Below are 143,371 nucleotides of genomic sequence, written 5' to 3'. Positions count from 1 at the left end.
CAACACCCCCAAAATGGCTCTAGTAGAAGACTAACAATACAAGCCACTTCATGCAGCAATCCAGGCTTATTTAATGCAACGTTAATATCAACCCAGTGTTTACATGTCTGAGCCAAGCACTATGCAGACTTTACCTGGTGCTGTTCAAGGAACCTGAGGAACATATCTTATTAACAACCACACTCCTCTGTTTTGTTAGAAGAGGCCAACGGCTTGTCCATCAGCCATTTTGTAAGTTGTTGAGCCAGGATTTAAGCCCAAGACCTTGGGATTCCAAAGACCCTGCATTTATTAGTACACTGAACTGTTTCTCTCCAAATCCCAAATTAACAAAAACAGCCAATATTGATTAGGCCAAGCACTGTGCTATGTGCTCATCAGGAATTACTCCGTCTAATCCTAACAACGTAATAACAAGACAACCCTGAGACAACCATAAGGTGTCACTGTTATCATTCCCATTTTATGTACAAGGAGACAAGAGTAAAGAAAGGACGTCAGTGAAAGTCAAAGAGATGGTACATGAAAGACTGGAGACTTAAACTCAGATCTTTCTGCTTCCAGAGCGCAGGCATTAACTACTAAGCCATATTGTCACTTGGCTATCATTTAAATGTGAGCACTAGAGACATGGGGCTGGGAAAGAGGGCAGGTTAGTCCCAGAGTTAGTGAGAATTCTCCATTTTATTTTGTTTCTTTACACCACAAGTCATCCCGTAAGAATTGGAATGGCTTCATATGGTTTATTTTTCCAACCCACAGTCTCTCCAGTGTAGGGTTGGGATAGTTTCCTGTCCTGTTCTAACTGAGCATCTCCTCCCACTTCAGAGTTGTCCAATTCCTGCTCTCCACCCCTAGATATGGGCAGTCCTTTCTGTGTGCACACCCCTGGGAACTTTCCTCATTAGAAGTTGAGTATATTAAGTCCCCATTTCTCTACAAGCCCAAGATAAAGCCCAGCTGTTTTCTAGACACTGCCAGGTAAGGCATGTAAATGACAATTTCTTTGTGAGAGGTGTGTGTGTGTGTGTCACAAGGCAATAAAATATTTACAGAGCCCTGGGTTTAAAATCCAAAGGCCCAATTCCAGATGTTAGTAATATCATTTATCAGTTGGTTGACTTTGGGCAAGGCTCTTAACTTCTTTGATACTTTGCCTCCTTGATGCAAAATGAAGATGGTGATATTGAATAAAAAGGATAAATGAGAATATATGTGTGATATGCCTAGCACAGTGGCTGGCGTGTAGAGGGTGATCTGTTTAAAGTTAGGCAGCTCTGAGTATGGTGAACCATGCAGGAGGGTACAGAAGAGAGTATGAAGACTCAGAAAGTGAACACTTGAAAGAAAATTCCACTATGCAGAAGTTGGTTCATATTATATAAAGTGAATACCTTTCATCTAAAAAAAAATTTTTTTAAATATCTAACCGGAAGAATGGTTTATTTCAGAATTTGCTGGAAGTCAGAGAGTGTTCCAGTATTTATTGAGCCCTTAGTATATGTTAGGTAGTAGCTGGCAGTGTAGTTTGTACAGATTATCTCACTAATTCTCTGGGAAGTCAGGTGGAAGATATTACTAGTGTGTCTTCAGTTTCAGTGACCAGGGTCATCAAGGTCATCTAATGAACTTGTTTTAACTTAATCACTCCTGCAAAGACTCTGTCTCCAAATACAGTCACATTCTGAAGTACCGGGGATTAAGACTTTAACAAATGAATTCTAAGGGACACAAATGAGCTCATAATAAAGGATTAATTAATTTCCTCATTATTTCTGTCCATGTGCTTTTGTCTTCAGCCACTTATTGAGGGGTTGTTTGGGCTGACCGTGTGTCTTTTAGACCTGAGGTTATTTTAGACTTAAAATCCAAAGGCCCAATTCTAGACTTTTTAGACTTTTAGAGTCTGAGGTTATTTATGTATCTGTGCCTTAAAATAACAAATGAGTTGGGTATTCCTGCTCTGAATCGGTTCAGGCTTATAGAGGGTTAGACAACAGGGAAGGCAGACTTCTAAAACCAGGTCTGCGCAACACTTGCCTTGCAAACTTGGAGAAATCCCCTTTTGGTGTGTTGGTCTTAATCAAATATTTTAAGCTCAAATATCCAGGGACTTGACAGGGACAGTAATGGAGAAGCAAGTAGGCATGACAAAATAAGGAGTGGTGGAAACCATGTGAAATTGGAGAACATTCTATTTGCGTAAGATTCTCAGCTCCAGCCATTTGTGCCGGTTTGATTGCCAGACTTCAAGACTTTTAAATGAAATCTCCTAAGGTTTAAATGTTGACAATTTAAATTTTTCCTCCAAAGACCGAGAGCCAGCAGGAATATGTCTGAGGGCCAGATCTGGGCCAGTGGCGATCTTAGTGTCTCTTTCTTGCCCCAGAATGCTCTGATGAAACCTAAGGTAGTACTGTTGATTGACAGGGATTAAAAAGAGGACATTACTTTAGTTAAGTCACAAGGCCCAGGGATCCGTGCTGACAAGCAAACTGTAATAGATGAACCTTTCGTATATCCTCTTTTCTGGAGACATTAACACAGGGCATATTTAGCAGTCCCTCTCCCTGCTAGGAATGTGAGGTAGGCTTCTGGGGGCAGCATCAAAATTGGGGTTAGGTTATTATAGGTCTAAACTGGCTGAAAATAAACTAAGGTTTTATTTATCTATTGATCTATTGATCTATCTATTATTATTATACTATTATATTAGTACTATATACTATATTGTACTAATATAATATTATATATATAATATATATATACTATATTGTACTAATATAATAGTATAATAATAATAATAGTATAATAGTATACTATTAGTATAGTATAATAGTATATAGTAGACAACAGACCATAGAATATTGATCTATAGAATAGATCAACAGAATAGTATAATAATAGTATAATAGTATACTAATATTACAAATAGACATAGATCACAAAAATTATGTGATTGCTGAAACTAATGAGGAGAGGAGGCTTTATTGGTTTGGGCGGTAAGGGGCTTGACTCTCAAGCTGTTCCTGAAGTGGTTTTCTTCAGTTAACATTCTCATGGAAAGATTGTTCTAGCTTAAGCCAGTTTTCACAATAAGACTTCAACAATAATAAATGAAGTTTCCGGTCCCATGTAAAAGGGGCCTTTGTTGGAATCTGGAGTGGCAAACAAATCTTATTTCATGGGTCAGCTCTCATGGGTTGGACGTAGCTGCCTCCAATATTGTCCTGGGAAAGCCCCCTTCGGCCAGATCTCAGTCCACTAGGGAAGTTGTGATATTAGTACTGAGTATGGTGTTGTCCTGAGTATGGTGATGTGTATTTGTCACATACAATGTGTAATTGTCACTGATTGTCTCAAGTGACAGAAACCCAACTTCACGCAGGAAAAATTGTTGGCCCACAGAATTCAGGACAGGATATTAACAAGAGAGGGAGTAGAGATGTGGATGGGCCTTGGGCCTTCCAAATTCTGGTGAGCTGAAACAAAACTATTACTCTAACAAAGCTATTGCTTTCCTTTTGTGGACGAAATTACCATTCCGTAACCAGTCTATTAACCATCCAAGGCAGGTGACGACCTGAGAATTCTGTGCTGTCTTCCTGAGCACTGTCCACCATGCAGCGGCTAATGAGGTTCCTGGACCTCTGGAACATCTACAAACCCTCCCATGGCTTTCACTCTGCCTCTGGGTACCTTCACTGCCAGGCTTTATCAGAAGTTGGAGCCCCGAGGTGGAATGACTATGATGTTCCCAAGGAATTTAACTTTGCAAGTGATGTCCTAGACTACTGGACTCAAATGGAGAAGGTAAGAAGCCACCTGTGATGAGAAGTGAGGACAGGAATGGCCTCACTGACTTCGTCATGCTCCTATTAGACTGAGAGGCACTGAACCAGGAATGGCTACCATCTCAGCTCACCACTGGTGTGGGAAAAGCTCATGTTTGGGGGTTCAATTCTCAGCCTGGCCACTTTCTCACTTCTCTGAGCCTCAGTGGTTTTATCTGTAAAATGGGGATAATCTCATTTAGGAAACAAGAAAGTGGGTGAATATATCACATAACTGTAACCAAGTACAAGGTTAATAACTAATAACCTTGCTAATAACAAGGTTAGCAAGGAGATGTTAATCTGAATTCTTACCTTCATCTAAGGAGACTATGAGCCTAACTAGCATTTGTCTCATCAGACTTGGGCCTCACTTCAGGTTTCACTCATAGGGAAAGGACAGATCACCTGACTGTACACATGAGTGTCTGGCATCTTTAGCGAAGTCTTGTCATCTCTCATTCTGTGAAGAGGGCAGGTGCACTGGATTCCTCTCTATCAGCTGCCTACTTGAGCATGGCTTTAGGGTCTATCCAGAGAAGAAAGTCTAGAGGTTACACGTCTCTGCAGAAGAACCCAAGTGCTTGGTTTGTCTTTCCCAAGAGAAAGACCAGAGAGTTAACATAAAATGGAGTTAGAGAGTAATGTGTTAATTAATTGAATTTAAATAAAATAAAATAAATTTTTTAAAAAAAAAGAAGGGTAGAGAAATGTTTAACCTACACTTGTAACATTTGGTCAGAGGTCATAAATAGTAAAATGGTATATTTTTACCAAAAAAAAAAGGAAGTTCATATAATTTTAAATTTCCCATGAATCTGCATTTATATGTTAGTATTCAGCTAACATGGGAGCTTCCTCCCCACCTCCTTCTTTCTCCTTTCTCTGAATTTCCATGGTAACACCAAGGAAAATAGAGGGCTCAATTAGGGAGAGCAATATATATATATACTTTTTATACTTATATTTATATATTATATATGTTTATATAATATATAAATAATATAATACTATAATAATAAATAAATAATATATAAAAATATATATGTTATATATTTATAATATATAAATATATATGGGCCAAATCAAGCACTTTTCATTTAATACTATGACTAGATGGATACTTAGCCCCATTTTCCAGACAGGAAAACTGAGGTTCCAAGGATTTTAAATAACCCTGAGAAACCACCACATACTCAATAAATGAAGGAGCAGGATTTGGACCCAGGCTGTCTGAGTCTACAATACTTTATTTAACCTGGTCTCACAGTCTAATGATGTCAAACATCTCTGCCTTCAGACTCTAAAATGACTTTGGTCACTGCCCTGACCAGTCATCTAGTTAAGAACTTTTTTGAACCATGAGACAGGCTGGAGAGGGAGGAGGTGGAAAGGAAGAAGAGTTGCCATCACTTCCCCCCTGATTTATCTTTATTTAGTCCTTATAGTTAGTTAATGCACCAACCCATGGAGATAAATGCCAAGTAAATATGACCCCAGGGATGCCTCATCTTTGTTGGGTTTTCTGTCTTATTATCAATCCTTGCCAATTTGTCCATGTCTCCAAATTCTCCCCACCTTCCAGGTCCTCATCTCCTTAATATTTATTCTTTTTTTTTTTTTTAATATTTTATTTATTTATTTGACAGAGAGAAATCACAAGTAGATGGAGAGGCAGGCAGAGAGAGAGAGAGGGAAGCAGGCTCTCCGCTGAGCAGAGAGCCCGATGCGGGACTCGATCCCAGGACTCTGAGATCATGACCTGAGCCGAAGGCAGCGGCTTAACCCACTGAGCCACCCAGGCACCCCTTAATATTTATTCTCACAGCATTTCTTATTTGTCTGTTTCCACTTTCCCAATCGCCTTGATCATAATCAGTGTCTCTTTAATGAGGCATGGCACCTATCACCTAGCTCTAGCTGTCCCTCCATAAACATTAGTGGAATAAAAGTTTTGAGACCTGCCTTACAAGCTCTCTAAGTCTTGATGTTGTTCCTATGAAAGACGCTTCAGAAGGTCCACTGCAGTTCACTCTGGCTTCCTTACAGCTTAACAGGTACCACCTGAGAACTGATCCATGACCCAAACAACACAATCAAAGCCATAATGAGTGATAAAATTTGTTTTAATTCACATTTCAACATATTTTACTTATAAAATACGTTAGAAATCCAACTTTTATTTTCAAAATCTGTGTGTGTGTGTTGGCAAAGAATTTGTTATAAGACGAAAGAGAGTACCTGGTGAGCCAGACAACATATGTCATGGCATGGAATACAGACCACCAATTTATAACCCATGACTATTCTTGGAAATTAAATCCTTTGTTACTCTAGGCTCCTAAGATAGATAATCTACTTTAGTAGATTTCTGGAGCAGCCTCCCAAATCTGAGAGGTCACATTCTGTCCAAATTCATCCATCCATTCATTCATTCATTCAATCATTCAGCTAAGACTTAGTGAGCCCCTACCCTGTGCCATTATTCTTCTAGATGATGGGGGTAGGAAAGTAAACAAAATGTACAACTATTCATTTTTTCTCTTTAGACAGTGATTTCCCCCTTCATGTCTTAGGAGAGGTGAGTCAGTATTAGTGGAGTTGCATTTTTTTGTTTTGGCAAAAATCATAACAGAAACAAATTCTTCCTATCACCCCGATGTACCTTAATAATAAACATTGCTCAGTAAGAGGAGTCAGTTAGGTATTAACCACAAAACTGAAAAAAAATCCACAGATCAATGACATTGATCCATATCACCTGTCTCCTTTACCCATAACATTTGCCAAAAGAAATTAATTTATGAACTACCAAAAATTTCAAGCTCCTTACTATTCAACAGTCAGGTCTGTCTAGATTTCTCTGAGTTAGTGTCTCTGTGTTTTGTTGCTCCTAAATTTAATTCTGTAATTTTTAAGGATTTTTTTTTCATTAGAAAGAGAGAGAGCTCTCAAGAGCACAAGCAGGTTTGGGGGAGGGGCAGAGAAGAATTCAGGACTCCATCCCAGGACCTTTAGGAGATCATGACCTGAGTAGAAAGTAAACACTTAACCAACTGAGCCACCCAGGTGCCTATAATTCTGTAATTTTACATAAAAAATTAGCAACAGTCCTAGGACCTGTATAGTTCAAGAGGGTCCTCATGTTCTTTTGAAAGTATTAGACTTCTATCCTAGCATCCCAGCATAGTATGCCCAAAAGGTCTGTACCTTTTGTAATTCTGATACACATGTAGGATCAGCATCACTAGAATGTAAGTTCAATGAGAGAGTGGAATTTTTACCATTTTGTTAACTATTGTATCCACAGCATATAGAACACACCTGGAACATTTCATTACCTATTGAATGAATTTGAATGTGTCAGCTCCCTGAACAGTGGCACAACCAGCACAAGATAAGCAATGTTGGTGTTTGGCCATACTTGGTTGTATTTTAGCAATGGGCTGTTAACATTCTCATGGATATGTTGTAAATATATATGTGGGAAGAGGGAAGGCTTTGGCTCAGAGAAAGCAACAGATTATAGGAACCAGAATCAGGATATGGGGTTTATTTTGTAAAGTCACTAAATGTTCATTCCTATATTGCAACAGTCAATCTGTAGAGCTGAATGGTTGCTCCCAGTTGAGAGATACTTGGCTCTCCAGTTTATGCTAGAGGAACATGGCGGGCTTCTCTCATTTATGCATTTGCCTGACCCATACAACATCTGAGTTTGCCACCGCTGGTGTAAAAACAAGATTATCTCAATTTATCTAAAATCATCCATTTTCCAAGTCAACTTTTTAAAAATTTATTTTTTTTTAATTTCTTTTCAGTGTTCCAGAATTCATTGTTTATGCACGACACCCAGTGCTCCATGCAATACATGCTGTCCTCAATACCTACCACCAGGATCACCCAACCTCCCACCCCCCCCTCCCATCCAAAACCCTTCAGTTAGTTACTCAGAGTCCACAGTCTCTCATGGTATGTCTCCCCCTCCAATTTCCCCCAACTCCCTTCTCCTCTACATCTCCCCATGTCCTCTGTGTTATTCCTTATGCTCCACAATTAGTGAAACCATGTGATAATTGACTCTCTCTGCTTGAGTTATTTCACTCAGCATAATCTCTTTCAGTCCCTTCCATGTTGATACAAAAGTTGGGTATTCATCCTTTCTGATGGAGGCTTAATACTCCATAGTATGTATGGAGCACATCTTCTTTATCCATTTGTCTGTTGAAGGGCATCTTGGTTCTTTCCAGAGTTTGGCGACTGTGGCTATTGCTGCTATAAATATTGGGGTACAGGTGGACCTTTTTTTCAATACATCTGTATCCTTGGGGTAAATACCCTGTAGTGCTATTGCCAGGTCAGAGGGAAGCTCTATTTTTAATTTCTTAAGGAATCTCCACTCTATTTTCCAAAGTGGCTTCACCAACTTATATTCCCACCAAATGTGTAAGAGGGTTCCCTTTTTTCCACATCCTCTGCAGCACACGTTGTTTATTGTCTTGTGAATTTTGGCCATTCTAACTGGTGTAAGGTGGTATCTCAATGTGGTTTTGATTTGAATCTTCCTAATGGCTAGTGATGGTGAACATTTTTTCATGTGTCTGTTATACATTTGCATGTCTTCGTTGGAGAAGTCTCTGTTCATGTCTTCTGCCCATTTTTTAAATTAATTAATTTATTTTCAGCATAACAGTATTCATTATTTTTGCACCACACCCAGTGCTCCATGCAATCCATGCCCTCTATAATACCCACCACCTGGTACCCCAACCTCCCATACCTCCCCACCACTTCAACCCCCTCAGATTGTTTTTCAGAGTCCATAGTCTCTCATGATTCACTTCCCCCTTCCAATTTCCCCCAACTCCCTACTCCTCTCTAACTCCCCATGTCCTCCATGTTATTTGTTATGCGCCACAAATAAGTGAAACCATATGATAATTGACTCTCTCTGCTTGACTTATTTCACTCAGCATAATCTCTTCGAGTCCTGTCCATGTTGCTACACAAGTTGGGTATTCATCCTTTCTGATGGAGGCATAATACTCCATAGTGTATATGCACCACATTTTCCTTATTCATTCGTTCGTTGACGGGCATCTTGGTTCTTTCCACAGTTTGGCGACCGTGGCCATTGCTGCTATAAACATTGGGGTACAGGTGGCCCTTCTTTTCACTCTATCTGTATCTTTGGGGTAAATACCCAGGAGTGCAATTGCAGGGTCATAGGGAAGTTCTATTTTTAATTTCTTGAGGAATCTCCACACTGTTCTCCAAAGAAGCTGTACCAACTTGCATTCCCACCAACAGTGTAAGAGGGTTCCCCTTTCTCCACATCCCCTCCAACACATGTTGTTTCCTGTCTTGTTAATTTTGGCCATTCTAACTGGTGTAAGGTGATATCTCAATGTGGTTTTAATTTGAATCTCCCTGAGGGCTAGTGATGACGAACATTTTTTCATGTGTCTGATAGCTATTTGTATGTCTTCATTGGAGAAGTGTCTGTTCATATCTTCTGCCCATTTTTTGATATGATTGCCTGTTTTGTGTGTGTTGAGTTTGAGGAGTTCTTTATAGATCCTGGATATCAGCCTTTTGTCTGTACTGTCATTTGCAAATATCTTCTCCCATTCCGTGGGTTGCCTCTTTGTTTTTTTGACTGTTTCCTTTGCTGTGCAGAAGCTTTTGATTTTGATGAAGTCCCAAAAGTTTATTTTCACTTTTGTTTCCTTTGCCTTTGGAGACATATCTTGAAAGAAGTTGCTGTGGCTGATATCAAAGAGATTATTGCCTATGTTCTCCTCTAGGATTCTGATGGATTCCTGTCTCACGTTGAGGTCTTTTATCCATTTTGAGTTTATCTTTGTGTACGGTGTAAGAGAATGGTCGAGTTTCATTCTTCTATATAGCTGTCCAGTTTTCCCAGCACCATTTATTGAAGAGACTGTCTTTTTTCCACTGTATATTTTTTTCCTGTTTTGTCGAAGATTAATTGACCATAGAGTTGAGGGTCCATATCTGTTCTGCCCATTTTTTGACATGATTATCTGTTTTGTGTGTGTTGAGTTTGAGGAGCTCTTTATAGATCTTGGATATCAGCCCTTTGTCTGTACTGTCATTTGCGAATATCTTCTCCCATCCTGTAGGTTGCCTCTTTGTTTTGTTGGCTGTTTCCTTTGCTCTGCAGAAGGTTTTGAGCTTGAGGAAGTCACAAAAGTTCATTTTTCCTTTTGTTTCCTTTGCCTTTGGAGACATATTGAAAAAAGTTGCTGTAGCCTATGTCAAAGAGGTACTGCCTATGTTCTCCTCTAGGATTCTGATGGTTTCCTGCTTCACGTTGAGGTCTTTTATCCATTTCGAGTTTATCTTTGTGTATGGTGTGAGAGAATAGTCGAGTTTCATTCTTCTACACAAAGCTGTCCAATTTTTCCAGCAGCATTTATTGAAAAAACTTTTTTTTCCCCACTGTATATTTTTCCTGCTTTGTTGAAGATTAGTTGACCATAAAGTTGAGGGTCCATATCTGGGCTCTCTAGTTGGTTCCACTGGTCTATGTATCTGTTTATGTGCCAGTACCATGCTGTCTTGGTGATCACAGCTTTGTAGTAAAGCTTGAAATCAGGCTATGTGATGCCCCCAGTTTTTTCTTTTTCAACATTTCCTTAGCAATCCGGGGTCTCTTCTGATGCCATACAAATTTTAGGATTGTTTTTTCCAGATCTTTGAAAAATGCCAGTGAGATTTTGATCGGAATGGCATTGAAAGTATAGATTGCTCTAGGGAATATAGACATTTTAAGAATGTTTATTCTTGGGCACCTGGGTGGCTCAGTGGGCTAAAGCCTCTGCCTTTGGCTCGGGTCGTGATCTTGGGGTCCTGGGATTGGACTCTCTGCTCAGAGGGGAGCCTGCTTCTCTCTCTGCCTGCCTCTCTGCCTACTTGTGATTTCTGTCTGTCAAATAAATAAATAAAATCTTTAAAAAAAAAGAATGTTTATTCTTCCAATCCATGAGAATGGAATAGTCTTCCATCTTTTTGGGTCTTCTTCAATTTCTTTCACGAGTGTTCTTTAGTTCCTTGAGTAGAGATCCTTTACCTCTTCGGTTAGGTTTATTCCCAGGCATCTTATGGCTCTTGGTGCTATAGTAAGTGGAATCAATTATCTAACCTCCATTTTTGTATTTTCCTTGTTAGTTTATGAGAAAGCAACTGATTTCTGTACATTTATTTTGTATTCTGCCACATTACTGAATTGCTTTATGAGTTCTATTAGTTTGGGAGTAGAGCCTTTTGGATTTTCCATATAAATTATCGTGTCATCTGTGAAGAGAGAGAGTTTGACTTCTTCATTGTCAATTTGAATACCTTCTATTTCTCTTTGGTGTCTGATTGCTGTTGCTAGGACTTCTAACACTATTGTGGGACAAGAGTGGTGAGAGTGGCCATCCTTGTCAGGTTCCTGATCTCAAAGGGAAGGCTGTCAGCTTTTTCCCATTGAGGATGATATTTGCCGTGGGTTTTTCATAGGTAGATTTTATGAAGTTCAGGAATGTTCCCTCTATCCCTATACTTTGAAGTGTTTTAATCAGGAATGGATGCTGTATCTTGTCAAATGCTTTTTCTGCATCAATTGAGAGGACCATGTAGTTCTTCTCTCTTTTCTTATTGATTTGTTCTATCACATTGATTGATTTGTGAATGTTGAACCAACCTTGCCACCCATGAATAAATCCCACCTGGTCATGGTGGATAATCTTTTTAATGCACTATTGGATCTTATTAGCTAGTATCTTTTTGAGAATCTTAGCATCCATATTCATTAGGGATATTGGTCTAAAATTCTCCTTTTTGGTGGGGTGTTTGCCTGGTTTGGGGATCAGGGCAATGCTGGCTTCATAAAAAGAGTCTGAAAGTTTTCCTTCTGCTTCAATTTTTTGAAACAGCTTCGGGAGAATAGGTATTATTTTTTTTCTTTGAAAGTTTGGTAGAATTCCCCAGGGAATCTGTCAGATCCTGGGCTCTTGTTTTTTGGGAGGTTTTTGATCACTGCTTCAATCCATTCCTAGATATTGGTCTATTCAGGTTGTCACGTTCTTCCTGATTCAGTTTTGGAAGTTTATAGGTTCCAGGTATGCATCCATTTCATCTAGGTTGCTTAATTTACTGACATATAACTGTTGATAATAATTTCTGATGATTGTTTCTACTTCCTTGGTGTTAGTTGTGATCTCTCCCTTTTCATTCATAATTTCATTAATTTGGGTCTTATCTCTTTTCTTTTGTATTAGTTTAGCCAGTGGTTTATCGATCTTATTGATTCTTTCAAAAAACCAGCTTCTAGTTTCATTGATGTGTTCTACTGTATCTCTAGTTTCTATCCCATTGATCTCTGCTCTAATCTTGATTATTTCCCTTCTTGTGTGTGGGGTTGGCTTAACTTTTGTGGATTCTCCAGCTCTTTAAGGTTTAAAGACAGATGGTATATTCTGGATTTTTCAGTTTTTTTGAGGGAGGCTTGGATGGCTCTGTATTTCCCCCTTAGGACTGCCTTTGCTGTATCCCATAGGTTTTGGACTGAAGTGTCTTCATTCTCATTGGTTTCCATGAATTGCTGAAGTTCTTCTTTGATTTCCTGGTTGATCCAAGCATTCTTAAGCAAGGTGGTCTTTATCTTCCAGGTGTTTTAATTCCAAACTTTTTCTTGTGGTTGGGTTCCAGTTTCAAAGCATTGTGATCTGAGAATATGTAGGGAATAATCTCAATCTTTTGGTATCAGTTGAGTCCTGATTTGTGACCCAGCATGTGGTCTATTCTGGAGAAAGTTCCATGTGCACTCGAAAAGAATGAGTATTCTGTTGGTTTAGGGTGGAATGTTCTGTTTATATCTATGAGATATAAAGTCCAAAGTATCATTCAATGCTCTTGTTTCTTTATTGATTTTCTGCTTAGATGATCTGTCTATTGTTGAGAGTAGTGTGTTAAGATCCCCCACTATTAGTGTATTCATATCAGTATGACTCTAGATTAACAGTTGTCTTATGTAGTTGGCTACTCCCATATTGAAGGCATAAATACTTACCATTGTTAGATCATCTTGGTGGATAGATCTTTTAAAAATGATGTAGTATCCTTCTGTATCTCTGACTAAAGTCTTTAGTTTAAAATATAATTTATCTGATATGAGAATCACTACCCCAGCCTTCTTTTGAGGCCCATTGGCATGAAAGATGCTTCTCCATCCCTTCACTTTCAGTCTGGATGTATCCTTCAGTTCAAAATGGGTCTCTTATAGACAACAAATGGATGGGTCCTGTCGTTTTATCCAATCTGCAACCCTGCACCGTTTTATGGGAGTGTTTAGGCCATTCACATTGAGAGTGATTATTGAGAGATATGTTTTTATTGACATCATGTTTCCTGTGAAGTCATTGTTTCTATAGATTGTCTCCATATATTTCTGTTCAGTGACACTCTTGGGTTCTTTCTTCTTTTATAGAACCCCGCTTAATATTTCTTGCAGTGCCGGCTTGGTGCTCACATACTCTTTTAAGCCTTGCCAGTCTTGGAAGCTCTTTATCTCGCCATCCATTTTGAATGTCAGTCTTGCTGGATAAAGTATTCTTGGCTGCATATTCTTCTCATTTAGTGCCCTGAATACGTCTTGCCAGCCCTTTCTGGCTTGCCAGGTTTCTGTGGACAGGTCTGACGTTATTCTGACGGGCTTTCCTATATATGTAAGGAATTTCTTCACCCTAGCTGCTTTCAAGAGCTCCTGTCTACAATTATGATTCATCATTTTCATAATCAGGTGTCTCAAGGTCTTTCTAGATTCTATGATCTTGAGGGGAGACTTTTCTGCCTCTAGGACACGAAGGCTGGTTCCATTCCCCAAACTGGGAAAAATTTCATAGAGAATTTGTTCAACTATATCTTCTAGTCTTCTTTCTTTTTCCTCCCCCTCAGGGATTCCAATAATTCTGACGTTGGAACGTTTCATGGCATCATTTATTTCCCTAATTCTGTTTTCATGGCTCCTAAGTTGTTTGTCCCAGGCCTCCTCCTGATCCTTTTTCTCTATCAGTTTGTACTCTAGATCACTAATTCTATCTTCTGCCTCAGTTACCCTAGCTGCTAGAGAATTTAAATTAGATTGGAACTCATTGAGAGCATTGCTAACATCTTCCCTGGTGGCTTTCACTTCTGCCCTAATCAATTCCATTTTGTCATCAAAGGCTTTCTCCAACCTAGCCATTGCCTGGATAACTGTTAGCCTGAATTCCCTTCTCCACATACTGTTTATGTCCATATCCAATAGCTCTGATGGAGAGGGCACAGTTTCTGAATTTTTCCTTTGTTGGGCATTCCTCCTCCTAGTCATTTTGGTGAGAGATGGCTGAACCGATGTGTAGCTGAATGTATCAACCGTGATCCAGGCAAAGTGCACCCTGGAACACTTCTGAGCAATCGAGCGTCCCTACTAAAAAGAAAGAAAAAGAAAAAGAGAGAGAGAGACAGGGGGAAAAAAATGATAAAAGAGAAGGCCCAGCCCAAATGGGCCCCAAAGGTATACTTTATGAAGTATACAAATAAAAACAGACAGAAAGACTGAAAAGTAGATGACAAGAGAAAAAATAAATAAATAAATAAAGAACCCCATCAAAATGAACCCCAAATAGAAGATTTATATACTACCAGAACAAAAACAAATACACAGAAACACTGACAGAAGAAAAAGATGGGAAAGTGGTTACAAATTCTCAGTGTGGGCAAGGAAGGTTATTTTGATTCTTCCTGAATGTATCTTGATGTCTTTGTGAAAGGACTCAACTTTCCTGAGATAAAGGGGGTTTAAAACTGGTTTACCTATAGGGGTAGCATTGATTGGGGTAAGGGGATTACCTTGAAGCTTATCTCTATATGAATATTAAATAAAATAAAATAAAAATAGAAAAGCAAAAGAAAAACATGGGTATATGTATCACAAAAGTTCAGGTTAAAAGGTTATTATGGGGGGCGCCTGGGTGGCTCAGTGGGTTAGGCCGCTGCCTTCAGCTCGGGTCATGATCTCAGGGTCCTGGGATTGAGTCCCGCATCGGGCTCTCTGCTCAGCAGGGAGCCCGCTTCCCTCTCTCTCTCTCTGCCTGCCTCTCCATCTACTTGTGATTTCTCTCTGTCAAATAAATAAATAAAATCTTTAAAAAAAAAGTTATTATGGAATTTGGTGTACTGAACATCTCATTGTGATGGTAAATAGGTTAAAAAGTTATATTAAAAATGAAAAGAACCAGAATAGTGAGAACGAATTAGAAATAAAAGTTGTATCTATGAAGTAGTGATGGTTGTCGTCTTGGTTTTTTTTTTTTTGTTTTTTTTGTTTGTTTGTTTTGGTTTTTTGGGGGCGGGGTACTGGCTTTCTGGGGTAGGGGCCTGCCACGTGGTTTTTGAGGTAGTGTTGCTAGAGTTAAGTCCTCCTGCCTCTATCAAGGGGCTGGGCTCTGAGGAAACCGGTTTTTCAGGCTTTTGTTCTGTGGAAGTTTTTTGTTTGTTCATTTGTTTTCTCTCCTCTTGGCTGCTTTTGGCGGTTTTTGGAGGTTTAGAGGAAAGGAAACTGCACCCAGACCTCCCTCTCTGAGAGAAGCCTCAGTTTCTTCCCCTCTGGGTGCTCCAGAGTACATAAATTCCCCTCTGCTGCTTGCAGAGCACATCCCCAGTCGTGGTCTCTGGGGTCACAGAACTCCCGCTTGTGTCCAAAACCACAAGAAATACTAGCTGTGGCTGTCCGGGCAGGCCCAGACCGCCAGTGAGGTCCCAAGCAGAGAGAGCACACTGAGATTTTCATGCTGGCCCGGGCTGGGAGTGCTCAGACTCACCTGCACGCACCTCTCTCAAGAGAGGGTGTAGGGCCTAACTCGGACTCTGGTGGTGTGGCGCATGTGTGGAGAGTGCAAAGGCTGTGGTTCTGCCAGCTGGTGAGGCTCCCTCACCTTTACTGGCACCACCACCCAGATGCTCTCCAGGCATGCCGGAGGCTCAGAGACCAAGACCTGGCTTCTTTGCTGCACTTTCTCTGGCTCAGCACCAGTGGTGTCTGTCCTGGGTTGGTAGCCCTTGTCCCTAACGGCCTGATTCCCCCAATTTCCCCCTACGATCCTTTGCTCTTTTTGAGTGCTTTCAACCAGACTCCAAATTAATGCTGGTCCCCAATTACAAGGCACTCTCGTATTGGGCTATTACTTTCCAATGGGTCGCTTCTGGTACCTCCCTCCCCCTTTTGTTTATCTTCTGATATCAGTCTGATCGACGTTCCCACTCCGCTTTACCTGCCCACTGGTGTCTTCCGTCCCCATAGAGATCCAGAAGTATATAATTCTAATCTCAGGCTGATTTCATGGGTGATCAGAGTTCTTTGGTAGGTAATTAGCTCACTTTAGGGGACCGGTTGAAACGGCGCCTCCTCCTACTTCTCTGCCATCTTGTCTCCCTCACACCAAAAGTTTTAGACATGAAGTCTGGAGTTTTCATTGTAGGAAGGCTTTTAATAATGGATTTAACTTAATAGATATAAGGTTATTAAGATTTTGATTCTATCAGTTTTGGTGAGTTTAATTTTTTTTTTTTAGCAGCAATTTGTTCATTTCATCCAAATTGTCAGATTTATTGGCATAAAATTATTAATAGATTCTCTTGTTGCTATTTTAATGTCTGTAAGAACTGTAATTTCAGGGGTGCCTGGGTGGCTCAGTTAAAAGTCTGTCTTTGGCTCAAGTCATGATCCCAGGGTCCTAGGATCGAGTCCCACATGGGGCTCCTTGCTCAATGGGGAGACTGCTTCTCTCTCTGTGGGCTGCTCCCTCTGCTTGTGTCCTCTACCTCTCTCTCTCTCCCCCTTTCTCTCTGACAAATAAAATCTTTAAAAAAAAATGAATTGTGGGGTGCTTGGGTGGCTCAGTGGGTTAAAGCCTCTGCCTTCGGCTCAGGTTATGATGCCAGGGTCCTGGGAGTGAGCACTGCATTGGGCTCTCTGCTCGGAAGGGAGCCTGCTTCCTCCTCTCTCTCTCTGCCTGCCTCTCAGCCTACTTGTGATCTCTGTCTGTCAAATAAATAAATAAAATCTTTTAAAAAAAAGAATTGTAATTGCATACACTTTTTCATTCCTAATATTGTTTAATATCTTTATTCTCTTTTTTTCCCTTGAAAAGTCTTCCAAAGAGTTTATCAATTTTATTTACCTTTTGAAAACCAGCTTTGGCTTCACTGCTATTCTCAGTTGTGTTGGTTTCCATTCCACTGGCGCACACTCTCCCTTCCTCCAACTTTCCTTTGATTTGATTTCCTTTGATTTCTTTTTTTAGCTATTTGATATGGAAGCTTTTGGGCCTGCCTTCTTTTATAATGTATGCATTTAAAAATATAGGGCGCCTGGGTGGCTCAGTGGGTTAAGCCGCTGCCTTCGGCTCAGGTCATGATCTCAGAGTCCTGGGATCGAGTCCTGCATCGGGCTCTCTGCTCAGCAGGGAGCCTGCTTCCCCCTTCTCTCTCTCTCTGCCTGCTTGTGATTTCTCTCTCTGTCTAATAAATAAATAAATAAAATCTTTAAAAAATATATAAATTTCCCACTAAGTATTCCTTTTAGGTACATTGTAAAAATTTTGATATGTCGTATTTTATTAACATTCTGTTGAAAAATTTTTCTATTTGCCTTATGACCCTTCTCTGATTGATAGATTATATAGAAGCATATTAGTTAGTTTCCACATACTTGGGTGATGGGTCTCTCGTTGCCTTGTTGTTAATGATTTCTAGCTTAATTCCACTGGGGTCAGAAAACATACCCTATTTTAAAATTTTGAGATTTTTTTGAGGTTGGTAAATGTTCCATATGAAATGAAAAAGATTGTACATTATATCATTATTAGGCAAAATGTTCTATCTATGTCAATTAGGATATAAATTTTATTAGTCTATCATATCCCATCATTAATTTATGAAAACATTGAATTTCAACTTATATTTCATTGTAAATAAGACTGAGGCTATTTTTCTTTTCTTGTTTTGTGTGTGTGTGTGTGTGTGTGTGTGTGTGTGTGTGTGTGGAGGCCATAAGCTCTTACCTTTTTTTTTTTTAAAGATTTTATTTATTTATTTGAGAGAGACAAGAACATGAGCCTGGGGGAGAGGCAGAGAGAGAGGGAGAAGCGGACTCCCTGCTGTACAGGAAGCCTGACGTGGGACTCCATCCCAAGACCCTGAGATCACCACCGGAACTGAAGGCAGACACTTAGCAACCCAGGCGCCTCTCTCATGTGTTTTGATATTCAGAAAGAATCATTTCATTTTGAATACTTAAAGTAATTGATCTACCTTTCTAACTTTCCTTCTTCAAAGAATATTTTAGTTTGAGTAGCTCTGTAGGCTTTTATTTATTTAAATCAACTATGTTGTTGTATAATTTGCATAGAATGAAATGCATACATTTTCAATGTAAACCTGGAGTTTTAGAACATTTCTGTCACCCCAGAAGTTTCCTTTTGTTCTTTCCTGGTCAGTCCCTACCCACCCAACTCTGAGCCCATACTGTTCTGCTGATACTGGAGATTATATTTCTCTTTCCTAAGGTCTCAAAGAAATAGAATAATACACGATGCACCCTTTTGTGTCTGATTTCTTTGATTCAGAATTATTGTTTTTATTGTCCCTGCTGCCTTGTGCATTAGTTGTTCATCCTTTTTATTGCTAAGTTAAATACTAAGCATTTTATCTTTTGGAACTACATCACAATTTCCTTTGGCTTCAAACATTACCACATAAAAATTTAAATTTCAACTCCAAGTTTAGAAGGTGTTTCTATCTTCTGGGAAAAGAACTTTATCTGAATTTCACATTATCAGATTAATCCTCAACACAAAAATCCATCAATGCTTAAGCAATACCTCCTTCAAGTTGTGAGAGTTAGGGTCTAAAATACTGCCTGAGTTCTGAGCAACAAATGTTTTCTATCTTGATAAGAAGCTTTATCATCATTTTTAAAACTCCTACAGTAACATTACATATTCTGCTTCCCTTATATAAGCAGTGCATAACATAACTAGTCACTACACTTCCTTAATGTTCTGTAATCAGTTGTGGGAGGATTGTGTCATAACACTATTTTTTCATAAATATGAATACTTATACATGACTATACATCTATATTAATCTTATCTTATCCCAGTGAGGGAATAATATATATAATCGTATCTTATATAATATATTAAATTATTAAGTTATATTTAGTATATAATTATATTAAATTACTATAATGTAATATAATGATATATATGTCTTATCTTATATAATATATATAATTTTATCTTATTCCTTTACTTTTTGGTTCCAATCATACAGGACAAATGTGGTGGGATCAGGTTTGCACATATGTGGGAAAAAATTGCTGGAAGAATATACACCAAATAATTATCAGTGTTGACCTTCAGGTAGCGAAAATGTGATTAGATATTTGAGGACATTTTTCTATTTATAACAGATTTTTCTGTTTCATAAGATTCTGTACTGCCTGAACTTTTACTCTGAACATGCTTTGGAAATTAATTTTTAAAAATCTTTTAAAAAAGAATGCTTGTTAGAGAAAGCTTAGGGAAAATAAGAAAGCTTACATAAACAACAAAATGAAAGTTGGCTATAAATATTTAAAACCAGGGTGCCTGTGTGGCTCAGTTGGTTAATTGTCTGCCTTCAACTCAGGTCATGATCTCAGGTTCCTGGGATTGAGTCCCACATCAGGCTCTCTGCTCAGTGGGAGTCTGTATCTCCCTCTCATTCTCGCTCTGTGTTCTCTCTCTCTCAAATAAATAAAATATTTCAAAAATATTTAATACCATGTACATAAGTTTGTATATGTATGTCTTCTTCACCTTTATATTCTTTGGTCTAAGAGTAGTGCTTAACAGATAATGGGAATTTAGTAAATATATATTGAATGAATGAATGGATACTACTATATACATTTGGATTACAATGTAAATACAGTTTTGCTTTTTAAGATTAATATTGTATTGTGAAATTTTTATTCCAAAATAATTTCTGGAAGTCTTGGGATGGTTTTATCATATTCCATCATATAGAAATAATGGTTTTGTAGATGCCAAATAATTGGATCCTGTTTTCTTTTTTTAAATCCATTCTGCCAATTTAAGTCATTTGATTGGGAATTTAATGCACTTACATTTAAAATAATTACTGATGAGGAAGGACTTACTATTGTTAATTGTTTTCTTGCTATAATAGCTTTTGGTCTCTTATTTCCTCTCTTACTGTCTTTCTTTGTTATTTTATAGTGATATGTTTTGATTCCCTTCTCATTTCCCTTTGTGTTTATTCTGTAGGAAATTTCATATAGCATCTTAAAGTTATAACAATCCATTTTAAACTAATAGCAACTTCATTTGCATACAAAACTCCTAATCTTTTCTGGCTCCCTCTTTCCTCCCCATGTTATGTTACCGATGTCACAAATTTATGTGTTTATATATTGTACACTTGTTAACATAGAATTATAATTCATTTTTAGGCTTCTATCTTTTAAATACTGCATAAGAATAAGAGCTGAAGTCCCAAACTAAAATTACAGTGATACTGGTTTTTATATTTGTCCATATTTTTATATTTGTTCAGGTATTTATTATTTATATTTTTGTATTCAAGCTACTCTGTAACATCCCTTTATTTCAACTTGAACTCCTTTCAGCATTTCTTTTTTTCTTAAGATTTTATTTATTTGAGAAAGAGAGAGAGCGCACATGAGTGGGGGGAGGGGCAGAGAAAGAGGGACAAGTAGACTCCTTGCTGACTGAGGAGCCCAATGCAGGCTGATCCCAGAACACTGAGATCATGACCTGAGCCAAAGTCAGACACTTAACCAACTGAGCCACCCAAGTGCTCCTTTTAACATTTCTTATAGAGAATGAATTTATAGACCCTCAATTTTTTTTAATGAATTCCCTCAATTTTTGTTTATCCGAGACTGGCCTAATTTTCCCCTCATTTTTGAAGGACAATTTTGCTGAATATAGAATTTCTTGATTGACAGGTTTTCCCCCATCATTTTAAATATACAATTGCACTGTCTTCTGGTCTGTTACCCACTAATAATCTTATCAAGGATTTATACATGATGGGTCACTTTTCTCTTGTTCTTTGAAGAGTCTGTCTTTGGCTTTTGTAGTTTGGTTACAGTGTGTCTGTGTGTGGGTCTCTTTGGACTTTCTTATTTGAAATTCATTGAGCCTTTTGTATTTGTATATCCATATACTGAATGAATGAGTGAATTAATGAATGGATGGATGAATGAGTACTACTGTATAAATTAGTGTTTTTTTAAAAAACGTTATTGTGTTATGTTAGTCACCTTACACTACATCATTATTTTTTGACATAGTGTTCCAAGATTCATTGTTTACATGTAACACCCAGTGCTCTATGCAATAAATGCCTTTCTTAATACCCATCACAGGGCCAACCCTAGCCCCCTCCCCTCTAAAACCCTTATTTTGTTTCTCAGAGTCCATAGTCTCTCATTGTTTGTCTCTTCACTTTTCCCTTCCTTCTCCTAATGTCCTCCATGTTATTCCTTATATTCCACAAGTAAGTGAAACCATATGATAATTGACTCTCTCTGCTTGACTTATTTCCCTCAGCATAATCTCCAGTCCCAACCATGCTGATGAAAAGTTGAGTATTCATCCTTTCTAATGGCTGAGTAATATTCCATTGTATATATGGACCACATCTTCTTTATCCATTTGTCTGTTGAAGGTAACCTCAGCTCTTTCCATAGTTTGGTGATTGTGGACATTGCAGCTATGAACATTGGGGTACATATGGCCTTTCTTTTCACTACATCTGTAGCTTTGGGGGTAAATACCCAGTAGTGCAATTGCCAGGTCAGAGGGTAGCTCTATTTTTAATATTTTAAGGAATCTCTACACTGTTTTCCAAAGTGGCTGCACCAACTTGCATTCCCACCAAATACTTAGAAAGGTTCCCTTTTCTCCACATCCTCTTGAACATATGTTCTTTCCTGCCTTGTGAATTTTGGCATTCTAACTGGTGTAAGGTGGTTTCTCAATATGGTTTGGATTTGAATTTCCCTGATGGCTATTTTCCTGATTCCCTGATTGTTGCTAGTTATTTGTATGTCTTCCTTGGAGAAGTGTCTGTTCCTGTCTTCTGCCCATTTTTTTGACATGATTATATGTTTTCTAGATGTCGAGTTGGAGAAGTTCTTTATAGATCTTGGGTATCAGCCCTTTGCCTGTACTGTCATTTGCAAATATCTTCTCCCATTCTTTGGGTTGCTTCTTTGTTTTTTTGGCTGTTTCCTCTGCTCTGCAGAAGGTTTTTATCTTGATGAAGTCCCAAAAGTTTATTTTTGCATTTTTTCCCTTGCCTTTGGAGATATGTCTTGAAAGAAGTTTCTGTGGCCTATGTCAAAGAGGTTACTGTCTATGCTCTCCTCTAGGATTTTGATGGATTCCTGTCTCACATTGAGTTCTTTCATCCATATTGAGTTTTCATACCACTTGATGTAAGTGAATGATTGAATTCCATTCTTCTAAACATAGCTGTCTAATATTCCCAGCACCATATATTGAAGAGACTGTCTTTTTCTCACTGGATATTTTTTCCTGTTTTGTAGAAGTAAATTTGTGTTTAATGCAAATATGGTTTTGCTTTTCCTCAGCCATTATTTCTTCAAATAAGCTTGTCACTCCTTTTTCTCTCTTCTTCTTCTAGGACTCCCATAATGTATATATTGCTCTGATTGTTTGTATACTATGTCCTTTGGATTCTATTCACTTTTCTTCATTATTTTTATCCCTTTGCCCTTCAGACTCCATAATTTAAAATGACTTCTGTTCAAGTTCACTGATTCTTTCTTCTGTCTGACTGAGTCTGTTGTTGAACCCCCCTGGTAAAGTTTTCAGTTCAGTTAATGTATTTTCAAATCTAGAATTTCTGTTTGGTTCTCATTTTGTTCATATATATTTTTTTCTGGTTTGCTTTAGTTCTTTGTTTATTTTCCTTTAGCTTTTCCAACATGTTTAAGACAATCATTTTATTTTTTTAAAGATTTTTATTTATTTATTTGACAGAGATCATAAGTAGCAGAGAGGCAGACAGAGAGAGAGGAGGAAGCAGGCTCCCTGCCGAGCAAAGAGCCCTATGTGGGGCTCGATCCCAGGACCCTGGGATCATGACCTGAGCCAAAGGCAGAAGCTTTAACCCACTGAGCCACCCAGGCTCCCCTAACACAATCATTTTTAAAGTTTCTGTCTAATAACTGAAACTTATGTCTCTTTAGAGTCAGCTTCTGGAGCTTTTTTTTTTTTTTCCTTCAAATGGGCAACATGGCCTTGTGATCTGTTGTTGAAAATTGGGTTATTTGGAAAAAGCAACCAGCCTCTGTTTTTGTAGCTGGTTCCTTGTAGAGAATTGCCTTCAGTAATCTAATCATATGAAAATGTAAGGTCTCAGACACGTGTCTTTTCTAGGCCTATCATGCATGTGCTTTTTTTTTTCTTCTCAATTTTGCCAAATAACATTGTTGCTTTTTCATGTTTTAATTTCCTTCAGACTCTCATACCTGCTTCTTCGTGGGGCCCTAGAAGTTTTATTGCCTTCATCTGTCTTTAGTCCCCACCTCCTGCCCTCCCCAACCCCAAGTGGCCAATCTGCAGTTTTCACTCATTGTGGCATCTGCCACTGTTTTCGACACCTCCAACCTGATATTCAAACTATGTCGCCGTTCGTATCTGAGCTCCAGGTTGAGTGAGGCAGAAACTAGTCCTGACAACCCAGAATACTGAAAAAAATTCTAGTCTTTTTTTCTGTCCCAAGGGAGGGGTTGGGAATTAGGTGGCTTCCTCCTAACCATATTTCACAACACCAGAGAGGGGATGAGGCAAAGGTAAGCAAAAATAACATAATATTTCTTACCATTTTCATTGTGAATTTCTGTTGTTTGGACATTTGTTGGTTGCTGCATATCTTTGACTGTTTCTAGAGTTCCTACAAAGCTATGTTAGTCTGTTGGTTACTTGATGTTTCTGTGAGGGGAAAAGGGTTACCTGGGTGCTTCCAGGTTTGCCTTCTTGCTTATTTCACCTCTAGAAGTAACTTTTAATTTTAATTTTTTAATTTTAAAAATAAATTCTGCCAAATATTCATTAATTAAATTAATCTCCAGTTCTATTGTGATAATAATGATAGTAATTTTATGAGCACTTACTATGTGCCAGGCACTGTCATATACACTTTACCTCTTTAAATAACTAATTTAAACTTTACTACCTTCTGGGAAGTATTGTACCCATTTCATAGATGATAATACTGAGGCACAGAGGAGAACCTACTGTCCATATGTAACTAAGACAGACACATGGGGGAATGAAATTTTAAGGTTTTAACAGGTGACATGAAGGCTATTCATGGTTTTATGTGACTCGGAGTTGGAGACAGTAGACCAGAAGAAGCTGGTTGGATCACACCCTATACCCAACTTTTCATCATTCTATAAATTCTTTAACATTGGATCTCAGTCCTTGAGCAACATTTTCACTTTAATGTGTCTATGGTAATAGATTGGCCAAATGAGTTCCTTTAAAGTTCCTTTAAAGTAGGAAGTAACACATGGTGTATGATCTTTACCAGGAGGGCAAGAGAGGTCCAAACCCAGCCCTGTGGTGGGTGAATAACAAAGGGGATGAACTGAAGTGGAGTTTCAGCGAGTTGACAGACTTAACCCGCCGTACAGCCAATGTCTTCACCCAGATCTGTGGCTTGCAGCAGGGAGACCGTTTGGCCGTGGTCCTGCCTCGAGTGCCTGAGTGGTGGCTGGTGGCCATAGGCTGCATGCGAACAGGTCAGTGACCCAAAGAGACACCAACAGACTTTAGATCTAGCCCAGAGCCAGCTGGTCCTGAAATATTAATATTCCCCTATCTTTTTTCATATTCTGCATAGACTTTTTCTTTCTCAAACTCCCTCAAATATTTTTTTTCCTCCTTCTCACTCACTGTCTCTCTCATACTTACACACCCTCAAATACAGTGTCATAACTCTTTAAGTCATCCATGCACACACTTTCCCCTGCACAATCTCATTTTTTGGTTTTAAAGATCTATCAGGTAATGAGCACTGGGTGTTATATAAGACCGACAAATCACTGAATTATACCTCTGTAACTAATAATACACTATATGTCAATTAACTGAATTTAAATTTAAAAAAAAAAGAAAAAAGAAAAAGAAAAGATCCATCAGTTCTTAACATTTTGCACTCCTCCTACACTGAGTCATTTAAGTATCAGTTGCAGACATTGTGACAACCATAAACACCAGATAAACACCCATAAGCAAGCACTGGAGTATTCATCTGCTATGATCCGAGACATTCTCCACACCTCAGTACAGCAGAGTTATCACACAAGACTCTAACACTGATACACCCATAGCCGAAATTCTTTTTTAGTCCCAATAGTGTCTTCTGTAGTAATTTTTTTTGGTTTGAATCCAAAATCCAATAGAGGATCATGCATCGCATTCAGTTGTCACATCTCAATATCCCTCAAGCTGGGCTTTTCTATATGACCACATTTTGGAAATGTCTAAACCAGTTGTTTTTGGAAGGTCCCACAAAATTTGTGTTTCTGACTCTTTCCTCAGGACTACATTCAGTTAAACATTTTTACCAGGAGTACTACAAAGACAATTTGCCTATCTCAGTGCTTTAATAAGGGGATACATCAAGTTGGTTTGTCTTATCATCAGTGTTATTTACAAACACCTTTGCAAGGCATCTTTTCCCTTTATAATTAGTGGTCTATGTAAGTAATTAGTAATCTATGTTGTAATATTTATGAGACTGGTTGTCTGAATAACCTGTTCTCCAGTTGTCTTTATGTGAATAAAGTGTCTTTATGTTCTGCACTTGCCTTTCACCCTAGGATTTGAGAATCCATTAATGATTCTTGATTGAATTGAATATTATTATGGTCGTTTTATAGAAGAATTTTTTACTTTATATTATTCTCCCTACATTTATTAGTTATCATTCTTTTGTGGAGATTTCCCTTTCCTTTTTAATTGCCTATCTATTTGCCTATATAATTTAGAATTCATGTGGGACTCATGGATTCTCTTTTGATGTGCTTTATAATGCATGTTCATATATTCCCTCACCAGTAAAATACTGGATTAATCCATCCAAGTCATGTGGAATGAAGAATTAATAGCAATGGCAGAGAGAGTATAGAGAAGCCATGTCATCTGTAGACCTAAGAGATGGCCCATGGGAAGTCCAGGATATGAGCTGAGCCCTCTGGTATAAGCAGAATTAAAGAGGGAGAGAAGCAAAGAAAGAGAATACTAAGGATGGGCAAGAGTCAGGAGAAGCCTGTGTGAAGAACAGCCATATTGAAATAGAGAATAAATTTGCAAGAAAGAAAAGTGGTGGGTGGGTAGTGTCTTCAGTGTTGGGTGGAGAGTATGTTGGTTTCCTGGAGAGAGGGTACAGGTGCTGGTGAAGAGAAGAAGAGTGGAGTGGGAAGAATCAGTGTTCTATAGAACCTGAAGTAGGAAGACTCAAGACAAGGCACCTGGTGGAGAGATTAGAACCCAACTCATGAAGACACGAACTAATTGTTGGTGATAGAAGATGGAAGGGAAAGCAGGGAAGTTCAAAGGATAATGTAGTTAAATTTAGATATGCAGAGTGAGTGAGAGGAGATACAAGATGACACAAGGGACTGACAGAGGAGGAGATGAGAGAGGAAAAATCTAGATAGTGATGCAGCTAATTCTGATGTCAGGGATACTGTCCTACTTACATTCATAGCCCCAGATCCTATGTAAAGTAGGATCCACCGTCTACTGGCTAGATCCATCTAGAGCAGAAGAGGTTAGGGAAGGCTTTTCAACTTTCATTGTGCATAGGAGTCCCTTGGAGATCTTATTAAAGTGAAGATTCCGATTCAGTAGGTTTGGGATGGGGCATGAGATTTTGTGTCTTAGGTGGTGTGGTTGGTGCTGGTCCATGGACCATACTTTGCCCAGCAAGACGCTGGTGGATTTCTATGCAGGTAACCCAAGACTGAAACCCAAAATTTCCTTTATCATTCCCAGGAATAGTCTTCATGCCAGGAACCATGCAACTGACGAGCAAGGACCTTCTCTACCGATTACAAGTGTCTAAAGCCAAGGGCATCATCACCACAGATACCTTTGCCCCAGAGGTGGATTCTTTAGCTTCCAGGTGTCCTACTCTGAAAACAAAGCTCCTGGTGTCTGACCATAGCTGTCAAGGGTGGTTGGACTTACGATCATCAATTAAGTGAGTTTCTGTTCTAATGAATGTGCTATCTAAGGAAGGACAGGAGAAGGCCATTCACTCCCAACCAGTAGGGGGAGACTCACCAGGTCTGATGGCCGAAACCTTCTCTTCCTAGTTTTGCTATGGATTTGCTGTGTGACCCCGGACTGGTTCCTTCCCTCCCTTTTTTAAAAAATTAACATATAATATATTATATATATTATATATATATATATAATAATATAATAATATATTACTATATATATATTACTATAATAATATATTACTATATATATATTCACCATAGCACATACCCTCCCCAATCCTTCCCCTTTCTTGGATGCAATTGCTTTATCTGTAAAATAAGGATATTGAACTTCCATGCCTCTATCACTAAAGTATTAGCATCCCTGTGATGTATAAAGTCAGAGGGTTGTTGTGTTACATCTTCCCTGTAGGTAAGGAATCTGAAATATTATGTTTATATTAAAAAATATATATATGAAGAGGTTGAGTGAAAGATTAAGGGATGAATTTTTTTTTAAAGATTTTATTTATCTATTTGACAGAGAAATTACAAGTACACTGAGAGGCAGGCAGAGAGAGAGAGAAGGAAGCAGGCCCCCTGCTGAGCAGAGAGCCCGATGCAGGACTCGATCCCAGGACCCTGAGATCATGACCTGAGCCAAAGGCAGCAGCTTAACCCACTGAGCCACCCAGGCGCCCCTAAGGGATGAATTTTTAAGGGAAAGCTTGAGATTGCAAGAAAAATTGAGGCTATGGCTGTCAGGTGGCTAAAGGAGCAAACACTTTCCATTTTTTAGGGGTTGCATACCTTTAGGGACACTTTGCAGGAAAAGTTAGGGAAGTGTTTGAGGTAAGTAAGACCACTTCTGCTTCCAAACCTCTGATTCTGTAAACCTTCAGGCATTTTTTTTGTGTCACCCATACACCATGCTGGGTTTGTTTTCTTGAAGTAACCCCTCAGTTTTTAAAGTCCTTTCCTTTGGCCTCAAAAGACAAATATCACACTGAAGTCACATCTTACACTGGATTTTAAAGTCACACAATTAAATGAAAATGGTGTGAATAAATATTCTCTAAAATGCCCTTAAATGGCCAAAAGTCAATATGGTATCATATTGCACCAAGAGTCAGAGTGTCCTGGGATCATTTGCAGTTTCTCTGATCAAACACCATAGAGAACTTGCATTTATGAGCCCAAGAGACTCTCAGTCTAGGAGAAACCCCCAAGAATCAAGGCACACTGGGGCACCCTAGGGATTGTACTTTCCATCTCAAGCTTACACCAGGGCGAATGTACATGGTTATGGGGTAAAAGTCCTATTAACTTGGTTCATATAAAAAACAAGCTTAGCAGTGTGACTAAGAACACAGTTTGGGGTGTATTTGAATCCTTGGCTACAGGTCTTCAGGCAAGTTATGAAAGCCTTTCTGAGCCCCAGTTTTCTAATCCACAGAATGGGCACAATAAGAACAGTACTTGCCTTTTAGGTTTGGTCTGAAGATTAAATGAGTTGTTACTTGTAAATCACTTAGAGCATTGCCTGGAAGGGCTGTTTCAGTGTTTGTTACATGCTAAACAATCCATTTTGTTTCCCCTCTTTTTAAAATGAAGAAATGTCAGTCAGCTTACTCAACTCACTCTCAAGCTCCATTTGGTTCCAATACCAGGAGAACTGGTTTCCCCTCCAGTGTTAGATACCTCCATTTTTCTGACTCCAAGCCTCATATTGTTCCTTTTGCTTCTCTGGATGGAAAGAGTAAATATGACTTCTCCCCTTTTGTACTGAATCTCTTTGCAGATCAGCATCCCCAGATCATACCTGTATTAAGTCAAAGACCCTGGACCCAATGGCCATCTTCTTCACCAGTGGGACCACAGGCTTCCCCAAGATGGCAAAACACAGCCATGGATTTGCCTTGCGATCCTCTTTCCCTTCAAGGTAGGAAAGAAGTCATTGACTTATGAGCTGGGCCGCAGATCTGGGGTGGTGTGTGCATGTGTATGCGTGCATGTGTGGGTTGGGAAAAGATCTCTAAGCAGAATTGACCTTATCCTGCTTCTCCCTTCTGTGCTCTTTGGTTCAGACTGATGAAAATCTGAGAGGTAAACATTGAGAATCCTAACTATTTGCTGACAGAGGCCTCTGATGACAAAGGAGGCACATTATGTCCTGCCTAAGCACCTTGACAGGAGGTGTGTAGGAGAGCCAGTTTGTCTCTGTCAGTTAACTCAGGGTTTGGTAGGAAAATACAGAATGAACTCACAATGTCACCTAAACAACAGGTCCTTCCTTCTCCCCATTTATGGACAAATGAAACTTGAAATTACCCAGTTATGAGCTGTTAGGAAAAATAATACCTGGGACCAAGCCACATCATGACCCTGTCCCTGATCTAGAACAGTCATAGAGGCTGAAGCTGTAGCCTTGGGTTAACCATTTAATCAATTTATTTTTTGTTAAGATTATTTATTTATTTATTTATTTATTTAACAGAGAGAGGGAACACAAGCAGGGGAAGTGGGAGGGGGAGAAGCAGGCCTCCTGCTGAGCAGGGAGCTGGATGCCAGACACTAGGATCCTGACCCAAGTCGAAGGCATACCCTTAATGACTGAGCCACCCAGGCAGCCCCATTTAATCAGTTTTTAAACAGCCTCTTCTCCTTTCCGCCCTTTCTCTAGTGAATAATATTCAGACCAGAACAGATGCTGTATATTTTCTAACTTATTAACCAGATCAGAGGGCACCAAAAGTTTTTTGGTAGGCTGTGGCTAGCTGTGCTGATGAAAAGTTATACAATGATAACTGAATAGCAAAACCCTGGAGTAATGGGGGTGGGAAGAAGGGAAGGGCTTTCTGTGCACTCTGAATAACAGGAGCAAAGGCACAAAGATATAAAAAGTAATGTTTATAAACTACTGAGATTTGAGGATGGCTGGTGCTCAGAGTGTGGGGTAAGGTATAGTTGGGAGGAGTGAGAAAGTAAGCAGGGCCCAGATCCCATAGGATCTCATGGGCCTTGGTGTAGAGTTTAAAGAGTTTTTTGTTTGTTTACTTGCTTGTTTATTTGTTTTTGTTTTGTTTTGTTTTGAGAGGGAGGGGAGGTGTTGGAGCCATGGGACATATTTTAGCAAGGGAAAGACCTGATCAGGTTTGTGTTTTGAAAAGATCACATGGCAGCACCTGGGTGGCTCAGTCTGTGAAGCATCTGGCTCTTGATTTTGGCTCAGGTCATGTCCCAGGGTCACGAGATTGAGCCCCACATTGGGCGCTGTGCTGAACGTGTAGTCTGTTTGAGATTCTCTCTCTCCCCCTCCCTCTGCTTCTCCCCTCTTACTTCCTATTTCTGCATGTGCACACTCTCTCTCTCAAGAAGAAAGAAAGAAAGAAATAGAGAGAGAAAGGGAAAGAAAGAGAGAGAGAGAGAAGAAAAAAGAAAAGGAAAAAAGATAAAAGATCACTAGCTGCAATATGGAGAATATGTTGGAAAAAATCAGAATAGAGTTAGATCGACTAGCTGGAGGGTCTTAGAATAATCCAAGATGGCAGTGGCTTGGCAAAGGTGTCAGAGACGTGAAGGAAGTTAACATATGTGAGATATTAGGAGGTAAAATGGATGGGATCTACTGTCTGTGGGAGTGACGTGGGAGACAAGAGAGGAGCCAGTCAAGGTTGACTCAGATTTGGGGCTTGGACAGTTGCATGGATAGTAATGACATTCGCTGAAATACAGAGAATACTGGAAGAGAAAGAATTAGTTGAAGGGAGTCAGGAGAAATTAGGATCTGGTGGATTTGAGGTGCCTGAGAGACACCCCAGAAGAGATGTTCAGTGGGTAGGGAGTCCGACGCTGAAAAGACAGATTCTCCTAGCTAGTAAATTCTTGCGGGTGAGCCAACCTCCACTCCACCTTTCAGTTATTGCCTATTGTCTGATTGTTTCCAGTCCTTTGCCAAGATAGAATATTAAAAATTAAATCCCTCTCTCTTTCTCTCCCTTTCTCTTTCTTCATCACAAATGACAGAAAGACCAATCTAAATATCTTTAAGCCAAAAAAGGAGTACAGGAATTTAATGGATCCTGAGACAGAGCACTCCAGAGTTTGGCTTCAGACAAAAATAGTTTCCAGATTAGGTTTTCATCTCTCCATCTGTCAGCCCTGTTTCTGCTGAGTTTTGATGGTATTCTCAGAAACACTTATTATTCCTTGTTATCCCCAAATGGCTGCCAGCATTACCTGGGACTGTATCAGTAACAGAGTCAAATCCAAGAAAAGAGCTATAGATTTGTCCCATATTCCCAGTCTTAAGGATCATTATAACTAAACCAGTTGAAGGCACACACGACCAGAAAATGGGCTTTGGCATACTCTACGGACGTGCTATGGATGTGTGTCTTGAGCCCCATTTAAAAACATGCACTGAGAATGAGTGGTGGGTCGCCACCTGAAAATCTGAGTCCCCAGCCCTTGATCACATTCTCTCATGGTCAGTCACATAGCTGAGGTCACTGTATTTTGGAGTTAGCAGGAAATTTCTGCAACTGAAGACATCTGATATCTTCTGGTGCCATTCGGACACGGGCTGGATTCTGGCAGTCTTCGGGTGCATTTTGGAACCATGGACAGCAGGGGCTACACTCTTCATCCATCATATGCCCCAGTTTGACCCCAAGGTCGCTGAACAGGTAAGAACACTAACCTTCCAGTACTGAGAAACTCCTAGAAGAAACTTACGTTTCCAACTCAAAAACCGGACCCTGCTGAAAAAATGTGATTTAGTTGAGGGTCCCCTATGCTGCTTTCCTAATGGCACATGGGAGAAGAATGAGGCACAAACAAGTCAGCTGTTAAGAGAATGGGAGCAGAGAACCACAGCTGGAAGGACTGTCACCCCAAACAACTCCTCAATCCTGAATTTATTAGATACCTGATAACAAAGGAGAAGAAAAGAAGATTATACATTAGCCATCTGTCTAATAGGTAAACAAGAAGGAGTGTGAGTCACATGTTGGTCACAAGCTTTAGAGGTAAACGAAGTAGACAAGAAGAGAAGTAGGGTGTGTCTGGGCCAGCAGCATGAGATTTGTAATTTTGCAAATGCACTTAAATGGATTACCTTAATATGTGGCTTTCTCTGAGGTAGGGGAGACAAAAAGGGAAGTAGGGCAGTGTTCCACCCTGAGCCGGCCAAGGTTCCTAGCCGTTGGGCTTCAAGGATGTGTATCACCCCCTCCGCCAGAGGCCTGCTGCTTGTACATGTTTTTCTCAAGGTCATCTTTAAGCATGCTTGCAGGACAAGCATAACTTCTCATTAGTTCAAGTTATAGTTTAAGCAATGTATTATCCTTACTCTTCTTGCTTTCACTCAGCAGTGCCTAATGCATGCCATGTACAAAATTTATGCTCAATATAAGGATAGTGAAAGAATTAAATAAATAATGGGCTCTCATTAGAGGGGAGATCAGAATTAAAATGCTAATAATTAACTGATATTTTAAGTCTTTACTATAAAAATGCAATTTCTTCTCTCCCCCTTTTCTAGATGTTGTTCAAATACCCCATCACCCAGTGCTTTGCTGCGTCAAGTATATATCGAATGATTCTACAGCACACTTCTACCAGGTATATTAGAAGTGGTGGTGGCTGGTCATAACAATCTTTGGGAAGGAATTAAAGGGATCCAGTGTACCATGGTCTATTTTTAACTGTGGTTCTTTGACATGTGTGTGCTTGTGTGTGTGTGTGTGTGTTAGGTAAGTGTTGGTGGTGATAATTAGTTTATTAAAGCAAGACTCCAAGATCCAAATGAAAAACACTCAGTAAGCCTTCCATCATTGTGAGTTTATTCTTTTTTAAACTTTTCTCTTATAAAAGGTCAAACATACAGAGTAAGACATAAATGAGTAGAGGCACCTGGGTGTCTCAGTGGGTTAAGCCTCTGCCTTCGGCTCAGGTCATATCTCAGGGTACTGGGATCAAGCCCCACATTGGGCTCTCTGCTTAGTAGGGAGCCTGCTTCCCCCTTTCTCTCTGCCTGCCTCTCTGCCTACTTGTGATTTCTCTCTCTGTCAAGTAAATAAAATCTTTTTAAAAAGACATAAATGTATAAATTAATGAACTGTTGAAAAACACCTGTGTCACCACTCACCTGACTCACAAAAATAGAATATTGCATGGGGCGCCTGGGTGGCTCAGTGGGTTAGGCCGCTGCCTTCGGCTCAGGTCATGATCTCGGGGTCCTGGGATCAAGTCCCGCATCGGGCTCTCTGCTCAGCAGGAGCCTGCTTCCTCCTCTCTCTCTCTCTGCCTGCCTCTCTGCCTACTCGTGATCTCTCTCTGTCAAATAAATAAATAAAATATTAAAAAAAAAAAAATAGAATATTGCCCATACCCCTGAGATCTCTACATAGCTCTCTTTCTCCTTTAAAGAAATTTACTATCTCAACTTTTATGGTGTTCATTTCCTGTTTTCTCTGATAGTTTATCTCCTAAGGAAATATCCCTAAACAAATTATTATATTTTACTTGCCTTTGATCTTTATGTGTGTAATCATATATTATTCTGTAATACCTGGCTTCTTTTTTCAGCATTAGGTTTTAAGATGTGTCTATGTTGCTACAGGTTGCTATAGTTAATTTTCATTGCTATATAATATCCCATAGTATGAAAACATCATGATTTTTTTTTAAAGATTTTATTTATTTATTTGACAGAGAGAGATCACAAGTAGGCAGAGAGGCAGGCAGAGAGAGAGGAGGAAGCAGGCTCCCTGCCGAGCAGAGAGCCTGATGTGGGACTCGATCCCAGGACCTGAGATCATGACCTGAGCCGAAGGCAGCGGCTTAACCCACTGAGCCACCCAGGCGCCCAACATCATGATTTTTTTAATCTGTTTTACCATTAATGGACAACTTGGATAGTTTTCATTTGGGGACTATTAGTGATTAATGCTGCATTGAATTCTTGTACATGTATGCTGGTACATATAAGCATGCATTTCCGTAGTATTTTTCTGGAAGAGGAATTGCTAGTTTACACTTAATATGACATTTTACCATGTGATTTTCCAAAGATTGAACCAATTTATGCTCCTGCTAGCAAGATAGGAGAATTCCCATTGTTTCATAACATTGGCAATATTTGTTATTGTCAGAATTTTAAAAAATTCTGTCAGTCTGACAGATGCATCATGTTCTCTTACCGTAGACATTTATTTTTTCATTTCCCCATGTTTGCCGGTTAATTTTAGCTAAACTGAAATATGCTCTTTGAAATGTATGGGCATTTATTTATCTTTTAAAGAGTGTGAGATAAAAATGGCTATTCAAAAGTCAGAGTGACATGTCTTAAATATAGAATTAAAAAATTTAAGTGTTCTACGACTACCCTTATGAAACTAACTCTGAAACACAGTTTTGATTTTATTCATGAAGCCTCAAACTAAAACAGAATCCTCAAACAGAATCCAACGATTCTGTTTCCATCTGTATTTAAAAGCTCATATTAAACTACTTTTTGAAACATTCCTCAGATGATGATCTTTGTCCAAACCCAGTAAAAATATAACCAAAACATAGCTAATCAGAGCATCAGAGAATCTGCTTGTTTTATCTACTTTGGATAAAGCTGCAGAAGGATGAAGACGACGCCCTCAGTGAACTCAACCCTCCTGCCCTTGACTTGGACTCTGGTGTACCAGGACAAGGGATGAAGATAAGAAGGTGAACCAGATGTCTGCTACCTCTCTCATCCCCAAGAGATTACCTGGCTCAGCCCAGGCCACCTGGTACTCAGACCTCAATCATGTCTCCCTACCTCCTTCAGGGAATCCATCATTATTTTGTGGGTTTTTTTTATTAGCAGAAAATTTTATGGGGAAGAATGAAAAAGAGGATTTACGTCATGCAGTGTACCTACTACTGATGTTCACAGCTGACTTTAATGCTCTCTCTGAAATTCTTTCTCTCAGGGCTGCTACTGCAACACTGTTTTCTTTTCCTGAACTCGCCCCAGTCTTTCTCGATGTCCTGGGCAATTCATTTCTACCCTCTAACTTGCATCCTCTGCTCACAAATAAAGCCCTTCAATTCGCATGACCCTACTCTTCAGAGAAGGCAATGCAGTTCTGTTAGCCTCCTAACATGCTCTTAGGATCTTATCCCCCACCACATTATGGTTTATGAAATACCCCTTATAGCCATAGTGAATGTGAAGACAATGTCTGATCAATACATCTTTGCCACCTTTTTATGTCAGCTTCCAAAGTTGATCCAAACCTTTGATCCAAACCCATTAGCCTCACCACCATCACCTACCCCTTGCCAGGAAATGAGTGACCTCCACTTGGCTTTGACCAAATTGCCCAAAAGACAAGTAAGAACATGAGAAAGCAAAAGCATGAGTGATCCAGATGAAGAGACTCTGAGCTCTTAACACTCTGGGCCTGGGGCAGAGCTTCCAAGGCCTGACTGCAAGTTCTCTTGTCACTCTGTCTTCCCTGAAGTCTCAGGTTCCCCACCCTGGAACACTGCACTACTGGCGGGGAGGCTCTGCTGCCGGAGGAGCAAGAGGAGTGGAGAAGAAAGACAGGCCTGCTGCTCCATGAGGCCTATGGACAGTCAGAAACAGTAGGTAGATGTCCTTTCTGGGTCAGTCAGGATGTGCTGAACTGCTGAGCCCAGCAGAAGAGCTGAACAATGAATGTGCGGAGGCCCCATTCTGCTTATAGCATTGCCTGAGGCCAATGGGTGGCTTCAGATTTCTAGGCTAGTTTGCCCCAGATAAATTTGCAAAAAGACAATTCACAACTCATCAGTCTGTCAGGAGGCCAATGTACTGAAAAGTATTGGACGAAACCTTAAAAGGGGTCTAAGGATGTGGTGCCACCGTCCCTGTGATCATGCGCTCTAGGGAGCCCAGAAGGGGTGGTGGGTTGGGAGGTTCTCTCCAGTAACACAGAGGCCCCCATCTGTAAGTCCTGCCCACTTCACCATCACTTCCTAGAGTGAAAATCACAGGGAGCTAGGAGCTGGCCCCAGCAGTTCCTTTCTGGGTGTTTTTATGGACAACATACAGGTTTGACTGTGGGACACTAACTGGTGTTGTGGAGGGAGCAGAGACTTTCTGTACGTACCAAACACACACACACACACACACACACACACACACACACACACAATGTATGACTCCCAAAGGCATCACTGAGCAGCCAGGTGGCAGGGCATTCAGAGTATCATGCATGTCTTGAACCACAAAAACTTTATCAATGATAGTAGGGGAAGGGACAGGTATCTTTCCTCCAACACAATTCTGAAGCCATTTCTGTCATTGGGTAGAAGCACTTTCCCCGACCTCCTTGTTTTCCCTGTATCTGGGAGAGGGATGACTACCATTTCAGGATCTGGAGGCAAATGACTATTTTAGCCTCAATTAACTTACTTTTCTGACTTCTTTGCAAAAAAAAAAAAAACCATATATGCTTTTAAATCATCAGTTAATTGATCTTCTTTGAGGCCTAAGAAATACTAAGACTCTAGTTTTGTCCTTGGATGATTCATGTTTCTATTTGGACAAGGAGGAAGGTGGGTTGAGAACTACACTATGCCCACGACCCAGGTCCATTGGCAACAACAGAATACTTCCTAATACCTGGACGGTGCTTAATTTCTAAAAGTGTTTTCATAGCTACTGACTCACTTGTGGAACATTTCCCACACACCTGCACCATGAGCAGCAGCTTAGCAAAGGGGGAAAGAGCTTTCCTTCTCAGGAATTCAGACGCTGGTTCAAATCTCAGCTTGCCAATTACAGGCTTCAAGACTACAGGCTGAGCATTGAACCTTCCAGAGTCTCTGCTTCTCTGCCTCCAAATTCGAAATATAACCCAATCTTGCTGAGGTGTGGTAAGGGAAATGAAAGGAAGTGTAGAAAACTCTGGGTACAATGTTCAACCCCTTGTACATGCTGACCTTGTAATTACTCTTGTTTACACTGGATGCTGGGATAGTAGAGATGTTTGGGGCAATCGTGGGAACACCACAATCTGAATATTCTTGACACAGCTCTGAGTCATTGAGACAGGGTTCCTGTCACTGTTTAACAGCCTGAGTCTGTTAAATGATTTTATGGTCTTCCTCTAGCCATCAGACACACGTCTGACATACAGTGGGCATATAACACCTCATATTACATGGCCACAACACCAGGATCTTCACTTGCTTCTTTTTTGGCTCCTCTCACTGGACCTGGTAGCCCCAGGAGCTAGCACAGGCCCAGTCCATGTCAGATGTGGTTAATATCTGCTGACTGGAGTTGGGCCAATGCCTTATACCTAGAATCTGGGCTTTCTAGCTTCCCTGTAAAGGCTCCACACCAAATGACATGAGTGGGTGGGGATGCTGTGTGTGGTTCTTGATGCTTTATAATGAGCCTGGATCTCTGACCAACCCCATTTTCTTTCTTTTGTGAATAGGGAATATGTTGTAGCACTCTCCGGGGAATGAAGATCAAGCCGGGTTCCATGGGGAAAAGCATGCCCCCCTTCGATGTCCAGGTCTGGTCCTAAAGGCATTTGCTGGGAGCAGTTAGAGCTCAGCTGGAATTGGACAATTGTGTGACACCAGACGACCGAACCAGCTGTGCCCTCTCCACCCCACCCCCCACCCCCAACCCCAGTTGCTGTCCTCTCCGCTAGAAGCCTCACACATAACAGATGGCACCAGAGCACCTGAAGAGAGCACTGGCAGCTCTCTCCATCAGCTGGTGCTTCTAGTTTTTCCTGATCTGTGTTTTCTAGCCTGAAGACACATTTGCCGTGTCTGCATATCCATGAGACCAATAGACCCATAACTTGGGTTTCATCATTTCCTGATTTCAAAGAGTCCTGACAGTTGTCATCTATTTTCTGGCGGGGCTCCTCTCCCCATTTATTCTCAGTGGTGTCACACAAATGGGCAAGTACTGTGCGGGTGGGGCAGGCATGCTGGCATGGCCCAGCAGTGTGGGATTCACGACTTCTTTTTCCAGATCATTGATGACAAGGGCAACAGCCTGCCGTGCAACACTGAAGGCAACATTGGCATCAGGATAAAGCCCACCAAGCCCATTGGCATCTTCATGGGCTATGAAGTAAGTGGCGATCCTCACCTGCCCCCTTCCAGGCCCTCAGAATCCCTTCAGGGAGCTGTGTGGGTGCTAAGGTGGTAGATTCAACTCTGCACCCTGAAGCTTCTTCATAGCTCCCTTCAGTCACTCCAACTCAATAAAGCCTGTTCTAATTAATCTCTAAGCTCCTAGGGTGTTCTCACATCCCTTCCTGTCCCAGCCAGCTGGCACTTAAGTGCCGAAGGGTAGAAAGTAGCACCCCAGACTTGGGTTCCAATGATCTCTTGAGGAGGCTGAGTATGCAAGAAGCCTTGATTGGCTTCAAATCCTACAGTCCCACTTCCTAACAGGGTGTGCACAAACCTATTATCCTTGCTGAGCCTCCGGAGAGGACAGGGGTGGTCGCATTTCCCAGAGGAAGAAACTGCAGATTACAAGCTTTGTATGTCTTCCCTATGTCAAGTAAATGGCAGGTCTAGGAATCAAATCAGCATCTTTTTGGTTCTCAAACCCTACATACGAAATCCAGGGATTACATAAAACTATAATAGGCTCTAAGGAACCCTGAACCTCTTGACCACAGAAATGCTGAGCTTCCAAAACTGGTCAGGGGAGAGTGAACAGACCTTGAAATTGACTTTAGGCCCATCTCCTTTCTCCATAGGAACAGTCACTGGTGTCACTGTTGGCCTCATTCTGTGGCCTCCGGGGGTGGGTGGTGCTGCTCCTTTTATGATGTTATTGCCCCAAAGCAAATATGCAGGCCCTAGGTTTATTTCACAGTAGCACAATTTTAGGCTTGGATAAAAGAAAAAATAAATGGAGTAACATGTATATGGATCAGTAGCTCTCAACGCTGCTTGTATGCTAGAATCAGTTGAGGAGATTTAAAAAAAAAAATCAATTCTTGGATCCAACCACAGAGAGTCTGGTTAAATTAAACTGGGATGGTCCAAAGCAACAGCATTTTTTTTTTAAATTGGAAAGAACGTATTTTATTTTACACAGACGTCCTCTCCTGGGCCCACACCTATGTACATCTATACCCCGTTCCACTATGATATGTTGCCACTCCTCCACTGAGAGTTGTTTGTTTTCTTTCTTTTCTTTTCCTGAGCTAAAATATAAAGTTTACCCTTTTCACCATTTTTAAGTGTAGAATTCAGAGGCCCTGAGTAAATCCACAACACTGTACAGCAGTTACCACCGTGCATCTGCAGAAATTTTTTTCATTCCAAATGGAGACTCTGTTCTCATTAAACAGTAACTCCCCCCTCCTCCTCATATCCCCAGGATTTTAAACTTTAATATACTTTTTGGCTTTAAGAATTTTCCTATTTTAGGTACCTCTACCAAGTGGAATTATACCTTTGCCCTTATGCGTCTGGCTTATCTCACCTAGCACATGTTTTCAACGTTCATCCATGTTGTAGAATGTGACCAAATGTCATTTTTTTCAGGCTGAATGGTATTGTCTGGGTATACCATATTTTGTATATCCATCAATTTCTTAATAGATATTGAGGTTATTTCCACCTTTTGGCTACTGTGAATAATGCTCCAATGAGCCCTGGTGTGCAACTATCTGTTTGAGTTCCTGCTTTCACTTCTTTTGGGTGTATACCTGAAAATGGAATTGCTGCATCATACGGTAATTCTATATTTACCTTTTTGAGGAACTGCCAAAGTGTTTTCCACAGTGGCTGCACCATTTTATATTTCTATCAGCAGTGCACAAGTGCTCCAATTTCTCCATATTTTGCTAATCTTTGTTATTTTCAGGTTTGTTGTTTATGTGTATAATAGTCATTCTAGTATGAGAGAAGTGGTATCTCATTGTGGTTCTGATTTGTGTCTCTTTGATGACTTAATGTTGAGCATCTTTTCATGTGCTTATTGGCCATTCGTGTACCTTCTCTGGAGAATTGTATATTCAAGTCCTTTGCCTATTTTTAAAATTGGGGGTTTTTTTTGGTGGGGGAGGGGGGTTGTTTGTTTTGTTATTGATTTGTAAGAGCTCTTTATATATTCTGGATATGAGGTATATTATAAGGTATATGCTTTGCAAATATTTTCTCCCATTCAGTGCATTGTCTCTTCACTCTTTTGGTAGTGTCCTTTCACGTAAAATTTTAAAAATTGACATTTTATCTATCTTTTTCTTTTGTTTCCTGTGCTTTTGGTGTCATAGTCAATAAATAATTGTCAAATCCAAAATCATGAAGACTGCCCCCTATGTTTTCTTCTAAGAGTTTCAGAATTTTAACTTTTATGTCTAGGTTTTTGATCCATTTTGAGTTAATTTGTGTATATTGTATATAAGGTAACTGTATTCATTTGTATCTGAACATCCCAGTTTCTCAGTGCCATTTGTTGAAAAGATTGACTTTTCCCACTGAATGGTCTCAACATTCTTGCCTAAAATTCATGGACAATATATGTGAAGGTTTCTTCCTGGGTTCTCTGTTCTATTCTGATCATTATGCATCTTTTTTATTAATGCCAATATCACACTGTTTTGATTACTGTAGTTTTGCAGTAAATTTAAAAATCCGAAGTGTAAGCCTTCAACTTTCTTCTCCCTTTAAAAGGTTGTCTTGGCTATTTGGGATCCCTCAAGATTTCTTATGAATTTTAGGATATTTCTATACCACTGAGATTTTGATAGGGAGTGCATTGAATCTGTAGATGGCTTTGGGTAGTACTGTCATCTTAATATTAAGTCTCCAAATAATACAGTATGTCTTCCCATTTATTAATACCTTCTTTCATTTCTTTTGCTAATAATTTTTATTTTTCTTTGACTTCCTTGACTAAATTTATTCTTAGTATTATATTCTTTTTGATGCTATTCTAAATAGAATGGTTTTCTGAATTTCTTTTGTCCATATATAATTTTTTCTGTCTTTTAGTTCTTTGTCCATTTTTTTCTTAGTTTTTTATCACATTTAACAGGTTTGACTCATTTTTATTTCTTCCAAGTTTTTACTTAAATCCAGCTAGTCAACCTATAGTACAATATTAGTCTCAGGTATAAAATTTAGTGATTCATCGCTTACATACACAACCCCAGTGCTCATCATAACAAGTACACTCTTTAATCCCCATCACCTATTTCACCCATCCCCCTGTCCCTCCTCTCTGGTAACCATCACTTTGTTGTCTACAGTTAAGAATGCGTTTCTTAGTTTTCCTCTCATTCCCTCCGCCCAACGTTCATTTGTTCTGGTTCTTAAATTCCACATATGAGTGAACTCTAGAAATCAGATTCTCCCACTTCCCTAGAGGTTGAGGTTTTTGGGGTTTCATTGTTTTGTTTTTGATTTTGAACTGTTGAAGGCTATAGTAGTCTTTTGTTGTGGTACTTTTGCAAATTCTTTAAAGTCTGTTCTTTATCATGTGTGATCACTGAGGTCTCAGATCCTTTAGCTCATGTTAAAACATTAGTTAATGTTTTGACAGAGATTTCCTTGAGTGGCAGGAACTCAAATGAACAAAGAAAAATGTCACCAACCAAAAAAGAGAGAGGACAACCACTGTGCAGATGGGTTCTGTGCTGGGACACGCCTTCACCGCTTAGCTGAACTTGCTCTGAGCCTAAGGATCAGCCAGAGATGAAAGCTTAAAGTCTTCTCAGGACTTTGCTGAGCATGGGTCTTGCTGGGGGAATGTTCATGGCTATCTTAATTTCCCCATGTACATACCTGTCTTGAACATCTGAAATTCAAAAAAACAAACAAGAACAAAAAACATACAAAACTCACCCAGCATCTCCCCCAGACCTTGAAGGTCTATTGTATATCTCCACCCATAATCTCTTACCTCAGGTGTCTTCACTTTTGTAGTTTGCCTGGTAACTTCTATGACCAGTGCCTGCTGCTTTTTTTTTCTGAGTTACATAAAATCAGTACCTTGCACCTGTCCTTCAGGCAGCCCCCCAGATAAGTTAGAACAAATGCATGCAATAACCAATATTTTACTTCAAAATATCCATTTTTTGAAAAGTTGATTTAGTATCACAAATGGAAAACAGTAGTATTAGCCAAAAAACAGAAGGCAATTATAACCATAACTGTAATGCAAACAAAGCAATTTTTTTTTCATTCTAGATAAACCCTGTTCCCACTAAAAGCTCTAATCCTGAAACTCACTCTTGGTGGTTCCAGAGATTTTAAAAACATGTCAGAGCATCTCGTTAATACAATCAGAACAATGGGAAGGGAACCTAAAACGGGATGTCATTCAGTGTTTTTTAATTTTTTTTTCTCCTGGAACCTGTTAAAATCATTTTATGTTTCATGACAGGGATGATCTCAACACATTGCTTAGTGGTCGAGTGCATAGGCTGTGGAGCAAGAATTAAATTCAAATACCGACCCTACCTCTGACCAGCTCAGTGACTTTGAAGAAGATATTGGGCTTCTCTAAGCACTCATTTCTTCTATTATGAGTTATGAAAATCTAGCCTCACATAAAACCTGCACATAAATGTTGAGGGCAGCTTTATTCACAATGGCCCAAGCTGGAAACAACCCAGAGGCCCTTCAATGGGTTAACACCCAAACTGTGGTTCATCCATAACATAAACTACCATTTAGTAATAAATAGGATCAAAGTATTGATGAACATAAGATAACTGGATGAATTTCCAGGAAATTATACTGAGTGAAAAAAATAAAAACAAAGCTAGTCCCAAAAAGTAACATACTATAGAATTCCATTTATGTAACATTCTTAAAGTGACAAAATTATAAAACTAGGGAATAGATCAGTCCACTGCCAAGGGCTTAGGGGTTTGGAGGGAGGTGGGAGGGAAAAGAGGAGGGAGATGGGTGTGGATACAAACGAACAAGACAGGAGATCCTCAGGATGAAAGGACTCTTCTGTATCTTCACTCTGGTGGTGGATATACAAACCTGCACATTTGATTCAATTGCATAGTACTAAACACACCCAAACACACACAAAAAAGCACAGGTAAACTGCTGGGAGATCTGAGTGAGACTGGTCAATATCCTGGTTGTGATACTGAGCTGTAGTTTTGCAGGATGCTACCATTGAGGAAAACTAAGTAAATGGCCCAAGAATCTCTCTGTGCTATTTCTTTTAACTGCATGCAAATATATATTTATCTTTTTAAAAAAGATTAATTTATTTGAGAGAGAGAGAACATGCATGCATGAGTATGTGCATCAGTTGGGGAAGGGGCTGAGGGAGACAGAGAATCTCAAGCAGGCTTCACGCTGAGTGTAGAACCCTACGCAGGGCTCAGTCTCAGGACCCTGAGATTATGACCCTGAGCCAAAATCAAGAGTCATCTGCCCAGGGGCGCCTGGGTGGCACAGTGAGTTAAAGCCTTTGCCTTCGGTTCAGGTCATGGTCCCAGGGTCCTGGGATCGAGCCCCACATCGGGCTCTCTGCTCAGCAGGAAGCCTGCTTCCTCCCCTCTCTGCCTGCCTCTCTGGCTACTTATGGTCTCTGTCTGTCAAATAAATAAAAATAAAATCTTAAAAAAGAAAAAGACTCATCTGCCCAGCCAACTGAGCCACGCAGGTGCCCTGCAAATATATAACAATCTTAAAATAAACCATTTAATTGGAAAAATAAAAGCCGAAATCAAGAGTCATCTGCCCAGCCAACTGAGCCACGCAGGTACCCTGCAAATATATAATGATCTTAAAATAAACCATTTAATTGGAAAAATAGAAGCCCAATAGGTTTTCTGGGAGGAACAGATGAGGTAGTATTTTGGGAAGGAATTTCATTTAACAAAAGTTTATTGACACTTGCTCATTTGTCCAGGCACTGTGTGAGTGCTAAGCTGAGACCAATAAATAAAACACAGCATCCATGTTCTAGTGGGAAATTTTTTCTGAGAGTGCCACACAAAAGAGAATTGTTACTTTTTAAAATTAGCCTTAAAATTGGTTCAGTGCTGTCCTCTACTTGAGAAGTAGTGTTCATTCAGTACTTGGATATAATGAAAGTAGACTCAGGGAGATTACAAAACTTGCCCAGGTGGCAGGTCGAGCAAGGAGCAGGATCCAGACTCAGATCTGAGCAGCAGGTTGTGGCTCATCATCTCTAAACTCATTGCCTTCAACAAAGGAGTTTTGTGGTCTTTGCAGGACAACCCAGAAAAGACAGCTGAAGTGGAGTGTGGGGACTTTTACAACACTGGAGACAGAGCAACTATGGATGAAGAGGGCTACATCTGGTTCCTGGGTAGGGACGATGACATCATCAATGCCTCTGGGTAGGTATGACTGACCTGAGCCAGAGACATCGCCTTCACATGCCTCATGGTTTCTAGCTTGTTTGACATTTATCCAAACTTGGTGACAGGACCCTCAGGCTAACTCTGAACAGAGCTTTGTCTATGAGACCCTTTTCTGGGGATATTAGTACACCTCCCCCAAGCCCTGCATCCAGAAAAGTCAAAATGTAGTTCAGGAAGGTCTGCAAAGGGGAACCATAATAAGACACTATGCAATTTAAAGGATTTAGAAGGAAGACTTTACTTAAGCCTTTATGGGTTGAGGAAGCTTCCTCTATGTCTGACTCCTCTAATGGGACATAACATGTCACTGAAAATTTTAATAATAAATGACAATGAAAACCTTTTTGGAGCACTTACTATGAGGAATCACACTCTATAGTGCCTCATATAACCCATCTCTCAATGCTAGAAGGTAGGTGCAATTGTGCTTATTTTACAGATGAGGCAACTGAGTCACTGCCTAGTCAAGAAAGTTCCTCAAAGAGGGCTATATACAACCCAGACTTACCAAAGTTGTCTGCCTCCAGGTCATTTGTCCCTAACCTAAGTGATTTGGAAAGAAAGAAAAAAAAAATGACACATTATGCCAGAATAACAAGTTCTCTTAGATATTTCAGGGAATATTTCAGGGAAATTGAGGAAATTGTTTACTTTTTAAATTTCTGAAACCTGCTAATCTAATGGGGAAGAGTATGCAGAATTTGCGTGAATACTTAAGATAAAGGTTGAGAGTTCCATTACGTTTCAGGCCAAGGGAAGCTGCTAGAGCCAAGGCCCAGAGCTCGGGGAGGGCTAAATATTCACCCTCCTCCCTGAGCAGAGGCAGTGAGGTGAGAAACTCTGGGGAGCGTGCGAGTGTTGTATCTCTCAGCACAGAGTGTGCATTCTTCATGTTTGGGGCCCATGACAGAGCCAGGTCCCAGGTATCTGGCTCCCTGTGACAGTTTTCCTGCAGAGCAGAGGTAGATGTGACCCTCCAAAACATGAGCCCTGAGGACCTGGGTCTCCTGACCTGGGCAGCTGCTCAGAAACCAAACAAGAGCCATTGATCCTGCAGGAACCGCATCGGGCCCTCAGAGGTGGAGAACGCCCTGTGCGAACATCCGGCGGTGGCTGAATCAGCTGTGGTGAGCAGCCCGGACCCGATTCGAAGGGAGGTAAGGAGGAAACAGAGGTTGTCGTGTCTGTGTGTGGCCATTAAGGCAGGTGCAGGGGAAGGTTCCTGTCTCCACTGCCTGGGACCTAGGGTGGAGGGAGGCCCAGGGAACGTGTATGTGCATTTACACTGTGTGGTCAGCAGAGGGCAGTGTGGCCCCCCTCGTGTGTGAGGGATAATGATGCTTGTGAATGTGGCTTGCGGCTGGGTTGCCTCTTTGTTTTGTTGACTGTTTCCTTTGCTGTGCAGAAGCTTTTGATCTTGATGAAGTCCCAAAAGTTCATTTTTGCTTTTGTTTCCTTTGTCTTTGGAGACATATCTTGAAAGAAGTTGCTGTGGCTGATATAGAAGAGGTTTCTGCCTATGCCTCACGTTGAGGCCTTTTATCCGTTTTGAGTTTATCTTTGTGTACGGTGTAAGAGAATGGTTGAGTTTCATTCTTCTACATATAACTGTCCAGTTTTCCCAACACCATTTATTGAAGAGACTGTCTTTTTTCTACTGCATATTTTTTCCTGTTTGGGCTGCTGCTGCCCATGTCCTAGTTACTGTGTCCTTCCTGCCTGCTGGCTTATTTCCCACTCACTGCAACCCCATTAATTAAGGACTCTGAGACCCTCTTTTACAGAGACAGAAACAAGCATAAGGAGATTAAATAAGCTGCCTGGTCACAAAGCTCTAAAGTGGTGGAGCCAGAATGGGAACCTGAGCAGCCTACTCCAGAGCACGCATTCATTGATTCACTGTGTGCTGAGCGCCTATTGTGTACAAGGCCCTGTACCCTGTAGTAGCGACATAAATAATATCAACAGAGTTCATCACCACCATTTATTTAATGCCCACAGAACTCTATCTACAGTAATAGTGAAAATGGTGATGATAGGAGTACCTGGGTGGCTCCGTCAGTTAAGCATCTGCCTTTAACTCACATCATGATCTCAGGATGCTGGGATCCAGCCCCGAATCGGGCTCCCTGCTCAGTGGGGAGCCTGCTTCTCCCTTTCCCCCTGCCTCTGCCCAGGAGTTGTGCTCACTCTCTCTCGAATAAATAAATAAAATCTCTTTTTAAAAATAAATATAAACTTTATTTAGCATAATGTTTAGAAAAATAAGTTCAGTCTTTTTTTTTCCCTTTTTTTTTCTTTTTTTTTTTTTTTAAAGATTTTATTTATTTATTTGACAGACAGAGATCACAAGTAGGCAGAGAAGCAGGAAGAGAGAGATGAGGAAGCAGGCTACCCGCTGAGCAGAGAGCCCGATGCGGGGCTCGATCCCATGACCCTGGGATCATGACCTGAGCCGAAGGCAGAGGCTTTAACCCACTGAGCCACCCAGGCGCCCCATAAGTTCAGTCTTTAAGAAAAAATGCTGATGATAATGATGGGAATAAAAATCAGTTTAACCTAGCTTCATGGTTTATATGACCGATCTTGATGAGTCTTGGCATCCATAGCCTGAGGAATGAAGCTGTGCCTTCCCCACATCACAGAGAAGGACATGGGGGATAAGAGAGGTGAAGTAATTTTCCAGGCAAAGAGTAGAAATTGGAAGTGTGGAAACTGTCCCTATTCTCTTCCAGAGGCTCAACTGTCAACTTGTTTTTCCATTTCCTTAATAAACGTTTACTTTTTAGACTATACATTTAGTTGCCACCCACCCTGAGCCTCCACTCTGGTTCTGCACTGCAGGTGGTGAAGGCGTTTATTGTCCTGACCCCAGAATTCCTTTCCTATGACCGGGATCAGCTCATCAAGGAGCTTCAGCAGCATGTGAAGTCAATTACAGCCCCGTATAAGTATCCCAGGAAGGTGAGTCAGGACAAAGGGATAGGATCTGGTCCCCTCCAGTGGGCCCAGGGCTTTGCTGCCCCAAATCTCCTCAGGTCAGCCTTATGTAGCCCATGGAATGAGCATTTTTCTCTACCAAAGAAGCATTCAACTTAAGGGTTTGGGGGAGATCAGAGAAATCTGTATCCTGTGTCACAAAACAAAAAGGCTGACAAGTCAACCCACAGAAGAAAAATCAGACAAGAGCCTAGAAATATCCAAGAAGGTTATTTGTAATCTTTCACAATTTGAAAAAGACATTCAAGTCAACATTGCCACATTTTTAAAAAACATTATTTGTGGTAAGAAATGTACTCTAAATTGAAGCCCAATACATATATAGATACACAACAAACCAAAGTTAGCAAAATAATATTTATTGTAGCATAAAATACATTGAGAGTTTTTACTCTGTTTTGTTTTCAGTGCAATGTGCAAACTATGAAAATGTCCAACAAGAGAAATGATTAAATTATTCGTGGTATTTAATGCTGTCCTGTAATTTAAAAAGATGACACAGATTTTTTATTTGTAATATAAAACATCACAAAAATATCTTAAGAGAAAAAAGCAGGCTGTGAATAAATACCCTTGTTATCTGACTTGTTGAAAAACGTTTGAAAGGACACCTGGGCCAAAAATTTAACATGTCCTTCTTTTGTACTAATATGTTGCTGTGTTTTCTGGATGTTTACCTTCCAAACATAAAGGTAGATAGGTAATATTTATTGAACTCTTAACGTGTGTGCCAGGCTCTGGACTCAAACTTTACATGTATTATTTCATTTAATTCCCCCAAACCTGAGATGGTATAACCATCCACCTTATAGAGTGGAGATGGAGGCTCACAGACTCGCAGTAAATTGCCTGAGGTTGGAGTGAAGAAATGGGCAGAGCTGGAAGTCACACCCATGTGTCTCAGACAACAGAGTTCATGCTTCACCTGTAAGGCTGTGTTGCCTCATAGAGAGGAGACAGGAGAATGCATGCCAGTTAGGAAGGGGCAGATGTCACTGTGAGTAACCCAAAGCCATGCGTCTTAGCGGCTTCTACTAGGGAAGTATGTTTCTAGCACCTGCCACATGTCCACATGGTCTTCGTGGGACCAGGATAAAAGAGCGCCCACCATAGGGAACTGCCAGGTGCTATATGAGATGGACGGAGGGGGAGCCAGACTCAGTCCCAGGTGTTCTGTTCGAGGCAGCACGTCTCACTCCCTGCACATCTCACTGGTCGGAGCTCATTACAGGACTACATCCAACTTCCTGAGTCAGAGGACAGCCTGACATTCTTGGTGGAGCCTCTTGGGGTCACAACATGGTGCCAGTCCATCTGGGGGACTGTGCAGGGTCAGAGGAGGGGTGTGGGATACTGGTAGGAAATGACAGCAGGACTAACTCAGGGTGGGTTTGCTTTATCCCTGACCAGGTGGAATTTGTCTCAGAGCTGCCCAAAACCATCAATGGCAAGATTAAAAGAAGTGAACTTCGGAAAAAGGAGTATGGTCAGATGTAATCAGCAAAACCCTCAGAAACCACTGAGCCATCTTCACCAAATCCCTGGTGCCTCAGTTTCCCCACTGTGGGGAGGATAAGGAAGGGAGTGATTGAGATTGATTTGTAAGAGCATCAGGGGTGCCCACATTCCAGAATTTTTGCTCTTTTATATTAGTTTCAGTCTCTTGTTTCCAAGTCCACCAGTGAGCACTCAGAATGTGGCCAGGGTAATAAACTGACATTAGCATCCAAGGGGGACTTGTGTTGTGCTTTTACTTTGTAAATGAACTGGTGCTAAATTCTGTCCCTCCAGGATTCTCCCCAGACCCCATCAGAGAGGAATCTAGGACCAGATTCTCCCTCCTTGTTCCAGGGACCTGGGTGACTCCTTCTGTCTTTTCAACAGCCAGGACACAGAGGACTGGGGAGGGACCCTTCCTTGGCATCAGGTGTCCACCTCTGCCTGGCTTGCCCACGCCCTGCTGGAGGGTGAGGTCAGGGTCAGAGGTAGTGAGGTGGCTGGGGAAGGAGGAAGAGGCTGAGGGCAGCCCAGCCTGGTGATTCCACTTACCTGCCAGACCATTCTTCCCAGCTCCATCCAGCATCCCATTGATCTGCTGCTGCTGTTGCTGCTGCTGCTTCCAGACCCCCGCCAGCTCCAGCAGAGGTGTGGGAGGGATCTGCCCTGTGGGCACCCAGGAATCCTGTAAGATGCCTCCAGCTCTCTCCACAGTTGCCCAAACCCCAATCTTCCAAGGAGCCCCAGAGCTCTGTTCCCCAGCCCTGTAGGATCCCTCACTCACTCACCTTTCCCAGGGTCAAGGAATCTCTCGGTCTCGCCAGGGGCCCAGGGCTCTCCCCACAGTTCATGGGGTCCTCCTGCCATCTGGAGCCCAAGAAGTGATGTGGGCAAAGGGCAGGGCATATCACAGGCTTGAAACAGGAGGGACCTGTGGTAGTCACCTGGGCTGCCTTTAATAACTGACATGTGAGGCACTGGATCTGGGAAGACTCTTGGCCCATCTGTATGTGCTCAACATGTGGCTTCCTCTCATCTTTTGCACAGTTATGGACACTCCCCATTCACTGAAGGAAAATAGCTCAGGGTCACACACCTGGTAAGCAGGACAGTAATCAAACTCTAGATTCCTGGTTTGTCTCCAGGGGCTACAAAGGGTTTCATCGACGGGAGGCTGACACTGGCTTTGGGGACACATCCTCAACTCCATGACTGATCTCACCTGTTTGAGGCCCCCAAACTCTGTTCCCTGCTTCTTCTTTCCCTGCTCCCAGTTCCAGTCCTAGTCAAGGTGACTCAGGCCATCGTTCATGGAATCCCCTGGTCTGCCTTATAGGCTGGGCCTCTCTTCCGTTCACTTTTGGGCTAGTCTGATGCACCCCTTCCATAGCTGCTCTCTCCTTCTACAACAAGGACAGCCCAACTCTGGGGCTCTTGAGGTGGACAGCAGCATCTAAACAGAATTTAACACTATTGTTTTGTTATACTTGTTGGCTTGTTATTTTATGGTTTCTTCATCTTTATGTTAAAGATGTTCTCCTAAGTGAGGGTGGTTGGAGTGGAGGCAGGGTGGGAGGTATGGATTGTCTGGGGGATGGACATTGGGTGGGGGGTATGTGCTATGGTGAGTGCTTGAATTGTGTAAGGCTGATGAATCACAGACCTCTATCCCTGAAACAAAAAATATATATGTTAATAAGAGAAAAAAGCTATTGTTCTATTTTAGCAGTGCTAGAATGGTTCCTGTTTTAAAGAAATTTACATAACAATAAAGTGGTGGTGTGTAGAGCACTGATTTTCAGCTGCCTTAGGCCTTAAGGAGTTGAGGAAACACTGTGTGAGTCCTAGGGAGACACTGTTCAAGAAGTTCAGCTCAGGACAGGGCCCAGGAGAGAGGATAACATGGGGTTTGTCTAGTCTCCTGGGTCCCTGGCGCTGCCAACATGCTTGGCTGTCCCCACCCAGCACATCTGGAGCTCCCAACTCTCTGGGTGTTGTCCTGCATCCCCCAGGGGAGAAGCTGGTGAAAGTCTTCTCTTAAAATGCTCTCATTCCTGGAGGTCCCAGGAGATGACATGAGAGTCCGATTGGATTGTTTCCCTCTGAGCTTCATCATATAAAGCCAAAGCTAGTGGGTAGGAGGGTCACAAAAGAGAAGTGACAGATCTACTTTGTTCAAATGTCTCAGCCAATTAGGGATGATTTTGAGACCATACAGTCTTCTCACACTAATACTGGAGAATATTCCAGCCCAGAAGACATATTTGATTACAACTGTGTCATGCTCGTATCATTCAGTTCCAATGTTGCTCTTTTTCTTTTCTTTTTCTTTACTTCTGTTTCATTGATAGAGGTACTTCTCAGTTTCTAAACATACGTAAATTTCTAGTTAGCTTTTAATCAGTGATTTCTAGCACGTTATGTTACCACAAAATGCTCTGTTGTCTGTGATTTCATGCGTCTGAAAAAAAATTGAAATTTCCCTTATGGCCAAAGGAAATCAGGAGCATTTTTGTAACGGTCTCCTATGTGCCCCAAATCTGTGTGTCCTCCACAGTGGATATGGATGTGGACAGATGTATGGAGACAGCTGTGGGATTCAGATGGTTTGCCATCAAGATCGATATCTTGTGGATGTTCTGTCTGCGTTGAGTTGCTGGGAGAGGGCTGGAACCTCCTACTCTGGTTGTGTATGTGATTGTTGTTGCAGTTTGGTCCTCCTTTGCTTTCTCTGTTGTTCAGCCAGAGGCGCTCAGACGGTAGTTTGGAAAGGGAGAGCGCACCCAGAAGAGGGAACAGGGACCTGGGTTGGAGGGAGCAAACAAGGAGAGCCAAAGTTCCAGAGAGGACCTGTCGTTGCGATGGCACGTGGTGGGGTATCAGGTGGGAAGGGGCTTTGTACCAATGAGGTCACCTGTTGCATCCATGTTGAGCTACTAGGGGCAAAGGCAGCTGGTTGGTGGAGAAATTAGAAAGGTTCTAGGTTGCTAAGGAAACGTTCAAACCTGGGAAGGCTTGGTGGAAGATGGATTCTCCACACCAACTGCTCCTGAGAGTTCACTTTACCTGCTAATGTGTCCTGCTGACCTTGTACTTTACTAACCTGCTGACCTCCTAACCTTTCTGAACCATGCTCCTTCCCTTCAAGTACTTATTCTCACTCTGACACTGTCCCTGACTCCTTCTTCTCCTGACCAACACTTCCCCATCCTACCCTCTATTTCCTCCCTATTCCCATCCCTAATTACCACCCTGTCCCCTCCCCAACCTCCCCTAACCCCCCCACCCTTCCCTCTCCTGCCCCCCCAACCATCTCCACCTCCTCCCTGGGGCCACAGTGCGCCTTAAAAGGATGAGGACATGATGCTGCAAAGGCTTCTCTCCTGGTTCCTCCTGCTCCCATGTCCCAGTTCCTCAAACCCAAATGTGAGTAAACAGGACACTTCAGTGGCGTCTTCCTCCTAATTTTTTTTTTTGCATATTATTTATTTGAGCAATGGAGAAAAGGGTCACAGGTATAGGGAGAAGAGCAGAGAGGGTGGGAAAGAGAGAATCCCAAACCAGCTGTGCAGTGAGCCCAGAGCCCAAAGAGGGGCTCTATCTCAGGACCATGAGATCATGATTTGATCCAAACCAAGACTTGGTCACTTAACTGATTGAACTACTTGGGTGCCCATGAAAAAGTAAAACCTGTACTCCCAGGAGAGAGAGAGTCAGACAACAGTTAGGGAACACCCCTGGAAATAAGTAGACTTCTTTAGATCTGCTTGTACCAGATTATGAAAGAGGGTTCTGGAAGTGTGAGTAGTCAGGAAGGACCCTTGTATTGAGTCAGACTCATCCCACATGATGACCTCTAGTCAAAATAGACTTCATTCTGTTTCATTTGAGTCTTCAGAAGAGGGAATTTCTTGGTCGTCTGGATTGGAATTATACCTCTCTACCTAGGCTGCATCTCATGGATCAGTTCACCTTTCTCATTCTACCCCATCTCTGAACTCTTGCCTAAACGAACTGGTCTTGCGTTTCCCACCTCCACCTGCTCATGGCCACTATCGGAGAACCGAGTGTTTTTGGCCCCACTGGCTGTCATCTAGTGCAGAGTCAGCTACTCGCTTCAGCATCCAGACAGCTGCCAGATGTCCTGAGTGCCCACGACTGGGCGTGTTTGATATTTATGACAAGGTGGCCTCTATCTTTTGTACATTTGATACCCATGATCAACCACTGTGCTGACAGCTACTGCTCTCTTTCAGACAGTGGCTATTCGAAGACAGTGTACTTTTCCCGCTAGCACACATTTTCCTGACTTCAGCTGTGAGGGATGAAGAGGAAAATGTTATAGATTTCAGGAGCTCCTTTCTAGAGAGGTGTGTTTGCACAAAATTCAACCCTGATGTGAATTAGTATGAATTGCATTGTGTCTTTTCCTGAAATACTTCTAAATGTAGTTTTTGTTAAATGATGTGTTCCTTACCTTGGTGTTCATATCTAGGAATTCTGTATTCTTTTAGAATTCCTGGGCACCTGGGTGGTTCAGGCAGTTAAGTGTGTGCCTTAGGCTTGGGCCATGATCCTAGGGTCCTGGGATTGAGCCCTGGTTGGGCTCCCTGCTCTGCTGGCAATCTGCTGCTCAGTCTCCCTCTGCCCTTCCCCCTCTCTCTTTCAAATAAATAAATACATTCTTTAATATTTTCTCTCATTAAAAAGTTAAATTTTATAGATGTTATTGCCTGATTTAATTACAATACTAAGAAATAGGAACAGCTTTTTAGAGATACAAAACTTCATGGATATCCTTAGGGCGTACATGATCACCTGTTATGCAAATCCTTATGTACTTCAAAAATCTGACATCTTGGACTATGATTCAGAAGCAAAGTGAGCATTGAAAAAAAAACATTAATGTTTTCAGAAACTAAGCCATAACTCGAATTTATTTTTATGGGAAAGTAATTACATATCATATTAATGAGCAGCCTCCCATCTCTCTCACTTATGTCCTAATCTATAAACATCTGTCCATATAACATGTTCATTTGTATCTCTAGTACATTATATTCATGCTTTCTCTCATTCTTCCAAAATTTTGGCTTTAGTTTTGGAAATGTTCCAAATAAGTTTATCCAGCTCCTTCATGGATGTACAAAAGAAGTCACTGACTTCTTACCTACTCTAAGTTTACATTGACTTGTGTATTTTATGTTGGCTTATAAATTCTCAAGTTCTGTTAGCTATAGAAAAAAATTTGCAATCTGCTTGTAGGTAAAGTAAAATCTCTTAAGATCTATTAGGTTTTGCCTACAACTTCAGTGTGTTATAATATATATGTGATCACAACATCTTTTCAAACAATACTGTTTGTTGATATTGGACAGAGGTAAGCAACAAGGAGACCATCACCATGGTAAGATGATAAACACACTCATCACTCCACAAAGTTTGCCCCAGCTCCTTGGCCATCCCTCTGTGCTCCTTCTCCTCCAGGAAGTGGTAGTTGAGAGGTATGCTTGCCTCCTGGAGGCCGGTTGAGGGTTTGTAAAGTTGATTCTCTGTGACAGATACACAGTAAATGTCTTTGAGATTCCTCATTGTCTCAAATGGTATTTCAGCTTGTCCTTTCCTTGCCTGACCATTTCTGTGTTGGCCCTGATGTGATTGAAGTTCTGTGGAAGCTTCTCATTTTAACTGCCTCCTTGGGAACCTGTGCCTTTCTCATTTACCTCTGGAGAACCATCCTCGCTGTAAGTATACTAATGTACCTTCTATACTTTAATTCATAAATAAGCAGAAAATTTTATAGTCACTTGAAATTTTTACGTCCATTCAGTACTACAGATTTCCCTCTAATATGTCAATTTTGATGCTCACCTAGATTGATGTAATTTTAAATTTCTATTGAAGTGCCTTCTTGATCCATGTTTGTTTGTTTTTTAAGTTCAAGCACAATTGGCAAACAGTGTAATGTGAGTTTCAGGTGTACAATATGACTCAGCAATTCTGTACATTTCTCAGTGCTCGCCACAAGAAGTGGACACTTATTCCCCTTCACCTCTTTCCCCCGTCCCTCCATCCACCTACCCTCCCACCCTTGTCTTCTTTAGAAATGTACTGTTGAATATGCATTTTTTGGGTGTTCTCCAGGTATCCTTCTGTTCTCTATCTCTAGTTTGAATCATCTGTGGTCTGAGAACATACTTCCTGTGGTTTCGATTCCTTTGGTGGTTCAGATATGTTGTGTGGCCCCAAATATGGCCTCTTCTTATTTTTTAAATTTCTTTTCAGCATAACAGTATTCATTGTTTTTGGACCGTATCCAGTGCTCCATGTAATCCATGCCCTCTCTAATACCCACCACCTGGGTCCCCCAGCCTCCAACTCCCTGCCCCTTCAAAACCCTCAGATTGTTTTTCAGAGTCCATAGCCTCTCATGGTTCACCTCCCCTTCCAATTTCCCTCAACTCCCTTCTCCTCTCCATCTCCCCTTGTCCTCCATGCTATTTGTTATGCTCCACAAATAAGTGAAACCATATGATAATTGACTCTCTGCTTGACTTATTTCACTCAGGAAGGCCAAACAGCAATTAGCTGGAGTAGAAGTCAAGACCAGCAATTCCAAGGGACTCATGGATGCCCCTCCAGGTTTCCCCCATGGTGCCGACCAAGCTTCCCTGTTTTATACAGATCACCTTATACCTTCCTTCCAACACAGCGTATGCTCCAATCTGAAGGTTCTCCCAGACCATTCTGTTGGCCACAAAATAGTCCCTTTGGGGTGCTACCAAGACCCTAACATCTACTTCCTTTTTCCCATTATGGAATCTCAAATTCTTCCCACAAGTTTCACTGCTAGTTCTCTTGGTTCTTCATCTCCAAAAAACTTAATGAGTGAAGCCAGACACAAAAGGTCACACATAATGATTCATGATTCCCCTCTGAGAGATTTGAGATCCACGCAACATGGATGCATCCCAGAAACATGCCCCATGAAAGACACTCAAGCACCCTTAGGATAGAATTCAGTGGAAAGAGGCACTCAACAAACTGATAGTTATGGGAATGTTTTGTGTTGTAATTAGGATGGTAGGAACCTGCACTAAATTCATCTGAAGACACAGAACAGCAATACTCTTATTACATACACACAAAAAGCAACCATGGGGCAGGCTGAAGGATCAGCCATGGTGGTAATCTTTTGATCTATAAATGTATCAAATCAATGCACTTTACACCTTATACTTGTATCTCAGTAAAGCTGGGGACAATGATTAAATTCTATCTCAATAAATATATACAATGAAAAAACAACTAATGACAAACTGAATGTTACTAACATAAAAAAAAACCTAGGAAAATGGTGAAATAATATCTTGTAAATGTCTGCATGATCCCTTGTCAACACTGAATAGGTTGAACATTAATTGAATAGAATTTGAATAGATTTAGGGGTCAAAAAGATGTCATACACACTTGTGCTCTTTATCAGAAATGGATTGTGAACTATGATGACTTAATCAGGAAATTCTAATTTTGTCTTTTTTTTTTTTAAGATTTTTATTTATTTGTTAGAGAGAGAGATACAGAGCATAAGCACAGGCAGACAGAGTGGCAGGCTAGAGGCAGAGGGAGAAGCAGGCTCCCTGCCGAGCAAGGAGCCCGATGTGGGACTCGATCCCAGGACACTGGGATCATGACCTGAGCCGAAGGCAGCCGCTTAACCAACTGAGCCACCCAGGCGTCCCATTGTCTTCTTTTTTAATCCTGTGAATTAATTCTGTTAAGCAAATGTTTTTGTAATATCTTTAGATTACAATTTCGGTATTTATGTGTACTATAGATTTTTACTCATATGTTTTGACATCCAGCTTACCCTTGTTTATTCCTCTCTTAGGTAAAGCCTCGACAATATGAAGGTAAGATATTCGGCTTCAGTTTTCTTTGCCAAAAATTCTCGGTATGGGTGTATGATGTGGGTATAATCTGACAAGGAATAACTATGGTGACTTCTGATGTCTCACTGACTTCTTAAGTCTTGAAAATGGTTCTCTTCCTCATGTGGAGTCTGAGTGACAATGTGGAGGGAGTTGCCCTAAGAGACCAGGAGGAGGAAGACCTTGTGGGACTAGGGAGAATACAAGGTGTAATTTTGCAAAGAGATGTTTAGGAGGCAAGTGATGATCACAGCCTGAAGTCTGGAGGGAGTACTTTGCCATGAGCTGGCTCTTGGTGAAATGTCAAGAGGAGAAAGCTCTCTTAGTCTAGCAAACAGGCTACACTCATAGAAGAAGGCATATATTGCCACGCAGAGCACATGTCATGGGAGAGGATCAAACCATGGTTTTGAGTCTGAAGTGGCGGGAGCCTTTCCTGCCAAGGGAAAATGAATTGAATCGAATGTGTGCCAGCGGGGATAATGGATAGTGTCTGGGGCTCATGGATTGTGGTGATTCTGTGGTGCTGGCTGTTGAAGGCCTGGGTGGCCGTCAGGCGCTTTGGAAACCGTCGAATGCCATTGTTCATCACTGTGAGTTCTTGCTTTCTTCAGGCACAGTGGGAATGCTAACAAGTTACTGACACCCACGTGTCAGAGAATGTGTCCCTTGTAGGATTATTCAATCCCCCTGGGATTATTCAGTGTCGCTGGTTTTGCTAATTATCTTAAAATTCTTTTTTCTCCTTTCAGTTACTTTAAACCAAATAAAAAAGAATATTGATGAGCTGCAAAAGGAATAAAGGGATATTGAAACATAGCCAGGTGGGAGGAGAAGGTATGTGTGCCCTTTCAAATATTTTTTGTGATTTCATTTTGGTTCCTTCCTCCTCATCTAGTTCATTCTATTGATCTATTTCATGGGATCCAAGGTGGTTTTTGAGTAAAAGAAGCTTCACAAATGTAGAGCACTGCCTCTCTCTTTGAGAAAGGAGTTACACATTGTTCGATAGGATTCTCTAACATGATGCTATTTTGGGATTCTGATTCCTTTTTCCTGTGCTTTACAGATCAGGGAAGCAAAGAAAGAAGCTCAAAGGAAGAGAGAACATAAGGTTTTCCTTGCCGAAATAAATAAATGCAAAGTAAGAATCCTTTCTTTGCCCAAATTGTGTTCTAACAATGGAAATAAAAATAATGAATTACTCTCATTATTTCTAAGATTGATTGATTTGAGAGAAGGAAAGAGTGAGGGGAGGGGGCATGAAGGAGAGAGAGAGAGAGAGAATCCCAAGCAGACACCATGCTGAGTGTGTAGCCTGATGCAGGGATCAATCCCATGACCCTGAGATGAGGACTTGAGGCCAATGAAAGCAGGAGTCAGACACTCCACAGACTGGGCCACACAGGTGCCACCCAAGCCCCATGGAATGAATCCTTGTGACTCATTCAATACATATATATATTTCCATATATTTTCTTGAAGGAGAACACAAAAAACATGGATGTCATCAATAAAAATTTGAAGGACACCCTTCGTCTTAAACAGGCTCTCTCAGAAGTTGTGAGAGCCAGAGATATCCAGACTGTGGATGTGGTAAGAGGTCGATGTTCGTTGTCCTGGAATGCTGCTCAGGAGGCTTTTGACTCAGTGTGGGAGGTGAGTGCAGTGTACCCGTGAGCTGTTTACACAGTAGAGAGTGGGCGTCTGGGCACTGCAGCTTCTACTGAACAGTGAGCTGTGATTTCACTTAGGACCACCATGATGAGGTTTGCCACTTCAAGGTCTAGGAAGTATGGTTTATTTCACAGTTGGGTAATCTTCACATCATTCAGCGCTGCCCTCCATGTTATGTAGAAAATCGCACAAAATACGTGAGCGCTGAAGGGTGACAGCAGGTCCAATTATATAGTAGAAGAGTTTTTTTTATATCTGTTCCACTGAGAAAGCCATTTGTGCGTTTTCTGAAATGAACCAGTTTCCTTATCTCCTTATTTCATTTCCCCTTATTCTATTTATGCCTCAAGGGATTTCTTTATTGCCTCTATGATGCTGTCCTGCTAGGTGCCCTCATAGGTCTTTTCTTAAATCTGTCTTAAAGGTCCAAGATGAATTGGATGACGACGAGCTGAGAGCCTTGACATGCAAAAACCAAGAACTGAAAGGTATGTTTTTTGGGGGGAGGAAATCTCCATAGGGTGGCAATGAGTTTGCCTCAGGCAGGGAAAGAATCCCTTCCTGCCTTCATGATCTTGCCCTTCTCCTTCCCCATCAAAACCAAGTTCTCAGGTCATGGCACAAACACACAAAAGGAATCTTATCCTTTACAAAAAGCAAAAAGTTCCTGGAAGACCGGTATAATGCCCTGAGTTATCAGAAAACAGCTAAAGAAGCCGAATTGAACCTGCTAAGGAAGAAAGTGAATATGGTAGTGGAGTTCACTGAACAACAATAACGGACTGCAGAAGACTAAGCTCTTGCTGTGTTGTCCTAAATACGTTTGTATAAATTTATGTGGCGGCAAGTCTAGATAACTGTATTTGGAACTTCCGGAATTGGATCTTAGAGTACTTTTACCAAATGCATTTTGTAGAATTGTGCCTGCCCTTCTATTTTGATATGTGTAACCTGCATTTTCCTTTCTGTTCTAAGGACTTGCCACACGTTGTTGTGTGATTCACTGAGGTAGAAGGGGGTAGGTAGCATCATTAATCACTTGGATACCTGGATCCCCTCTGGGTCAGTCTACACTGTCCTTTCAGGTTCACTCATATCACGTGATCTTACCACTCCTGCATTAGGTCCAATTCTTGTTCAGCATGAGACTTGGGTTCAGAATGTGGACAGAACAATGGAATTCTCTTCCTGCAGAAACCAGGAAAGTTTCTTTGTGGAAAGTGGGCTGGGGCTCCAGCAATCCTGGGTCCCTTCATCTGGTGCACAACTGGGATCATTCGGTACAGCCCAGTCGCTAAGAAGGTCAGGGTATTTCCTGTCCACGTGATTTACTTTTTTTTAGAAAGGACTGTACATTTACCTATTTGACAGAGAGAGACACAGTGAGAGAGAGAACACAAGCAGGGGGAGTGGGAGACGCAGAAGCAGGCTTCCCACCGAACAGGGAGTCCAATGTGGGGCTCGATCCCAGGGCTCTGGGATCATGACCTGAATCAAATACTTTTAAGCAGATACTTAATGATCAGGCCACTCTTGTGCCCCTCCACATGATTTTCTAGGTGGAACTCTCCCGGATCCCATCCAAATCCTGCAGTCATACTAAGTCTCATCTTTGCTTGTTGCATTCCAAACTGTCCCCAAAAGGTTGCTTGTTCATTTACTTTGTATTCCCTCGCCTGTTCCAGAATTCACTGATGTGTCTTGGAGAGATTGGCTCCCACTGCCAGGCTGGCTTTCTCCTAGGCTTCCTAGTTCTCCATCTGTTTCTCATGTTTCCTCATGTGCTCTAGAAATTTCACAAGTTTGCTGTCTTGTCCAGTGTTTCCTTTTGTTTCTCAGGAGGAGATCAGGACGGTGGAGGCCCTCATTCCTGTTGAAAAGCAAAACTGTTCCCTGCCTTCCTTGGAGACTCAGCTTTGTGTTATTTCTTCCCTCTCCAGGGGTAGGGGCCGCTCTCTCTCACAGGCACCTGAGTTCTGTTCATTGGTAAGTTCTTGGGGCGGGTCTAGTGTCCTCACCAACTTTCTCTCTTCAACACCATATGCCTGAGCCAGACATTGACTGTGGGTCCAGAAGACATTTGCTGAAAGTTAACATTTTCTGAAGGGTAGTTGAGAGGCCAGAAGCAGATGCTCATGTCCTTCTCTTTCTAGAGGGTTTGTCTCAGTTTCTAAAGTCTTTCTGCACGTGATTCTTGACATGTGTCCTGTTGAAACCTTTGAATCAACACCATGAACAAGAGTCTGAGGCAGCCCAGCAAACCAACTTTGCTAACATCACCGTTTGCTGCCTTCACCATCCATGAACTTGGTCTTGTATTCGAGGTTGACTCAATGGAGTTGACAGTTTTCCATCTGAAGTCTGGTCCCTGGACAAAAGACCCTGAGTATTTGACAGTTCACATGGATTATTTGAGGACCTATTTTTGGCAGTACGGTTGGCCTTTTCCTACACCAGGATCTTTCAAGAGGGGGCAGGGATTGTACTTCTCAAGCCTAGAGATGTGTGGGAGTGAGTTTCCATGCTAGTGAAGCCCTATTCTAGAAGGTTCCTTTTGGGCTGTGTTGCCCAACCTTGGTCTGAGGATCAGGGCTCCCCATGGAGGTGTGAGACTAATGATGGGCCACTGCTTCATCCTAATGGGTGTGGCTGGTCAGGCTTGGCTTTTCACTTTAGACTGAAATGGGCCTTCACCGTCTCAACCTGAAGACCAACTCTGAGAGGGCACAGAGTGCAATGTTATTTGGTGACATGGTGAATGAATTGAAGTAGGGAAGTATAAAGACAGTCCCGATTGGAGGGAACTTGGCAGCAGCCAGAGTTTGATTGTCGTTGAACCCTAAATGGGGCCTCCATTCATCTCCCTGTTGTGTTGTCAGTCTATGCTTTTAGCGGGGACATTCCAACCTAGGCCATCAATTATGATTGGGAGGGTAAATGGCAGAAATTCAGGACCTTGTCTCCTGGACAATGTACATAACTTTCCCATCTTAGGAATTTAGAAGAGACCATTAACGAACTGAATGCAACCAGGAATGGGCTGTCAGCTGCCGAAGATAATCTGAAGGAGACCAAAGAAGAAATGGAGAACTATAGGTAAGTCCAGACACTACCTACTTCTGGCTCCTGAAATCCCTGTTCCCTTTGGATTTTTCATCTTGTACATTACTAGTACCCAGGATATATACACAAAAATTCAGAGGATATATCCAGAGAGAATTAACAGCCACAGAAATATAAGGAACAAAACAATTACATTACTAAACATGTCCTGATCCCCAGCGCTGGCGTGACTCTGTGGAAACTGACTCCGCACCAGTGTCCTTGGTGTCACTTGTCCTAATCTTGAGGAGAGCAGTTTGTCCTAGGATGAATCTTACCTATAAACGTTGTAGTGCCATCTGATGGTGATGGTTTTTGCAACCCTGAGAACCATGGCGAGGATAGAAGTTCAAGGAGAATAGAGCTTCATGACCAAAGACACTTGTCATGTGATAACTGAGGGAAGGATTGAAAATGGGTAAGGAAATTATTCAATTCTGAACCTGCAGGCCTAGGAAAACGATTAAGAAAGGCTGTAACAATAGCTTTGATCCTACTGTCCAGTTATAATGAGGTGAAAGTGGTTCTTGTGTCGGGATCTGATGTATGAGGGGACTGATAGAGGAGGTTGGTCACTTGGGTAGATGATGGAAAAATCACACCCCATGTTGGGTTTTGTCTGATGAAAACACTTGTCCCTCAGACAACAAGTGGAAGACATGCAACATCAGCTTTCAGAGGCGGAGTTCACCTTCCAAGGCCAGGTAACCTGAGTTGTGCCCAACACACTGACCCCTTGGCGCCCCCTGCAGGTGACGGTAGTGGCCCTTAGAGCCCTGAACATGGGCTTTTGGTGTGTTGGCTTTTTTCAGATCACAGTACAGGAGAGGAATGCTGTGGCTAACTGGGTAAGTGTTTTCCTTTTCCTCGTCTTCTCTTGGGGCACAGTCTGGCACATCCGATGATGGCTGTGTTTTTCTCCCCCAGATGAAGGTTCGGGATTGGGAGAGGAGGATAGTGCAGCAGAGGAGGGAGAACGCCTACCTGAAACACAGGTGTGAGAGTTTGACGTGCGTTATTACGGTGTTTGGAGGGGTGACGGCTATCCGATTTAGTGCCTAGGAGAGGACGTGGTGTTGTATTTCTTAGAGATGTCCATTCTTTTTCTGTGTTTAAGCCTGCGCATGATGGAAGGGGAGATGCTGCCTGTGGGACCCACGCGGCGCAGACCAATGCCAGGAAGGCCTGAGTTGCTGAATCCTCTGTGGCAAGGTAGGGAGCACAATTTGAAATGCAGCAGCCTGATTTCTGCTCTGAAACCACACGGTGTCCTTCCCCTTCCTGTGTGTTTTCGCTGTGTGTCCTGGAGAGAATGACAAGCACTAAGGACTGCAGGTTGTCTGAAGGGGTGACAGGAGGGTGTTTCCTCATATGCCCCCAGAGAACAGGACACTTGCCCCTGTGACAGGTGGAGCTCACGCCCCTCCACACCTTCCCCCTTGCCACCACCTGCTGAAGAGCTGCGCCTGAGAAGGTGGGAGCCAAGCTCCCTTCCCACCTTGACTCAGTGGTCAAGCCTTGGGGGAAAAAAAAACTTATTTGTGAAAAAGGGCATTTATTTGCTCGTCATGGAGGTTCCTATATTTTTGTTTTATTTGTAAGCTATAGGACCATATTCATCAGTGAAATATATTTTACTCCTCTCCTGTTATCGGTGCAATGCCATAGCTTTATTGCTCAAAACAATATGTTTTGTGACTATACAACTGTCAAAGTCCATTTCTTCCCTGAAATGTTTACTCATTGGCCAGTCACACATGCTAGGTCTCATCTATAGTCTGGAAAAATGAACCATCCTTTGTGGCCTGAGAAGAGAACGTGGGCCGTTCATGGTGGGGGTTTGTGGATGTCACCCACCCAACGCTATTCTCACTTAGATGTTTCAACTATGAAGAAAAAGTGACTTGCCTGATGTGTGTTGAGCACCCCAATTTTAGTGTTGATTTTAGCCAGTTGTACCCCAACCTGTCCACTCGTGATGGATTATTTATGGAAACCCTGGAAGCAGGGTCCTGGAGTGACTCCTGCACAAGTCAGGTGACTGGTGTCTCTCTTAGCAAAGGAGTCACTTGAGTCACGTGGGAAACCCTCTGATAAGGGACCCGAGTGTGGCAAAGAGTGAAAGATGGGAGAAGAAGGCATGGAGGGCATGCAAACCACAATAAACCTCTGTCTGATCCAGCACCTAGACCCAGGATGAACAGCCGCACCGGCCCTCAAAAGGACCCAGAGATGGCTACGGTAAGTGCTGTGGGCATTTTTAGTTGTGTCCCTTTCTGAAATGTATTGCAGTGTGGACCGCACCCTGTCCTGGCCTTGTGGTCTTGCATGTGATCTACGATCATCCCTTTCAGAGTGAACACCATTCACCCAGGAGCCTCTGGGCTTCTCCCTTAGAGATCCTCAATTTCATGCTTCCTCCCAAAGCTGTAGATGCTTAGAGACACGTGACGCTAGGATGCTCACCTCATGCGTGTGTGTGTGTACGTATGTATTTAAATAACTCGAGGAGGATGATGTCTCACTCCACAGTGAAGTCAGCTAGTCTGGCTGGGTTTGTGGTTTGCTTTCTTGCGGGAGAAGGAGCATTTTTGGTTTTGCCTTTCTTCGCTTTTACCTTCAGCATTTGTTTCACAACAAACCAATTGTAAAAGCAGCACACCCCAAGCAAAGTGGCACAGCTAAGCTCCTTCCCCAAGAACTACACTAAGCATGAAGACCCCCATAGCTTTGAATTGTGTCAGTGAAAATCTGCGCTTTATCTTGATTTTGTGCATCAAGTAGCAAAATCTGTCTTGAGATATGAGAAAACCTAACAAAGGTTATTTTGGGGAGTCTGGAAACGCTTCCAATCCCCATCACCTCCCTCCACCCCCAGCATAAATCAATAAATGCTTCTTTGCTACTTTCCTATAGTGGGGGAAACCTGTGTATAATGTCTATGTATTGTCTGTCTTCGGTCTCTCTACACTGGAACGAAGTAGTAACCTCTTTATTCACTGACGTTCCTCAACTGCCTAGGGCAGTGCCCAGCACAGGAGAGACAACAGAAACCTGATAACTGAAGGGATGGCCCACGTATATTCAATTCTCAGTACAGCGCAGGGACGCTCATCAGCCTTATTATTCCCTTACTGGCGTGGCATGTAAACTGCACGAGGGCAGGGACTTTGGGGTTCGTGCACTGGGCTTTCCCCTGAACTGGCATACATACAAAAGACTCAATTAAGCATTTGTTGAGTGAACATTCTTTTTGGGTCCCAAGCACCACCCCAGTTTTAAAGAGCCGTATCAGCCCTGAGGTAGGTGGCATTAACATCATCGTTCCCATTTTACGGACTGGAAAGCAGGATTGCGAAAGGACAGTGGGTGGATGAGGCTAACCGTCCGCCTCCAGGGCAGGCAGGGCCGGGAAGGCGGCTGGGGGGCGGCCTGGCCCCTCCGCACCTCCCCGGGCCGCCCACTGGGGCTCCTCGTTACTCACCTTGGCCTCGGGCTGCCTCTCCTCCAGATCCCGACGGGCTCTCATCGCCTCAGCCGCCCCGAGCAGCATGTTCGGGGCCCTCCTCCTCTTCCTGCCCTTCTTGGGGTGCCCCCCGCTCCTCTCCCTCTCGGGATCCATGCGGCTGTGGAGAAAGACCAGCGAGACCCGCGAGAGCTGAGGAAACGCCGCCTCCGGACGGGTGAGCAGGCGGGGCTTCGACAGCCTACAGCCTTCCTCAGATCCTCGCCTAAATTCAGTGCACGGAGCTCTCCCAGCCCTCCCGGAGAAGCGAGAGCGCTCACTATCCTCCCTGCGCCGCGGCGGAGAAAACCGCACCGACACCAACGGTTTTACCGTCCGCGCTGAGGCCGGATTCGAAACGGTTCCCCAACGGCGCAAACGCGCCTCCGCCCGTTGAAAAAGAGGGAAAAAGTTGCTGCCAAGACGACTTCCCTGCAAAAAATCACTCCCCGCGCCCCCGAGCCCCGAAAACACCGAAGAGAAGCCGGGCACACAGCCGAAGCCGCAGCCGCCGCCAACCGCCTCAGTCGCAGCAAAGCCGCCGCCGCAGCCACGCGTTTGAGGAACGGACCGGAAGTGGTGGTTTAACGACTTCCGGCAGTTGGGCACGGAGGAGTCAGGAGTGCCGGGAATGGCGACCAAGAAGCTTGCGCGGTACGCGAGGGGTTTCTGGGCTGAGGGTGGCTCCTGGTCGAGCGCTGGCGCCCGCAGCCGGCCTGGGAAGTGCGCATCCGCGGGGTCAGCTTTCATTCTCTGCAGCCCAGGCGTCTCCGACCTGCACTGTCTGCCCCGGACTGAAAGGTCTCTGCTTGGATCTCGGTCTCGAGGTTCTCAGGCCGCCCTCTGCGCGAGGGTGGAAGAACCAGGGTTCGGACTGGGTGGCCTTGAGCCACTGTCAGCCCTTTCTAGGCCTCTGGAAACGAACTGGACGTGACGCGCCTGGTAGGCCGTTCCGAGGTCTCAGGCAGCCCCCCACACCGTCAAGCTGTTCACCCTACCACTTGCTAGTGACCCGTTAAAGTCGTGTTGTGATTTATTGTAGCCTTCTCCCTGATTCCTGGTCACGCTGTACACATTTCTGATTTCGAAAGAACTGTTGTAATGTAGTGGTAAATAGCGTGGGCTTCAGAGTTGGTCGATTCTGCTTTCACATACCAAATCTGTGTTCTTTGGCGAATTACTGAATCCGTTTTCTCATCCAAAGAATAGAGAGAGCAACAATCCTACAGTTCTTGACGATTAAGTGAGATCACTAGAGCTCAGTGCTTGCTATGTAGTAAGAAATTAGATAAATGTTCGCTGTTATTCCCAACTCCTTGCATTTCCCATCACAGGTCTTAAAACAAACAAAAACGGCAACAGGAAGTGTCCGCTAGTTAAGCTTGACCTGTTCCTCGAAGTAGTTGTCTTACTTAACACCTAAGGAAGCTCATCCCTTTCTGTGAATTCAAGTATTGCCTTTGCGGATCCTTTGTCATGTATTACCTTATAGTAGTTTACCATGGGGGTCTACTTTCTTTACCCAGCTGTAATGTGGAGCTCCTGGAAGACTGGATCTTCACTATCTCCTCAGAACTGGTCTGTGCACATAGCAAGGGCTTGAAAAATGAAAAGGCGGAAATAAGCTTTTCAATGCATCTTTACCTCTGCAATCACTCACGTTCCTCAGTATTTACTGTCAAATAAGGAAAGCAGAAGGAATTACTCTTAAGTTTGCAAATATGAACTTTGAGGCTCATGCAGGTAAAATGACTATTAAAAATTTATTGACTGTCAAAATCAAAAGAGATTTTGGCAGTCAATATAAGAACCAAGGTCTTCTGTACCCTCAGGGCAAATAATACATTATATGTTTATAAAAAATAATTTAAAAAAAAACAAGGTTGTCTGCTCTCAAAGTTGTTCAATTTACAGTCTCTCACATTAATACATTAATAATGAGGGTTATAACATTAGTTTGTTAACATATTCAAACAGGACTATGAATGCTTTTGTTGAACATAATTGGTTGTTCTACATTTTAGGCAGCTTGGATTAATTAGAAAAAAGTCAGTTGCACCAGCAAATGGAAATCTAGGAAGAAGCAAATCCAGTAAGTATTGTGCTTCATTTCTTTACATTTTGTATCCTTGCACTTTTAATGCTGATAAACTATAAGGATACCCTTTGTTTTGCAGAGCAGTTGTTTGACTACTTAATTGTCATCGATTTTGAGTCAACATGTTGGAATGATGGGAAACGCCACCAGAGCCAAGAAATAAGTAAGTCTGGACTGCCAGTGGCCAAAGCTAGCCCAAGAGGAGTCACTGTAATAGATATAAAGTAGTCAACAATTAGTTTAAAGGAAATAAGATACCCTATGAATTGGTAGTTTACTATAAAACCTGACTTGACAAAAAAAGAACAAAAATCTAACATCTAAAAGTATATAAAATTATTTTAGAATTTCATACAAAATCTCAATTGTATAGGGACAGAAAAAATACCTTTGCTAAAAGAAATACATTTTAACTTCCATATGGTCTTAATATTTAATTGTAGAAATATTTCAAGAGTTTTAAATAGATACAACTTTAATATTCTGATTTAGTCTTTGGTACAATTTTATTATAACTATTATATCACACTGCTTTGGTCATTTTAATATGCTTTTACTGAACTAGTGACTGTCTAATAATGCTATATGATGGTTAAATATGTTTAATTTAGAGTGATGACAGCATTATTTTAACAATTATATATTCAAGTGTCAATTGAATTTTTCGTGTAGTTGAATTTCCAGCAGTATTGCTGAATACATCACTGGGGAGATTGAATCTGAGTTCCATGCTTATGTTCAGCCTCAAGAACATCCGATTCTTTCTGAATTTTGCATGGAACTGACAGGCATAAAATAGGTATGCCCTTTTCTTTTCCCTACCTCTCTTCTCATCCTGCCTCCCCCCCCCCAAAACAAGAAAGTATGATGCAAATATTAAAATTCAGAAATCAGGGGCACGTGGGTGGCTCCGCTGCCTGAGTGGCTGGCTCTTGATTTCAGCTCAAGTCATGATCTAAAGGTCCTGGGGTCGAACCCCGCATCGGGCTCCAACTTCAGTGGGGAGTCTGCTTTAAGAGTTTCCCTCCCTCTCCTCACCCTGCACATGCTCTCTTTCCCTCTCAAAAAATAAATAAATCCTTAAAAAAAGATAAATAAAATTCAGAAATCAGTTTTTAAAAGAAAATTTAAAAAAGTATATACCATTTGAAATTAGATTTATGTACTGATAGAAATAATGTTCCCTCCAGAACTCTGTTGGAGTCTTTAAAAATGAGAATAGTGTTGTAAAAATGAATATCAAACTTATTTCATGGAAATTAAATTAATTTCATGGAAATCAGTCAGGATTTAATTACTATGTTTCTGTGTGATTTTAGGTAGAGCAGCCTAATTTTTCTTATCTTGCAGAGTTCTAATCATTATATTATCTCTCTTCCATGTGTTTTAGCATCTTTTTCTAAATTCTGGCAGTCAGAAGCTTTTTTTTTTTTAAAGATTTTATTTATTTTTGAGAGACAGAGAGAGAGAGAGAGAGAACGAGTTGGGGTGAGGGGCAAAGGGAGAACCAGGGGAGCAAGGAGCCCAATGTGGGACTTGATCCCAGGACCCTGGATTATGACCAGTGCCAAATGCAGATGCTTAACCAACTGAGCCATCCAGGTGCCCAGAACCTCTTCTTTTTTACATGCCTCTTTAGTGCTTAATTTTGTGCTAATGATGTATTCAATAATTATGGAATTCAATTGTTAAATTCAGATTTTGTAACTTTACTCGGGCTCAAGTAGATGAAGGAGTCCCTCTGAGAATTTGTTTATCTCAGTTCTGTAAATGGGTTCAGAAGATTCAGCAACAGAAGAAAATTATTTTTGCTACTGGGATTTCAGATCCGCCTAATTCCGAAGTAAAATTATGTCCATTTGTTACTTGGTCAGGTAAAAAACAGGTTGTATCTATCAAGCATAAATGAGTGGGATAACCACTGTGAATTCTTTATCTGTAGTAAGAATTGTACTTGTTAACCTCTTAGGACTTGAAAAGAAATCTCAGTGCCTAACAAATATTAACCAAGGAAAATAAATTTATTCATATTTTTCAAATTTTACCATCCTGTGATACTTTAAAATTTTTTAAGACTTAACACTAAGAATTTTTCTAGATTGTACTTCTCTATTCTTCTGCTTGAGGCAAAGATGATTTAGTGAAAACTCTTATGCTAATTTCTACAACCTTGAATTAAAAAGAGTCTTTATTCCCCTCACATCCTTTGCTTATACTTTCATATTGGGGAAAAAATGGGCCATTTAAGTAGATCTTTTGTATGCCTATGATACAGCATTGCAATTAATAGTCATTGATAGCAAGGCTGTGCCATTGTTAGTGATATTTTTGGTTTTAGGTTTCTATAAGATGTCTGGTTTCTCAATTACATTAGTATTTTCTAGAATGTTGAAAGCAGATAACCTTCTCCAGGCTTGTAACTTGATACCTTACTCTTCTTTCTGAGATACTCAGTGTGTTTAATTGGGTGTTTAAGGAATCATTTTGAGACTTAGTTACCAACCTTATTTCTTAATAGTAAATTACGTAAAGTGAATAATTGTTAGATATTAACAGCAATTAAATCCTGTTTCGTTTTATATAGTATATTGTTATAGTATATACAGTATAGTTTATATTCTTTATATAGTACATATTATACTTTTGTATATAGTATGTTATGATTGTATACTATATACTCATAAAACGTATATAAATTTATATATATATAAATGTGTCATTTTAAAATTTTAATTTATTTTTACATTTGTATCTTTAGGGTAAATACCCAATAGTGCAATTGCTGGGTCATAGGGCAGTTCTATTTTCAACATTTTGAGGAACCTCCATGCTGTTTTCCAGAGTGGCTGCACCAGCTTGCATTCCCACCAACAGTGTAGGAGGGTTCCCCTTTCTCCGCATCCTCGCCAGCATCTGTCATTTCCTGACTTGTTGATTTTAGCCATTCTGACTGGTGTGAGGTGATATCTCATTGTGGTTTTGATTTGTATTTCCCTGATGCCGAGTGATATGGAGCACTTTTTCATGTGTCTGTTCGCCATCTGGATGTCTTCTTTGCAGAAATGTCTGTTCATGTCTTCTGCCCATTTCTTGATTGGATTATTTGTTCTTTGGGTGTTGAGTTTGCTAAGTTCTTTATAGATTCTGGACACTAGTCCTTTATCTGATATGTCGTTTGCAAATATCTTCTCCCATTCTGTCAGTTGTCTTTTGATTTTGTTAACTGTTTCCTTTGCTGTGCAAAAGCTTTTGATCTTGATGAAATCCCAGTAGTTCATTTTTTCCCTTGCTTCCCTTGCCTTTTGCGTTGTTCCTAGGAAGATGTTGCTGCGGCAGAGGTCGAAGAGGTTGCTGCCCGTGTTCTCCTCAAGGATTTTGATGGATTCCTTTCGTACATTGAGGTCCTTCATCCATTTTGAGTCTATTTTTGTGTGTGGTGTAAGGAAATGGTCCAATTTCATTTTTCTGCATGTGGCTGTCCAATTTTCCCAGCACCATTTATTTTTTAAGATTTTATTTATTAAAAAATAAAAAATAAAAATTAAAAATTAAAAAAAGATTTTACTTATTTACTTGACAGAGATCACAGGTAGGCAGAGAGGCAGGCAGAGAGAGGAAGGGAAGCAGGCTCCCTCCTGAGCAGAGAGCCCAATGCAGGGCTCGATACCAGGACCCTGGGATCATGACCTGAGCGGAAGGCAGAGGCTTTAACACATTGAGCCACCCAGGCGCCCTAAATGTGTCATTGATATAAATATTATATTTTATGTGCTATTTCTTTCTAAATCTTACATAATATTTCAATATTTTATTTATAAATTATTTATATTTATATCTTTATATTATATATTTCATATTATATTATTTGTATATTATGTTATATATTTATATATAAATATATATTTTATATCATATTATATATTTTATAGATAACATAATGTATTATACATTATATTATTTATATATAATATATTTATGTATAAATATATTATATTATTTATATTATATATTATATATTTATAGTATTAAATTTATATTTATAAATATAAAAACTGCTAGCATTATTGAATTTGTTCTATTTTAATATAGTTAATGCAGACTGGGACCTGGGGGTTTGCCTGGAGTGTGAGTGTAAAAGAAAACAGCTGATAAAATCCATGTTCTTAAATTCTTGGATTGATCTCAGAGTAACTTAAAAGGTAAGGGTCAAAAATGGGGTCATGGTCTCTTTCCTTCTATGGAAAAATGATTAAACTTCATCCCATGCAAGGGTAGAATTACTATAAATAAATATTTTTTTAACTTTAAACTTTCACATAAATACATTTTTTAAAGGTTGTATTTATTTATTTGACAGACAGAGATCACAAGTAGGCGTAGAGGCAGGCAAAGAGAGAGGGGGAAGCAGGCTCCCCACTGAGCAGAGAGCCCGATGCAGGGCTCGGGGCTCGATCCCAGGACCCTGGGATCATGAACTGAGCCAAAGGCAGAGGCTTTAACACACTGAGACACCCAGGCACCCCCATAAATACATTTCTTAAAGAACGTAAAAATGACAATAAAATAAGCATATTCCGAATCTAATAGAATGAAAAATTATGAAAAGTAAGTGGTTAATACATAGTTTTTTTTTTTTGCTTTTTTTTGTTTAATACATTGTTTTTCTAATAGTAACTTTTTTTGGATATGTTTCTTTTATTCGGTTAGATTTTCTATAGAAGAAAACCAAAAGGACTGAGCGGTGCCCTGCAGGAAGTGGGAATAGAATTCTTAGGACGAGAACATTCTGGTTAGTATAAATTGAAAGTAATTTTATTATGTAAGTTTTCTTATTTCTACAGTCTTTCATATGAATCTCATATTTTTGGTGATGTCATTCAATTTTATTATGTAAGTTTTCTTATTTCTATAGTCTTCCATATGAATCTTGTATTTTTGGTGATGTCATTAATAAGGAGTATCCTTTCAGGCTAAAGAAGTTCCTAGTCTATACAATTCAAAGATGTCTGACTTTCAAATTATACTACCATAACGTAATATAAGATAAAGACTGACATCTAGTGGCTTTCTGGTTGCTAAAAAGAATGAGAATTAGCTACATCAGATGGAGATTAAACACCCAAATTAGTGAATTAGTGAAAAAACTGAATAAGACCGTTAGATTATTCATAAAGCATGGTCCCTACAGAATGTTGCTTGCATTTTTTTGAACTGCAACAAATTTTTATCTCCTCTGTAAATGTGGGAGATCTTGTCTTTTGTTGGTAAGCTTGCCACAGCATTTGCTAGTCCAATTTATCACAATTAAAATTAGTAGATGATCATAAAACTAATAGTATGTTCCAATGTTAATTATGATTTCTTATTTTTGCTATATTTCTTTACACTGTTACTATTAAATTCAGTGTTTGTTTTCTATTTCCTCAGGGTTGGATGATTCTCGGAATACTGCCCTGCTTGCTTGGAAAATGATCAGGGATGGTTGCTTAATGAAAATTACAAGGTCCTTGAACAAGGTTGGTGGTGTCTTGCCTCTTTATCCTGTCATCTCAAACTCCAGAAGTAATCGTAGGTTCATTGAAATATAGATATCATGTGTGGAATCTTTGATAAATCATTGAATGATGACATTTTTCTTTTTTGTCAAATCATATAATGTGTACTAAAGAGATTATGAATGCATAGTTTCTAAAGCTGTTGGGTTTGTCTGTGGAATCATAGGTTCCCACTAAGAAGACTTCCAGCGTTTTCACCAGAAATTTGAATACGAATCAAGTTGAAGAAAGGTCAGCCTGCAACAGTAGCATTCAGGGTCTGAGCATATATGATAGGGAGCTTAAAAATACGGTAAATTCTCATGAAAAAGTTCAAATGAGGTCAGTTGGTGTAAATTCTCCTATAAAGGTACAGCAAGACCACCTCCAACTAAAAAGCAATGTAAAAGCAGGTCTTCATAATGCCAAAAGCTATTTCTCTCTTTTTAATACAAAGTCCTCTACTTCTGTGGAGCAGTTGCCGTCTGCCAGCTTGAATACACCTATGCAGAAGCACATAAGAAACGAACACCTTGCATTTAGTACCAAATCTAAGTCTTCAGCAATTGGTTCAGAATTGGTACTTGTATCAACTACCATTTCATCTGTTAATCATGTTTCTGATACGGAAATGAGTTCTGCTCTTGATTGTTTACCTATGTTGGCTGATTGGGAGGATGTAGCTTTACTGCCAGCATCTCAGCCTGAGCAAAGTATAGATTGTATACCTTCCACTGGTGACTCAAACTTAGATACTTCATTTAATTCTATAGAAAGATTAATGGCTTTAAAAGAAGGCACAGAAGAAACCCCTCAAAAATCTGGGACCTCTTCCCAAAAAGTTAGAATTCTTGCATCCTTTTATGTTCTCTCATTGCTATATCTGTACCTCATTTCCTATGATTTCTGGCCATTTATGACCTTCAAACTACTACGTTTTGGTATATTTAAGAAGTTAACCTATAGGGGTACCTGGGTGGCTCAGTGGGTTAAAGCCTCTGCCTTTGGCTCAGGTCATGATCTCAGGGTCCTGGGATCGAGCCCCGCATCGGGTTCTCTGCTCAGCAGGGAGCCTGCTTCCTCCCTCTCTCTCTGCCTGCCTTTCTGCCTACTTGTGATTTCTGTCTGTCAAATAAATAAATAAAATTTAAAAAAAAAGAAGTTAACCTATAATCATACATTTTTATAAACAAGGCTTTCTCAACTATGGAACTAATTAACATGTTGAGCCATACAATTTTTTGCTATGTGGGACTGTCTTGTGCATTAGAGGATACACAGGAGCATCCCTGGCCCAAATTGTTGCCAGACATTTGCCCTGGGGTCTAAATCACTTCTATCTGAGAAGCTGTAGTTGGACTGGCCCTGTTCCTTACCTTTTCCACATTGGTCCATTCGTCCAGGACATCTTTAGCAAAGTTGAAATACTCTGGAATCTCCAGTGAATTCCTGTTTAATAGATTCATAATTGGAAAAATTCTGAGGTGAAACTGTTCTATAATCTTTATGTAGTACTCTCACAGAACCAGGGATTGCGAGGCGCTGAAAACACTTGACACGAAGTAATGTCTCCATGGTGACAAGAGCTAGCATCAGTCTTGCTGGATGTGTTAGCACTCAGGATTTCCACAGAAACCGGTTCATCCAAAAGACAAGCTAATGAACATGCATTTGTCTCTGTCCTAAAGGTAGCCATACCACAAAGTAGCTAAGTTCTATTATTATTATTATTTATAGTCATCATACAAGTGCCATTTTCTGAACACTCAATATGTTTCGAACACTGTACTCATTGCTTTACTTACATATGAAATTAGTAAATTTTCAGAGTAACTCTGTGAAGTGGATATTATCATCTCTGTTTACAGATAGAAAACATTACTAAGAGGCTGTCTTAGTGAACTCTGGCCACCATAAGAAAATACTATAGACAGGCTGGACAAAACAACATTTATTTCTCACAGTTCTGGAAGCTGGCAAGTCCAAGATTAAGTGCTAGCCAATTCAGTTCCCCAGTATGGGCTCTGTTCCTGACTTGCAGGTGACCACTTTCTCTTTATGTACTCACATGGTAGAGAGAGTGAGAGCTCTGGTTTTTCTTCTATTAGGATACTAAGCCTGTCATTGGGGCCTCATCCTTATGACCTCATCTAAACCTAATTACCTCCCAACGACCCCACCTCCAAATACCATCACATTTTGGGGGTTAAGTTTTCAACATATGAATTTGGAGAGAGGCACAAACATTCAGTACACCACAAAGGCACTAGCTGGATTTGAACCTAGAGCTGTCTGGTCCCAGCCCATTTTCCTGACTATGTACTGCATGCTATTGTCTTCCATATGCATTTCAAAAGAAGTAAAGGTCTGAGTCACCCAGTTACTCCCAGTGAAAGCAAAGATATCTAATATATTTCACCTGCATTTCAAAAGTCATAGAGACATGTTAAGGAGAAATTTCCACAGTGGATAATCCATAAGTGAAGAAATAGAGTAACCTAGTACCAATTAGGCATGAAAGAACTGTCAAAAATCATTTAGTTTATAGGCTGTAGTTCCCATGCTCCCAATAGGAGCCCACACAACCTTCGAGTCCAGACTTGGAGCTGCGTTTACCAGAGATGTCATCATAGGTCTTTAACCTTTGGGACTTTTGTGGGGGAGGACCCTCCATGCCACCTAGCCCTCCCTGTTTCTGTGGGAATTCATCTGATCATGATGTCATTTACCTGGCTGAGACCTCATAAACAAGGTTGTTAAAAACATGGTTCTAGAGATTATAGGGTTCTTCTTCATACTTTCTGTAATTTTCCAAATTTCCTACAATGAAATACTACTCTCACAATCATTAAATCATTTTTTTATAGAGGGAGGGACAGAGGGAAGGGAGAGAGAATCTTAAGCAGGCCTCACTCATGGAGCCTAATGCAGAGCTGGATCTCACAACCCTAAGATCCTGACCTAAGCCGACACTTAACTGACTGAGCCACCCAGGCACCCTATCATTAAGTCATTTGTAACTGCAGCTCTAGCTGTGCAGTATGTAAGGCAGTGTGGCTATGTGGAAGAGTTTCTGTATAGATGCATTGCCAAATAATGGATATCATCCAAAAGTTTAATCCTAAATGGGCCTGGTGTTCAGGCATCATGTTGCTGCACCCAGTGCACGGGGATATCTAGGCACTTCTTCTGACCCTCCCACATCTTTGTGTGATGACCTGACAAGTCACTGAGCTTGAGTCTTCTGAGATCATCCGGTTTGAGCTCCTCATTTTTCAGAAAGAAAATGGAACCCCAGAGAGGGGAAGCAACTCACTTCAATAGGTCATGTCAGAGTGAGAACTAGAACTCAAGTCTGTGGATTCCCATTTCAGTGTTCTCTTTACTATAGTTCAATAGGATTCAGTAGAGCAGTGATTCTCAACTCTGGATGTGTATTTGAACCACCAGGAAAGCTTTTTTTTGAATACCAATGCCTGGGACTTAGACCAATTAAATCAAAATCTCTAGGGGTGGGGCCAGGGCATCATATTTTTAAAAATTTCCTCAGAGGATGCTAATGTGCAATTAAGGTTGAGAATCACTGATCCAGAGGTGATCTGTGAGCCAGCAGATCAGCATCACCTGGAAGCTGGTGAGAAATGTATATTCTTGGGCACCTGGATGGCTCCATCATTAAGCATCTGACTTTGGCTCAGGTCATGATCTCAGGGTCCCGGATAGAGCCCCACATCGGGCTCCTGCCCGGTGGGAAGACTGCTTCTCCCTCTGCCCCTCCCCCTTCTTGTGCGAACTCTCTCTCTCCTCTCTCTCAAATAAATAAATAAATAACTTTTTAAATAAATAAATAACTTTTTAAATATTTATTTATTTTACAGAGAAAGACACAGTGAGAGAGGGAACACAAGCAGAGGGAGTGGGAGAGAGAGAAGCAGGCTTCCCACTGAGCAGGGAACCTCTATCGGAGCAGGAACCTCTATCAGAGAGTTGTCACAAAGATTAAATGAGATAATGCATGCCAAGTGCTTATCCTTGTGTCCTGCCTATTACAAACCACCCACTGGAGTGGGGGTCAGCAAACGTTTTCTGTAAAAGTCCAGATAGTAAATATGGCTTTCTGCACCATATGTTCTCTGTGGCAAGAGTTTACCTCAACTCTGGTTGAGATAGCAGCCACTGACAGACAATACATGACTAAATGGGCATGGCTATGTTCCAAACAAAACCCATTTATGGATATTAAAACTTGAACTTCATGCAATTTTCTTTCTTTTTTTTTTTAAGATTTTTTATTTGAGAGAGAGAGAAAGCACATGCAGGGGGAGGGCCAGTAGGAGAGGGAGAAAGAGACTCCCAAGCAGACTCCCTACTGAGGGTGGAGCCTGATGCAGGGCTCGATCACATAACGGTGAGATCATGACCTGAGCCCAAACCAAAAGTTGGACACTCAACCAACTTTGCCACCCAGGTGCCCCTCATGAAATTTTCATATGTCATAAATTAGTATTCCTCTTTTGACTTTTTTGAAATATTTGAAAATATAAAATAAAACCATTCTTGGTGGGGCGCCTGGGTGGCTCAGTGGTTTTAAAGCCTCTGCCTTCAGCTCAGGTCATGATCCCAGGGTCCTGGGATCGAGCCCCACATGGGGCTCTGTGCTCAGTGGGAAGCCTGCTCCCCCCCCACCACCACCCTGCCTGCCTCTCTGCCTACTTATGGTTTCTGTCTGTCAAATAAATAAAATCTTTAAAAAAAATTCTTGGTTTGTAGCCCATATAAAAACAGACAGAAGGCTGGATTTAACGCGGGCTGTAGTTCTCTGATCTTTGGTGCTACAGTGTAGGTTTTGTGAGGGTGGGCATTTTGTCTGTTATGTTCATGGTACTATCCCTAGGAAATAACATAGTGTTTGGTTCGCAGTATGTGCTTATTTTTTGAATGAATAAATGATGTTTTCAGAAGGGAGAACTTTGTGTATGGTTTATTTCTATAGCTAAATGTTATATTAGACCTGAAATGTACCTCTATTGCTTAACCAGATTTATATGACTATGTTTACTGTTCATATATGGCTGTTTAAATTTAAATTTAGTACTATTTAAAAACACTTGCTGCATTTCAAATGCTTAACAGCCACATGTGACTAGTAGCTACTGCATATAGGTAACTGCAAACACAGAACACTTCTATCATTGCAGAACATTCTTGTGGACAGTGCTGATCTATATTGATAATCGCTGAGAACTAGATGATATGAAACATTAAAATACAGGCAGTTGGGGCACCTGGGTGGCTCAGTGGTTTAAGCCTCTGTCTTCGGCTCAAGTCTTGATCTCAGGGACCTGGGATGGAGCCCCGCATCGGGCTCTCTGCTCAGTGGGGAGCCTGCTTCCTCCTCTCTCTCTCTCTCTGCCTACTTGTGATCTCTCTCTGTAACAAATAAATAAATAAAATCTTTAAAAAAATACAGGAAAACTGAGGTGAATGGTTTCCCAGGTAAGATTTTTCCCAGAGCTTCCAAGGGTTTCGGATTAGTAAAGTACTGCCTCCCACTGTTGTCTTGTTTGGCAGTGAGGCCTGAGTCGAGAGGGAACCACTCTTCTCTGCTGTTTGCTGGCAAGTTAGAGCCCACACATTCGCAAGTTATCTCCCATATTACAGAATTAGTGTCAGGACTCCTCCAACCGAAGGAAAAAGTTAAGTAGTACTTAAAACTATGTTTTTAGTGTTGTGACTTTTTCTCTTTATTTTTAATTTTTTAGAGAAGGTCTTCAAATGGTTCAAATGTTAAATGTTAAAATGTTAAAAATTGGAGTGAAAAATTGCGCCGTTCTCCCCACCCCCACCACCCACCCGCCTGGGTTGCTCAGTGTGTTAAGCGCCTGCCTCTTCATTTTCGCTCAGTTCATGATCTCAGGGTTGTGAGGTTCAGCCCATGTCTGGCTCCACACTGGGCATTGAGCTTGCTTACGATTCTCTCTCTCCCTCTCCATCTGGCCCTCCACCTTCTCTTAAAAAAAAAATATGCCCTCTCCCTCCCCCATCTCACAGCTGCCCAGTTTCATCCCAACCCGCTCCCTCCAGGAACTATGATTAGTTCTATGTATCTCTTTAGGATTTCTTTCCAATTATTTCAGCAGATGACTATAGATCCTTATTTCTTCACCACTTTGACACAACAGGTAGCCTAGAATACTACACTGTTCTTATAGTTTAAAAAATTTTTATAACAAATTCTTGAAGGTCCGTCCATGTCAGTACATGAGGATCTTTCTCATTTTTTTTTCATTTTTCTTTTATGTTTTGTTTTTTTTTAAAGAGCTGCATGGCATTCCAGTGAACAACTGCACCATAATTTCTTTTTTTTTAAGATTTTCTTTATTTATTTGACAGAGAGACAGATCACAAGTAGGCAGAGAGAGAGAGAGAGGAGGAAGCAGGCTCCCCGCTGAGCAGAGAGCCCCATGTGGGACTCGATCCCAGGACCCTGTGATCATGGCCTGAGCTGAAGGCAGAGGCTTAACCCACTGAGCCACCCAGGCACCCTGCACCATAATTTCTTAAGCCAGTCCCCTACTGATGTCATTTGAATTGTTTCCATTATTGTGCAGTTAAGATGAAATTTTGAGACTATTTCCTCCACTACATTTAGAATCCTTCAAATATACATTGAAAAGAAAATTTACCAGTCAGTTGGAGCTTAAAATGAGCCTAACCAGTCTGTTCTCCAAAAAGAAAATATCAGCATTATCCTGATCAGCGATAATGATTGCCTTCTCCTCAAAAAAAAATTTTTTTTTGTTAATCTTAGCACTTCACAACATCTATTTTCCAGCTTTCCAATATTCTTTGTAGGTAAAAGAGTTGAGATAGGAGTCAGATGTTTGCACTGAGCCACAGAAAACTCTTCTAAGAAAGAAAGTACCACTGCTGGTCAGTTGGGTGTGAAAGTATTTGTGGTCTCATCTGACATGCAAGTTCTATATCGTATAAACATCAGTGCGGAGGAGGGCTTAACCGACTGAGCCACCCAGGCACCCCTATGTTTACAGCTTTTTGTGTGCACGTACTCTTAGATAGACTAACACAACAGCTGAAAAATTCTGATAGAAACACTTCGGCTGCCTAAGACTTCCATGAGAAAGTTTGGTCTGTTGCTTTTGGTTGCTTTTTTGTTATCTTGGCTCAAAAGTGTGCATGTCAGGAGACAGATAGGGTGGTACTCACTAAAGTGACAGATTCCGACACAGCTGGAGGTGACGGCAGACCAGTGTCCTGGGAGAGCAGGCCTGAAACTTGAACTCTCGCTTCTGTATTAGTCCTGGCAGTAGGCAAAAGAAGAGTGAGAAGTTGTAGTCTGACAACTGGGAGACGCAAGACATACCCAGAGGGCCTTTCCTGGATTGGTGGAGACATTCCAGAGGGAGGAGCCAGAGTGCTGGGCTAAGATTATGCTCAAAGTTTATGCAATCTCCTGCCACCCTCCAATTCATAGTTAATGATTTAAATACACTGCAAGGTTTTGCTGGTGGGGGGTGGGGACTGGGAAAGTAATTTATTCACAGGAAGGGAAGTGACCATGGAGTTGCTGGAGGGTTTGGACTTGTGAAGGGGTAGTTTTATCTCAGAAGGAAGAAAGAGCAAAGTATGGAAGAGGACATAGAAGAGTTTTGAAATGGAAAAGAAAGAAGTTAAGTGGCACATTTGAGTTGTTCTAGACCGCAGAGAACCAGTTCCTGTGTTTATCTGTTGAACTGGTCAGGACTAAACATAAATGCTCTCAGGTTGCTTCTTTGCTCATATCCTGCAGTACTTCCCAGTTTACTCCAGGTAAAATCTCAAGTCCTTACCTTGACTACAAGGAACTGTGTGATCTGGCACAGGGTTCTCACTGACCCATCACCTGCTCCTCCTCCCCTTACTCAGCTGGGGCCACATTGGCACCCTTGCTTTTTTTTTTTTTTTTTTTTTTTTTTTTAACATACCATGCATGTTCCAGCCTTGGGGTATTTCCACTTCCTGGAACACTCTTCCCTTAGATACCCCTTGGCTAAATCCCCATTTGTTGAGGTATCCTATCAAAGAGGTCTTCCCTTACTACATTTTCTAAAATAGCATGCCTCAATTTTTCTCTTTAATCTGTTTTAACTTTTTACATCTCTTACCACCACCCTTAAGAGTAAGAAATTTGTTTTGTTTGCTGATATATCATTGTTGTGATGCGTTACAACAATTGTCTAGAACACTTACTGACAAATTTTAGGCATTTAATAAGTAATTGATGGGTAAATGAATAAATAAATAATTTTTTCAGTTACATGTGACAGAAACCCAATTTAGATTCACTTAAGCAAAATGAGGAATTTATTGGACTCTTTTTGGTTCAGTGAAGTTTTGGTTGTTGATTATTTGGGATTTTCTATGTGGATAATCATATAATCTGCAAACAGGGACAGTTTTACTTGTTTCATTTTTTTTACCGATACAATTTTTTAAATTTAAATTCAATTAATTAACAAAGAGCATATTATTAGTTTCAGAGGTAAACCTCAGTGATTCATCAGTTGCATATAACACCCCGTGCTCTTTGAATCCCATGGCCCCTTAATGCCCATCACCCAGTTACCCAATTCCCCCACCCACCTCAACCAGCAACCCTCAATTTGTTTCCTGTAGTTAAAAGTCTCTTATGGTGTTTCTCCCTCTCTGATTTTGCCCTATTTTTCCCTCCCTTCCCCTGTGATCCTCTATTTTGTTTCATAAATTTCATGTATGAGCAAAATCATATGGTATTTTTCTCTGATCGACTTGTTTTGCCTAACATAATACCCTCTAGTTCCATCCATGTCATTGCAAATGGTGAGATTCCCTTTTTTGATGGCTGAGTAATATTCCCATAAATATATATATATATATATATATATATATATATATATATATCTATATATAGATATATCTATATCTATATATAGATATATATCTATATATATATCTATATATAGATATATATATATCTCACATCTTTTTTATCCATCCTTCTGTCAGTGAACATCTGGGCTCTTTCCATAGTTTGGCTATTGTGGACATTGTTGCTATAAACATTGGGGAGCAGGTGCCTCACTATGTTTGTATCTTTTGGGTCATAGGATATTGCTGGGTCATAGAGTAGCTCTGTTTTTTACTTTTCGAGGAACCTACATACTGTTTTCCAGAGTTGCTGTACCAGTTCTCATTCCCACCAGCAGTGTAAGAAGGTTTCCTTTTCTCCATATCCTCGCCAACATCTGTTGTTTCCTGACTTGTTAATTTTAGTCATTCTGACAGATGATAGGTGGTATCTCATTATGGTTTTGATTTGTAGTCCCCTCATGCCAAGTGATGTTAGCATTTTTCATGTGTCTGTTGGCCATTTCTATGTCTTCTTTGGAGAAATGTCTGTTCACGTCTTCAGTCCATTTTTTTTTTTTTATTTGACAGACAGAGATCACAAGTAGGCAGAGAGGCAGGCAGAGAGAGAGGAAGGAAAGCAGGCTCCCTGCTCAGCAGGGATGGATGCGGGGCTCCATCCCAGGACCCCGGGATCATGACCTGAGCCGAAAGCAGAGGCTTCAACCCACTGAGCCACCCAGGTGCCCCTTCAGTCCATTTCTTGACTCTATTTTCTGTTTCTTTTTGGGTGTTGAGTTTGATAAGTTCTTTATAGATTTTGGATACTAGCCCTTTATCTGAAAAGATATTTGCAAATATATTCTCACATTCTGTTGTTTGTCTTTTGGTTTTGTTGACTATTCCCTTTGCTATGCAAAAGATTTTATCTTGATGAAGTCCCAAGAGTTTACATTTGCTTTCCTTTTCCTTGCCTTTGAAGATGTGTCTAGCAAGAAGTTGCTGCAGCTGAGGTCAAAGAGGTTGCTGCCTCTGTTCTTCTCTAGAATTTGGATGGGTTCCTGTCTCACATTGAGGTCTTTCATCCATTTTGAGGGTTTTTTGTGTATGGTGTAAGAAAATAGTCCAGTTTCGGTTTTTTTGCACATGACAGTCTAATTTTCCCAACACCATTGTTGAAGAGACTGTCTTTTTCCCATCGGATATTTTTTCCTGCTTTGCTGAAGAAGAGTTGGCCATAGATTTGAGCGTCCATTTCTGGGTTCCGTGTTCTGATGCACTGAACTATGTGTCTGCTTTCATGCCAGTACCATACTGTCTTGATGATTACAGCTTTGCAGTACAGCTTGAAGTCAAGATTTGTGATGCCACTAGCTTTGGTTTTCTTTTTCAGTATTCCTCTGGCTATTCAGTGCCTTTTCTGATTCCAGACATGTTTTAGGATTATTTGTTCCAGCTCTGTGAAATATGTCAGTAGTATTTTAATAGGGATTTCTTGAAATGTGTAGATTGCTTTAGGTAGCATAGACATTTTAACAATATTTATTCTTCTAATCCATGAGCATGGGATGTTTTTCCATTTCTTTGTGTCTTCCTCAATTTCTTTCTTAAGTATTCTGTAATTTTTTTAGTACAAATCCTTTACCTCCTTGATTAGATCTTCTTGTTGGATGGACCCTTTAATTATGGTATACTGTCCTTCATCTCGTATTACAGTCTTTGGTTTGAAATCTAATTTGTCTGATACATGAATTGCCACCCCAGCTTTCTTTTGATGTCCAGGAGCATGATAAATAGCTCTCCACCCCCTCACGTTCTTTCTTTCTTTTTCTTTTTTTTAGTTTTTTAAAAATTCTATTTATTTATTTGATAGAGAGAGACATCACAAGTAGGCAGAGAGAGAGAGGGAAGCAGGTTCCCCGCTGAGCAGAGAGCCTGATGTGGGGCATCTCAGAACCCTGAGATCATGGCCTGATCTGAAGGCACAGGCTTAACCCAGGTGCCCCTACACACCCTCACTTTCAATCTGGAGGTGTCTTTATGTCTTTATGGGGTGCCTGGGTGGCTCAGTGGGTGAAATGCTTCTGCCTTCAGCTCAGGTCATGATCCCAGGGTCCTGGGATTGAGCCCCACATCAGGCTCTCTGCTCAATGGGAAGCCTGTTTCCCCCCCCCTCTCTCTGCCTGCCTCTCTGCTTACTTGCGATGTCTCTCTGTCAAATAAATAAATAAAATCTTCAAAAATTATTTTTAAATAAATAAATAAAATGAGTCTCTTGCAGACATTGTGTGGATGGGTCTGTTTTTTTTCTCCAATCTGATACCCTGTGTGTTTTGAGTGGAGTTGCCCATTTACATTCAGAGTAGTTATTGAAATACATGAAGTTAGTGTCATTGTATTACCTGTTATGTCACTGTTTCTATATATTATTTCTGTTTGTTTCTGGTCTTTGTTATTTTGGGGCTGTCTCTTCACTTAAAGTATCCCCTTTGATATTTCTTGCAGGGCTGGTTTAGTGATCCCAAGTTCTTTTAGTTTCTTTCTTTTCTTTTTTTTAATCATGTTTTTAGTTTGTCCTGGAAGTGCTTTATCTCTTCTTCAATTCTGAATATTCCTTGCTGGATAAAGTATTCTTAGCTGTATATATTTCTCATTGAGCACTCTAACTATATCATGCCAGACCTTTCTGGCCTGCCAGGTCTCTATGGATGAGTCTTATGGTTCTACCCTGGTGGGTAATGACATCTTGTCTGGAACTGCTTTCAGGATTTTGTCTCTGAGATTTGGAAGTTTCACTATTAGATGTCAGGGTGTTGGCTTATTTTTACTGATTTTGAAGGGGTTCTCTGGGCCTCCTGGATTTTGATGCCGGTTTACTTCCCCAAATTAGGGAAGTTCTCCAGTATAATTCGCTCCAGTATACCTTCTGCCCCACCCTTTCTTCTTCTGGGATCAAAATTATTCTAATATGGTTTTGCTTTATGGTATCACTGATCTCTTAAATCATCCCCTTATGATCCAGTAGTTGTTTATCTCTCTTTCTCAGCTTCCTTGTTCTCCATCATTTGTCTTCTATATCACTGACTCTCTTCGGCCTTATTTATTCTAGCAATTAGAGCCTCATTGTTTTTGTTTTGTTTTTTAAAGATCTTACTTATTTATTCATGAGAGACAGAGAGTGCAAGAGAGAGGCAGAGACAGAGGGAGAAGCAGGCTCCCTGTGTAGCAGGCAGCCTGATGTGGGACTCAATCCCAGGACCCTGGGATCACTACCTGAGCTGAAGGCAGATGCTTAACTGATTGAGCCAACCAGGCACCCAGAGCCTCTATTTTTTAAAAAAATTATTTTTATTAACATATAATGTATTATTTGCCCCAGGGGTACGGGTCTGTGAATGATCAGGCTAACACACTTCATAGCACTCACCATATCACATACCCTCCCCAAGGTCTACAACCCAACCACCCTCTCCACACCCTCCCTTTCCCCAGCAACCCTTAGTTTATTTTATGAGATTAAGAGTCTCTTATGGTTTGTCTCCCTCCTGATCCCATCTTGTTTCATTTTTTTTAAGATTTTTAAAAAAATCTACTTATTTGTCAGAGAGAGTGAACACAGGCAGACAGAGGGGCAGGCAGAGGCAGAGGGAGAAGCAGGCTCCATGATGAACAAGGAGCCCCATGCGGGACTCGATCCCAGGACCCCCGGATCATGACCTGAGTCGAAGGCAGCCGCTTAACCAACTGAGCCACCCAGGCATCCCATCTATCTAGTTTCATTTTTTCTTCCCCTACCCCCAAACTCCCCACTCTGCCTCTTGAATTCCTCATATCAGGGAGATCATATGACAATTGTCTTTTCCTGGTTGACTTATTTCACTCAGCATAATACCCTCTAGTTCCATCCACATCATTGCAAATGGCAAGATTTCATTTCTTTTGATCAGAGCCTCTATTTTTTATTGCATCTCAGTAAGTAATGTTTTTTATTTTGACCTGGTTAGATTTTAGTTGTTTTATTTCTCCAACAAGGGATTGTCTAGTGTCTTTTATGCTTTTTTTCAAGCCCAGCTAGTATCTTTGTAATTGTTTGAATTCTAGTTCTGACATCCTACTTATATCCACATTCATGAAATCCATGGCAGTGAGTACTGCCTCTTGTTTTCTCTTTTGGGGTGAGTTCTTCTATCTTGTCATTGTTTCCAGAAAAGAACAGAAGAGAGAGACATAATATAAAAATAGCAACAACACCACCAGAAAAATATACACTAAGCAAATCAGAAGAGAACAGAAACAAAACAAACAAATAAACAAAAAATCAAACAGAAGTTGAACACAAACAATAAAGTAGATCCTCGGTATATTTTGGTCTGTTAGAAGAAACTCGATCCCAAAATAGGAAAGAAAGAAAGAAAAAAAAAATATATATATATATACACAAAAATAAAATTAAATACAATGTAGGAAGCCACAAATGAAAAATACATTTGTAAAACATAAATGTAAAAATGAGAATTAAAAGAGACTTTAAAGAAGAATTGATAAAGTAAGAAAATAGCTGGAAAGGGAAAAAAATATAAAACCGAGAAACTAAAGAATAATAAGAAAAAAGCATGAATGCTGATACTGCTTTCCCCCCGAGAGCTGGAGTTTTGCAGTAAACTTAGTATTAGCTGGAATTTCCTGCTGGTATCCTGGGGCAGGGGCCTGTTGCACTGATTCTCAGGTGTCTTTGCCTTTGCAGAATCACACTGACTTTGCTGGGAGTCTGGGTTCAGTGCGAGTGGCTCCGAGCCATTGTGGGGCTGAAAATGGTGGTGCCCTGATCTCAACCCCAGAGCTGAAAGTTCGTGCTGTTCCCCCTGCCCACCCCATCTAGTGGGCCCTTACAGAAAAGCAGTCCATCACTCTTGTCTCCCTGATTTCTGTCTGAACTCTGGGTTCACTGAGGCTGTGGCTGAGCATTTTTAGCTTAGGCACATGACCCTGTTTAGAGTCTCCAAATGTTACAGACTCCTGTGGCACATACCTGTGCCACTCCTCCTTGGGGAGGGGGGTCTCCTCAAGCATCCATTCTGCCTCATGCTGGGCCCCTGCTGAGAATGCAGTCGCTAGCTCCTGGACTCACTGTTTGCAGCCAGCTTCCCTGCTCCAGTGCTTGGGGAACTCAGGCACCCCCATTCTTTTTGTGATGCTGGGGATCCTGAGATCACGCTGTCCCACCTGGGATTCTGCCCTGCTTCATACCCTGAACATGTTTCATGTAAAATTTCTGGTTTTGTGCTCTGCTGCTTATAATACTTTCCAGTACCTGGCTTAGGAAGCCCCCCCCCCCCAGTTTATCTTCTGATATATTGCCTTGGATTCATGTCTACATACCTCCTATCTTCCAAAAAGTGGTTGCTGTTCTATTTGTAGAATTGTAATAATCTTTTCTCAGATCTCTGGTTGATTTCATAGGTATTCGGAATGATTCGGTAACTGTCTAGAAGAATTTCAGTCCCCTACTCCTCCTCCATCTTAATGCCTCCCCCTACTTTTGTCTTGCAGATCTGAGTGCCTTTTATTTCCTTTTCTTGCCTAATTGCCTCACCTAGAATTACAGTATTATGTTGAATAAGAACGGTAGGAGCAGATCTGCTCCTTTGCATTTTCCCCGATATTAGGAAGAAAGCGTCCAGTCTTTCATGCTTGAGGGTCATGTGAGCTGTAGGGTTTTTGTAGATGCTGTTTATCAAGTTAAGGAAGTTCTCCTCTATTCCTCTTTTTCTGAAAGTCTTTATCATGAATAAGCCTTGAATTTTGGCAAATACCTTTCCTATATCAATTAATATAATCGTGATTTTTATTTGTTAGCCTATCAATAAGGTGGATTACCCTGATTGATTTTTTTTGATGATTTTATTTATTTATTTGAGGGAGGGAGTGCATGAGCGAGGGGAAGGGCCAGAGGGAGAGGGAGAGCAGACTCCTCACTGAACAGGGAGCCCGACACAACATGGGCTCAATCCTAGGACTCTGGAATCATGACCTGAGTTGAAGGCAGCTGCTTAACCAACTGAACCAAAAATTGATTTTTGGATTGATTTTTAATCACTAAACCAGCTTGCTTCCCTGCAATAAACTCCTATTGGTTCTTGTGTGTATGTATTTATATATATATATATTGATGAAAAATTTTCAGTCATTATTCGAGAAACTTTCAGTCATTATTTATTTTCCAGCTCTGTCCTCTTTTCCTCTGTCTCTCCCCTTTTGGGATTCTGATGATACAATCTTAGATCTTTTGTAATAGCCCCACAGTCTCTGAGCCTCAGTTCTTTTTATTCCTTTTTTTTTTTCCTTTTCTTCTTCTTCTTTTTGTTTTTGTTTTTTTTCTTTTTTGGTTGTTATTTTTTGCTTTGCTTTGTTTTGTTTTCCATTCAGCTGGCTTCTCTCATTACTATTGGGTAATTTCTATTCTATCTTCTAGTTCACTGATTATTTCCTTCTCTTCCTCCCATTCTGCTGTTGAGTCCACACAATTAGCTTTTTATTTCTCTTATCATATTTTCTAATTGTATTTTTTAGTTTTAAAATTTCCATTTGATTCTTTTTAATATTGTCTATTCATTTGCGGAGGCTTTGATGTTTCAAGCATTTGTATTTGTAATTGCTTGTTGAAGCATTTTTATCATGGCTGCTTTAAAACCTTTGTCAGGTGCTTCTAACATCTTTGTCATCTTGGTCTTGGCATCTATTGGCATCTATTGATTATCTTTTTTTTTTTTATTCAGTTTGAGAACTTCCTGGTTCTTGGTATGGTGAGTGATTTTCATTTGAAACCTGAATAGTTTTATATTATATAATCAGATTCTCAATCTCATTTAAACCATCCATTTTAACTGCCTTAGTTCCACAGTGTTCTGGCAGGGAAAGTGAGAGGACACCACCTCATTAATGCCAGATAAATATAGTAGTCTGGGTTCTCATTAATGCCAGATAAATATAGTATTCCAGGTTCTCCACTAAGTCTCCAATGAAACTGGGATTGGGAGGAGTTGCTTTTTAGTGCTGGATAGGGTGAGTTCCAACTCCTTATGGGGTCTCTACTGACACGGGCTTGCTCCCTACTTGGCATTCTCTGATGCTATCCCAGTGGAGGGTGCGGGGATACAGCCTCATGAGAGTAGGAGTCTAGGCTTCCCATTCTACCTTTGTTGGCATAAAGATGGGTGGAGCCATGATTTTTTTCTGGGGTACTTGGCTAGCGTAGAGGATTTGATGTTTAAAAGTATTCTGTCTTGCTGGTCTTCTCCTTTCTTGGCCCTTTGATGAAAGATGGCAGGCTTTTTCTGTTTTTTTCTTGTTGTTGGTGGTGGTACTGTTGGTGTTTCCAGGTTTTCAGCTTATTCAACTCCCAAGTCTAGGATATATGGGCCAGAAAGAAAACCCAGGGAACTGACCTTTGTGTCATTCCTTACGTCCCAAAGTCTGTAACCAGTCTGCCTTCCTCTCTATACCTTCCAGAGTTTCTTATGTTTGTTTTATAGAAATGTCAGGACTTTTAGGACATTTTATATGTTAGGACTTTTTGTTGTACTTAGCAGGAGAAAAGAGAAAGGTCTGTCTCCTCCATCTTCCCAGAGTAGAAGCCATCCCATCTTATATTTTCAAAAGATTTTATTTATTTATTTGAGAGAGAGAGAGAAAGTGAGCACACACAAGTGGGGGGAGGGGCAGAGGGAGAAGAAGAGAGAAAATCTACAGCAGACTTCCTACTGAACAGGGAGCCCAACACGGGGCTTGATCCCAGGACCTGAGATGATGACCTGAGCCAAAGGCTGATTCTTCACCAACTGAGCCACCCAGCTGCCCCCATCTCATTTTTTGAGGTTAAGATAGCATTGATAGCATTTTTAGACAAGAACACTGCTAAAAAGAAAATCACAGGCAAACTGAAAAACTGAACATAAATTAAAAGCCTTAAGTAAATTATTAACAAACTGAAATCAGCAATGTACAAAAACCAAACATCCATTCTGACCAGTTTGAGTTTATCCTAAAAAAGGTAAAAGAAGGGGTGCCTGGGTGGCTCAGAGTTGATTCAGTGGGGGCTCATTGCCCTTGAAAGTAAATACAAATAGAAGGGAATTTCTTTAGTATGATAACTAATGGATATCAACAACTTAATTTGATACTGAAACATTAGAAACATTTTTTTAAAGATTTTATTTATTTGACAAGGAGAGATCACAAGTAGGCAGAGCAGCAGGCAAAGGGAGAGGTAGAAGCAGGCTCCTACTGAGCAGGGAGCCTGATATGGGGCTTAATCCCAGACTCTGGGATTATGACCTGAGCTGAAGGCAGATGCTTAACTGACTGAGCCACCCAGGTGCCCCGAAATACTAGAAACATTTTATGGTAAAATATTGGAGGCCTTTAATGAATCAGGAATAAGGCTGTAGCCTCTATGCATAATTAATATTATACCAAAGGCCTTTGTTAGCCCATTCCAGGCCAACTAGAATGCAAGTACTTTAACTGTTCACTCATTACTGAATTTCAGATAGGTAGAACAGGGCCCAACACATAACAGGCATTCAGTAAATATTTGTTAAGTGAGTGAGTGAAGAAGCCATATCTATGAAAATTATATACTTAAAAAAGCCCAGGAAAACAGAGAATAAATATTTTTATATGTAAGTAATTCATGTTAATTTTAAAATTCTAGCAACATAGAAAAATGCAAAGAGGATGGTAAAAAACCATTTCAAATATCACCACAAAAAAGCAACTGTTAATAACTCTGGGCTCACATCATTTTACATATTACACTGGGCATATTTACAGAGGGAAGGTAGGTAGATAAACTGATAAAAAGTGGGTCTGGGATATGCACAATATTTTAAGTAAAATGATATTGAACTGTAACCCACAGAAAAACAATTGAAGCAAAACTGAAGAATAGTCAAATACCAGGAAGGTATTTATTTTTTATTTTTATTTTAAGTGGGCTCCATGCCCAGTGTGGAGCCCAGTGAGGGGCTTGAAATCATGACCCTGAGATCAAAACCTGATCTGAGATCAAGTGTTAGATGCTTAACCAACTGTCACCCAGGCACCCCCCACATAGGTGCTTCTTAACTAGACATGTCATTAGTTCCTAAAAGATCCCACCAAAGTTAAGGAAAACCTTAAGTGATTGGAATAATTTTTAAACCTACATTTTTCTAATTAAACTGTATCAATCAATATCTACTTTAAGAAATTAATCAATTGGTTCATTCTGTTTCTCTTATCTCCCTTCCCGTAGCCCCTTGATGTCTGTTATATTATTGCCAGGTTTGGAGACCAGTACATTCTCTTCTATAACCATAGCTTCCTCAGTTACCAAGCATTAGTTTGTCACTGATTCCCAAGGTTGGGGGGGGGCAGTTGTGCCCTAAGGGGATGTAAGGCAATGTCTGTCACACCTGGGGGGAATGCTATTGGCATCTAGTGGGTGGAGACTAGAAGGGCTGGTAGACATCTTCCAATGCACAAGACAGCCTCTGCAACAAAGAATTAATTATCCAGCTCCTAACCTAAGTGCTATGGCTAAGAAACCTTGATCTAATGTCTAAGTGGGATTCAGTGCTACGAATAGTCCTTTTCATATAGCTTCTCTTTCCTTGCATTCTTTACTGTTTTTCTTTATTGGATGAATTTAACATCTAGGAGATTTTTTTTTTCTTCACAAGGGCTTATAATAACTGTGTTCTCTTGCTTGGTTGATAATGCCTGCTTACTGACTTTATATGGAGAATAACTTGGCTGGGTCTGAGTTTCTTTTGTTAAATTTTCTTTCCCTCAGAAAACTGTGGACCTTGTCCCACTGTTATTTGGCATTAAATATTACTTTGGAGGAGCCCAAGGTCAACCAAGTTCTTTTCTCCTGGTACGTGTCTATTGCACAATAAAAAAATTGACTGGCCTTTGTCCTTGGTTTCTGTCACTGGAGACTCTAAGTCCTTAGAATTCCTGAGTAACAGGAGTGCCTTTGTTATTCATGAAACCCCTTAAAGATTGTATGTATTTATTTGTCAGAGAGAAAGAGAGCACAAGCAGGGGAAGCAGGGGGCAGAGGGAGAAGCAGACTCCCTGCTGAGCAAGGTGTCGGATGTGGAACTGATTCCAGGACCCTGGAATTATGACCTGAGCCTAAGGCAGATGCTTCACCAATTGAGCAACTCTGGCATCCGTCATGAAGCCCATAAATGACACCCAAGTTTATCCTAGCAAGATGACTCAGGAGGAAGGGTCAGGTCACCAGAAAGGTCAACCATGTGATTACAAGGTTGGAGCTTTGAAGCTAGCCCAGTGTCTGGGGAGAGAACTGGAGATTGACTGTAGTCACTTGGCTAATGATTCCCTGATAAAAACCTGGTGAAGCTTCCTGTTTGTTGAACTCATCAAATGTACTGGGAGGGTGACGTGCCCTGATTCCATGGGGAGGGAGCACAGAAGCTCTATATTTGGAACCCTCTCAGACTTTGCTTTATGTTTCTCTTCATTTGGCTAGCACTGATCTAAGTTATTTGTAATAAAACTGTACTCCTAACTATAGCTCTTCTTTGAGTTCTTTGAATTCTAGTGGCTTAAGGAACATGAGGGAGTTGTGGGACCCCCTGATTTTGTAGCCAGTTGCCCAGAGGTTTAGGTGGCCTGGGAACCCCTGAACCTGCAGTTAACATCCAAAGTGAGGAAAGTCTTATGGGGACTGTGCCTTTAAACCTGTGGGTTCTGATGCTAATCCCAGTTAGTGTCAGAACTGAATTCAAATGTAGTATTGTAAAGCCTCACTTACTCTTCCTGGCTGCTTATGTAATTTTTTCTTTGTTCATAAGTTAATAAACTTCAACCAGAGGTGTCTTGATGTTGTTAGTCCTATATCAGATCTTACCTAGAAAAAAATGTGTTCTATTGTTCTGCAGATCCTTTCTCTTTTGTGCTAGTTTATGGTCATTCTCAATTATTGGTCATTCTCCATCATTCTTGTTGGTAATGTTCCTGACTTGGATCCTTGGGCTCTCCAAGCAGTACAAATTGACTGGGGCCAAATGGGAATTTCCAGGCAAGGCTCGAGCATAAGGGAGACACCACAAAGAGGGTCCTTCATGCCGGCTCTCAGAACAAAGGCCAGGAAAGTTTTTAAGGAAGCTAAGGCAGGATAGGAGTGACTTCTAAGTGATGAGGGAGGAGAAGGCAAACTGAGGACAAAGCACAAGCTCACACCTCACAGTCCCGCCCTCCCCACTCCCAGGTGGGTGACATTCCCCAGGCCCTCCTGGCTGCCCTAAAGCTAAGGGAAGGAAAAACAAATGGTTAGCTTAGAGCAGATCACTCTCCAGCAAGACATGTGTCTCCCTCAGTTATAAATGTCTTAGTAATTTAGAAGAAAAAAGCATTTTTAAAATAATTTTATTTATTTATTTAACAGAAAGAGCGAGATTACAAGTAGGTGGAGAGGAAGACAGAGAGAGAGGGGGAAGCAGGCTCCCTGCCAAGCAGAGAGCCCGATGCAGGGCTTGATGCAGGGTTCAATTCCAGGACGTTGGGATCATGACCTGAGCTGAAGGCAGAGGCTTAACCAACTGAGCCAACCAGGTGCCCCAGGGGAAAAAAAAAAAAGCATTATCAATAACCTGACTTTCAGAAGGAAATGTAGATAAAATTAAATGGCATAACCTGCAACCCACCGACAAATACTTGAGGCGGGCAAAGCTTCCTCCAGGAAGCACCCAACTGTCTTCACGTTAGTGCCTTGCTAGAGGGAAAAACAACCTTGGGTTGACAATAGCAAGGCCTCAGATTTCCTGTGAGTCTTCTTTAGCACGTGAAAATCCACTTCAAAACTCCCTTGTCTTTACTTCCCCCACCCCCAAAGTATATAATCAATTGCTTCTCACCACTGCACAGGTGACTCTTTCTGCCCACAGGTGCTGTCCTCATGCTTTAATAAAACCACCTTTTAGGGCGCCTGGGTGGCTCAGTCAGTTATCTGCCTTCAGCTCAGGTCATGATGCCAAGCTCCTGGGATCAAGCTCCATGTCAGGCTCCCTGCTCAGCAGGGAGTCTACTTCTCCCTCTCCCTCTGCCCCTCCATTTGTGCTTGCTCTCTCTCGTGTACTCTATCTCTCAAATAAATACAGTATTAAAAAAATAAATAAATAAAATCATCTTTTGTACCAAAGGCATCTCAAAAATTCTCTCTTGGCTCTTGGCTCTGGACCTCACCTGCATTCACAACTACATAAGCGTGTGGGGGTGGGGAGAGATCCAGGAAGTTGGGCACACTGGCACAGGGGGACAAAAGCTGCTTCTTCATGTCTATCGTTTCTCATTAGCATGTTAAATCTTCACCCTGGGCGTGTTAGTATTATAATGAGGGGAAAAGTCAGTGAAAGGTCAGTGCTGGGGTCCAACTGCAGTCCTGTGACTTGGTCTTTGCCAGTGAAGTCCCTCTTTGCTGAGCATCCTGTTTTCACATTCCTGCGAGAGCAGAGTTGTATCGAGGATTGCTGGATTTTGTGGTGAGGATTGAGGGGACGTCAGCCCAGTCCCTGCTCTGTCTCAGTAACTTCAGTCCTCATGTGAGCAATCCATTTAATATCCTGGACTTCCATTCCCTTGAGATCCTGTCTCCCAGTGACCTTGATCCTACTGAGCCTCAGTCTCTCATTATTCTTTTCTTTTTTTTTTTTTTTAGATTTTATTTATTTATTTGACCAAGAAAAAGGGAGCACAGGAAGGGGAGCAGCAGGCAGAGGGAGGGGGTAAAGCAGGCTCTCTACTGAGCAAGCAGCCTGATGCAGAGCTCAATCCCAGGACCTTGAGATGATGACCTGAGCCAAAGGCAGGTGCTTAATCATGAGCCACCAGGTGCTCCTACGCTGTATCTTATTACACCCGTAGTACTACTCCCAAAATGTTTCAACATCCTTCCCCCTCCTTTTTTAGGAATTATGTAATTCCTCCTGTCTCGTCACCTTGTTTGTCTTTGCTGTTTTTATTAAGGTAATTCCTTGACCCCACAAAAATCTTTAGTTCATTGACTTGAAAACTGTCTTCTTCATGCGCTCATTTACCTCTTGCCCATCTTGGATTCTAGGTGCTACTCAGCTCTTTTGCACTGTTCTCCCTCACCATACTCACCTGGAAAAACCCAACTCTCTGCAGAACCTGGAAAAACCCAACTCTCTGCAGAACTCGATGGCTCTCTCCCTATTCTGGGATTGCACATGAGCAGCTCAACATGCTTCAGGAGAAATGGTTCTGTGGAAACATAGTTCTGCCCTTAGGACATTGATGGCACTTGCTAATGGTCTTAAAAAATCCAAGCAGGCCCTCCTCACTGCTTGATAACCCCATTGCATATCTCTAGCTGGAGATAACCATTTCCCACCTCCTGTTTCTGTAAACTTCACCTCTCCTTTCTCCTGATTTCACTGAGATTTATAAGTAGCCAGAAGAGACCCCATAGCACCTAATCAACCTATACTCCTACAGCTCTGCCCACACTCTGCATTCCTTCCTGGGACAATAAATACTGTCAAGTTCTGAGCTTGGGCCACCCTCTCCACTGTGTCCTCGACATCATCTGCTCTCCCCTACTCAAGAACATTACTTCCTTGGGGCACCTACGTGGCTCAGTGGTTTAAAGCCTCTGCTTTCGGCTCAGTTCATGGTCTCAGGATCCTGGGATCGAGTCCTACATCGGACTCTCTGCTCAGCGGGGAGCCTGCTTCCTCCTCTCTCTCTCTCTGCCTGCCTCTCTGCCTACTTGCGATCTCTGTCTGTCAAATAAATAAATAAAATCTTAAAAAAAAAAAACATTACTTCCTCTGTTACCTCTCTCTTATATCATCCATTTCTTCCTTTTGTTTGGACTAGGAATTGTAGTAAAGAGATAGACACATGGTAGTATCTCCTTTATTAAAATATCTTATCTTCTTCCATCTTTTCCTTCCTCTTATCCTTTTTATAGCAGAATTTCTCAAAATAGTTATCCAACTTGTTGTCTTTACTTCTTTATTCTGTCTCTCTCTCTTTCTCCATCATGGAGAAATTTCAACCAGATAAACTAACAGCTAGAATAGTATGACAAATCCATATGTGTATCCATCATTCTGCTCCAATAGTTGTCAATGCATGGCCAATTTTGCTTCATTTATACCCCCACCCACACCTCCCTCTCCTTGCATTACTTGGCAACAAATCTAAAAATCATATCATTTTACTAATTCAAACCTGTGGCTGAATTTAACCTATTTTTCTGTTCCTGTACTTTCTGTAAACTGATATATCGAGGCCAGATCAGTATTTAGCAAAAAGATTGCATAAATAGTATTGCATAATTCTATCACGTGACATCTGGGGAACATAAAGTCTAGTTGGCTCACCTTTTGTGATGTTAAGCTATCAGTCTGATCCATCAATTACAAGGTTCCATCAGCTTTTCACCTAAATGCAGCTTTGGACAATCATTTCCTATATCAATTATTTCATGATAATCCCTCTTTTCTCTGGAATGGGGTCAGGTTTTCTTCTCTAGTACTCAACTGAAATGTAATCCCCTTCAAAAATAAAGACATTTTCAAAAACTGTTCTAAAGGAAAATAGAGTTTCATAGTACTGTCTCAACTATTTTGTCAACAACTTACAGATGGAAAAATTTTAATTCTATTTCATATACATCTTATAAGGAGGGAGCAAGAGGCATCTCATGGTGTCCTAGCAAGAAAACAGAAGCCTGGCCACTGGTCCAGGATTTTCTTCTGAGTCTTAAAGAAAATACCAGCACTGGGCTTTCTAATCAGGTCTCTTACTTCAAAACCCATAGTCTCTTCACTTCATTGTGAGCTTTCTTATTAATTTATCTGAAGGACAGTGTTCATCATCTCTGTGGACAATAAGACTGACAAAAAGAGTAAAGACATTTTGAACAAACTCCAGATTCCCAGTGTGTTTTTTAAGGAGTACTAGGTCTCAAAAATCTAAAAAAAAAAAAAGAAAAAGAGAGAGAGAGTGCTATGTTATGCTGTAGAAACAACTAACCCAAAGCTCAGAGGCTGAAGTCTAATGCAAAAGATCTGGGTTGATGGGCTTTCCTGGCTAGCTAACCTCCACACAGTGACTCAGGACCCTCATATTCAGGGACTCCACTCTCTCTCAGGCCTCCTATAGGCCCTGTGCTGGATCCTTTGAAATCAACCAACTGATAAACAGCAGAGCAAGAGCCAGAGCAAAGAGCTGAGAGAGACAGTTGTGGAGGATCTCATTTGAATTTAGGCTAGAAATTGGCCTAGCTGTGGACCCAGGAGATAGAGAAATGCTTTGGTGAGCATGCACATCAAGAAAGCAACAGTTTATTTTAATGTAAAAATAATACATGCATATGGATAAAAATAAAAGATACAGAGTAAGAGAATAAAATAGTTACCAAATGTGTTGCAAAACAAGGGGTGTGTGTGTGTGTGTAGGGAAGTGGGTGGCATATATATGTAACAAAGTATGTGCAAGTACTCTCTGCTCTCCCATCCCCAGACTTTGGATGTAGGCCCCAAAGCAGAGTGGTGTCAAAGTAGCAGGACAAGTTGAGCCACCTTTTCACAAATCGGAGAGAGTTACCTAACTTAGTCTCTGCTGACAGTTCTCTTTAGAATGGAAAGGGCAGTGACTTAATGCCTCTTAATTCTTAGCTTTGGGCTTTAGTTGAGAAATGTGAAGAAACACCTGAAGTCTTATGAAGTATCATTTTTATATACATGTAGGATTAAAACATATATGTTAGTGTTTATATTATGTGTACACTCACATATGTATGTGTGTGTGTATGTACATGTATGTATATATATTGCCTTTTAAAACATGATTCGGTTTATAGTACACATACCTTACTTTTCCCCTTCATTTCCCAGCATATCTTGTACATCTTTCCATATTAAAACATTTAGATAAAATAAGGCTTCTCTTGGGTACTGGAAATTAGTAAGGGGTGGCTGGAGACACTTCAAAGCTAACTGGCCAATACAAAAAGCCTGGGTCTTCACTTCAACTCTTGTTTGATTATAAATTAACCTCCCCAAACCTCCCAATTAGCAGCAGCCACAACGAAACAGAAGTAGCTGACATTTATTGAATGTTTCTATATATGATTAGTATGCATTATTTTATTCAATACTCAGAATGACCTATAAGATATATATTCTAGCTAGTCCCATTTTACAGATGAGGAATATGAGGTGAGAGCAGTCGATTTGCCCAAGGTCAGAGATTCAGAAAGTGGTAGATCAGTATTTAAACACAAGAAAGTGGTAGATCAGTATTTAGACACAAGTCTGACTCTCTTGGGGTGCCTGGATGGCTCAGTCAGTTAAGTGTCTGCCTTCAGCTTAGGTCATGATCCCAGAATCCTGGGATAGAGCTCTGAGTCAGGCTCCCTTCTCAGCAGGGAGTCTGCTTCTTTCTCTTCCCTGTTCTCACTTGCTCTCTCTCTCAAGAAAAAAAAAAAAATCTGACTCGCAATGTATATTCTTAATCAGTTTGTCATTCTGTTCATCTGTACATTGAATGCCATAGTCTCATTGACTTCCCTCCAACTTTTAATTTAAATATAAATGATTCAATCTGACTACTCATCTGTGCTGAACAATCGTTTAACCCTCAGTCACCCTGGACTCTTAAACATGTACTGTACCTACTCTGAAATTTATATTTCTTGCATTAGTACTTTATCCAGTGCTCATGTTATGCCCTGGTGAATGTGCAGTTCATAGATGATTTCAGTTCCAAATGGAGGTATTTCTTATTTGTTGAACTGTCTGAGATTCCACCATTAGGGATCCATTCTTAGGAGCACTGACTACAGTGGAAAGTAAGAGGAGCAGGAGGAGGATCTAGAAGTGGTCAATGAAGTAGAACTAAATAGTAACACAATTAAATTTAAACATAGATTATTTAACCAAATCTCAGCAGTAGGAACGAATTACCCAAGAATCCTCAGAAAAAGTTTTAAGGAGAAAGACTCATGCATGTGTAGGGTATAAAACTGGAGAAGAAAATTGGAGGGAAAGAGATTTATTCACTTTTGCCCTCAAGAACCTATGTCCATAAAATGCCAAGTTTGCCTTAGAGAAGCATACCTGTCCAGCTAGACTCCAGCCGTGGTGGGATGAAGCACATCAAGGGAGGCTGGGGTCAGGACGTCAGGACACCCAGCAAGGCTGAGCCAAGATGCGGGTAGGAACAAAGAGCCAGACCAAACGTGGCTTCCCCATGGAAAGACCCAAGTTCAAATGGCTTCAGAGTCAGGCTGTAGTCTGGGGCTCAGGCTGTTGGGCATGTTTCCTGTCCAACTGTGGGTGTGAGGAAAATGCATGTGTGGCGCAAGTGCTGTGGGCACAGAGCCAGTGAAAAGCATGGGGTGTCATTCAATCAAATGGGAGGCAGGAGCCAGTTGGCAGAGGTAAGGGCATGCAGGTATTATGTATTTATCCTATCTTACTTCATACTATATTATTTCTTTTTTTATTTATTTTTTATTTATATTCAGCATAACAGTATTCATTATTTTGTCACCATACCCAGTGCTCCATGCAATCCATGCCCTCTATAATACCCACCACCTGGTACCCCAACCTCCCAACCCCCCGCCCCTTCAAAACCCTCAGATTGTTTTTCAGAGTCCATAGTCTCTCATGGTTCATCCCCCCTTCCAAATTCCCCCAACTCCCTTCTCCTCTCTATATCCCCATGTCCTCCATGCTATTTGTTATGCTCCACAAATAAGTGAAACCATATGATAATTGACTCTCTCTGCTTGACTTATTTCACTCAGCATAATCTCTTCCATTCCCGTCCATGTTGCTACAAAAGTTGGGTATTCGTCCTTTCTGATGGAGGCATAATACTCCATAGTGTATATGGACCACATCTTCCTTATCCATTTGTCCGTTGACGGGCATCTTGGTTCTTTCCACAGTTTGGCGACCGTGGCCATTGCTGCTATAAACGGGGTACAGATGGCCCTCCTTTTCACTCTATCTGTATCTTTGGGGTAAATACCCAGGAGTGCAATTGCAGGGTCATAGGGAAGTTCTATTTTTAATTTCTTGAGGAATCTCCACACTGTTCTCCAAAGAAGCTGCACCAACTTGCATTCCCACCAACAGTGGAAGAGGGTTCCCCTTCCTCCACATCTTCTCCAACACATGTTGTTTCCTGTCTTGCTAATTTTGGCCATTCTAACTGGTATAAGGTGATATCTCAATGTGGTTTTAATTTGAATCTCCCTGATGGCTAGTGATGATGAACATTTTTTCATGTGTCTGATGGCCATTTGTATGTCTTCATTGGAAAAGTGTCTGTTCATATCTTCTGCCCATTTTTTGATATGATTGTCTGTTTTGTGTGTGTTGAGTTTGAGGAGTTCTTTATAGATCCTGGATATCAACCTTTTGTCTGCACTGTTATTTGCAAATATCTTCTCCCTCTCCTTGGGTTGCCTCTTTGTTTTTTTGACTGTTTCCTTTGCTGTGCAGAAGCTTTTGATTTTGATGAAGTCCCCAAAATTTATTTTCGCTTTTGTTTCCTTTGCCTTTGGAGACATATCTTGAAAGAAGTTGCTGTGGCTGATATTGAAGAGATTACTGCCTATGTTCTCCTCTAGGATTCTGATGAATTCCTGTCGCACATTGAGGTCTTTTATCCATTTTGAGTTTATCTGTGTATACGGTGTAAGAGAATGGTCGAGTTTCATTCTTCTACATATAGCTGCCCAGTTTTCCCAGCACCATTTATTGAAGAGACTGTCTTTTTTCCACTGTATATTTTTTCCTGTTTTGTTGAAGATTATTTGACCATAGAGTTGAGGGTCCATATCTGGGCTCTCTACTATATTATTTCTAAAATTTATTTCCTTTCTAGCCTCCTTCCTAGAAAGATTAAATTTTACTTTTGATAAGTGACACACTGAGATAAGAGATTAGGGGACAAATAATGCACTCAGGGGATTAGGTTGGGGAATGGATACTAATACTAAAAATATTAGACCTCAGTGAGTCACAGCTCAGCCCCAAACCAGCTGTTTTTAAGTCCACATTGACTGAACTGTGACTATGAACTAAGCACTTATCATGCCTGATCTTGAGTTCTGTTCTCCCAGTAACCTAGAAAATGGGTATTTTATTATTACCTCCATTTATTATTTATTTATTATTTTATTATTATCTCCATTTAAAACATGTAGGGGGAGTGTGCCTGGTTTTGGGGAGTGCCGGTTGAGCATCTGACTCTTGGTTTTGGCTCAGGTCATGATCTCAGGCTCATGAGATTGAGCCCCATGTTGGGCTCCATAGTCAGCATGGAGTCTGCTGGAGATTCTTTCCCTCTACCTCCCTCTCTCTCTCTAATAAAAATAAATCTTTTTTCCTCTTCTTCTTCTTCTTCTTTCTTTCTTTCTTTATTTTTTAAAAGATTTTATTTATTTATTTGACAGACAGAGATCACAAGTAGGCAGAGAGGCAGGCAGAGAGAGAGGAAGGGAAAGCAGGCTCCCCACTGAGCAGAGAGCCTGATGTGGGGCTTGATCCTAGGACCCTGAGATCATGACCTGAGCTGAAGACAGAGGCTTTAACCCACTGAGCCACCCAAGTGCCCTCTTCTTCTTTTTTAATAGCGAATGAGGAAATTTGACTTGTAATTTGCTTGGAGTCCCACAGCCAGAACATCGCAGAACTGGTATTTGAACCTGGTTTGGCTTTAGATTTTGGGCTCTTGATCATATATATAATACCAACTCTGAAGGTGGCAGGTGTGGAGAAATCAAGTGAGCAGGTGGCCAGGGTTAAATTGTCAAGACATCTATCTCCTGAAAAATGCTGGATATCAAGAGAATAAGGCAGGTAATGCTGGACGGATTGTGCAGTTAGAACATGAACAAAATCTATGAGTGTATGCTGTCTGTGTTTGGGACCAGGATGGATTCTGTCCTTAACATACAAGTAGAAATTACATGGCAGTAACTTTTAAGCTTAGGAAGAGAAAGAGAAAGAGAATTTAGAATGATAGACACCAGACACTCACCATGACTGGTAACCAAAGGAGGTGAAAGTTCACACGAATAGAAACTTGACACAAATGTGTTTCCAGCATTGCCTGGGAAATCTCTCTCCTAATTCCTAGTTTCTGTTCTCCCTCCTCTGGTGGGGCTTAATGGGGTCTGGATTTGGTATATTTCCCTTCTTAATAGCATGGGTCTTAACCTTTTTCCTTTATTGAATATTTTTTGGGGTTGAGTTCAAATGTTCAATAGCATTTTTTGAGTACTTACTGTGGACCAGGCACTATGCTAGGCACTGAAGATGAAAGGAAAAAAAAATGAGTTTCAGGCAGCTCTATGCCTGTAATACCACCAGCAATGCCAGCATAATGAAACTGTTCTTCAGAATCAACTGAGGACCTCCAGAAATCTATCTATGCTCTGCAATCTCCATTCTGAGAAGTAAGGGCTGTGCTGATTATCTAGGTGAAAGCAAAAAATAAGATGATGACAAGATTTTTGGAAGTAATGGAAGATTCAGGGATAGAACCAAAGATTAGTGACTATTATATCAGTGCCCCTTGTGCAATATCAGATTACCTCTTTGGGGATTTGTATGAACTCAAATCTGGCGGCAGCTCTGTGTCTGAGAAGTAGCTGCAGGTATGGGGAGCATTTGCTGAAGCTGCTGAAGTTATGGATAAAAAGATCAGAGAAGCAGTATGAGACACAGAAGCCAACATTCTTGGTTGTAACTAATATTGAAACATATTCTGGCATACTTAGGCTGGAAAGATACTTATTGGAAACTCTTGGGAAGCTAAGAGAATTATAGGGAAGGCTGAGGGTGCCAAGGATGGCTGGAGGAGCTAGGAAGCTGGAAATAAATCTATGTTCTAGAAAGTCTGGCACTGCCATCACCTCTGGAGTCACTGCAAAGCTGCCGATACTGGATTTGGGATGCCACTGCCATTGGTGGGATGAATTCTCAACAGGCACTGCCTCTTTACACATTTACATTCAATTCTCAGTCTCGGACAGAAGACATCCAGTTGATGAAGCTGAGGTGATGTGCTCACCTTACAGGGTGGGAAGAAGGGATACCTGACATTTCAAGTGTCCATGACACAAGGTGAGCCCTGCTTTCGACTCAGACTCATCCAATGATGGATTCCACCTCCTCCCCAAGGAAGGGGTTCATTTATTGAGCAAACAAAAACAACAAATATCAACCATAATGGAGACAAAATAATAAAGAGAAAGAAGTCCTAGGTGGCCCTTCTATGTGTTCTACCTCAGTCTTTCCCTGTTGGTGATATAATCTCGGTATTTCTCTACTTTCTTCCCCCAGAATAATAGTATTAAATAAAGACATATTGGAAAACACTTCCTCAAGGATTCCATATCATGATCTTGTGTAATTCATGGTTTGGGGGCTTCTCTAAGTTCTGAGATCTAGATTATTGTCCAGACTTAACTAATGGATAAATTAAATCTTTTAAAATTACTTGCAGATTTGTTTTGTAAAAGAGTGTACCATTTAATAATGTTACGTTTGTAGTTGCTATTGTTACAGGAAGACAGTAAGGTGTTGGACAATGAGACATCACAAAAATGTTATCTCCAGTGTCTTCATGAACAGTTGTTTTTCGTGAAAGTGGTAACAATGCTGAAGAGATAATATATTAGGGCGCCTGGATGGCTCAGTTGGCTAAGCGATTGCCTTTGGCTCAGGTCATGATCCTGGAGTGCCAGGATGGAGTCCCACATTGGGCTCTCTGCTCGGCAGGGAGTCTGCTTCTCCCTTTGACCCTCCCCCTTCTCATGCTCTCTTTCTCTCTCATTTTATCTCTCTCTCTCAAAAAAAAAAAACTTTAAATAAAGGAGTTAACATATTAGGTATAGTAATAATCAGAATAGGCAGTGAAGAAAGTTGGAAAAAATGTTTGGTTAGACTTATTTAACATTCATTATGATAATTTCTTCTATTATACTGTCGACATAGGTCACTGCCAATGAAGAATTCATCAATTTCAAGACCTTTTAAAATGTGTGAGAGTTTTTATTCCTAACTTACTTGTGCGCTTTGTGCTTTTTTTCTTTTTTCTTTTAGAACCTGATAAATGGGTACATCATATTCTCCAGGATATGTACAAAACCAAGAAGAAGAAGACTCGGGTTATTCTATGTATGTTATCCATTTCAGGTACGTGCAAGGCTTTCTTAGAAGATATGAAAAAATATGCAGAAACATTTTTGGAACCCTGGTTTAAATCTCCAAACAAAGAGACATTGCAGATTATATATAAATCTTGAAATAGCAGTCACATGAATAGAGACGAAGTTATCAAAGAATTGGCAGATATGTTTTTCTTAGTGATTTTACGTTAGTATATAATACTAAATACTTGTTCTTGATTTTATTAATTTTTTTTTACAACTTAAGGCTTATATTTTTGAGTATAAAAGAAGTATATTAAAATGTCTTTAAAATAGGAGTACCTGGGGGCACCTGGGTGGTTCAGTGGGTTAAGCCTCTGCCTTTGGCTCAGGCCATGATCTCAGGGTCCTGGGATTGAGCCCCACATTGGGCTTTCCACTCAGTGGGGAGCCTGTTCCCCTCCCCCCACACCGCCTGCCTCTCTGCCTACTTGTGATATCTCTCTCTGTCAAATAAATAAAAATCTTAAAAAAAAAATAGAGGTACATGCCAGGCTTAGCCAGTAGAGCATGTGACTCTTGATCTCAGGGTTGTGAGTTCAAGCCACACATTGGGGGCAGAGAGTATTAAAAAAAAAAAAAAAGTTCTTAAAATAATATCAGACCTACCAGATTTCAATATGTTGGTTATGAGACTTTCTGGTAGGTAGATAGGAAATCTTCCAAATCAAGGTTTAATTTTCTTTGGAAAAAAAGGACTCTAATTAATGTCTCGGGATTTCATTTTTATTTATTGAAAGGGTTCACAGCATTTCTTTTTGTAAAGATTAATTTACTCATTAGGGAGTGTGAGAGAGCATGAGCTGGCGGTGGGAGGAGAGGGAGACAAGCAGACTCGCCACTGAGCAGAGAACCCAGTAAGGGCCCCTGATTCCAGGACACCAAGGTCATGACCTGGGCCGCCCAGAATTCACAGAATTTGACTGGGGTCCATGTAGAGGAGTAGACTGTATATAAATTGGTTTACCAAGTCCCAAACAGAAAGATGAAAGATTGTATTTGTATCTGTCAAGCTTCATGGTATCCCTCTCCCTCTGTTTTCCTCTTCTTTTTGTTACAGGAATAGTAGGCAGCCTCAATTCGGAAAATAAAGTGGATCTCACCAATCCGCAGTACACGGTGGTAGTAGAAATCATTAAAGCTGTCTGTTGCCTGAGTGTTGTGAAAGATTATATGTTGTTCAGAAAATATAATCTCCAGGAGGTGGTAAAGAGTGCTAAGGACCCATCACAACTTAACCCAAAGCAGTCCGTGCAAGCAGGAAATGGGAAAGAAGCTAAATTGGAATCTGGGAACAAATCAAACCAACATGATCCAGCAGAAGGAAAAAATAACCAGCAGGCGGTACCAGAAAATAATGAGGAACTGGGGCAGACAAAACCAAGATCTGAGACACAGGTGGTGAACGAGGGAGGAGCTAAACCTGAACTTGAAAGTCAAGTCACAGAAAGATCTGAGTCAAGTGAAAATGATCTCTCATAAGGATAAAAAAAAAAACCTCCTTTGGTGTTGCAGGTGGGTTTTTCCAGATGGCGTTCAGTAAGATAGTGCTAGGACTCCATATAAAATTATGACTGAAAATTTATTGTTTTTGACCTTTGTGCACTGCATAATGCTGTACTCATAATATTGAATGGTGATTGAGAAACCCCATTAATGGTTCTGTTGGAGATCTTTTGAACCCCCTATGCCAGTGTGCAGTTAGGCCTATATGCATTTGGTTGAGCTAGGAGAGGCTATGGATAATGATGAACACTTCTGTGGAGCGGAGGGTGGAGGCAAGATGGCGTTGGCTTCTCCCTCCTGATTATCTTCCCCAGCCTCCCCTTCTGTGCTGGCATCTGACTTAGGGGAGCAAACAAACTCTGTAAAAGAGAAAATCATAGGGAAATTTTCATTTAAGGACAGAATTTTTATGTGTTGCAACTCAGCTGTCTGTTCCTACTTTTATAAGTAAACGTTGCAAAACATTGCAAAAACGTGGGTCTTACAGGTTTAGAAGTGAATTGTTTTTGTGAGGTTTTTTCTATCTTTGTGATTCTGTTACTTAGTTATGTCAGTTTTTACATTTTATGAATATATGTTACAAATGTGATGGTCCAGTGCTATAATTTTTGAAGACATGGTGTGAGATAGAAGAGGACCATTTTAGCCATAGAACTACAGACATTTCTGCTAAGGTTAGTGATGAAGAATTAGTGTTCTGAGTTTCTTCAGTATGACAGTGCAACAGGAGACACAAATTCTTTTTTCATAGCGAAAGCTACTTTTCAGTGGTCTTATATAGACTTAAATCCAAGCTGTTCTGTTGCATTATGTATTGTCAGTGGAATGCAACTTAGAAACCTAGCATTTCTCCAGCAGCTGTAACTGTAAGTCAAAACCATTTGATGAGTAAAAATGTTTGTTATTTTAATGGCATCTGGAATATCAAAACAGTAAACTTTTGTTTAAAAAAAAAGACATTCAGGGGCACCCTGGCTGGCTCAGTCCATACAGTATGATATTGTTGATTCTCAGGGTGATACATTCAAGCTCCATGTTGGATGTAGAGCTTACTTAAAAATAAAATCTTAAATAAAATCACATTCAGTGAAAGGTCTTAAGAAGAAAATTTGGTAACAGCACTTATACCAAGAAAAGAAAAATTCACATAGTTGGTAAGAATCTAATCTCAACATAATGTTAAAATGCTAGAGCAAGAAGCAGTACAAGAAATTGAAAAACTTTCACTTTCAGTTTATTAAATTAACTTATGTCACCTGATGCTAAAAAATTAACTGAAAAGCAGCAGCTTCTCTATCTGGGTTGATAAGTCAACAGATTTCACAAATATTTGTCATACTGGAGCTTTGGTAAGATTAGTAAATGATGATGAAATTCAAGAAGGCTTTTTCTGCTATGAGGAGCCTCTCAAAGGCAGTGTAAATTTAATGGGTCTTCATACCTGAAGGCTGAAAGTCTGTCATCTTTACTTCGGGTGCTCATCGGTTTTGCTCATTTTGGTAAAATCCCGACGTTGATGTTATAGCACATGGCTTTCTTCACAGAGAGCTGCTGATACAAAACACTTGGAGATGAAATGAAAGTTCTGGATAATGCTGCAGAAATTATTACTAAAGACCCATTTATATAAGAATGTTTAAAAACAACAACAACAACTAAAGTCTGAACAAAGAGCACATAAATCTACGTACAGAAATCCAGTGGCTTGTCAGAGGAAGAGTTCTCAACAGGATGTTTGAGTTGAAAGGTGAATTGCCAGAGTACATACAAGGAGCTACTAGGCCAGATTTTTTGGAGTGCTCAGGAGCCCAAGTATGGCTATAGAAACTAGTCTGTTCAATGGACATTTTTCATCACATGAACAAATGAAACAAGTTTCTGCAAGGTGCTGGAGAAAATGTATTTTCCTGAAAGTGATAAGATTCTCAGATTAAAAAGAAACAGACTCTTCGGAACTATCACTCTGCCAAAGGAACTCTTGAAATGTTTCCACAGCCAGTTGGGCTTGAGAATGAAGAAGAGATAGCAACAAGTCTGGAGCCTTAACTAAAACTCTCCATGAAGAACTGCAAAACCCAATTAAATAGCATTTTCTCTCCTTTTCCTAAAACTGAGGGAGGAACCTCTTCTCTGAATCTCAGCCTGAGATTTTCTCCAGGAGAAGAAAAAGAACTCTGAATCCTAGTCTGATAGTTCTGGGTTTTTGTGAAATCAGAGTATCCTTAACTCATACTCCCATGCCATGAGGGTTCCCTTAATTTGGAAGATTTTTCAAGGTTTCCTCTAGTGTAAAATTACTGAAAAATGCTGGAAGAGATGAACACCAAAGAGGGCTGCATACTAAGTCCAGATTATGAATCAATAGTAAGAGGCTGTGAAATTAACTTTTGGAGATGGGTTTATTAAGTTTGAAACAGTTCAGTAGTAGTATAAATGTTGAGTCTTCCTGCACCAATGTCTGTGTTTATTTAATGGCTAGGGAATATGGGAATGTATTTTTATCCTCCTAAACTAGTGGTCCAGACTAGAAGGATTTGGGAGGGGCAAAGGCTTTTACAGACTCGAACTTGGTTAATACAGATGAGGCTGGAGCTTCCTTCTAGATCTTCGATATTTAAAGTGTTAACTCTTAATAGGTTGAGGTCATCTTGGAAGGATGATAAGAGCATTTTCAGTGTCATTTGTGTGAACATGGAGGATAGGATTTTGGTGCCTTCATTGGACTTACTCCAAGAAAAAGATCATTTTATTTTGATAGTGCAAGACTCTGGGACTTCGGGAATAAAAGTGGCCATATGCTTTTGGAACGGCTAACTCTGCAGAACTGGATTCCTTTTACTTTGTGAAAGCTGCTACTCTACAGAAAGATTTTGCTTTAGTAGTTCATTTTTAATCTTCTTGTATTTATTTGTATTTGGTAAGACTGAGTGCGACAAAAGCTCTTCTTTCCCAGTTCTAAAGCACTGTATTCTCTTGGAACCCAAATCCCATAATTGATATGTGAAAGGTTTCCCAACTTTATTGTCCCTGACATTTGAGGATGTTGTTTTATAAATGACAAATTTCCAGGATGGGAATTGAATGGTTTCTTTTTTTTTTCCTTTTAATTTTTTTTTTAAAGTTATGTCAGTTTAAAAAACTTCAGTATTGTGGTTTAATAAACTTGTTTTGCTTTGTGGAGGAAGGAGTGTTATACCTAGTATCTTGAAACATGTTTGTGTAAGGTCACACATGATTTCTAAATGTTGTTTTTACTTGTATTTTGCTTTTGGTATGGCCAGATATTTAGCTTATTTTTCATAGTTCCTGATAGTTTCAGAAAACGCAAAATAAATTTGTTCCCTAAAGATTGATGTTCTGTGCTTTTTCTTCCTGTCTCTTATTAAATCTCTTGCTTTATAATAGATATAAAAGATGCTTATATGTCACATCATGTATCAAAAGTCATGTACTTTGTCCTAAAACATATAGATATAAAACTCTTAATAATTGCTCTGGATTAATTACTCTTAAGTAATCCAAACTTGGGATATTCTTTGCTTTAAAAGGAGGTATGGGGTGCCTGGGTGATTCAGTCAGTTAAGCATCCAACTCCTGATTTTAGCTTGGGTCTTGATATCAGGGTTGTGAGATCAAGCTCCATGTTGGGCTCTGTGCTCCACAGGAGTCTGCTTGGGATTTTCTCTCCCTCTGCACCCCCACCCCATTTTCTCTAAACTAAGTAAATACTTTTTTTAAAAAAGTATAGTAATACAATACTCGATTAAACTCACTTACTCGCTTTCAGGTTATTTATATTACTTATTTTATTTTTAAAAAATATCTTATTTATTTATTAGAGGGAGAGATCACAAGTAGGCAGAGAGGCAGGCAAAGAGAGAGGGGGAAGCAGGCTCCCTGCAGAGCAGAGGGCCCGATGCAGGGCTCGATCCCAGGACCCTAAGACCATGATGTGAGCTGAAGGCAGAGACTTAATCTGCTGAGCCACCCAGGTGCCCCTATATTACTTATTTCAAAATTAATATTTTAATTCACTTTATTTCTGTTAAGTAGGCTCCATGCCTATCATAGAGCCCAACATGGGGCTTGAACCCATGACTCTGAGGTCAAGACCTGAGCAGAGTTGAGTCAGATGCTTAACCGACTGAAGCACACAGGTACCCCTTTAATTCACTTTAAAGAATTAGTAATACAAGATGTTAAACAGAAGAAATTCTGTCTTGAGCACTTTTCTTAGAATAGTTCTAATCTTTATTTTGACTTAACCAGGCACAAGATAAATTCATTGTCCACTGTGTTTTTCTAAGTAATCATTTTGCTATTTTAAATGCTGTAGGTCATTAAAATCACTGCCTTTGTCAGTTTGGTCATCATAACTTTTTTTTCCCAAATATTTTGAATTATTATTTATATAATTTTTGGCTAAGTACAGAATGAAAAATTGAGTTTTTCAACCTGGAAAAACCTTCAGCACTGGAAGAGAGTAGTCTCTAAATCAGCAGGAAGCAAGGACTAAAAAGAAGTCTACAACTATTTAATGCTGTAGTTGCTTATTGGGCTATGTTCGACCCCATTCATGGTCTCTCAGAACATTGCGTTTGATTTTCCCGGTGACTGTCTTCGGGAGTTCTGGAACAAATTCCACCTAATTAACAGAGAAACATACTATGAGACACTTGATTCCATTTTAACAATCCCAGTTGTACTGGGAGAGCTTTCATGTAACTGACGAGTTTGAGTCTGAGGGACGTCTTAGCCTAAACTCATTGAAATTCATGTGTTTATTATCCAGTTGACAATGGACCTACCTCATGAGTTTTTAATGCAAAGCCTATATGCTTTATCAGATGGATATAACGATCCTTTGTGCCGTTGCTTCCCCTTCCAGGTCAAATTAGAGCTGGGCCTCTACTGCCCCCGGGAAATAGAGGCCACACCTAAATGTACAGAGGAGCAAGTTAATTCTTAGGTTTGGGGCTTTTAAGAGCTGGATCCTTTAGCCCCTTTCTAAGGGAAACTTTTGAGAGTTAATTTTGAGGTACAATTTACCCATTATGCTCAGAGTAAAATCCTTTATGTTTCCCTCGCTCAAGATGTGACTTTAAAAATTTTCTCAATGTTTCTGCAAATCAGCTGGTGACTGATTTAGTAAATTTGATGGAGAAGATGTATCTAGTTCTGAGGCTGAAGTTAACTGCCTTTTGGCTGAAATACCAGTTGAACGGAATTCTCATCTTAAGGATCAGTATCAACCAACAGTATTTCAGGATGAGAAGAAAGGAAATTGCAGTGCCATCATTATGTTTTTAAAATACAATTATTCTTAAATCCTCTCATGAAGAAGTTTTCAGGAAAGATTCCACAGTTTCTTTGGATAGCATCTTTTTTCTGGGCCTTAAGTTTGGTCACTTGATACTTAAAAGGCTTGTGCTTTGAAGAGTATTATGGCTTGAGAGTACTGATAACTGAATCAAATGCTGTCTTTAAATTTTCTTCCATTTTTTCCCCCTCATGGAATGGGACCGATTAGTCTGACAAGGATCCTTAGTAGTTACTCAGTATTGCAGAGTTGATCAAAACTAGTGTAGCAAACATCTAAGTGTCATAAAATAAATTTTTTTAAAGAAAATTCTTAAGGCTAAACAAGTTGAAGGAAGTGTCTTCCACTTATATAATGAGCAACCATAAAGTCAAAAGCTAGTAAAATCTATGTACTTAATATCTTAGATCCTTATTTGGTAACACTTAACTTTGGGCAAAAAAAAAAATACTTGCCTTTCTTGGATATTTGTAAGGTGCAGTTGATTTTTTCACATGATCCTGAAGTTCAAGAATTAATTTCTCTGGGTTGGATGATTTAAAGGGTGCAGATAAGACAACAAAAGCTTTCACTACCTGCAGGAGAAAAGTCAATTTATATTGATTTTTTTTTCTTTCAGACACATCAGGAGTTTGGAATCAAAGCCGAGCACAGACAGGTACTTATAATTACTTGTTTACACAACTTGAATGATGAGCACAAACCCAGAGATCACCCTTGATCTTGGATACAAGTGGGGTTTTGAGATCTAATTCCAGATAAATGGTTTGTGAGTGTGAAGAGTGCAGTGTTTCAATAAAGCTAAAACTTGGGTTTTGTTTACATGTCACACATGTATTTAACATTTCAGCCAGACTAGTCCTATATGTTCTACAGGCAGTCCTTGATTTGCAGATGATCATTTACTCCAGACCTACACTGTTAGAGGCACGTGATAGGGAGACAAATGGAGGTTCCAGAGAATATGGTTTGAAAGGGATTTGGGGAGGCTTGGTGGAGGGATTTTGTGTGCTGGGAGATGAATTCTTCGGAAGGATCAATCTACCTCTGAAAGGTCTTTTTTGCCTAATATTTCCTGCTTCTCTTTGGAATACTATACAAAACCCACCAATTAGATAATTATTAAGGTTAGTTAATTATACTTTAAATTATTAATTATTCATGCATTGATTCCAAGTGGTATTTACTTCTAATGTTCAGATGAAACCAGCTATATAGAGAGAATGAGAATATGGTGGCAGGAGAAAAGTACTTTGGACAAGAGAATCCACTGGGTGAGGAGGTGGTGCAAGAGGTTTGAGTGTGGGATCCATAGAGTCACTGCAGAGGGTCAGAGAGGGCGCCTGGGTAGCTCAGTCGGTTAAATGTCTGCCTTTGCCTTGGGCCAGGATCCCTGGGTCGAGGATCGAGCCCCACACTGGGCTCCCTGCTCAGTGGGGAGTCTGCTTCTCCCTCTCTGCCACTCCCCCTGCTTGTGCGCTCTCTCTCTCTCTCTCTGTGTGTATCAAATAAATAAATAAAATCTTTTTAAAAAAGGGATCAGAGAAAGAGATGTGGGCGGATGCTGATACACAAACTGTTTTTGGAATTTTGCTACTTACTAAATCTGTCAGAAACTTCCATGAGGAAAGGAAACATCTCCCTTCCATACTACAGGGCTTCCTCTTAAAACTAAGGCTATTACTGTCATTCCCTAAGTTCCCTTTCATTAGGTCCTAAGTAGGCTAGTGAGACTTGTTTGGGAACCTGGCCACAGTCTCCTATTTGCATTGTTTCTGTGAGACAATGTATTCTGATTTCCATGACCATCGTAAATACAGCAAAATCTGCTTTTTCTATGCAGCATCTGTTCCCCCCCCCTTTTAGTAACAGTACCCCAATTTTCCTATGGAACATTACCCTAACTTCTCTCTCTGGTGGTCTTGACAATAACTTCTACCTCCAGTGATCAGCATATGATCCAGGTCTGGCCAGCGACCATATGCCTGGACCACATTGTTTAGATATGTGATCTAAGATAGACACATATTACTCTGGGAGTTTCTTTTTTTTTTTTTTTAAAGATTTTATTTATTTATTTGACAGAGAGAGATCACAAGCAGGCAGAGAGGCAGGCAGAGAGAGAGGAGGAAGCAGGCTCCTTGCTGAGCAGAGAGCCCAATGCGGGCCTCGATCCCAGGACCCTGAGATCATGACCTGAGCCGAAGGCAGCGGCTTAACCCACTGAGCCACCCAGGCGCCCACTCTGGGAGCTTCTTGAAACTGTTGGAAGAGGAGCTGTGTCCTTTACTGGTTGTGAAGCTATGTACATTTGGACTCAGTTGCTACCACATAGGAAGAACATGCCTGAATGGAGCCACGCTAAAGAACAACAGCCCGGAAATGAAGAGAGACAAAGCTTTGCTAACTTCACATGGACCCTTGGATGTAGCTGCACCTGAAGACCTCACTTACGTGTGGGCCAATAAATTCCTTTTTTAAAAAACTTAAGTCAGTTTGAGTTGAGTTTCTGTCACCACTAAATGAATCCTAATACATCCCATTTGGGACACAATTCATTTGTAAAGATGAGTGCTGGTACCATTTTTGGCACATGGGTGCTTCGTCATGAGAATTACATGATTACTCCTGATTTACTCTCCAGAGGGGTCAAATGGATAGAACTGGAAAATATGAAATTACTACTTGAATGATATTCACTCTACCTCTCCTCTGACCGGATCCGGACTGCTGACAACAGCTGATTCAACAACAGCTGGGTGTTCAATTAGCGCACTCTCCACTTCAAATGGCCCGATACGGTACCTAGAAGAGTTAAAGAAGCCCTTGGCGACTACATCATCCAAGGAGGAGATCTTCCCTGGCCATCTGTTACTCTCTAAGAGTGGCAAATGCACAAACCCAGAGGATATGATGACATCGTCAGCTCTGCCGACAAACCAGAAATACCCATCACTGTCCATCACTCCTCTGTCTCCAGTGGTGTAAAAATCCCCTCATATTGTGGCAGCAGTTTTCTCTGGATTGTCCTAGGAACCAAAGATGGCTTTGGGGATTAATGTGGTCAAAATAGAAAAAGAGGCATGACATTCATAAAGTGACTAGTACTTTGCACATCCTATTTATAAAAATTGATTTTTAAAAAAAATGTGGTTGATACTGTAGAATAAAGAAGGTTCAAGAATATAATGAAAAGGAAACCCCTCTTTCACATCTTCTGCCCTGTATCACCCCCTCCCTCCCCTCAGCAGCCTAGTTGTCTTTTCTAAGGACAAGCTCGACAACTGGCTTCTTACACATAGAATTTAATCTTTACAAAACTTTTAGGAGATAGAAGATATTATCCCCATTTTACAGTTGATGAAATAGACTTGGATTTTGTGACTTGCTCAAGGTTAAACAGCAACACATGATGGATATGAAATTTGGACCCACGTCTGTATGACTCCCCATGCCACCTTTCTGTTAACTTGTGACTAGCACATTCTATGTTCTTATACCACATATTCAGAGAAGAAACAGAAGGGCCGTGTAGACTTTGGTCTGAGGGCAATTTCCCCTTCTTTGCCAGGTGGTAGGATGTTGCCATTTTCATCTATAATCTAGAATGAAAGAAACAATTAGGTTCCTAAAATTTTCTTTTTACAAAATGAAAACAGGTTGCAAATAGTTGTACAATGACTAGCAGAAAACTGTAAAACATTCTTCTCTATTGAAACAGGTATTACCCACCTGGACGTCATAGGGTAGTACTCCTTTCCCCATCGAGCCCTGTTTAATTTCTTGTCCTTTCTGATTGGCACAAATTATTCCCTATTGAGAGAACATGTTTTATTTAAGAATGTAAAAATTCATTTTCTCTTGCTATTTGTATCATGAAAATAAAACATAAGACTCAGTTTTGACTGGACTGATTTTCCCCGTGTGCATGTTTGTCTTCTAGATACACACACACACACACACAGTATTTTAGACCAGTGCTTCTCAAACCTGTGTGTCAGAGTAACCTGGAACATTCATTTTTCAAGCACAGATTGCCAGGCCTCATCCGAGTTTCTGACTCAGTAGGTCTACCTGGGGTGGGATGGCGTGTGTGAGAATTTGAATTGCTACCAAATTCCCACATGCTGCTTCTGGTGGTGGTTTTGGACCACTTTGAAAATGACTCCTTTAGACTAAGGGTCCTGTTTATTGCACCTTGGGATAAATTCCACACTGGGCCTCTCTGGGGTCCTCAGTGCTGCTGAGAAGAAACACTTGATTCTTTTTTTTTTTTTTCTTCCAGGAACTTCCCATAAGTCTGTCTGTCTATCTATCTATCTATCTATCTATTTATTTATTATCAATGTGCCAAGATTCATTGTTTATGCACCACACCCAGTGCTCCATGTAATATGTGCCCTCCTTAATACCTACCACCAGGCTAGCCCATCCCACTCCACCCACTTCCTTCCAAATCCTCAGTTTGTTTCTCAGAGCATAGTCTCTCATACTTCATCTCCCCCTCCGATTTCCCCCCCTTCACTTTTCCTTTTCTTTTCCTAATGTCCTCCATGTTATTCCTTATGCTTCACAAGTAAGTGAAACCATATGATAATTGACTTTCTCTGCTTGACTTATTTCACTCAGCATAATCTCCTCCAGTGCCATCCATGTTGATACAAAAGTTGGACATTCATCCTTTCTGATGGAGATGTAATATTCCATTGTGTATATGGACCATATCTTCTTTATCCATTCGTCTGAAGGGCATCTTCGCTCTTTCCAGTTTGGCAATTGTGACCATTGCTGCTATGAGCATTGGGGTCCATATAACCCTTCTTTTTACTACATCTGTATCTTTGGGGTAAATATACAATTGCAGGCTCATAGGGCAGCTCTATTTTTAATTTTTTAAGGAATCTCCACAGTTTTCCAAAGTGGTTGCACCGACAACAGTGTAAGAGGGTTCCCCTTTCTCCACATCCTCTCCAACACTTGTATCCTGTCCTGATAATTTTGGCCATTCTAACTGGTGTAAGGTGGTATCTCAGTATATTTCACTGGTATTTTTCAAAGTGCTAGAACAAACAATCCTAAAATTTGTATGGAACCAGAAAAGACCCCGAATCACTAAGGAAATGTTGAAAAAGAAAAACAAAGCTGGGGGCATCACGGCTGATTTCAAGTTTTACTACAAAGCTGTGATCACCAAAACAGCATAGTACTAGCACAAAGCAGACACATAGACCAAGGAACAGAGTAGAGAGTCCAGATATGGACCCTCAACTCTATGGTCAAATAATCTTCAACAAAGCAGGAAAAAGTATCCAGTGGAAATAAGACAGTCTCTTCAATAAATGGTGCTGGGAAAATTGGACAGTTATGTATAGAAGAATGAAATCTGATCATTCTCTTACACCATTCACAAAGATAAACTCGAAATGGTTGAAAGACCTATCAAAATCCTAGAGGAGAACATAGGCAGTAATCTCTTTGACATTGAATATAGCAACCTCTTTTAAGACATGTCTCCAGAGACAAAGGGAACAAAAGTGAAAATGAACTTTTGGAACTTCCTCAAGATCAAAAGCCTCTTCACAGCAAAGAAACATTCAACAAAACAAAGACACAACCCATGGAATTGGAGAGACAAAGATCTATAAAGAACTCCTGAAACTCAACACCCAAAAAACAGATACTCATATCAAAAAATGGGCAGAAGACATGAACAGACATGCATGTTTTCTCCAAGGAAGACATACAAATGACTAACAGACACATGAAAAAATGTTTATCATCATTAGCCATCAGGGAAATTCAAATCAAAACCTCATTGAGAGCCACTTGATTCTGTCCCTCTCCAGCCCCAAACACCTTTGAGAGTTCTCCTCCATAGGGAGAGGACAGGAAGACTGCAAGGAATAATCCTAATTCTGCCCTAGCCAAGCCAAATTGGGCAATTCAGAGGTCTTGGTAGTTATGGCCAGGTATGGTATTCTCAGAAATTCCCTAAAAATTTATAGCCCCAAGGGGGCTTTTCAGGGGCTCAGCCTGGGATTGAAAGGCTCCCAATATGCTAAACTCAAACTTTTTCCATTAAACATACCACTTCTGTCTGTCCGTAGCCTTCATACAGTTCCAGCCCAGTTTGGGCCTCCCACTGTTCCAGCACCTCCGGGTTGAGTGGCTCCCCTCCTGTCAAGCAGTGCCGTAGCTTCTTGAATTTATATCTGCAGACACAGAGTTTCATGGGGTCTTTGGGAGGAAGAAATATGAGTGGCTTTCATTAAAAAATTACTAAGATGTTCTAGCAACAAGCCAATGAGCTAGGAAAGGCAAGCCTTAGGAAGGTTCATTCAGCAAATATTTTTTGATCACTTACTATCTTATCAGACACATTTATAGGTTTTGTGGGGCATGCGAATGATGAAAGTAAAATTTGCTGATAGAGCTTGTATTAGGGGGGGAGAAGGTAGGAGAAAATACTGATAGTGATCTTAAGCACTTATTATGAACAAAGTGGTAAAATAACCAACACTAATTGAGCATTTATTGTGTTGTGAGGGCTTTTGGAGCATTCTCATAATCCTCATACCCTATTTTATAGATGAGGAAATTGAGACTGGGAGAACTTAAATAAGTTGCACAAGATTTCATGAAGGGCTGAGTTAACTACTCCACAGTTACCATTTGTCCGGTGTCTGACCGAGCAGGCCACTTACACTGAATTCTCACCACAAACCCATGAGGCAGCTCTTAATCCTCTCTTGTGGTTGGAATGAAGGGAGGCTTACTTAGCAAGCTCATCTCAAGTGTCTGAGGTCTCACGATAGTAAACAGCAGAGCCCCAGTTGCTTGACTTTGGAGATCAAGCTTTTCACCCCTGGCCTTACTACTATGCTGCCCGCTTTCTTAAGTGAGAAAGTCTGGAACAGCCCCGCTCTGATGCATTGAGGTTTCCAACGGGCAGGACAGGATTGTACCTATTCAAAATAGCCCTTGAAAGCCCTCGGACTACTCTTGAGATGTGACCAAGATGCTCACATTTTGAGGGGCACCTGGGTGTTGCAGCCAGTTGAATGTCCCACTATTGGTTTTGGCTCAGGTCGTGATCTCAGGATCTTGGGGTCATCAGATTGAGCCCCATGTCAGGCTCCATGCTCTGTGCAGAGTCTGCTAGTATTTCTCTCTCCCTCTCCCTCTGCCCCTTCCCATCATGTGTTCCCCCCACTTAAATCAATCAATCTTAAAAAAAAAAAAAAGATACTCACATATTGAGGGCCACAAGGGAATTGACCCTAACTAGAATAAGAGAAGGTTCAGATCTGTTTTATTTTGTTTCCTAGCACTCTCCTTCCCGGGCATCCACATTTGAGGGGGATAGAGGATGGACAAGGCTGCGCTACTTAAATTGTCACTACTTACATTGTTTCTCTCTTCCTTTCTCTCTCTCCTCACATATTCAATTTCTATTGCTTACGTAAATATACATTGCAAGTCCACTAGAGGTTCAGGTGATTTGGATGAATTGATTATAATCGTCAAGTCATAAGACTATAGTAGCTTCTCTTCAAGGCATATAAACACAGTTGTACTTTGGGGTGCCATGGGGTTAGTTCTCAGACTGTAGGGCTCTGGTTGTCCCGGAGAAAACAGGAGAGTTGTCCCTAGACACTAACCTCAGGGGCAACTGGGAGGCGACTTAGGCAATATCTGGAGGCATTTTTGGTGGTCGCCAGGGAGGATCTACTGACATCTAATGGGTAGAATGCTGCTCAACATCCTACAGTGCACAGGCCAGCCCCTGACAGCACAGAATTCAGTCCAAAATGTCAGGAGTGGCGAGACTGAGGAAACCTGCACTGAAATGGGGAGATCTATGATGCTAGACCGCAGCTTTCATTTGAGCTTCACTTGGAGATGCCCGCCCAAGTACCTCTTCAGGTCTTTCTGCACAAGCATCCTGTACACAGTGGGGGCGCTGCACAGGGTGGTGATGGGGTAAGTGGTGAGAGTCTGCGTGATGGAGAAAGACAGTTGTCAGAAGTGGTTAATTAGAGGCCACAACTAGAGCTGATGTCTGCCACCCCTCATCCTCTTTCACTGACAGGTTTCCATCATATATGATCACTGCTCAGAACAAAACCCAAGTACTTATTAGTTGTTCCTAGTGACCATATGTCTGCTGGGAATTTCCAGTTATTGGAAAGAACACATCTGTTACAGTAATAGACATACACAGCCCACTCTCCACAGAACACAGTCCATTCTCTAAACAGAAAGTAAATATTTGAGTTTGAGACTAGCCCCCAAGTATGAGCTAGTTTATTCTACCTCAGGGCTGCAAATTACCTTTCACCGTGGAACTTTGAAACCTCCTGCCCATATATTCCTATACAGTACACAGCCTGGGTGTGCACTAACCTACCCAAACCTCCCAACACTTTTTCTCTGAAAGACATCAGTGCTGGGGCACCTGGGTGACTCAGTCGGTTAAGCCTCCACCTCGTGATTTCCACTCAGGTTGTGATCTCAGGGTCGCAAGACTGAGCCCCTCGTAGACCCACACTTAATGCAGAGTCAGCTAGGGATTCTTTCTCCTCCCTCTCTCTTTCCCTTTGCTCCGCCCCCTGCTTGCATTCTCCACCCATCCCTCAAATTAAAAAAAAAAAAAAGACACTCCTTTTGAGTGGATTGATTAAGTGCATTAGTGAGGCATTTTTCAGTCCTTTCCTTAACTGTTTAAGATTTGCCAGGCTTATTTTACCTCCAGCTCCGTAAAGAAAAATAATGACCTAAGCATGCTAAATCTAGAGAGATACTCATGTTTTAGATGTCCTATTTCTAGACAGATTCTACTATGCCACATAATGAATTGACAGTTTGTATTAAATGTTAGCATTTGAGATAATATTTTCAAGATTATTTGTAGGCTATCTGGATTGTCAAAGATCAAGAAAAACTTTTGATCCATAAGTGAGCATTTCTGCTGTCTGTATATGCCCCCTGGATTCCAGCTGTTCTTAATAACAGTAAATGCATGTGACTAAGAATAGTGTAAAGTTATTAGAATACTTAAAATATACACACTATCTTTGCAAAATAAGAGTATTCTTCTTTTAATAGACTAATATAATGCCATATATTATTATAGCATTAATGTATCTTATTTACTATAACATTAAAGACTATTAAAATAAAAATATATTTTTTTCTTAAGTATTATATAATATTTAATATTTTATTAAAAATTATTTTTAAAAATACACATTTTAGAACTGCAAAGTTAGCTTATTTACACAGGACACTTTGTAAACCTGACATAGAGATCCCAGTTCTTATATTACCCACCATTTCTGTTAAGACCTTCAAGCCATCTCTTAAGAACAGTTAGCAAAATAACAGGGTGAGTATAGCTTTTATTCACACACAGGTGTGGTGTTTAGTAATATGTATTTCATTCAACATAATTGATTTTTCATGGTTGAAAAATAATTAGCCTAAATCACATCTTTGTAAAGGCTAAAGAAATCAGGGCAATCTGATACTTCAGTCTAGCTGTGTCTTGTTGAGAAGGCGGGACGTGCTTGGTTTCAAGACAAACACTGGGTTCTGAGAATTCACAAAGTGAAAAGCACAGGGTGAGCGGAGAATGGAAGGAGCTGCTGTGGGAGAAAGGTGACCCCACCTTCAATCCTCCCTACGTAGGGTTTTGGATTTATCGCCTATTGTTTTGGTTTCACTGAATCAGAAGCCAAAGATTTGTTTAGACTTGAGCCTTGTAATCTGTTATTTATAATATTTCAAGTGGAATGTGGACAAACCTGAATAGTTTGAAACATGAGAGTGTTGTGGGCGTTCCTTCTTTGTTAAATACACTCAAAAGCCAAATCCCCGGAGACTTCATTTCTTTAAAAGGAATGATTTCCACAAGCCCAGGAAACTATATTCTGAAGAATCATTTCTTTGTGGTTTAGGCAGGGTATGGTGTGTGTGTGTGGAGAAGACAAGGGAAAGATAGCTAGAAACCTTGACTTACATCTAGTAAGGTGTCAGTGTCAAACTGGGCCATCCGATGTACAAAGACACAGGCTCCCTGAAGCCAGGTTGAAAACACACTGCCAATGGCAGCCTTGATCCAGCCAGTGTCAGACATATTCCACATGATATCTGAGGACTTCAGGTCTAGCCAATACCTAAACGATATGGAGAAGCAACAACACAGACCCAAAAAATCCCAAAACAAAACAGCAGAAAAGCAAACGAACTGGAATCTTCAAGAACTGGCCAGAACCTCATGGATAGAGGTCATAAGAAGGAGAAGGGTCATAAGAAACTAAAGGCAGACGAAGTGATTCTTTCTTCCGCTTTTGTTAGGGGACCTTCTCAGGATCCTTGGTAATCTGAAAGTAGAGAGGGGGCTAAATTTGACATGGTATTCCGAGTTTGTTCATGAATGCAACAAATACTTATTGTGCAAATATATGGTAGGCCCCGTTCTCCCTAGCATGGTGAGTGAGACCAGATACCTGCTCTTAATTTAATAGGACAGAGACCGGATAAGCACACCATAAAATGAGTAAGAATGTAAATCAGTATCATAATTTCAAATAGTGATAAGTGCTCTGAAGAAAATAAAATACGATAAGGTGATAGTTATAGAATACATAGGAAGGCCTTTCTGGGTGGGTGAATTTACCTGGCACCGACAAGGAACCAAACATGTTGTTGTTGGAGATGGGCTCAAGGCTGTTCCGGTTTATCACCCGGCGCTCATCACACAAGTGCCCTCCTTAATCCCCATCACCTATTTAACACATTAATTCTTGCTTGATCAGTTGGTGAGATGGTGCCATTTATTGAGCTAAGCCTGGAGAAGGGCATAGGGGTTCTGTTTTGTGGATGTTACACTGGAGAAATCTAATAGTCATCCAAGTGCAGGTGTCAGCTAGGCAGTGGGATATACACATTGGGAGCTCAGGAGAGAGTTTAGCAAGAACAGTTCTCTTCCCTACCTTCCACAGAGGGTGTACCCAATTCCGAGGCTGCTTTGAGAGTGCTGGGCCATCTTGGGAGAGCCTGTGGTCCCACTGGTGAAATAAATGGCCATTGGTTCTTGACTTCCGGTCTCCACACAGTTGTGCTCTGCAGAGGTGGATCTGTAAAGTATGGGTCTCAACCCAACATGGTAGCTGAAGATGGCAGCCCAATTTAACTCTGAGACTATATATATATGAGATTGTTATTATATATATTACAATTATATGTATATGAGATTATTATATATATTACAATTATGTGTATATATATATATATTTTTTTTCTTTGCTACTTGTGCCCTCTTGATTCCAGAAAAGAGTTAATAGAACAAAGACCTAATCCCAAACCTGTTTGAGAGGAATTTCTCAATAAATCTTAAAGGGATTTTGTAGATCAGTGCGAAACTTTAACAATTCATTTTTCTTTAAGCATCAACTCTATATAGTCCACACTGATAGCCAAGATGACTTTCAATATCAATGATGAAAGGATGTGAATTTTATTTACTTAAACATTTTCTTCTAAGTGCTTTTATTTAATCTCTCTCTATATATTTTTAAGTCAGTCATGGGTCTTTGTGGATTGTTGATTAAGATTTCAGTAGTTTTTATGATTTAAAGGAAGATCTTCTGGTATTTGAATCAAACTTTTTTTTTAAAAGATTTTATTTACTATCTGACAGAGATCACAAGTAGGCAGAGAGGCAGGCAGAGAGAGAGGAGGAAGCAGGCTCCCTGCTGAGCAGAGAGTCCGATGTGGGGCTCTATCCCAGGACCCTGGGATCATGACCTGAGCCGAAGGCAGAGGCTTTAGCCCACTGAGCCACCCAGGCGCCCCTGAATCAAACTTTTTAATACTTTTTATTCAGCATCTTCATCACTGGCACACATCATTGGGAGCTTACCATATAGCAACCCATTCTTCTCCTTTACACTGATAAAACTCTGATTTTGTTCAGGTATCAGGTAGTCATATGCTTCAGGGGAGACTGTTACTTATATAGCTCCAGGGGGTGAATCTTGATTATCCTAAGCCAATTGTGGGAATTCTCATGCTAGAGACTGATTTAGGAATGGGCAGACATACAGTCACAATCAATGAGATTTAAAGGCTTTATGGAAAAATGTTTCCTTAATACAAATCAAAACCACAATTCTACCTCACACCTGTCAAAATGGCTAAACTTAAGTCAGGAAAAGACAACATATGTTGGCAAGGATGAGGAGAAAGCAGAACCCTCTTACACTCTGGGTGGGAATGCAAACTGATACAGTCACTCTGGAAAGCAGTATGGAAGTTCCTCAAAAAGTTGAAAATAGAGCTACCCTATGACCCAGCCATTGCACTAATGGGTATCTATCCCAAAGATACAAAGGTAGTGATCTGAAAGGGTACCTGCACCTCAATGTTTATAGCAGCAATATCCACAATAGCCAAACTATGGGAAAAGCCCAGATATACACTGACACATGAATGGATAAAGATGTGAGATAGATGTGTGTGTATGTATGTATACACACACACACATACAACACACATACATAGACACACACAATGGAATACTACTCAACCATCAAAAATGATACCTTGTCATTTGGAGCAACAGGGTTGGAACTAGAGGGTATTATGCTAAGTGAAATAAATCAATCAAAGAAAGAAAATTTTCTCAGCCCTTTCTCACTCAGATTTGCAAGTGAGCCCCTCTTGGGTCCTCCAGCTTCAGTCAAGCTGATGTGGAGAAGGACAAGCTGCCTCTTTTGAGGCCTGCATGAAATTCTAACCCACAGAATCCTGAGCAAATAAAATGATTGTTGTTTTATGCTACTAAGTTCTGGGATGTCTTATAGCTCTGTATTGGATAACTGATAAAACACCTGAGAATTTTGGAGACTCATGTATCATTTCCTGAGTTTAAGGCAATAAGGTCAAGGATGCAATTTAATTCATCCTGATGATCAGTGAATACAGTTGTCATTAAAACAGTAAAGCAATGAGGATTCATTATATAGACATACAACTATATTGTCAAACATTGTGTTATGAAATACTAATATGATATTCTTGGTAAATTACCTTCTCCCCCACAAAATAAAAAAAAAGGGGGCACCTGGGTGGCTCAGTGGGTTAAAGCCTCTGCCTTCAGCTCAGGTCATGATCCCAGGGTCCTGGGATCGAGCCCCGCATCGGGCTCTCTGCTCAGTGGGGTGCCTGATTTCTCCTCTCTCTCTGCCTGCCTCTCTGCCTACTTGTGATCTGTCTGTCAAATAAATAAATAAAAATCTTTTATATAAATAAATAAATAAAAAGGAAAAAAAGAGACCAGTTATATTGCGCATATATATATATATATGTATATATATATATATAGGGTTTGGTTCTTCTCAAAATGAGTATATACATATACTGATATCGAATACATATATTATCTACATATACTGATTTTGAGAAGAACCAAATTGGAATCAGAGCAGCCACGCTGGGGACTAATCTAGGTGGGAGAAGATCTGGGTCTGCATCTGTGCTCTGGTGAATGGGGTGGAGAGAAGGAGGCAAAGTAAAGAACTAGCAGGACTTGGAGATTGACTGGAGTTGGAGGATGAAGGAAGTTGGCGAGGCCGATCTGCTTTTTCACATGGGCAGCGGGGAGAATCCCATGCTTTACCAACTGAGCCAGCCAGGTGTCCCTCAATAATTATTTTTGAAGATATGCTACAATTTAGTGGTCAATAAAGAGCATAAGTACATGAAGTTGGTATGTGGGGGCTGGGGAAAGGAAGATTTCTTCACAATATCTAATACTGTGGGGGAAAAAACCCACTCTTATTTTTTAATGCTTCTCAATCCAGTGTGGAAACCTTTAACGTAAGGCTTTAAATTTTCTTTTTTCTTTGACCAAAAGCGACACATTACAATCTGCAGGTGACAAGGAGATTTTTAATTAGTGATTTCATTGTCTGACTGACTCTATCTATTTCTTTGGACACCTGAGTTTTCTCTCTCTGGATTTTTCAGAACTGATTATATGTTGATGACTTCCAGATTTGTCTCTTTAGATCCTTGAGTCTGAGCCTCATGTATCTACCACCTGCTAGACATTCGGATCTTCACAAACTCCTCAATCTGAATATGTCCAACTTTAAGCTCTTTCTCGAGCTGATACTACCCACCCATTCAGTCACCCGTGTTTTAAAGCAGCTCAACCTGGACTCCTTCCTTCATCCTCCAAGTTTAGTCAAATCTTATATTAGGTGATTCTTTTATGGCAAGGAGTTTGGATCAACTGACACAATTGCTAAGTCCTCGGAGGAAGGAGGCTCCAAGATATAGTTGTGACTGATTTTATTGTGGGTACTGCAGATGAGGCAGGGGAAACCACTCACTGAAATAATTCCTGGAAGCTGAGCCACCCACTCTGGCTGTGTGGAGACACCAGGAGTTTGCTCTTCAAGTCAGGACATTCTGAGATGATGGACTCCACTGCCGGGACCACCTCTTCACTCGCCACAATACACTTGGCCTTGGATGCTTGCAGCCGATAGAGAATATCTTTGGCTCTCAGCTGGGTTGTTCCTGGCATGAAGACCAGCCCTGGGAAGGAGAGAGAGCCCTGAGTTGAAACAGATCTCTTGTCCCTTAGGCAAGATAATGGACTGTGGAAGCAGGCTTTGTACTTGGGTGGGGAATACAGACTTTAGCTACTCCTGTCTTGATCCCCAGGGATATCCCACAGGACCCTGGTCACTGGGTAATCCTTCAAACAGTGGCTTCAGAGTCTAATAGTCCTTGGGTCTAATTCTGTCCTTGTGACTTACTAGCTTTGTGACCTTGAACATGTTACTTGATCTCTCTGTGCCTTCCTTTCCTTATCTTTAAAATGGGGAAAATAATAGTAAGTATCTGGCATATAGTAGGCAATATAATGGTGGGCCATTATTATGTAACATTTTTGTGGAACATCATTATGTAATGCTTAAATAGCACTTTACAGCTCATAAGAAATTTTCAGGAATATTATCTTACTCAATCTTCTGAACCAGTGGTCTCCAAAGTTAGTTTTCTGCAAGGTAATCCACTAAAGATGAGAAGAATTAGAATTTTAGAAAGTTGTATTGAGATAGTGGTATTCTTTATGTTTTAATCTCATTTTGTGTATATTTTATAACATGCATGCTATATTGTGCAGAAGAACAGTACAGATAATTATATCCAGCTGGGAGGATGCGTATCCCAAATATCTTTATTGATAGATTGTGCAGTTAGAAGAGCTTGGAGGCCACTGTTCTAAGTAGCCATGTGGGCCCATGCTGTTAGAATTAGAGATTAAGTCACAGCCAGTGAGTGGCCGAGTCAGCCCTGAAACTCGGGTCTTCCCAGTGGTCTGGAATCGCCAAAGTCTGCCTACGCTCCTTTGGCAATGCTTAGTTTGTCCCACCCTTCCACTCCACTCTAAACCCTGGCCTGAGACGGGCCTGATTTTAAAATACCAGTTCCTATGAGAAGAGCATATATGGGGGAATTAGATGAAAGAAAGAGGGATGGTGGTTTTGCTCTTTCTAAAGTGAATCAGCGCAGGAAAGAGAAGTGTATGTAAAGTATACAAATAGCCACTACCATTTATTGAGTCCTCATTATGTGTCTGTTATCTCACTCAAAAATCAATCCCAGTGTGCAGATGAAAACGAGCCCAGCGGTCACAAAGTCAGTAAGTGGCAGAACCAGAATTCAAAGATACACTTCCTAGACTCCCAAAACCTATGCTATATAGCAGACTACTTATTTCTTGCTGAGTTTCCTATTCAGTGAAATGGGGATATGTGGATTTGAATTCCTAGAAAGGAGACTATACTCACTGAATATGTGTGTGTGTGTGTGTGTGTGTGTGTATCTATCTTTTAAAGATTTTTATTTATTTGACAGACAGAGATTACAAGTAGACAGAGAGGCAGGCAGAGAGAGGAAGGGAAGCAGGTTCCCTGCTGAGCAGAGAGCCCGATGTGGGGCTTGATCCCAGGACTGTGAGATCACGACCCAAGCTGAAGACAGAGGCTTTAACCCACTGAGCCACCCAGGCATCCCCTCGTTGAATATATTTTAAAAGTTCTCACTTGTCATCACCTCTTGGGAAAATGAGTAAATATATGACATTAAGGAAGTTAAGAAAATACCTAACCAGATATCAGATAGTATACTCCATATAAAATATGATTATTTATTTTGCCAACACTTGTGGGTTTTTTTTTTAAGATTTTATTACTTTATTTGTTAGAGAGCACAAGTAGGGGGAGCAGTAGGTAGAGGGAGAAGAAGGCTCCTTGGGCAGCAGATGCAGGACTTGATCCCAGGCCCCTGGGATCATGACCTGAGCCGAAGGCAGACCATTAATGGACTGAGCCACCCAGGCATTCCACAAACACTTGTTGTTAGTGGCTCAGGAATTATTAGTACTGTTGGTAGATTTGTGATATGAATGTGTTCAGTGGATATCATGAGGGTTAAGAAAAAGTTCTCTTCTGGTGGATTTGACTGTATACACTCTATAGCAAAAGCAAAATATTTTGCCACATGATACAATACAGCATCTCACCATTTACTCAGAAGATTTACTAACTCTGAACTAGAAAATAATCCTCAGCTGCTTGTTTAACATTTTTTTTTTTTTTTTTTTTTTTTTTTTTTTTAGTATTGTTTTTTTTTTTTTTTTTTTTTTTTTTTTTTTTTTAATTTTTTATTTTTGATAAACATATATTTTTATCCCCAGGGGTACAGGTCTGTGAATCAACAGGTTTACACACTTCACAGCACTCACCAAATCACATACCCTCCCCAATGTCCATAATCCCACCCCCTTCTCCCAAACCCCCTGCCCCCGGCAACCCTCAGTTTGTTTTGTGAGATTAAGAGTCACTTATGGTTTGTCTCCCTCCCAATCCCATCTTGTTTCATTAATTCTTCTTCTACCCACTTAAGCCTCCATGTTGTATCACCACTTCCTCATATCAGGGAGATCATATGATAGTTGTCTTTCTCTGCTTGACTTATTTCGCTAAGCATGATACGCTCTAGTTCCATCCATGTTGTCGCAAATGGCAAGATTTCATTTCTTTTGATGGCTGCATAGTATTCCATTGTGTATATATACCACATCTTCTTGATCCATTCATCTGTTGATGGACATCTAGGTTCTTTCCATAGTTTGGCTATTGTGGACATTGCTGCTATAAACATTCGGGTGCATGTGCCCCTTTGGATCACTACATTTGTATCTTTAGGGTAAATACCCAATAGTGCAATTGCTGGGTCATAGGGCAGTTCTATTTTCAACATTTTGAGGAACCGCCATGCTGTTTTCCAGAGTGGCTGCACCAGCTTGCATTCCCACCAACAGTGTAGGAGGGTTCCCCTTTCTCCGCATCCTCGCCAGCATCTGTCATTTCCTGACTTGTTGATTTTAGCCATTCTGACTGGTGTGAGGTGATATCGCATTGTGGTTTTGATTTGTATTTCCCTGATGCCGAGTGATATGGAGCACTTTTTCATGTGTCTGTTCGCCATCTGGATGTCTTCTTTGCAGAAATGTCTGTTCATGTCCTCTGCCCATTTCTTGATTGGATTATTTGTTCTTTGGGTGTTGAGTTTGCTAAGTTCTTTATAGATTCTGGACACTAGTCCTTTATCTGATATGTCGTTTGCAAATATCTTCTCCCATTCTGTCAGTTGTCTTTTGATTTTGTTAACTGTTTCCTTTGCTGTGCAAAAGCTTTTGATCTTGATGAAATCCCAGTAGTTCATTTTTTCCCTTGCTTCCCTTGCCTTTGGCGTTGTTCCTAGGAAGATGTTGCTGCGGCAGAGGTCGAAGAGGTTGCTGCCCGTGTTCTCAAGGATTTTGATGGATTCCTTTCGTACATTGAGGTCCTTCATCCATTTTGAGTCTATTTTTGTGTGTGGTGTAAGGAAATGGTCCAATTTCATTTTTCTGCATGTGGCTGTCCAATTTTCCCAGCACCATTTATTGAAAAGGCTGTCTTTTTTCCATTGGACATTCTTTCCTGCTTTGTCGAAGATTAGTTGACCATAGATTTGAGGGTCTATTTCTGGGCTCTCTATTCTGTTCCATTGATCTATGTGTCTGTTTTTGTGCCAGTACCATGCTGTCTTGATGATGACAGCTTTGTAATAGAGCTTGAAGTCCGGAATTGTGATGCCACCAACGTTGGCTTTCTTTTTCAATATCCCTTTGGCTATTCGAGGTCTTTTCTGGTTCCATATAAATTTTAGAATTATTTGTTCCATTTCTTTGAAAAAGATGGATGGTACTTTGATAGGAATTGCATTAAATGTGTAGATTGCTTTAGGTAGCATAGACATTTTCACAATATTTATTCTTCCAATCCAGGAGCATGGAACGTTTTTCCATTTCTTTGTGTCTTCCTCAATTTCTTTCATGAGTACTTTATAGTTTTTCTGAGTATAGATTCTGTGTCTCTTTGGTTAGGTTTATTCCTAGGTATCTTATGGTTTTGGATGCAATTGTAAATGGGATTGACTCCTTAATATCTCTTTCTTCTGTCTTGCTGTTGGTGTAGAGAAATGCAACTGATTTCTGTGCATTGATTTTATATCCTGACACTTTACTGAATTCCTGTATAAGTTCTAGCAGTTTTGGAGTGGAGTCTTTTGGGTTTTCCACATATAGTATCATATCATCTGCGAAGAGTGATAATTTGACTTCTTCTTTGCCGATTTGGATGCCTTTAATTTCCTTTTGTTGTCTGATTGCTGAGGCTAGGACCTCTAGTACGATGTTGAATAGCAGTGGTGATAATGGACATCCCTGCCGTGTTCCTGACCTTAGCGGAAAAGCTTTCAGTTTTTCTCCATTGAGAATGATATTTGCGGTGGGTTTTTCATAGATGGCTTTGATGATATTGAGGTATGTGCCCTCTATCCCTACACTTTGAAGAGTTTTGATCAGGAAGGGATGTTGTACTTTGTCAAATGCTTTTTCAGCATCTATTGAGAGTATCATATGGTTCTTGTTCTTACTTTTATTGATGTGTTGTATCACATTGACTGATTTGCGGATGTTGAACCAACCTTGCAGCCCTGGAATAAATCCCACTTGGTCGTGGTGAATAATCTTTTTAATGTACTGTTGAATCCTATTGGCTAGTATTTTGTTGAGTATTTTCGCATCTGTGTTCATCAAGGATATCGGTCTATAGCTCTCTTTTTTTGGTGGGATCCTTGTCTGGTTTTGGGATCAAGGTGATGCTGGCCTCATAAAATGAGTTTGGAAGTTTTCCTTCCATTTCTATTTTTTGGAACAGTTTCAGGAGAATAGGAATTAGTTCTTCTTTAAATGTTTGGTAGAATTCCCCCGGGAAGCCGTCTGGCCCTGGGCTTTTGTTTGTTTGGAGATTTTTAATGACTGTTTCAATCTCCTTACTGGTTATGGGTCTGTTCAGGCTTTCTATTTCTTCCTGGTTCAGTTGTGGTAGTTTATATGTTTCTAGGAATGCATCCATTTCTTCCAGATTGTCAAATTTATTGCCGTAGAGTTGCTCATAGTATGTTCTTATAATAGTTTGTATTTCTTTGGTGTTAGTTGTGATCTCTCCTCTTTCATTCATGATTTTATTTATTTGGGTCCTTTCTCTTTTCTTTTTGATAAGTCGGGCCAGGGGTTTATCAATTTTATTAATTCTTTCAAAGAACCAGCTCCTAGTTTCGTTGATTTGTTCTATTGTTTTTTTGCTTTCTATTTCATTGATTTCTGCTCTGATCTTTATGATTTCTCTTCTCCTGCTGGGCTTAGGGTTTCTTTCTTGTTCTTTCTCTCAGCTCCTTTAGGTGTAGGGTTAGGTTGTGTACCTGAGACCTTTCTTGTTTCTTGAGAAAGGCTTGTACCGCTATATATTTTCCTCTCAGGACTGCCTTTGTTGTGTCCCACAGATTTTGAACCGTTGTGTTTTTTCATTATCATTTGTTTCCATGATTTTTTTCAATTCTTCTTTAATTTCCCCCGGTTGACCCATTCATTCTTTAGAAGGATACTGTTTAGTCTCCATGTATTTGGGTTCTTTCCAAACTTCCTTTTGTGGTTGAGTTCTAGCTTTAGAGCATTGTGGTCTGAAAATATGCAGGGAATGATCCCAATCTTTTGATACCGGTTGAGTCCTGATTTAGGACCGAGGATGTGATCTATTCTGGAGAATGTTCCATGTGCACTAGAGAAGAATGTGTATTCTGTTGCTTTGGGATGAAATATTCTGAATATATCTGTGATGATCCATCTGGTCCAGTGTGTCATTTAAGGCCTTTATATCCTTGCTGATCTTTTGCTTGGATGACCTGTCCATTTTAGTGAGGGGAGTGTTAAAGTCCCCTACTATCATTGTATTATTGTTGATGTGTTTCTTTGATTTTGTTATTAATTGGTTTATATAGTTGGCTGCTCCCACATTGGGGGCATAGATATTTAAAATTGTTAAATCTTCTTGTTGGACAGACCCTTTGAGTATGATATAGTGTCCTTCCTCATCTCTTATTATAGTCTTTGGCTTAAAATCTAATTGATCTGATATAAGGATTGCCACTCCTGCTTTCTTCTGATGTCCATTAGCATGGTAAATTCTTTTCCACCCCCTCACTTTAAATCTGGAGGTGTCTTCGGGCTTAAAAATGTGTTTCTTGGAGGCAACATATAGATGGGTTTTGTTTTTTTTTTTTATCCATTCTGATACCCTGTGTCTTTTGACAGGGGCATTTAGCCCATTCACATTCAGGGTAACTATTGAGAGATATGAATTTAGTGCCATTGTATTGCCTGTAAGGTGACTGTTACTGTATATGGTCTCTGTTCCTTTCTGATCTACCACTTGTAGGCTCTCTCTTTGCTTAGAGGACCCCTTTCAAGATTTCCTGTAGAGCTGGTTTGGTATTTGCAAATTCTTTCAGTTGTTGTTTGTCCTGGAAGCTTTTAATCTCTCCTTCTATTTTCAATGATAGCCTAGCTGGATATAGTATTCTTGGCTGCATGTTTTTCTCGTTTAGTGCTCTGAAAATATCATGCCAGCTCTTTCTGGCCTGCCAGGTCTCTGTGGATAAGTCAGCTGCCAATCTAATATTTTTACCATTGTATGTTACAGACTTCTTTTCCCGGGCTGCTTTCAGGATTTTCTCTTTGTCATTGAGACTTGTAAATTTTACTATTAGGTGACGGGGTGTGGGCCTATTCTTATTGATTTTTGAGGGGCATTCTCTGAACCTCCTGAATTTTGATGCTCTTTCCCTTTGCCATATTGGGGAAATTCTCCCCAATAATTCTCTCCAGTATACCTTCTGCTCCCCTCTCACTTTCTTCTTCTTCTGGAATCCCAATTATTCTAATGTTGTTTCGTCTTATGGTGTCACTTATCTCTCGAATTCTCCCCTCGTGGTCCAGTAGCTGTTTGTCCCTCTTTTGCTCAGCTTCTTTATTCTCTGTCATTTGGTCTTCTATATCACTAATTCTTTCTTCTGCCTCATTTATCCTAGCAGTGAGAGCCTCCATTTTTGATTGCACCTCATTAATAGCTTTTTTGATTTCACCTTGGTTAGATTTTAGTTCTTTTATTTCTCCAGAAAGGGCTTTTATATCTCTCGAGAGGGTTTCTCTAATATCTTCCATGCCTTTTTCGAGCCCGGCTAGAACCTTGAGAATTGTCATTCTGAACTCTAGATCTGACATATTACCGATGTCTGTATTGATTAGGTCCCTAGCCTTCGGTACTGCCTCTTTTTTTTTTTTTTTTGTGTTGAATTTTACGTCTTGTCATTTTGTCCAGATAAGAGTAAATGAAGGGGCAAGTAAAATACTAAAAGGGTGGCAACAACCCCAGGAAAATATGCTTTAACCAAATTAGAAGAGATCCAAAATCGTGAGTGGGGAGAAAGGGGATAAAAAGAGGTTCAAAAAGGAAGAGAGAAAAAAGAAAAAAAAAAAAAAAAAAAAGAAAAGAAAAGAAAAGAATTTTAAAAAAAGAAAACACCTAAGAAAAATGTAAAATATATATATATATATATATATATATATTAGATAAACTAGTAAAAAATCGTTAAAAAAGAAAAAGGTAACAGTTAAAAAAAAAAAAAAAAATTTACCCGAAGGCGAGAAAAAAAAAAAATGAAAAAGAAAAAATTAAATTAACTGCAAGACTAAAAAAAATCACAGGAAAAAAGCCATGAGTTCCGTGCTTGGCTTTCTCCTCCTCTGGAATTCTGCTGCTCTCCTTGGTATTGAAACCGCACTCCTTGGTAGGTGAACTTGGGTCTCGGCTGGATTTCTTGTTGATCTTCTGGGGGAGGGGCCTGTTGTAGTGATTCTCAAGTGTCTTTGCCCCAGGCGGAATTACACCGCCCTTACCCGGGGCCGGGGTGAGTAATCCGCTCGGGTTTGCTTTCAGGAGCTTTTGTTCCCTGAGCGCTTTCCGTAGAGTTCCGGAGGACGGGAATACAAATGGCGGCCTCCTGGTCTCCGGCCCGGAGGAGCCGAGAGCCCAGGGCCCCACTCCTCAGTGCGCCCTCAGAGCACAGCGCCCAGTTACTCCCGTCTGCCTGACCTCCAGCCGCGCTCCAAGCTCACCGAGCCTGCGACCGGTTCAAGGTAACACGGAGCTGCGAGCTTACTGTCGGCTCTGTCTCTGCATCCGGCTTTCCCGTTCCAATACCCGCAAGCTCTGCGACACTCAGACACCCCCGATCCTTCTGTGACCCTGCGGGACCTGAGGCCACGCTGACCCCGCGTGGGCTTCGCCCCGGTTTAGCCTCTGGAGCGATGTCCCTCAGCGGAACAGACTTTTAAAAGTCCTGATTTTGTGCGCGGTTGCTCCGCCGCTTGCCGGGAGCCGGCCCCTCCCCCCGGGGTCTATCTTCCCGTCGCTTTGGATTCACTTCTCCGCCGGTCCTACCTTTCAGAAAGTGGCTGATTTTCTGTTTCCAGAATTGCTGTTCTTCTTCTCTTCGATCTGCCGATGGATTTTCAGGTGTTTGCAATCTTTAGATAAGCTATCTAGCTGATCTCCGGCTAGCTGAAGCAGTCTCAGCTTGCTACTTCTCCGCCATCTTGACTCCTCCCTCCGCTTGTTTAACATTTAATTAACTGAATGTTTTGATGATTTGGCTTGTGGGTTCATTTTTAATCTTGGCATTTCCCAAATTGCTTAAATTATGTTATGTAATATTGCATACATTTTTAATGACAAACCACCTTTAATCTCCTTTAACCCACTGTTGGCTTCACATTTCCAAGTTCCTTTTTATACTGGATATAAAAAGAATTTTATTTCTTGCTTTCTTAAAAATTTAATATTGAGGGTGCCTGAGTGGCTCAGTGAGATAAAGCCTCTGCCTTCAGCTCAGGTCATGATCTCAGGGTCCTGGGATGGAGCCCCACATCAGGCTCTCTACTCAGCGAGGAGCCTGCTTCCCCCTCTCTCTCTCTGCCTGACTCTCTGCCTACTTGTGATCTCTGTCAAATAAATAAATAAAAATCTTTTAAAACATAAAAAAAGCTTAAAAAATTTAATATTGACAGAGCATTTTTCAACACCATTATGAAATCCTTATAGTTGGTCTTTTTAATGATATCCCATCACGTTGAGGTATCATAATTTCAACTAGCAATGAACATACCTCTACTAAACTTTGTTAGCTAGAATGGCCAAAATTAACAAGACAATAAACAACAAGTATTGGAAAGGATGTGGAGAAATGGGAACCCTTTCCAAAATGGTGCAGCCACTTTGGAAAATAGTGTGGAAATTCCATAAGAAAATAAGTCATAATTTAATCATTTCTATATAGTTTCCATTTTTTTCTCTTATTATGATAGTGTAACAAACGTCCTTGTGTCCTCTATGGTAGTTTTTCCTCTAGTCTTCTTATTTATTTTTAATTGATTTATAAACATTTATGTCATGCTCTGGAGTAAGGATTGGCAAACTTTTTCAGTAAAGGGCCAGATAGTAAATATTTTAGGCTTTGTGAGCCATTCCATCTCTGTCTCAGTTAATAATTCTGCCACTGTGGAGCATAAAGTGCCACACACAATAAATAAATGAGAAAGCATGACTATATTCCATTAAAATTTTAAAACTTTAATTATGAAAACAGGTGGCCAACCCATAGGCAATGGTTTTTGCCAGTCTCTTTCCTAGAGGGGAAAACAGTATGTGGAATTTTTATTTGAGGTACGTTATAAATTATCAAAATGTGTCATTGAATACCTTAATTAATTAATTTTTGCCTAGAAAGAGGCAGAGGGAGAGGCCTGGGTTGCTCAGTCATTAATAGTCTGCCTTTGGCTCAGGTCAGGATCTCAGGGTCCTGGGATTGAGCCCTATTTGGGGCTCCCCCTGCTCAGCGGGAAGCCTGCTTCTCCCTCTCCCCCTCCCCCTTCATGTATTCCCTCTCTTGCTTGTCTCTCTCTCTCTCTGTGTCATATAAGTAAATAAACCTTAAAAAAGAAGAGAGAGAGAAGAGAGGCAGAGGCTTTCTAACTGGTTTCCACAGTCATATTCTTTTTTTTTTAAAGAATTTATTTATTTATTTGACAGACAGAGATCACAAGTAGGCAGAGAGGCAGGTGGGGGTGGGGGAAGCAGGCTTCCGGCTGAGAGGAGAGCCTGATGTGGGACTCGATCCCAGGACCCTGAGATCATGACCTGAGCCGAAGGCAGCGGCTTAACCCACTGAGCCACCCAGGTGTCCCCACAGTCATATTCTTTTTTTTTTTTTTTTAAGATTTTATCTATCTATTTGACAAACAGAGATCACAAGTAGGCAGAGAGGCAGGTAGAGAGAGAGAGAGAGAGAGAAGCAGGCTCCCTGCTGAGCAGAGAGCCTGATGTGGGGCTTGATCCTAGGACCCTGGGATCATGACCTGAGCTGAAGGCAGAGGCTTACCCCACTGAGCCACCCAGGTGCCCCCCACAGTCATATTCTTCTAAGTCCTTACATTCCTTTTTTTTTTTTTTAAGATTTTATTTATTTGACGGAGAGAGCGACAGCAAGAGAGGGAATACAAGCAGGGGGACTAGGAAAGGGAAAGCAGCCTTCCCGCTGAGCAGGGAGCCCGATGCGAGGCTTGAGCCCAGGACCCTGGGATCATGACCTGAGCCAAAGGCAGATGCTTAATGATTAAGCCACCCAGGTGCCCCAAGTCCTTACATTCTTACAATGCTTTTTCATCCTTTAATATTTTCATGTTAGGGAGAGTCCATACGTATTCAAGAAAGTAAATTCTGTGTCATCTAGATAAATGCATCATAGCCATCTCTGCCAAGAGGCATAGTGAGCCCCATTTGCTTTGATACAGTTTTGTGTTTAAATCCCAATTGCGGGGCACCTGGGTAGCTCAGTTGGTTTAGTGTCTGACTCTTGCTTTCAGCTCAGATCATGATCTCACAGTTGTGGGACTGAGCCCCCCATTGGGCTCCACACTGAGATTCTCTCTCCCTCTCCCTCTGCCCCTCTCCTCTCTATCTCAAAATAAATAAATAAATAAAATCTTTAAAAATAGAAAAATAGATTCCAATTGCATAACTTTCTAGCTGTGTGACTTTGGACAGTCTTCTTAAGATCTCTGAACCTCGGTTTCCTCCCTTGCAAACTTTTTTTTTTTTTTTTTTGCAACACTCATATCTTAATAAGAATAGTTGTTATTAGGGGCGCCTGGGTGGCTCAGTGGGTTAAAGCCTCTGCTTTCGGCTCAGGTTCATGATCCCAGAGTCCTGGGATCGAGCCCCCCATCGGGCTCTCTGCTCTGCAGGGAGCCTGCTTCCTCCTCTCTCTCTCTCTGTCTGTCTCTCTGCCTACTTGTGATCTCCGTCAAATAAATAAATAAAGATCTTAAAAAAAAAAAGAATAGTTGTTATTATTAAAAAAAACATAGTTGTTATTATTAACCCATCATGGAATAATAATAATTATAATTACTAATAATTGTCATTAATTAATAATAAAAAAATCAACTCTTATTTTTCTGTTTTTTGTAAGCATAGCTTCAGTTGGAACTAACAATTCAGAAAAACATCAAATTTCATTCTCTCTCTGTTTCTGCATGATTTAGAAATGTTAGATATTGGGGCACCTGGTGACTTAGGTCATGACCACAGGGTTGTGAAATGGAGCCCAAGTCTGATTCTGTGCTCAGTGCAGGGTCTGCTTGAGATTCTGTCTGCTCTCCCTCTCCTCCCCCCCCACCGACTCACACCCCACTAGCGTGCATGCTTTCTCTAAAATGAATAAATAGAACTTTTTAAAAAAAAGAAATGTTAAATATTGGCACTCACCTGTTCGCATACAAGCCACGTTTACAAGCCACCAGTCTGGGATATGAGGCAGAATGACGGCCACTCGGTCTCCTCTCTTCAGGCCACAGGGGTCGGTGAGCACATTGGCAGCCTTTCGGGACAAGGAGCCCAGTTCTTCAAAGCTCCATTTCACCTCGTCCCCTTTGCCATTCACCCACCACAGGGCTGGGTTTGGCTGGTCTCTCTCTCCTGCCTGCCCATGGGCACATGGGAAAGAAAGCAAGCTTGCATGACTGGTCCCACCAAATAGATGGGACATCTGCCATTACTTCCCCCCTCAGCACCCATGCTGGTGGATTCCGGGTAACAGCACCCCAGTTTGTCTTTGGGGGAACTACTCCTCTCCTACTGAGTACAGCTTAGGTGAGACACACCCATCAGGGTAATTGTCCACCCACCAGTGGGTGGCATGTGACCCATGTGGGGCGAGTCAGGCCTTCTCTCCCAGATTTTGAGTTCTCTAAGAAGAACTGAAAGATACAATATGGTTGAAACAAAACTTTGTGTATGGGTTTTTTGGGGCTTACATACCCCCAGGGAGCTTGTCCTGGTTTTCCTGGTCTTGCTGAGACTGACTGTCCAGTTTTATGAGCACTCCCATGTCCAATAAGGTTTTTGTCTTGCTTGAGTTAGATTATGTTCCATCTAAATAAACCCAATTTTTGTACTAAGGTTGATTAGGAACTATATGTATGTATGTATGTATGTATGTGTGTGTGTGTGTATGTGTGTGTATATATATATATACACACACATATATATGTAAAATTATTTTTTTTAACTCCGAAGACTGAAGTATGGCTTTTATAGGTAACAAAGAACAAGATGGTGGACCTTTGGGGGAGGTTCATCAAGGGATTGATTTCTGGAGGAAACTTCTCATATCATTCTCAGAGTACACTGTTTATGTTGCAAAACCCCTGTGTTTTATATGTTACCTGGGACAAAAATTGATTCCTCCTTTCTTTCCCTATCTGGGATATCTGGAATTCTCCTTTTACCTCCCTGGTTGGAAACTATTTCAAAACTCAATTTCCATTTTACTTCCTCTGTGAAGGTTTCCTTAGGCTCCTCTTCTTCTCCTTCCTGACATCTCTGTGTTTCTGCAGAATTATGCTCAAATGCCAGATGACTCCATTACACTGTATCACATGCCCTGCACTATGGGTATAAGCTCCCTAAGATCAGGGGCCGTTTCCCATACCCTTGGGACTGGTGACCTTGGGTCAGGAGCTTTAACTTTCTATGAGGTTATTTTCCCTTATCCGCAACCCCCCAGGTTGGTGATGGGGATTTGTTGAAATAATATAGGTCAGCATTGCTCAACCTTTAGTCATTGGAATATCGCTAGTTTGCCAGAATCTGTCTACACCTGTGCTGTTGTCCTTTACGTTGCTCTTTACTTTCATTCGCTTTTGGTGCACATTTACTTAAGAAGGGAAAATGCATTTACTTGTCGCCATAGTTAGAGAACCAGTAACCGCTTGTTAAAATGGGTTACTGAAAAATAAATATATGAAAAAACAAAATATACCCAGAGATTTTCAACTTCTACCCGCTCTTTTGTTCAAAAGAGAGTATTTAATAGTATTTAATAGGAGAGCTATTAAGAGATGTACATGGATTTAAAGGAAGACTATCCCCTCAATTTCATAGGAAAGATTGATTCAGCATTGTTTGAAACCTTGTATATCTTCTGAGGCACAGGCTCTTGCAGTGAGTTTTGGGAAGCACTGATAGGAAAGTATCTAGCTCAGAGCCCAGCATGGGGTGGGGTCAGTAAGCAGGGACTTGACCTGAGGCTACACTGCAAACGCTCAAGGCTTTTTGCTTTATTCTTCTCCATGTTTTCTCTCCTAATCACTCCAATGATGACTATTATTATAAAATAGAGGCAATGTCTACAATAGCCAAACTGTGGAAGGAGCTGAGATGCCTTTCAACAGATAAATGGATAAAGAAGATGTGGTCTATGCACACAGTGGAGTATTACTCAGCCATCAGAAAGGATGAATAACCACCATTTGCATCATGGATGGAACTGGAGGGGATTATGCTAAGTGAAATAAGTCAAGCAGAGAAAGACAATTATCGTATGGTTTCACTCATATGTGGAACATAACTAATAGCACGGAGGACCATAAGGCAGGGGAGGGAAATCTGAAGGGGGAGAAATCAGAGAAGGAGACAAACCATGAGACACTATGGACCCTGGGGGAAAACAAACTTGAGGGTTTCAGAGGCGAAGGGAGTTGGGGGATGGAGTCGGCGGGTGATGGGTGTTAAGGAGGGCACGTGTTGTCATGGGCACCGGATGTTATATGCAACTAATGAATCATTGAACACTACATCAGAAAACGAATGATGTACTTATACAATGGCTAACATAAACAAACAAACAAATAAATAAATAAAATCAAAGTTCAAATTATTGCTTTTTGAATAAGCCTGTGACCAGCTCAAACAGATGAATAGAAAGCAAAGAGCTGCTGTGTGGGACTTGGAGGAAAATGCAGGAAAAGAGGCAGGACTCTGGTAAGTAACCACCTTGCTCTGGGACTGAGGAGGCTCCAAAGAAAGACAGCACGGGGAGCTGTGGATCAAAGACCTCCCCTGGGGAGAGAGGGGAGGGCAGGGGGAAAGAGAACGAAGAAAACCAGGAAGGATGAAAGAACTGAAGTGGGAGTGGCAAATGGGACCATGGAACAGGAAATGGAAGCCTGAGACACTTGTGGATGCCAAGCATCTAATAGAAGCCTGTCAAGTCATACCCTTCTCCTTTTTGGGACCACTGGTCCAGCACATCCCCAGCAAGTTTAAAGTTTTCTTAGGCAGTGACTTCTCACAGCGATTTATGGCTTCAAAGTCAGCAAGAGTCAGAGGCGACCAAAAGCTGGTGATCTTTGTGAAGGTACCGGCCAGCCGGCTTGGCAAGCCAGATGAATCTGAATGTCTGGTATCGAAAAAAATCATTGTGATTCCCAAAGGGCTTTGCCAACTGATGTGGATGTGGAGCTTGCTGCAGCCTGTGAGGAGGAGAGGTGAATGGAGAGCGTTTAGTTTCTTTGGATGCTCTGTGGTGAGACTGGAAGTGGATTGTGGCTGTGTGCTCCCCCACCCCCGGGGAAGCTGGGGGACACCTGGAGAAGACTCATTTTTCTTCGACGCTGTGTGGCACTCAGCTGCTCAACCAGTCTCCCTGCCACTGGCCTCTCCCTCTTCATTCTGTCTATGATTAGATTATTCTTAAAAACAAAACAAAATTAAACCAACGATTATAGAACTGTTGAGTTCCCATCTTCTGTCCCTACCCTCTCTCCCAACCAAACAATAGACACACAGAATATTTCCTGCCACAAGGGACATTCAAGCCCTGCTTCTGTCTGTTGCATACTCGATTCTAACTGTATTTTCTAACTCCTCTCCTTGAATTTCCTCTTCAGTTTCCGTAAAAGCACTCACTTTTCAGGAATGTCCATTTCTAGCTCTAAGGATTTAGTCTGTCCTTCCCCTTCTGGCTTCTCTGCCATCCTTTCCGTCAACTTCTTCATTATAAGTGCTTAGGAACCTTGATTTAAGTCCTGGATCAGCAACTTTCTGATGGTGGGACCCTGGGGAAATCACTACGTACCCTTGCTGCACCTGAATTTTCTCATCTGTTAAAATGGGGGAGGAATATAATACCTGTCTCCTAGGGTTTTTTATGAAGGATTTAATAAGATAATGTGTTGTAAAAATGACCAGCATATAGACAATACCTCCCACGTGTTAAATAATGCTTTTGTTAAGATTATTTTCATTAGTAACCGTGGTAGCAATATGTTCATTGAAATAGTTTTACTTCATGAATCAGGAGAGCTGGACTTTACTCCAACTCTTTCAAAACTAGCTTTGTGATACTAGTAAAGTCATTCTTCCTACTGTCATCTGTAATTTAAACATTTCTTTTTTTTTCTATATTTTTAAAAAAGATTTTTTTATTTGCCAGCGATCACAAGTAGGCAGAGAGGCAGGCAGAGAGAGAGAAAGGGGAGGAAGCAGGCTCTCTGCTGAGCAGAGAAGCCCAATGCAGGGCTCCATCACCAGAACCCTGAGCATCATGACCATGAGCCAAAGGCAGAGGTTTAACCCACTGAGCCACCCAGGTGCCCCTCATTTAACATTTCTTTAAAAATTAATACTGTTATTTCTTCCCCTGAATTCCATATATGCGATCAGTACTCCTCACATGACAGTTTTTCTACTTTATATTATTGTTTGCAATGTCTGTGTCTTGTATCCCTAACCTACCTAGATGGTGCGGGGTAGGTAGGCTGTGTAATCTGATTCTTACTACTAACATGACGTTATGACTTACCTTCTTTGATAAGGTTTTTTTGCTGAAGATGAATGCCCTTATCTTTTTGCCTTCTTGGGCCCCACTTAGTGCCTTGTACTGGGATGGAACAATCTGCAGGTGCAAGGTTGCCTAAGAGTTCTGCCACATGGTGATACATAAACAGCAGCAAACAAAGGAATTTGTTTTGGGGCCGAGCCTTCCTTGCTGCTCATGGTGACATCATGTGGAGAAGCAGGAGGCCCATTTTAGTGCAAATGCAACTTTACTGTAACCCAGGAAGAGCTATTTCTGGCAATACCATTGGTATTAGTTCTCCATTTATTACAAGGAAGCAGGAAGGAGGAACCACCTGCGCAAGTTTGTTGGAGTTAGCAAGAGTAGAGAAAGGGTGGGGAGAGGGGGAGAGTAGTGGGGGGCCATGCTTATGATTTAGCATTTTGCCAAAAGTGACACCCTATTTCTCTCTCCCCAAACACACACCCACACTTCACACACCCCACACCCGTGAGTATGCACGATATACAACACGGCATACTTGCATTCACACTTGCATCTCTGGATGCCCTTCGCCAAGTTTACTTAATATCTCCAAGTTTCATTTCATCTGTTGTGCAATGAGATTAATTGTTTGTAGTACCTTCTCATTGTTAAGTCTTGGGGTTTAAGTGAGCACCTTATCATAGTGCCGGGTGGGTTAGCTAGGGCTCAGTAAACATTGCCATGTTAAAAATCAAACTTCACAGCTGTTTTTATGGAAGAAGGCTTTCACTGTTTGAGATAAAAAAAAAAAAAAAAAATAACTAGAAGAGCTATTGGATTGGAGCCACATTTGGGTTTTTTTTTTTTTTTTTTTTTAATTTTTTTGCCTTTTTTTTAATGCTCTGTCACTTGTGCTCCAGGCTCTTGGGGCTGAACTCAACTGCCATCAGTCTGAAATATTCTAGTCTTCACTTCCCATCCATTTTGAACTTTCTTGGTCCCAATTTATTGATTTATTTAAAAGATTTTATTTATTTATTTGACAACAGAGATCACAAGTAGGCAGAGAGGCAGGCGGAGAGTGTGAGAGAAGGAAGCAGAGCTCCCCACCGAGCAGAGAGGCTGATGTGGGGCTCCATCCCAGGAACCTATGTTTCATGAACCTGAGCCGAAGGCAGACGCTTTTTAATCCACTAAGCCTCCCAGGCGCCCCTCTTGGTCCCAAATTTAATGATGATGAATTAGAAAGATTATCAAGACATGGGACACCTAGAACATGTTGTGCTTCCTAAGGTGAATAGAGCAGATAGGTTTTTTTTAAGATTTTATTTATTTATTTTGAACAACAGAGATCACAAGTAGGCAGAGAGGCGACAGGCAGAAGAGAGGGAAGCAAAGCTCCCGCTGAGCAGAGCAGCCCGATGCAGGGCTCGATGCCAGGACCCTGGGAATCATGACCTGAGCCAAAGGCAGAGGCTTATCCCCTGAGCCACCCAGGACCCAAGCAGATAGTTTTTTTATACAAAATCTCTCTTCATCTTTTCCTCCAAATTGAAAAATCAGTTGTTGTGATTTCCCTGTATCACCGCAGATAACATATGCCATATCATCAAATTAACATACAAAAAAAATGTGAAACTAAATATCATTAAAATAGATCTGATCTGAATTCTTTCATACCTCCATTATCTGTATAATCAGTGAAATAGGTCTTGTCATATGCAAACA

At 40.9% G+C, this 143,371-nt stretch overlaps 4 protein-coding genes and 2 long non-coding RNA genes across 7 annotated transcripts; 4 read left to right on the top strand and 2 right to left on the bottom strand.

Annotated features, from left to right (window-relative positions):
• The first annotated feature begins 852 nt into the window (after positions 1-852).
• ACSM1 (acyl-CoA synthetase medium chain family member 1) lies at positions 853-49,342 on the top strand. Its single transcript, XM_004750268.3, has 14 exons — positions 853-981; positions 3,572-3,813; positions 24,543-24,753; positions 27,014-27,221; positions 29,027-29,167; positions 31,754-31,913; positions 32,771-32,850; positions 35,733-35,856; positions 37,701-37,781; positions 38,255-38,356; positions 44,461-44,588; positions 45,670-45,769; positions 47,457-47,576; positions 49,023-49,342. The coding sequence occupies exons 2-14, from the start codon at positions 3,622-3,624 to the stop codon at positions 49,107-49,109; spliced, it is 1,734 nt and encodes a 577-aa protein (XP_004750325.1). The 5' UTR covers positions 853-981; positions 3,572-3,621; the 3' UTR covers positions 49,110-49,342.
• A 4,457-nt stretch (positions 49,343-53,799) lies between these two features.
• Positions 53,800-58,294, top strand: LOC123389722. Its single transcript, XR_006604369.1, has 4 exons — positions 53,800-54,853; positions 57,001-57,022; positions 57,793-57,877; positions 58,110-58,294. It is a non-coding gene; the product is annotated as an uncharacterized LOC123389722 (long non-coding RNA).
• A 237-nt stretch (positions 58,295-58,531) lies between these two features.
• On the top strand, positions 58,532-64,185 carry LOC123389708 (transport and Golgi organization protein 1 homolog). Of its 2 annotated transcripts, XM_045072061.1 has the most exons (9): positions 58,532-58,699; positions 59,142-59,205; positions 60,658-60,703; positions 61,712-61,813; positions 62,463-62,523; positions 62,632-62,667; positions 62,747-62,814; positions 62,937-63,031; positions 64,002-64,185. In XM_045072061.1, exons 1-9 carry the CDS (start codon positions 58,541-58,543, stop codon positions 64,097-64,099), a joined length of 729 nt encoding a protein of 242 aa, XP_044927996.1. In that variant the 5' UTR covers positions 58,532-58,540; the 3' UTR covers positions 64,100-64,185. The 2 variants fall into 2 exon arrangements, with proteins under 2 accessions (XP_044927996.1, XP_044927995.1); XM_045072060.1 differs by lacking the exon at positions 64,002-64,185 and having other exon boundaries at positions 62,937-63,153.
• Positions 64,186-65,261: 1,076 nt separating this feature from the next.
• On the top strand, positions 65,262-74,310 carry LOC101687971 (ERI1 exoribonuclease 2). The gene is given in 11 exon segments (XM_045071933.1): positions 65,262-65,978; positions 67,349-67,416; positions 67,502-67,585; positions 68,095-68,121; positions 68,124-68,217; positions 69,136-69,296; positions 71,521-71,621; positions 72,130-72,211; positions 72,850-72,938; positions 73,144-73,932; positions 74,227-74,310. Coding segments are annotated over 11 exon segments (1,602 nt in total). The 5' UTR covers positions 65,262-65,955.
• A 108-nt stretch (positions 74,311-74,418) lies between these two features.
• LOC123389709 lies at positions 74,419-96,313 on the bottom strand. The gene is made up of 3 exons (XR_006604336.1): positions 96,266-96,313; positions 80,184-80,277; positions 74,419-74,638 (listed from the first exon to the last, which is right to left on the bottom strand). It is a non-coding gene; the product is annotated as an uncharacterized LOC123389709 (long non-coding RNA).
• A 29,001-nt stretch (positions 96,314-125,314) lies between these two features.
• LOC123389720 (acyl-coenzyme A synthetase ACSM4, mitochondrial-like) lies at positions 125,315-137,518 on the bottom strand (the record flags this gene model as incomplete). The annotated part of the gene is made up of 2 exons (XM_045072156.1): positions 125,315-125,560; positions 137,305-137,518. Coding segments are annotated over 2 exons (426 nt in total), but the record flags the coding sequence as incomplete, so codon positions are not given.
• Positions 137,519-143,371: the final 5,853 nt, after the last annotated feature.

The sequence above is a fragment of the Mustela putorius genome, unplaced genomic scaffold (genome assembly GCF_011764305.1).
Source record: "Mustela putorius furo isolate JIRA1106 unplaced genomic scaffold, ASM1176430v1.1 tig00004007_pilon_pilon_pilon, whole genome shotgun sequence".
NCBI lineage: Eukaryota > Metazoa > Chordata > Mammalia > Carnivora > Mustelidae > Mustela > Mustela putorius.
This window is presented reverse-complemented; position numbering and strand designations above follow the sequence as displayed.

Coding starts and splice junctions, on each gene's coding strand:
- ACSM1 (XM_004750268.3), top strand. CDS start 3,622: ATGCAGCGGCTAATGAGGTTCCTGGACCTCTGGAACATCTACAAACCC. Junction 3,814..24,542: donor ACTGGACTCAAATGGAGAAG/GTAAGAAGCCAC, acceptor GATCTTTACCAG/GAGGGCAAGAGAGGTCCAAA. Junction 32,851..35,732: donor CTACAGCACACTTCTACCAG/GTATATTAGAAG, acceptor TCTTCCCTGAAG/TCTCAGGTTCCCCACCCTGG.
- LOC123389708 (XM_045072060.1), top strand. CDS start 58,541: ATGGATGTCATCAATAAAAATTTGAAGGACACCCTTCGTCTTAAACAG. Junction 60,704..61,711: donor CACCTGAGTTCTGTTCATTG/GTAAGTTCTTGG, acceptor TTCCCATCTTAG/GAATTTAGAAGAGACCATTA. Junction 61,814..62,462: donor GAAGAAATGGAGAACTATAG/GTAAGTCCAGAC, acceptor CTTGTCCCTCAG/ACAACAAGTGGAAGACATGC.